At 36.6% G+C, this 144,179-nt stretch overlaps 4 protein-coding genes and 1 long non-coding RNA gene across 7 annotated transcripts in view; 3 read left to right on the forward strand and 2 right to left on the reverse strand.

Moving 5' to 3' along the window:
- The window catches only part of LOC144452364 (tolloid-like protein 1), a 115,036-nt gene extending 101,953 nt beyond the window's left edge, over positions 1–13,083 (reverse strand). Inside the window, exon 1 of the mRNA XM_078143457.1 lies at positions 12,787–13,083. Within this exon, the coding sequence (XP_077999583.1) occupies positions 12,787–12,949 (163 nt within the window). The 5' untranslated portion in view covers positions 12,950–13,083. The remainder of the gene's footprint in view (positions 1–12,786) is intronic.
- A 23,401-nt stretch (positions 13,084–36,484) lies between these two features.
- LOC144451979 (transmembrane 9 superfamily member 3-like) lies at positions 36,485–80,053 on the reverse strand. The gene is made up of 11 exons (XM_078142924.1): positions 79,873–80,053; positions 71,351–71,546; positions 71,008–71,130; positions 67,204–67,442; positions 60,085–60,216; positions 58,713–58,879; positions 53,849–53,943; positions 52,186–52,316; positions 48,952–49,160; positions 47,638–47,868; positions 36,485–38,324 (listed from the first exon to the last, which is right to left on the reverse strand). The coding sequence occupies exons 1-11, from the start codon at positions 79,951–79,953 to the stop codon at positions 38,180–38,182; spliced, it is 1,749 nt and encodes a 582-aa protein (XP_077999050.1). The 5' UTR covers positions 79,954–80,053; the 3' UTR covers positions 36,485–38,179.
- Positions 80,054–80,147: 94 nt separating this feature from the next.
- On the forward strand, positions 80,148–86,286 carry LOC144451977 (uncharacterized). Its single transcript, XR_013482324.1, has 3 exons — positions 80,148–80,337; positions 84,767–84,841; positions 86,213–86,286. It is a non-coding gene; the product is annotated as an uncharacterized LOC144451977 (long non-coding RNA).
- Positions 86,287–96,948: 10,662 nt separating this feature from the next.
- On the forward strand, positions 96,949–103,050 carry LOC144452354 (uncharacterized). Of its 3 annotated transcripts, none has more exons than XM_078143443.1 (3): positions 96,949–97,081; positions 102,249–102,343; positions 102,829–103,050. In XM_078143443.1, exons 1-3 carry the CDS (start codon positions 97,009–97,011, stop codon positions 102,853–102,855), a joined length of 195 nt encoding a protein of 64 aa, XP_077999569.1. In that variant the 5' UTR covers positions 96,949–97,008; the 3' UTR covers positions 102,856–103,050. The 3 variants fall into 3 exon arrangements, 2 of the variants coding, with proteins under 2 accessions (XP_077999569.1, XP_077999570.1); XM_078143444.1 differs by having other exon boundaries at positions 96,949–97,072; XR_013482347.1 differs by lacking the exons at positions 102,249–102,343; positions 102,829–103,050 and adding an exon at positions 97,783–97,931.
- A 17,122-nt stretch (positions 103,051–120,172) lies between these two features.
- LOC144452273 (uncharacterized) lies at positions 120,173–128,216 on the forward strand. The gene is made up of 6 exons (XM_078143339.1): positions 120,173–120,602; positions 121,316–121,506; positions 122,559–122,614; positions 124,279–124,373; positions 125,457–125,569; positions 126,914–128,216. Exons 1-6 carry the CDS (start codon positions 120,245–120,247, stop codon positions 127,118–127,120), a joined length of 1,020 nt encoding a protein of 339 aa, XP_077999465.1. The 5' UTR covers positions 120,173–120,244; the 3' UTR covers positions 127,121–128,216.
- Positions 128,217–144,179: the final 15,963 nt, after the last annotated feature.

Raw genomic sequence — 144,179 nt, forward strand, 5'->3', positions numbered from 1 at the left:
CTCATTAATTATGCAAATTATTCATTAACACTGTCAGGTACATCAACAAATTGTACAGGCCACATAAAATTTGATATGGTTAATGTATGTACTGAATGGTATTGAAATTGAAGTATGCAGTCTTAAGATATAGCCTAATCACCGAAACTCATTAATTATGCAAATGATTCATTAAGACTTAAAGTTACATCAACAAGCTTGATAAAGCATATGTAATATACGTTTTTTGATATTTGTATCAAATTATATGAAGTTTGAAATTTGAATTCATAAGATATAGACTAATTGCTGAAAACCGTTGATTATGCAAATGAGTCAATAACATTTATTGGATGTTTACCAAAACCTAATCAGATCTTCATTTACTTAAGTAGTGGCTCAAATAACCCCTGGCACATTTTGTGTACCATATGTGTTTATAGATGTTTACAATAGCAACTTTCAGGCACAGATAATACAACTGTACAAGTTGTCTCATTGACAGTTTTACATAGCATATGAAAACTAGATATATCATAGAAAAGTCATGCCAATGCTTTGCTATCTTTAGTTAGTGTTTCTTTCATAACATATTATATCTGGTTGTTCTCCATCAATGATTCCTGCAACTACAGTATCAGTGTTAAAACACATGCCTTGTGGACTGATGACAGATGTTTATGACTTGTCAAAAAGTGGGAAGCAGTAGCGATTAAATGGCTTAATAATAATAATAATAATCTTTATTCGTCCAAATAAATTCTGAAATTTGTTGAATGGTCGCCGCAAGAGCAGTGCCCTAGTGCCCTAGTGTTGAAGACAGGTCTAAAGACAGGTCACTGATATATTTGTACAGCCGTATCGGACACGCACATACCACTACACCATCAAATTTTGATGAAAAAGCAATTTTGTTGCTTTTATAGTCAGAGTGCATATCTTGTTTTCCTTGAAAGGAAGTATATGGTGTAATTGTGAAAATACAACGAGTAAATGGCACAACTCAGCATCCTATTTTTCACAGTAAATCAAACTGAAATAAAATAGTGATCCAATGAGTGTACATTTCTGCCTGCTTTTCGCTTCCTGTGAACCAATTCAGCCGAGGTATTTCAGGTGCACACCATGACACATTCATTCCATTTTATTTTCAGTGTGAGACACCACCATGGGGGTAGGAAGGACACAGGGGTTGCCCTTCTCTCCTCCACTGACTAACAGGGTTGACATCTAGCTAAGGGGAGAACTATTTGATTTCTGTGGGGGGTGGGGGGGGGGGGAGTATGGAGGAAGTAGGTATGGGAGCAAATTTTTTTTTCCAGTCAGAGTGACAGCAATTTTTTTTCTACTGTAAGTCCTGCATCAATTTTTTTTCTCAAATGGAGTAGCAGTGCAATTTTTTTTTTAATTAGTCATTAAGTTTGTAATGCGTTGTTCATACCTATACCACGTCACAATGGTTCAAAAACTGTACCTCTAAATAACTTATTCTGTGCAAGTAGAAGAATTAGCAGTTAGTATGAAAGACGTCTGTCCACCAACCATACTTCTGCTACTTATATTTGTATGTACAAAAGATGACTGGTAAAATATCCCTGAGGAGCTGACTGATCTGGGGAGTGCTGTACTCCTGACCCCTGTGAATTGCTTTCCTTTAAGCCTGGCGGATTACAGTAGTACCAGGAACCAGAAGAAAATATCTTGCATGTGTAATGTGACACTAGTTTATTGACTCCTGTCTTGTTTTTTAAATTGTCTTAATTTACAGAAGCCAAATAGTCCCCTCCAGATGACTGTGTCATTGAGATATTGCAACAAAAATTCTGAAATATGTTTTCTTGGATCAGAAAAGGAAAGGAAAACTTTGTGTGCACTTGGGTTTAAAGCAGAGCTATATAGTGCATGCTTTAATGATGTGCTGGAGAAAAACAGGAATTTATACTTTATTAAAAACATTTGTGCAGCCTACGGCGGCGCGCGACCAAAGAATACATGAGAATAAGGTTTCCAAATTTGCTCATTTCTGGTGCATTGTGACAATTTTTTTTCACTTCTGTCTGTTATGACAATTTTTTTTTTCTCAAGCCATTACAGGATCAAAATTTGTTTTTTCTGGTTCACCTGGAAACATTTTTTTTCTCTCAAAATCCTCCATACCCCCCCCCCCCAGAAATCAAATGGTTCTCCCCTAAAGGGAATAATTCAGGAAAAGTCCTTATAATAACACGTCTATGATATACACTGTACCCCACACTGTACTCGGCACGATAGAATAGCCCCGAGCATATAAACGATATCTCTAAAACTTGTCATCTTTTTCCTGGCATACATATGGAAAGTCTGAATACACTTTCCCTTCAATTGATAGAATACAATACAGCTATTTTCCACTTCAATGTTACATGTCCAGAACTGTGTAATAGAAACCTGTGTGTTCTGTTTCGTCGAAGGCCGTGTCGCTCTTTCAAGTCTACAACTTACAAGTCTGAGAGCCGAGTATTTTGTTCTTCTTTTGTGGTAGTACACTATAGAGTAGCAATGAAGGCCAAACCGGAAATATCTCGACACGCAACTTACACACTGAACATTACGGATTTCACGCTCACAAGTCATGATTTTTTTATAATTGGCTTAAACTAAAACTAAAATGTTACTTGTATACAAGATACAGGTGCTTTCTTGTGTATAATCAACAAACTTACATCTAATATCGTCCAGATCCTATTTCGATTGAAACGTCATATCAGCTCTACAACTCTCATCAGTTTTCGTTCCGACATTGTCAATCGAAAAAAAAAATGCATCAGAGTTTTCATTGGAAACGGAGAGTTCTGGATCATATCCGTACTTACTTCAATAAATTAGATAGACATATTATTATATATATAGTTAATAGGTCTATAACTGTCACAGTCGTCACTTCGAAGGAAATAAAGAGATGGCAGAAAGTGCACTGACTCCAAGGCAAACGTCGAGAATGTTCGATACACTTTACACTATCAAATACATGTACATGTAGTATGGCAGTTTGAGTGTCTGACAAAGAGATCAAAGTCTCCCTTCGTTGACTGCATCAGTCTTTCTTTGTTAACTGCACATGTCTATGCTGGTACACAAGTCTGTTTACGTTCATCCGTCTAAATAAACTGCATCCATCGTCGCAAACCACGACCGTTTTACGGTTTTACGGTTCTTAATGAGCCGGTCCCAACCAGTCTATGCTCTATACCATGGGTTCAATGTTGGTGTACCAGTCTATGTTCTATACCATGGGTTCACAATATTGGTGTACCAGTCTATGTTCTATACCATGGGTTCAATGTTGGTGTACCAATCTGTCTATGTTCAGACTGACTATTTAGGCTGCATCATTTTGTCTATGTTGGTGCATAAATCTCGGTATGCTGCTGCATGAACATGTCTTTGCTACATCCGTCTGTCTGTCTATGTTCTACACCATGCATATTGCTGTATCAATCTATGTTGATGTACCAGTTTCACTTGATACATTAGTCCATCAGTCTCGGGCATTGGTCTGTCTCTCTTGTTGCATCAGTCAGGCTATGTTGGCTGCACCAGCTGTCTATGTGTGCTGCACCAGCTGTCTATGTGTGCTGCATCAGTCTGTCTACGTTGGCTGCATCAGTCTGTCTATGTTGGCTGCATCACTAGTCTTTTTTTGTTGCTGTACCATACTATGTTGATTACCCAAACTGAATACCATTTTGCAAATGTTACGCGACGAGACTTCATGTATGTGATTTTTTCTGTCGTATGTCAGACGCAGCAATTAACACGATCAAAAACAGTCCTCTGAAGAATGTCGCCTCCAAGTCTATTAGGACTTGATAAGCGTACAGTCTGTTTTGACAAAGTTTTGTTGGTTTGTAAAAAACACATTTTAGTGTCCGAGAATAAAACCCCGTAATATTAGGAGAGAAAATATATAGGATAGGTTGACCGTCGTACTTGTACATAATATTTCATTCCATAGATGACATAACATGGCGTCTATAAGTTTAATGACTCCCATTACTAAACCTTTTCAAAAGTTATATCTATTCTTATCAGTCAGTAATGTGTTTATCTACTACCCTACCCTCAGGACTGTCACCTTTATATCAAGAATTACGAGTATAACATTTTCTATAAACACTATCATTCCCACGTGTGAACTTTGACCTGATTTATATTGCGTGATCTTATTTTATTCCCTGACGAATTCTTTCAGATAAACCTATCTGTGACATGGCCTATCTAAAACAAGCACAGCTGTACAGCAGTATATGGAATAAAACGGACGTGCACATAGAGAATTATTATCACATCAACTTTACCCTACGATAAAAAATTCACATTTTCTATAATTGTATACGGAAATTTGTTTGCAAAATAGTATGGATTTATCTGATAGACTGGGATACACTTGTTAACGATTCCACATGAACAAAAGTACCATACCAGTCGAGACGACCGATGCCAAGGTTTGGTTGCTATCAATATTACAAATGTTAAGAATATTTATTTTGAGAAGCATCGACACATAATAATTTGACCAGTATAAATGTACAGTCATATACAAAGACTTCAATTCAACTTATGCCACTTGAAAGCAATCCATGAAACATTGCATCATTTACATTTCATCTAGTTGGAGTAAACGCAGTGAAACAAAACACATTTAGGTTCATTCATTTACACAAGACTTTCACGTGAATGTCACACTGCGTCAATATGTACAAGTAATGTATCTATTATAGATCGGTTGTTGCTTCTTTACACATAGAATAATATTGTCCATAAACAACCGTCACTTGTCACGTATATAGTTAGTGGTTAGTTGGTCCTCACACCTCAAACCTGGTCTATCAATCAATAGTTGGTCCTAAAACCTTAGAATTTCACTGTCAATCTGGTAAATCAATTAATTACTAATGAATAGAGTGGCGTATTTTGTTTAGATTGATAATTAATAACGATGTCCCTTTGATGACTAGACACCTGTTTTGTCATTAACACATGTTTTGTCTTAAAATTTTCAAATGTAATCGAACTCAAAACGAGTGCCGACGTCCGTGTCACAGAGAATAATAAAATACATCAGTCATCCCGTAGACGAGCGTGTTAACATCACAGTCATTCTTGTGTCCCTGGGTATGGATTTAATAATAACAAATCCATGCCCTATGTGAGTGGGTGGGTTGTCTTCTTTTTTTTTTTGGGGGGGGGGGGGGTCTGAGCCTTTCTCGCAAAACAGAGCTGTTATAATTATTTCTTCCGTGACACGGCGAATAACGAATGCCTTGGCGTCGCGTATTGGACGGTGCCGTAAAAGAGGCTGTGGTTTACCATCCTTTCTACGATAACACTCTCTCAAAAATGAATCTTCGCAACGTTTTCAAATACGGTCTTGTGATGGAAACCGACCTTCTTGAACTTTTCATCCACAAACATCACTTGTTTTATCAAAGTTTCGTTTGAGGACCTCACAACGTGTTCAACCCATTTGATATTTATTTTCTTGATGTATTCAGATTCTCTGTTTTATTAATTGACAAAATCTTTTCAATGTTGTATTTCCATGCCCAGTTGATATTTTCAGCACTGCTATCTCCGTCAGTTTTACCTCCCGTAAGGGTACGGGAGGTATTAAAAGGGGGAATGTCCGTCTGTCTGTCTCTGTCTGTCTGTCTGTCTGTCTGTCTGTCTGTCTGTCTGTCTGTCTGTCTGTGTCATCATTTGCTAAAAATCGGCTGGCTCAATTATAATGAAATTTGGAATATATAATCTTTAGGGTAATGGCTATACCTAATTAGGTTTTGAGCCATATCTGTTAATGTTTAATTAGAGAAATTTGCATATTAATGAAATCAACTAATTAAGCAATATCTTAGGACTGCATACTTCAATTTCAATATAATTTAGTATATTCGTTAAACATAACAACATACATTTGTCCTATAAAACTTGGTGATGTACCTTACAGCGTTAACGAATAATTTGCATAATTAATTATTTTTGGTAATTAGGCTATATCTTAAGAATGCATCCTTCATATTCAACATAATTTAGTACATACGCTAACCATAAGAAAACACATATGTCCTATCAAGTTTGTTGATGTACCTTTCAGTGTTGATAAATAATTTGCATAATTAATGATTCTTGGTAATTAGGCTATATCTTACGACTGCATACTTCAATTTCAATACAATTCAGTACATACTAGTACATTAACCATAACAAATTGTGTATGTCCTATGAAGTTAGTTGATGTACCTTAGAGTGTTAGTGAATAATTTGCATAATTAATGATTTTTGGTAATTAGGCTATATCTTAAGACTGCATACTTCAATTTCAATACAATTTAGTACATACGTTAAACATAACAGAGTGCATATCTCCTATAAAAGTTGTTGATTTTGTTCGAAGATTTAGTGAATAATTTGCATAATTAATTTTTTTCGGTAATAAGGCTATATCTTAAGACTGCATACTGGAATTTCAACATAATTTAGTACATACGTTAACCATAACAAAGCGGATATGTCCTATAAAATATTTGATATAAGTTAGTCAGTTTTAATGAAAATTTTGCATAATTAATTATTTTAGGTAACTAGGTTGTATCTTAAAAATGCAAGCTTCAAATTTCGTATAATATGATACATATATCAACCATAATAATACGCACCTGTCCTATGAAGTTTGTTCCTACAACTTTTACCTTTAATGAGTATTTTGAATAATGAACGATATTCAGTAATTAATTATCATGCAATCTTCAAATTCCGTATAATTTGGCACATACATTAACCTAAGAAAGCACGCTTGTCCAAAAACAAAATCTGTTACCATAGTTTTTTTTAGTGTAATGAGTATTTGCATAATTAGTGATTCCCTTACGGGAGGCATTCATCAGTTTAAATCTGGTTCGATCTTTTTCTTGATTCCTCTATTTCCTTTTGTGATGACATGCTTCTCATGCCTCTCCTGATAATGCATCTGAAGAATTGAGTGCGCACTGCACTGTATCAACTCTTCTTTGTTTTGGATGGTGTCATCACTTAACCTGTTTGTAACTGGCCATTACCATTACCTGTCTAGGACAGGGCAGTCATTATTTGCCCGTATACTGTCTGAGATCCCGGCCATTACCATTACCTGTCTAGGACAGGGCAGCCATTATTTGCCTGTATACTGTCTGAGATCTGAGCCATTACCATTACCATGTCTGGGACCAGATGGTTATTATTAACCCGTCAACTGTCTTGAACAGGCCGGACACCACCGTTACTATATACAGTATAATACCCTCCGTTGTCAAGGTTTGTGCTGAGGAGACGACCCATCTTTCCCCTGTGATGCAGCTGTAAACGTTTTCCAAAAAATGTGAACTCTCTGTCTTGCTAAACTCTGAAGCATAGTATTATCATGGAAGTAGAACCCCATGGTATTATGTTCGATTGACAGGTCCGCCCAATACATCGTTTGATTGACAGGTGACATTTACAGTTTGCTGTGCTGACCCACTTTACTATGTCGTCTTATAGGATCTACAAGACACTGATCGGTCAGTAGCAGGGAACTGACGACAAAACTAAATTTACTGGAGGTGTAGATGTTTTAGATTTTTAGCTAAAATGATGACTCGGAATGTGTGTCAACTGTTTTCCGGTGTCATTTTTCATTCAACTCGGAGGTTCGCTGCCATGCGATTTCATATCAAGTTAAAGTATGTATGTTTGGTTCTACACCTACGTGTATATAAACGTATACAGAATCAAAGAACAGGAAACAACAATTCTACTTCAACCAGTTAGGACAATGAAAGTAAACTCTTTCAAACAAAACATTCTTTCTTAAACTGTCGAAAGAGCAAAAACGTCTTTGAACAGTAGGATACATATACCACTATATATACAGGTATCTTAATGTTACATTACATTTTTCTTATCTTCATTCTCGCAAACCAGAGCTGTTATTTCTTCCGCGACACTGCGAAATAACGAGTAAAAGAGGCCGTGGTTTGCGACGATGTTTATCTTCAGGGAAATATCAAGGATCTCGTCCACGTGGAGTGTGTGTACCGGAAGTAACATACAAACTATATGAATCGACGTGCGTAATGTGGAAGGGGCTCACCCTCGTATGAGGTGATATCGAATTTCTAGAAAAGTTGATGTTTTGAAATGCCATGAGAGTTGAGAGTAATGCGTATATGATCTCCTACTGAATCACGGTAGGTGTTCAACACGTCATGTTGGAAAGTGTATGTGTGTGTGTGTACGTACGTATGTATGTATGTATGTATGTATGTATGTATGTATGTATGTACGTACGTACGTATGTATGTGTGTATGTATGTATGTATGTATGTATGTATGTATGTATGTATACAAGCATTTTAAATATCTTACGTTCTAATAGGGTAACCAATTCATTATTTCCCGAAGCAACTTTAACAGCTTGGCGCATGGTAACAAACCACGGCCTGTTTTATGGCATCGTTCTTAACGAGCCGTCCCATTTTATTTCGAAGTACGATACAGCTCTGGTTTGCGAGAATGGCTTGGCGTTGTGATACCAATCTTAGAGATATGGTGGTCCATACAGAACAAAATGGATTGGAAGTTAATGCTGGTCCATTTCCGTGCGATCGTACTCGATGTGATACATGTCGTTTCATTATCAATACTCATCATGTTTTTGGCCCTAAGAAAAGTGTGGCTGTGACTGTGGCTGTTACGAGTAGATTTACATGATGTACTTGTATCAGTACTAACGTAGCATATTGTAATTTACATCATGCCAGAAATGTGTTGGTTTTTTTGTATATAGGTTCGACTGCACGTCGGCTTGGTGATCGTTTCGTGGAACATCTCCTAACTATCCCGTATCTACCTACTATATGCCTAGATAAAGAATTTTGATTCGAAACGTAGGATTGCATTTATTGATTGGGACTGTCATACTCGTTCCTTATGTACAGCTTACAGCTACAATACTATGCCCTATTCGAGGCTTTGATAGGATATTAGAAAGTCTATCGATTAATAGAGCTGGAACTCTACATCCCCACAGACTTAATGACTATGAACCATCTGGCATACAAAACTGACCATGTTCTTTATTTACCATTTAATTTATTCTACTTATTTTCCCTTTGATCACATGACTGTATTTTCTATTTGTTCGGACATGCGTAGTTAATTTGCTAGTAATCGTGTGTTTGTCATAGTTTGTAGAACGTGTTCTAGACGCACCGAAACACAGGCACTCGAATCAATGTGTATGATTTAAAAAAAAAATGTACTATAGTGAATAAGAGTCTTATTCACTTTACATTTTCCCCCAAATCATACAGATTGATTCGAGTGCCTGTGCACCGAAACGTCGCTTATTAGTATTTTACTTTGGGATTGGAAGTAAGGCCGACTTCGTACACTACTACCTGTTCATCAAGTCACTCATATATATATATAGTTTTTTAAAATAGAAAACCATGTCATATAATTACGTCATCTTAAATCTCAAAACTATTACGCTCTGCCACTGCGGTATAGAGCACTGTCTTAGCAGATTGATACTCACCGAGTTATATATATATATATATATATATATATATATATATATATATATATATATATATATATATATATATATATATATATATATATATATATATATATATATATATATATATATAGTTTTGGTAGTACTGGAACTCTTTCTTGGTTGTAACTCGGAGTTTCACGCATAGTGCGATCATCAGACAACGAGGTATATATATATATATATATATATATATATATATATATATATATATATATATATATATATATATACATGTATATATATTACGATCCAAAATATCGTATTTCGGAATTATGGGAATAAATTCTACATTTTGGCATTGTAGACCATAGGTCACAGAAGAGACTTGCGATGACGACATTGGGTAAACAAGATGTTAGCTGAAGATCATGTGATGTACGAAAGGAGTAGTGTCAGCAAATTTAAGATGACGTAATTATATGACATGGTTTTCTATTTTAAGTGTTTATGTAAACTCCATTGTATTGGAATGATATATAAAGTAAGATAATAATTAAAACATCCAGACTTCACTCAGGTAGGTGATTCCGGCAAGCCGATATCACTTATCATTCGTGACTAATTCCCAACTCTGGACCAAGTCGATCACATACGAGAGTATGAAAGTGTGAGTGCTAGAGTGCAGTGACAGAATTATTGGTAGTCTTACCGTCCAACTCAAAACCTCGCAATATATATATATATATAGATTCTATTACGCTCTGCCACTGCGGTATAGAGCACTGTCTTACGCAGATTGATACTCACCGAGTTATATATATATATATATATATATATATATATATATATATATATATATATATATATATATATATATATATATATATATATATATATATATATATATATATATATATATATATATATATATATATAATTATGTCGAGAAATGTATGCATTATCGATTAGAAATAACATATGTCAGTGTGAATAAGTAGTCGACCTCGATAAAGTTTCAGCTAACAGTAAGAGTATCGGTTAAGAGTGATAATATGGCGATATTTTCAACCCTGAACGCCAACTTCACAACTGATTTTTTTGTCACGGTCTGACGTGATCGCAGACTCGTATCAGCCAAATTTAGTGAAAGCGTTGATTCTCCTTATGGTTCAAGTTACTATTACAAAGATGATTCCTTTGCAATGAGAAGCTGTGCAAAGTTCATTTTGCAAGGCACGCCGTCTGTTAGACTCCAATTGTAGTGTAGCTGCATATACTGGTCAACATATTTTGTACTTCAATGAACTGATATCAAATTTCATTCTAAAACTTAACTTTAAAAAAATATTACCGTTCAGAGCATCTGAATCAACAAGACAACAAACGTTAAAGTTTCGCCATACTTTCCGTATGACACCAAAATGGTTTCGAACCCTCTCCCCTCTCCGTAGTTGAAAGTTAAAATGCATTTTGCCCAGGAGTTGAGTGTCACGTTTAGAAAGATATAGACCGTGCTGTATCGACTGGAACCCAATACTCTACTGTGTGGCCTGAAACTAAATACAATTTGTGATCGACCACGGTATGGACTATATGGAAAGTCAATTTACTCTGTAGTTTGGACTCTGACACCAGCACCTAATGGTTATTAGTACCATGTGAGGCAGTTCCCGCCAGACCGTTTCACGACAAACTTCTCTTTAACCCCAACGACCGAAATGAATCGATTTCAACAAAACTCCATTGATTTAAACTCCAATTCGACGTCTTAACATTCTATTTCCATTAAATCATTAACACGTCAAATACAATACGATCAGTCATACTCCATTTGCACCTCGCTGCAACTTTTAACATCTCGTACGACTTCTCAGTCCTACGGGATCTGTCACAATATCGAGGTGAAAACAAACCGGGAGTTTTATTGTGGTAGCTGCGAACGTGACGTCAATCTGTGTGAATTATTAGGAGTGACACCCACTGGGCTTCTTAGTATCATATTATTCTGGTGAATTTAGCCCACGACTATAACACAAAATCCAGCAACTTTTTTAACGATTTATGGCTTGGAGTGGAGGCTTTTGCGACAGTCAGTGTGGGTGTAGGTGTAGAAATATAGGGGAGCTTTGTTGACCGCCCTTCGTTCGCACCCTACGGCTTCCTACGCTACTAACGGATGGAGTTACCAAAGACAACGCGAAACACACTGCGATTTCAAAGATGTGATTGCTTTCTTCCAGTTGACTAGCTGTGACTTGTCTGTGCTACTTCTAACACGTGGTAATTAAATTGTGATTTGCCTTTATTATATAAACACAGGGTGGAGTCGATTGTTCACACTATTATCAACACCCTCGTTTCAACATGCCTTTTGACAGCTACAAATAGCTTGTCAAATACCATGAAAATTTACGCAGCCCTGTGAATATCAATTCTCTGTGATCCCGGGTAATTTGAGTTTAAAAGTTGGATGGAAGGTATACGAAGACTGTACATGTAATGAAAAACGTAGGATTTCACACGGAATTAGACTCGACATAGTCTACACTTCCTCCTGTGTGACAATCATCTACCCGGCATCTAAAAACTATCGAAAATTTGCTTTGAACGTTGTTGACTGCTTTGTAAAAACCAATGAATTAATCCGTTTGCCAATAATCCCCTTGAGGCTTGTAATAAATAGAAACGACCTGACTTTGTGTGCGTATTCTTCACGGTGTTAGCACCGACTGTGTTGGTCAGACAATGGTGGACAGATGTTTTACTCACATTAATGGATGAAGGATACATAGTTATGAGTTCACTTTAAGCCGTGTTTTCAGTAGGGTACTGTAACAAACCTTTCTCGAGTAAAACACGACCCCAGGCACCAAAACAATGGCGTGCATCGACCGAACAAGGGGCCAAATCTCTCTGATAAAGTACTTCGAACGGCGATCGTGACCAATTTGACCACCCAGGTTGGAGAACTTTTAACGTTTCGCAAATTTCGGAATGTAAAATAGGAAAATAAAGTGGACAATATGTGATCGTATCGTTTTGCTTAGTATAAGATAGTGAGTGAGGTGTTTGGTGATGTCAGCTTGTAACTGTGGTTTGCTGTGTGTGCTGTGTAAATAGTACAAAGTTAAAAGATAATTATTGTTACACTATTGTGTATATTTGAAGTATCTTATGATGGCACGATAACAACTCGATAGTGTTGGCTACGCTCTATGACAGCTGTCAGACAATAAACTAATACTTACCAGCTTTGCATGGATCTGCCATATCTTCAATGTATGTTGAATGAAATTCCGTGTACCCAACTACCTCATCAGATCCAGACTGTACAATTTCCACAGCACGGCTAGTACACTGTGTCGCTTGTGAAGCGAAGATTACAAACCCAAATAGTGCCGTGATAATCATGATTCGGTTCTGTAAAGTTCACCAGCAGTGTGTGTCGCTGTAATGGCGATTACGAAAGAACTCAGAGATGATGGTTTAACGATCGACCGAGTCAAATTGACTTAATGGTCTCTGTCTTAGAAGCAATGCAGAAGAGGAGAGAAAGCCCGAGTCACAGTGAAATGCAGCGAGCATTCAGTGAATGGTGTTTATGTTTCACAACTTACAATCACAGTCGGTATTGAATAGGTGTCAGTTTCAAAGTGAATGAGCCAATCAGAGTTGAGTACGGTAATATTGGACTTGCCTCGAAACGCGATTGATTGTTCACGCTAGTGGTATCTATTGAGATAATGATAAGACAGTAACTGTTATTGTTTGTGTTCCTATTGTTCTCTCTGAACAGACAAAAAAATCAACGAACTTGAAAGGTTGCTTATATTGCCTTCATTTGTAAAGTGTAATGAATTACATTCAGAAATGACAGGTCTTGAAGTGTTAGTAATTTATTCACATATGGTACCAATAAATAAATATGTAGGAATGATAAGCAGTGCCGCCTCGTTAAACATTACTGTCTATTAAAACAATACATGTCGTGTTTAAATTTGTAGACCAGTGCAAGCCTACGCCAATGCATAATGTCAACTATAGATCCGGCTAACCGGGGTTGAATGCCTCGTTGACATTGAGTGCTACACATATTAGTTACAAAACCGATGTAAGACACACCATAGAACCATTTCATAGCGAATCTCCTGACCGAGAAATGGTCAATTCCGATGTTGGATGTCATCCAATAGATAAACAAAAACGTGGGAACAACCTTTAAAGAGGATATGATGTAAGTTCTTTTCAGAGAAAAAATAGGAAAAGAAAAACAAGTGTGTTTATGATTGGTTGATTTCCATTGCCATATGTTAAACGCAACTTTGATTAATTTAGTTTGACATTGGATGTGTTAAGACACAGCTGGAAATGTGAGCGGAGTAGATCGATTTATTATAGTCAATGCCAGCCTGCCAACCATGATATATACACGATAATACAGAAGGGTTGTGTTGTCAGCTCAAAGTCGACCGATGAATAATTAAAGGAGAGATACGACATCGATGCCGAGAGCGAACTCACCTAAAAGTTAATTAGAAAGTACATTGTGATATAGTGGTGGCAACTCGTGCGTCATATACATTTCAACCAGTCTTTTTAGGGAAGTGTTAACTTCCAGGGGCCCCGGAGGATTTTCAGGGGGGGGGGGTTCATACATTTTTCTCAGGAAAAATTAGGGGGGGGGGCTAAACAAAAATCTCACAATTTCCTAGGGGGGGGGGGTCATGGAAAAAAACATAAATCAACCTGCACTTCCTGTTCTGCCACTTCTCAAAGTAACTTGTCCGCGAGGATGTGCAAGACTTGTTTCATCACAATCACTACCAGTGTTATCATCAGTACATGAATTTTCTGAGCTATCAGTATCACAATTGTCACTATCACTGACTAGAACACGCATTACAACCCATAACACCAAAGTAAAGCATTTTCTGTATGTACAGCAATCATTTATATGGCATCCATATCTGTTTCATTTGTTAATTGACCACATTAGAAAGGCCACATGCTAGGCTTGTAAATAAACCAATCGAAACAGTATACTTTTACACTTGATAGGAATGCTATAAATGAGTGTAGCACACAGAGGAAGTGTTTTACTTCAGTGTTACCCATTGTACAGAAGTGTCATGTTCAGTCTCAGAGTCACAACTATCTGTTTCACTCATACCCATGATATTAGTTTTAATTTCATTTGCAGTCATTTTCCTAGATCTAAATTCTGGTGTTCCTACTATGTGAGTGGATATTATGTCTAATTTTCTCTGGTTTGGTAATTTATGCTCATCAATATATTAATCTAACTCTTTCGCTTTTAGTCAACCAGTCATAGTCATTATATTGTTTTCTTTCTTTTATGTTGCTCTTCCCGATGTTTGGATCTGATGGTTTTTACTCTCTCCAGATTTTTCAGATGATCAATGTAGTTTTTGACAACACTTATGCTGACAATATATTTCTCTGCAAAAACAAGATATGAGCAATGAACTATGACATTTAAGTGTTCCACGTAACACTATGACATTTAAGCCTTCCACTAATACTGTGACATTTAAGTGTTCCACGTAACACTGACATTTAAGTGTTCCACGTAACACTATGACATTTAAGTGTACCACTAATATTATAACACTATGACATTTAAGTGTTCCACATAACATAACACTATAACATGAAAGTGTTCCACATAATATTATAAAACTATGACATTTAAGTGTTCCACATAATATTATAACACATGACCTTTAAGTGTTCCACGTGACACTATGACATTTAAGTGTTCCACTAATACTATGACATTTAAGTGTTCCACATGACATTTAAGTGTTACACATAACACTATGGCATTTAAGTGTTCCACATGACATTTAAGTAATCCACGTAACACTGGCATTTAAGTGTTTCACTTAACACTATGACATTTAAGTGTTCCACGTAACACTATGGCATTTAAGTGTTCCACATGACATTTATGTGTTCCACATAACACTATGACATTTAAGTGTTCCACTAATACTATGACATTTAAGTGTTCCACATAACACTGGCATTAAATGTTTCACTTAACACTATGACATTTAAGTGTTCCACGTAACACTATGGCATTTAAGTGTTCCACTAATACTGTGACATTTAAGTGTTCCACGTAACACTATGACATTTAAGTGTACCACTAATATTATAACACTATGACATTTAAGTGTTCCACATAACATAACACTATGACATGAAAGTGTTCCACATATTATAAAACTAAGACATTTAAGTGTTCCACATAATATTATAACACATGACATTTAAGTGTTCCACGTGACACTATGACATTTAAGTGTTCCACTAATACTATGACATTTAAGTGTTCCACATGACATTTAAGTGTTACACATAATACTATGACATTTAAGTGTTCCACATGACATTTAAGTGTTCCACGTAACACTGGCATTTAAGTGTTTCACTTAACACTATGACATTTAAGTGTTCCATGTAACACTATGGCATTTAAGTGTTCCACATGACATTTATGTGTTCCACATAACACTATGACATTTAAGTGTTCCACTAATACTATGACATTTAAGTGTTCCACGTAACACTATATGACATTTAAGTGTTCCACATAACACTGGCATTTAAGTGTTTCACTTAACACTATGGCATTTAAGTGTTCCACATAACACTATGGCATTTAAGTGTTCCACATGACATTTATGTGTTCCACATAACACTATGACATTGAAGTATTCCACATAACACTATGACATTTATGTGTTCCACATAACACTATGACATTTAAGTGTTCCACATAACACTGACATTTATGTGTTCCACATAACACTATGACATTTATGTGTTCCACATAACACTATGACATTTAAGTGTTCCACATAACACTATGGCATTTAAGTGTTCCACATGACATTTATGTGTTCCACATAACACTATGACATTTAAGTGTTCCACTAATACTATGACATTTAAGTGTTCCACTAATACTATGACATTTAAGTGTTCCACTAATACTATGACATTTAAGTGTTCCACGTAACACTATATGACATTTAAGTGTTCCACTAATACTATGACATTTAAGTGTTCCACTAATACTATGACATTTAAGTGTTCCACTAATACTATTACATTTAAATGTTCCATGTAACACTATGACATTTAAGTATTCACATGATGGGTATTTTTTGATCATGACTCAGTGTGGACTGCTTGACTGTCTTGCATCTACTTTATAAGATCCCGGGTTAGCACTATCATAATTATAATTATTGACTACACAGGGTAAATATATTCCAAAAGGCAATGACATGACATTTAAGTGTTCCACGCAACACTATGACATTTATGTGTTCCATGTAACACTATGACATTTAAGTGTTCCACATAACACTATGACATTTAAGTGTTCCACTAATACTCTGACATTTAAGTGTTCCACGTAACACTATGACATTTAAGTGTTCAACATATTATAACACTATGACAAGTAAGTGTTCCACATAATACTATAACACTATGACATTTAAGTGTTCCACATAATATTATAACACTTATGACATTTAAGTGTTCTATGTAACACTATGACATTTGAGTGTTCCACTAATACTATGACATTTAAGTGTTCCACGTGACATTTAAGTGTTCCATGTGATACTATGACATTTAAGTGTTCCACGTAACACTATGACATTTAAGTGTTCCACTAATACTATGACATTTAAGTGTTCCACATGACATTTAAGTGTTCCATGTGACACTATGACATTTAAGTGTTCCACATGACATTTAAGTGTTTCATGTAACACTATGACATTTAAGTGTTCCATGCAACACTATGACATTTAAGTGTTCCACATAACACTGTGACATTTAAGTGTTCCACTAATCTAACTCTTTCGCTTTTAGTCAACCAGTCATAGTCATTATATTGTTTTCTTTCTTTTATGTTGCTCTTCCCGATGTTTGGATCTGATGGTTTTTACTCTCTCCAGATTTTTCAGATGATCAATGTAGTTTTTGACAACACTTATGCTGACAATATATTTTTCTGCAAAAACGAGATATAGCAATGAACTATGATATTTAAGTGTTCCACGTAACACTATGACATTTAAGTGTTCCACTAATACTATGACATTTAAGTATTCCACATGACATTTAAGTGTTCCACACAACACTATGACATTTAAGTGTTCCACATGACATTTAGGGACCGGTCAGTTTCTTCAGCCGGGGGTGGGGGTTGGATTCTTAAATTGGGCCGACAAAAAGCTTGGAAATATTACCTCAAAGGTTATGAATAACCTAAACATTGCCTTAGTAGCTCAAGCAAAAAACTCCACATCTGCCAGGGGAAAACCCCAAGGACTTCCTCACCCCCAGAGGTCATGCATGCATTCAACCAACAATCAGATGCACCAACAACCTTTTTACTGTCATAATGGTATTAAACTTTTCTTAAATATTTTCACCCTATTCTAATTTGAGATGATATTGTCTTTTCAAGATGTGAAATGTTTGCCAAGATAGTCTAAAATTGCCTTAATCTCCAAATCTCCCCTACCAATGATACTACCATTAGATGTGCTGACCTACATGTATATAATGATGCCATTTAACTTTTTAAGAACATATTTCAACCTTTAGTGTAAGTTATAAAGAATAGTTTCTGATACTTGCTGTCTTGTAAAGCTTGGATTAAGTTATTGCTTGAAGGGTCTAAATAGCGTAAATATTGGCTATAAGAGTAAAAATGCTTCAGGGCTTCTAGAGGGAGACCCCCTCAGACCCCCGCATGAGGTGGACATATCCCAGTCTCAAGCTCTTCCTCTCTTACTGTCAAGATGCTATCAAAGTATATTTCAAAAGTATTTCAACCCTATGTAGTTGTTTTTTACATGTTGGTGTTGTCTTGTAAGGCTTGGAAATTATTGTCTGAAAGGGTCTGAATAGTCTCAAATTGACTTTTCAGGGAAAAAACCTCCAGGGCTTCTAGGGGGAGACCCCCTAGGACCCCCCCCCCCTAATGAGGTGTACACATCCCAGTCTCAAGATCTCTCCCCTACCTCTTATTGTCAAGATCCTATCAAACTATATTTCAAAAATATTTCAACCTTATGTAGTTGCTTTTTACATGTTGGTGCTGTCTTGTAAAACTTGGAAATGATTTTCTAAAAATGTCTAAATAGTCTCAAAATTGACTTTTCAGAGTTAAAAACCTCCTGGGCTTCTAGGGGGAGACCCCCTAGGACCCCCCATGACAGCTGTACATATTCCCTTCTCAAGCTTTCCCCCTACCTTTCACTATCAAGATGCTATTAAACTCCTTTTCAAATATATTTACCCTGTGTAGTCAATAATTATAATTATGATAGATAAAGTAGACGCAAGACAGTCAAGCAGTCCACACTGAGTCACGATCAAAAAATACCTGTCACTCATGCGAATATCATATATGGGGGGGGGGGGGGTCATCATGTTTTAGAATTAAGTGATAGGGGGGTCAGCCTGTTTTGGGTTTTACAGATAGGGGGGGGGGGGGGGGGTCAGTGACTTTTTGTCGGCCCGATTTAAGAATCCACCCCCCCCCCCCCAGGCTGGAGAAACTGACCGGTCCCTTACGAAACCTTCAAGTTCACTTTTGCCCCAAAGTGCAATATAAGTGAAGCACTGATTGTGAAACAGCCAAGCATTTACATGACATGTTCTGTAACTAGTGTAGTAGCAAGGTAATACATGACGTATATGTATATTTATAGTTATGCTTGAACTAAGTAATATTAAAGAATTCATGTATTAAAGAAACAGGGAGAAGAACAAATATTTACATGTACCACATTTCAGACAAGGCTATATGCCATTGTAGAAAAAGGATTTTTTTCTTCCATCACAATCCAAAACACAATGACCCCCCTATCCACAATTTTGAAAACAGCATGACCCCCCCTACTGCTAATTTCAAAAACAGGGTGACCCCCCCCCCCCCTACCAATGTTCCACGTAACACAGACATTTCAGTGTTCCACTAATACTATGACATTTAAGTGTTCCACGTAACACTATGACATTTCAGTGTTCGAACCTCCACATAATGTTATGGCATTCAAGCATTCCACATAACACTATGATATTTAAGTTTTCCACATGATATTTAAGTGTTCCACATAACACTATGGTATTTATGTGTTCCACATAACACTATGGCATTTATGTGTTCCACATAACACTATGGCATTCATTGTTCCACCTGGGTAGATTTATAATACACGTTATTGCACACCATTCCCATCACGCTATAAAGGGGGTCTGTTCAGTTCATCAACAGACATGTGAATGTCAGTCAGAAAACTGTTTACTGTGATGTCATATATTGGTAAGTATAATGATGTGTAGTGTTTATATATATAATCATGTGTTACACACACACACACATATATACATATGAATGTAAGTGTCTTGCTGGAGAGAACAGTGCTCGATGCAAATATTAGGAGCAGAGCATTATAGACTTAATTCAAAAGAATAAGGATATAATAAAAATAAGTCGTTACTCAGAGTACGTTTCACGCTTCGAGCGATCTTCAGACAACACCATATATTGCATTGTTCTATCAAACAAGTTTATATAGACGTCTAGAATTCCACGCTGTTATGGGAAAGTATGGCACGTTATTGGTGCCATAATTATGGATAACTTATTTGACTCACCTCGACAACTTATTTGGCTCCTCGATAACTTATTTGAGTCGACATCATTTCTCAATCGTATTCACCTGCATATTCGTCATGTGTACATCTCACTCAAGTACTCTATCGCACGTTCTGCTGGTAGACCTAATTTGAACACCCCAAGTCACTGGAGATATTTACCATGCCGAATAAGTTATCGAGCATCAGAAAAAGGAGTCGAGTCAAATGTGAAATGCATTATTCTTAGAATATTTTTCAGTGGGCTAGAGGTACCGTTGTATCATGACCCGGAAATACATACAGATGGTATGCATACCACTCAGAAACCGTACGTTGCTGCTCGAGAGTATCAAAACACTCACAATACAAGACACATTGTTATTATCCATATTTATATCAATAATCTGATATCGATCTGTGGAATATCCTAGAGGCATACAATCAATTTGTGTCAGGATGGATGAAAGAAGTATTTTACCTTAGGGAGTGATCAGTTTTTACGGCCGGGGGTGGGCCGGTGACTTTTTGTCCATGTTGTACTTAAAAATAGTGACCCCCTGCAATTCATTCACAAAACAATCCAACCCCCCCCCCCCCCCCCTCTGACAAATAAAAAAACACAATGACCCCCCCCCCCCCCTCCATCTGTTGACAGGAAACATTCTTTTTGATTTTGCAAAAGACACTCTATTCTCAAAGCATAATACCGCACACTGCATAGTTAATTTTACATGTTACATTTTCAGTAATTTTAAGTGTATCTGGTAAATTGCTATCCCAAATCCATTGCTTCACATGTATAAAGTTCTTTAGATAGGAACCCTATGAGAAGTATGATTGTCTGTTCATGGACATACAAAATATTCATGGTTTAGTAACCAAAAGTTCTAGGATATCTCTTAGATTGAGTGAACTATTAATATCTAATAGTTCAGCTAATTATCAAGTACAGTATTATAAATGGAGTTAATATACTTGTAAACCCATGTCAATAACTGTCACACATAATGATATACTCGCATCATATAATGAATTGTTTACATCATATAAAGATATGTTCACATCATATAGTCAATATATTGTTTTCTTTAGACTTAACACAACTGTGGCTTTCCATACATGTACACATTTGCACTCCTCAAGGCACTTGTTTGTCCTGTTCATAATTGTTCAGTTTAATCATGGCACTGACTCAAAACTTCACCCTCCCCCATTCATTGACCATGCTGATAATTTTGAATGGTTTTGAATAATGAAATGTGATAAATGTCATTGGTTTCAAAATAGAAATGAAAAAATGTCATAACAATGTTTTGTGTACTACAGCAGTTTCTAATCAAGATTACTAATTCAATTCACTCACTACTGGCTATGTTGTCCAGTATATTGCTGGCAACATGATAGCCTTGAAAATAAATACACTTTAATACCAAGGAAATGTAACATTATGATCTGCTGACAAAATTTTACTCTCAGTATACAGTCACTCAATGTGGATACTAGATATTCCAGACGAAATGTAAAATCTAATTTTTCTCATAACTTTGCACCGTGTCAGTACTATAGAAGTTCTGGCTACAGTAAATAGCCTTTTACTAGATCATCATCAAACAAGTCTGTGTTTATAACTTTGTTTATCAGTCATTCACATAATATATATTCTCTGAGAATCCGATTAATATTGTGTTCACCTTGGAATATATTTCTTTCTTGGTAGTTTATGGTGTAAAACAATAGCAAGAGAAAAGGGGGTTTCGCATGTAGCCTGGTAACATGTATTAAACTTGGTGATGGTCACAGGTATCAGAGAAGAAGTGAAACACAAACACAGAAAAGTTATTTTTGATAAGACATGTAGTTCGTACTATAGCTATGCCAAGTAACAGTTCAATAGTTTGTACATGTATGATAAATCAACATATTTGGGGTGAGATCAGTAGGTAAAAAAACTAATTCTTTTAGTAAGGCCTCAGAACACCTTCCTCACCCCTTCTAACTAAAATGGTAAAATTGTTGCAGACAGCACAATCAATTTCAAATCAGTATGTAGTATCATGTAGTGCTATGAATACAAAGCCAGTATGTAGTGAGGAAAAAATAGCTTTTTCATTGGCACAATAATGTATTTTAGGGCCATGCATAACACATTTTTTTCCCCATTTTTCAATTTGACATTTTTAGAAATGTTTGTGTTTGGGTACAAAACAGCTTTCATTATAAAGGACTTCCTCTCACTCCACTCCTCACTAAAAGAATTTAGTTTTTACCCTAAATTGAACTATTGATCTCAACCATAAATCAATTTGGAACTTCTAATGGAGATGATCATAGTTATCATACATTATATGTACAAAAATGCATAGGAACTAGACTAACTATACACATGGACATTGAATATCCAATATCTAGACACAGGCTGGGTCAGGCACTTTCAGTCACAGTGTTTGCAACATAAATTGGTTATGTTTGTACACAATTCAACATGTTCAGGTCAATGGAGGAACAGATTTTAGAGCCAGTAAATCTTAAGGTATTTCATTTCTTATGTGTTACATGTACAGCTACACATGCAAGTTTTTGTACCACAAGATTACACAATGCAACTCATGGCATGCAATAGCGAGAAGTTGATATTCTAACAAATAACTGTTGCTTAAAGATGGCCATGGTGCAGTGTTGTGACGCCATACCATATGTATTGGATGTATCAAGAGACAGAGTTTATGTTATATTTGAATGTACATTTATAGCTGTTTGTTTATTGTTTATTTTATGCACTTATATTTTTTTTGTTTAATAGCTTGCACAGCACCCACAAGCGGCAGCATAGCGGCTCAATGACTAGTACACATGCGTGTCCTATACACTAAGCGATGTTTTTTTGGTGGTTTTACCCAAGGATGCATTGCGGTACAATGACTACGCATGCAAGTTCTACATGTATGTACGATGTGCAATCTTCACACCAAGGGTATTATCTATGATATCATTGTGAGGCAGCCGCTCACAAATGAATCTACCCAGCTGTGTGAGCTTAGGGGCTTTGGCCTAGTTATGATATTAAATGTATGGACATTGAAGTACTGGAGCATGGCTCATGATTTTGTTTAGTTGGAAACAAGGTGACCCCCCCCCCTTTATTCGCCTCGTAAAAATGATGACCCCCCCCTTCTTTGAGTCCCAAATTGAGGTCCCCCCCCCCTCTGATTTACCGGCCCACCCCCGGCTGTAAAAACTGATCGCTCCCTTAGTATGTCCACAATGAAATATGACTCGTACGACTACTAGTACTAGTAATATGTGTGTGCGAGGCACTGACACAGGTAAGATTTCCGCCTATGTGTTTACTTGAAAACTAATTTGAAGTGCAGTGGTTATATTTACATAAGCTATAATAGAATTTTTATACTGTTCCTCATATATTACACTATTTTTGAAGGACCAGTGTTCTCCACCTTCCCACATCCCAATCAAGTATTTACATGTGACTGACATTGTGCCAGCAGTTTTGAAGTTGAAAGAAGCATCATTGCTATGTAGCACACATTTATTTAACGAACTCACTTAGTTGTTGTATCACACTGTTGTTTATCATTTTAAAAAAAAACATGTTGATAAGATACATGTATACACAAACAGCTGGCACTGATTCAACACACATTCATTATGTTGACAATATAGCTGTGGATACATCCCATAATGATAACATCACTTTTATAAGAAACAAATATAGAATACATGTGTGCAGTCTAGTGTTTGAATATGCTTTGCACTCCATGCAAAATATAAACAAGGAAGTCTTCATAATAATCATCTCTATGCTCATTAATTGTAATGCTTTTGTATTGCATGATACTATTGAGGATAAATCAATCGTTCCTAATCTTGATTTTGAGATTCTCGTCCTACAAATTATGAAGTAGAACAAACTGAGATTCACTGTGCCAGGTGTTTTCATGTGAAGCAGAAATAAACATGCCATAGATGAATGGAAACAATATTTTACCATAGCTTATTTTGATATAGGCATAAAATATCTAATCAGTATTTTAGTAACCTGCTAACAAAATATCTATTTATTTTAGGTCCTGTATTGTCAGCACTTGATAAAGAAACCACTGAATCCATGGGTGATTGTTGAGATTGGTGGAAAGATAGTAGCAGCTCATTGATTACATGGCTGGTCTTGGTGAATGCTGTGCTCATGGTGTTAAACAAGCCTTAGATGAACCAAAATTAATTAACTGCAATTATAACAGATTAACTGCAACCACAGTTGCAGTTAATCACGGTACAGACAATATTGCCATGGTCGCAGTTACTCACTCAGTCCACGGACAATCTTACCAAGGTTGCAGTTACTCAGTGTACAGACAATCTTACCAAGGTTGCAGTTACTCAGTCTACTCTGACAATCTCACCAAGGTTGTAGTTACTCAGTCTACAGACAATCTCACCAAGGTTGCAGTTACTCAGTGTACTCTGACAATCTTACCAAGGTTGCAGTTACTCAGTGTACAGACAATCTTACCAAGGTTGCAGTTACTCAGTCTACAGACAATCTCACCAAGGTTGCAGTTACTCAGTCTACAGACAATCTCACCAAGGTTGCAGTTACTCAGTCTACTCTGACAATCTCACCAAGGTTGCAGTTACTCAGTCTACAGACAATCTCACCAAGGTTGTAGTTACTCAGTCTACTCTGACAATCTCACCAAGGTTGCAGTTACTCAGTCTACAGACAATCTCACCAAGGTTGTAGTTACTCAGTGTAGAGACAATCTTACCAAGGTTGCAGTTACTCAGTGTACAGACAATCTTACCAAGGTTGTAGTTACTCAGTGTACAGACAATCTTACCAAGGTTGTAGTTACTCAGTGTACAGACAATCTTACCAAGGTTGCAGTTACTCAGTCTACTCTGACAATCTTACCAAGGTTGTAGTTACTCAGTGTACAGACAATCTCACCAAGGTTGCAGTTACTCAGTGTACAGACAATCTCACCAAGGTTGCAGTTGCTCAGTGTACAGACAATCTCACCAAGGTTGCAGTTACTCAGTCTACAGACAATCTCACCAAGGTTGCAGTTACTCAGTGTACAGACAATCTCACCAAGGTTGCAGTTACTCAGTGTACAGACAATCTTACCAAGGTTGCAGTTACTCAGTGTACAGACAATCTCACCAAGGTTGCAGTTACTCAGTGTACAGACAATCTTACCAAGGTTGCAGTTACTCAGTCTACAGACAATCTTACCAAGGTTGTAGTTACTCAGTCTACTCTGACAATCTTACCAAAGTTGTAGTTACTCAGTGTACAGACAATCTCACCAAGGTTGCAGTTACTCAGTGTACTCTGACAATCTTACCAAGGTTGCAGTTACTCAGTGTACAGACAATCTTACCAAGGTTGCAGTTACTCAGTGTACAGACAATCTTACCAAGGTTGCAGTTACTCAGTGTACAGACAATCTCACCAAGGTTGCAGTTACTCAGTCTACAGACAATCTCACCAAGGTTGCAGTTACTCAGTCTACAGACAATCTCACCAAGGTTGCAGTTACTCAGTCTACAGACAATCTCACCAAGGTTGCAGTTACTCAGTCTACAGACAATCTCACCAAGGTTGCAGTTACTCAGTGTACAGACAATCTTACCAAGGTTGCAGTTACTCAGTGTACAGACAATCTCACCAAGGTTGCAGTTACTCAGTGTACAGACAATCTTACCAAGGTTGCAGTTACTCAGTCTACAGACAATCTTACCAAGGTTGTAGTTACTCAGTCTACTCTGACAATCTTACCAAGGTTGTAGTTACTCAGTGTACAGACAATCTCACCAAGGTTGCAGTTACTCAGTGTACTCTGACAATCTTACCAAGGTTGCAGTTACTCAGTGTACAGACAATCTTACCAAGGTTGCAGTTACTCAGTGTACAGACAATCTTACCAAGGTTGTAGTTACTCAGTGTACAGACAATCTCACCAAGGTTGCAGTTACTCAGTCTACAGACAATCTCACCAAGGTTGCAGTTACTCAGTCTACAGACAATCTCACCAAGGTTGCAGTTACTCAGTCTACTCTGACAATCTCACCAAGGTTGCAGTTACTCAGTGTACAGACAATCTTACCAAGGTTGCAGTTACTCAGTGTACAGACAATCTTACCAAGGTTGCAGTTACTCAGTGTACAGACAATCTCACCAAGGTTGCAGTTACTCAGTGTACAGACAATCTTACCAAGGTTGCAGTTACTCAGTCTACTCTGACAATCTTACCATGGTTGCAGTTACTCAGTGTACTCTGACAATCTTACCAAGGTTGCAGTTACTCAGTGTACAGACAATCTTACCAAGGTTGCAGTTACTCAGTGTACAGACAATCTCACCAAGGTTGCAGTTACTCAGTGTACAGACAATCTTACCAAGGTTGCAGTTACTCAGTCTACAGACAATCTCACCAAGGTTGCAGTTACTCAGTGTACAGACAATCTTACCAAGGTTGCAGTTACTCAGTGTACAGACAATCTCACCAAGGTTGCAGTTACTCAGTCTACAGACAATTTTCAAGTTTTGCAATTCCAAAGTTTTATCGTTTTCTAGCTCACCGTTTTATATGCTTAGATAGAATAGGTGGTAGATTCATATGAATTTATATGCTTAGGTCGTATTATTGGTGATTCCATGGGTCGTACTATTGGTGATTTCATGGGTCGTACTATCGGTGATTCCATGGGTCGTATTGTTGGTGATTCCATGGGTCGTACTATCGGTGATTCCATGGGTCATACTATTGGTGATTTCATGGGTCGTACTATCGGTGATTCCATGGGTCGTACTATTGGTGATTCCATGAGTCGTATTGTTGGTGATTCCATGGGTTGTACTATCAGTGATTCCATGGGTCGTACTATCGGTGATTCCGTGGGTTGTACTATTGGTGATTTCATGGGTCGTACTATCAGTGATTCCATGGGTCGTACTATTGGTGATTCCATGAGTCGTATTGTTGGTGATTCCATGGGTCGTATTATTGGTGATTCCATGGGTCGTATTATTGGTGTTTCCATGGGTCGTACTATTGGTGATTCCATGGGTTGTACTATTGGTGATTCCGTGGGTCATATTATTGGTGATTCCATGGGTTGTACTATTGGTGATTCCATGGGTTGTACTATTGGTGATTCCATGAGTCGTATTATTGGTGATTCCATGGGTCGTACTATCGGTGATTCCATGGGTTGTACTATTCCATGGGTCGTATTATTGGTGATTCCATGGGTTGTACTATCGGTGATTCCATGGGTTGTACTATTGGTGATTCCATGTGGGTCGTTCTATTCCATGGGTCGTACAAATCGGTGATTCCATGGGTCGTACTATTGGTGATTCCATGAGTCGTATTGTTGGTGATTTCATGGGTCGTATTATTGGTGATTCCATGGGTCGTATTATTGGTGATTCCATGGGTCGTACTATTGGTGATTCCATGGGTCGTATTATTGGTGATTCCATGGGTCGTATTGCTGGTGATTCCATGGGTCGTATTATTGGTGATTCCATGGGTCGTATTATTGGTGATTCCATGGGTTGTACTATTGGTGATTCCATAGGTCATATTATTGGTGATTCCATGGGTTGTACTATTGGTGATTCCATGGGTTGTTCTATCGGTGATTCCATGGGTTGTAGTATCCGTGATTCCATAGGTCATATTATTGGTGATTCCATGGGTCGTACTATCGATGATTCCATGGGTCGTACTATTGGTGAGTCCATGGGTCATACAAATCGGTGATTCCATGGGTCGTACTATTGGTGATTCCATGAGTCGTATTGTTGGTGATTCCATGGGTCGCATTATTGGTGATTCCATGGGTCGTATTAATGGTGATTCCATGGGTCGTACTATTGGTGATTCCATGAGTCGTATTGTTGGTGATTCCATGAGTCGTATTGTTGGTGATTCCATGGGTCGTACAAATCGGTGATTCCATGGGTCGTACTATTGGTGATTCCATGAGTCGTATTGTTGGTGATTCCATGGGTCGTACTATTGGTGATTCCATCGGTCATATTGTTTGTGATTCCATGAGTCGTATTGTTGGTGATTCCATGAGTCGTATTGTTGGTGATTCCATGGGTCGTACTATTGGTGATTCCATGGGTCGTATTATTGGTGATTCCATGAGTCGTATTATTGGTGATTCCATGGGTCAGATTATTGGTGATTCCATGGGTTGTTCTATCGGTGATTCCATGGGTTGTTCTATCAGTGATTCCATGTGGGTCGTTCTATTCCATGGGTCGTACTATCGGTGATTCCATGGGTCGTATTATTGGTGATTCCATGGGTTGTACTATTGGTGATTCCATGGGTCGTATTATTGGTGATTCCATGGGTCGTATTATTGGTGATTCCATGGGTCGTACTATCAGTGATTCCATGAGTCGTATTGTTGGTGATTCCATGGGTCGTATTATTGGTGATTCCATGGGTCGTATTATTGGTGATTCCATGGGTCGTACTATCAGTGATTCCATGAGTCGTATTGTTGGTGATTCCATGGGTCGTATTATTGGTGATTCCATGGGTCGTATTATTGGTGATTCCATGGGTCGTATTATTGGTGATTCCATGGGTCGTATTATTGGTGATTCCATGGGTTGTACTATTGGTGATTCCATAGGTCATATTATTGGTGATTCCATGGGTTGTACTATTGGTGATTCCATGGGTTGTTCTATCGGTGATTCCATGGGTTGTAGTATCTGTGATTCCATAGGTCATATTATTGGTGATTCCATGGGTCGTACTATCGATGATTCCATGGGTCGTACTATTGGTGAGTCCATGGGTCATACAAATCGGTGATTCCATGGGTCGTACTATTGGTGATTCCATGAGTCGTATTGTTGGTGATTCCATGGGTCGCATTATTGGTGATTCCATGGGTCGTATTAATGGTGATTCCATGGGTCGTACTATTGGTGATTCCATGGGTCGTATTGTTGGTGATTCCATGGGTCGTACAAATCGGTGATTCCATGGGTCGTACTATTGGTGATTCCATGAGTCGTATTGTTGGTGATTCCATGAGTCGTATTGTTGGTGATTCCATGGGTCGTACAAATCGGTGATTCCATGGGTCGTACTATTGGTGATTCCATGAGTCGTATTGTTGGTGATTCCATGGGTCGTACTATTGGTGATTCCATCGGTCATATTGTTTGTGATTCCATGAGTCGTATTGTTGGTGATTCCATGAGTCGTATTGTTGGTGATTCCATGGGTCGTACTATTGGTGATTCCATGGGTCGTATTATTGGTGATTCCATGAGTCGTATTATTGGTGATTCCATGGGTCAGATTATTGGTGATTCCATGGGTTGTTCTATCGGTGATTCCATGGGTTGTTCTATCAGTGATTCCATGTGGGTCGTTCTATTCCATGGGTCGTACTATCGGTGATTCCATGGGTCGTATTATTGGTGATTCCATGGGTTGTACTATTGGTGATTCCATGGGTCGTATTATTGGTGATTCCATGGGTCGTATTATTGGTGATTCCATGGGTCGTACTATCAGTGATTCCATGAGTCGTATTGTTGGTGATTCCATGGGTCGTATTATTGGTGATTCCATGGGTCGTATTATTGGTGATTCCATGGGTCGTATTATTGGTGATTCCATGGGTCGTATTATTGGTGATTCCATGGGCCGTATTATTGGTGATTCCATGGGTCGTATTATTGGTGATTCCATGAGTCGTATTGTTGGTGATTCCATGGGTCATATTATTGGTGATTCCATGGGTCGTATTATTGGTGATTCCATGGGTCGTACTATCGGTGATTCCATGGGTCATATTATTGGTGATTCCATGGGTCGTATTATTGGTGATTCCATGGGTTGTACTATTGGTGATTCCATGGGTCGTATTATTGGTGATTCCATGGGTCGTATTATTGGTGATTCCATGGGTCGTACTATCAGTGATTCCATGAGTCGTATTGTTGGTGATTCCATGGGTCGTATTATTGGTGATTCCATGGGTCGTATTATTGGTGATTCCATGGGTCGTATTATTGGTGATTCCATGGGTCGTATTATTGGTGATTCCATGGGCCGTATTATTGGTGATTCCATGGGTCGTATTATTGGTGATTCCATGAGTCGTATTGTTGGTGATTCCATGGGTCATATTATTGGTGATTCCATGGGTCGTATTATTGGTGATTCCATGGGTCGTACTATCGGTGATTCCATGGGTCATATTATTGGTGATTCCATGGGTCGTATTATTGGTGATTCCATGGGTCGTATTATTGGTGATTCCATGGGTCGTATTATTGGTGATTCCATGGGTCGTACTATCAGTGATTCCATGAGTCGTATTGTTGGTGATTCCATGGGTCATATTATTGGTGATTCCATGGGTTGTATTATTGGTGATTCCATGGGTCGTACTATCAGTGATTCCATGGGTCGTACTATTGGTGATTCCATGGGTCGTATTATTGGTGATTCCATGGGTCGTATTGTTGGTGATTCCATGAGTAGTATTATTGGTGATTCCATGGGTCGTACTATTGGTGATTCCATGGGTTGTACTATTGGTGATTCCATGGGTTGTACTATTGGTGATTCCATGGGTTATTCTATCAGTGATTCCATGTGGGTCGTTCTATTCCATGGGTCGTACTATTGGTGATTCCATGGGTTGTACTATTGGTGATTCCATGGGTTGTACTATTGGTGATTCCATGGGTCGTACTATTGGTGATTCCATGGGTCGTACTATTGGTGATTCCATGGGTTATTCTATCAGTGATTCCATGTGGGTCGTTCTATTCCATGGGTCGTACTATTGGTGATTCCATGGGTTGTACTATTGGTGATTCCATGGGTTGTACTATTGGTGATTCCATGGGTCGTACTATTGGTGATTCCATGGGTCGTACTATTGGTGATTCCATGGGTCATACAAATCGGTGATTCCATGGGCCGTACTATCAGTGATTCCATGGGTCGTATTATTGGTGATTCCATGGGTCGTATTATTGGTGATTCCATGGGTTGTATTATTGGTGATTCCATGGGTCGTATTATTGGTGATTCCATGGGTCGTACTATCGGTGATTCCGTGAGTCGTATTGTTGGTGATTCCATGGGTCATACTATCGGTGATTCCATGTGGGTCATACTATTCCATGGGTCGTACTATTCCATGGGTCTCCCCCTAATAATTTCCAAGCCTTACAAGACAACACCAACACGTAAAAAACAACTACATAGGCTTGAAATACTTTTGAAATATACTTTGATAGCATCTTGACAGTAAGAAGGAAAGAGCTTGAGACTGGGATATGTCCACCTCATGTGGGGGGTCTGAGGGGATCCGGGGAGGGGTCTCCCTCTAGAAGCCCTGGAGGATTTTTACTCTTATAGCCAATATTTAGGCTATTCAGACCCTTTCAAGCAATAACTTAATCCATGCTTTACAAGACAGCAAGTATCAGAAACTATTCTTTATAACTTACACTAAGGGTTGAAAGGTGTTCTTAAAAAGTTAAATGGCATCATTATATACATGTAGTAAAAGTCAGCACATCTAATGGTAGTATCATTGGTAGGGGAGATTTGGAGATTAAGGCAATTTTAGACTATCTTGGCAAACATTTCACATCTTGAAAAGACAATATTATCTCAAATAAGAATAGAGTGAAAATATTTCAGAAAAATTTAATACCATTATGACAGTAAAAAGGTTGTTGGTGCATCTGATTGTTGGTTGAATGCATGAGTGACCTCTGGGGGTGAGGAAGTCCTTGGTGTTTTCCCCCTGGCAGATCTGGAGTTTTTTGCTTGAGATACTAAGGCAATGTTTAGGTTATTCATAACCTTTGAGGTAATATTTCCAAGCTTCGAAAAGCTAATGTAAATGTACGTTTTGAATGAGTTTCCTATATCACATAAAATGGACATGTAACATTAGTATAGGGGCATTAATATATGTATAATAAAGTCACCGGTATGTTAGAGAACTTTAGGTGGTCATACCTAGCGTATAATAGAACTGGAATCTGATGAGATGTGGTGATTTGTAGTGTCAATAACATGACGAGTAGAACAATTTAGATTAACTTCATTTATAAACTATCTAGGAAAATTACCATTACGAAACCTTCAAGTTCACTTTTGCCCCAAACTACAATATAAGTGAAGCATTGATTGTGAAACAGCCAAGCATTTACATGACATGTTCTGTAACTAGTGTAGTAGCTAGGTAATACCGGTACATGTATATGAATATGTATGTTTGAACTAATAAGTAATATTAAAGAATTCATGTAAGAAACAGGGATAAGAACAAATATTGACATGTACCACATTTCAGACATGGCTATATGCCATTGTAGAAAGGATCTTTTTCTTCCATCACAATTTAAAACACAATGACCCCCCCCCCCCCCTATCCACAATTTTCAAAACAGTATGACCCCCCTACTGCCAATTTCAAAAACAGGGTGACCCCCCCCCCCCCCCCCCGAGAAGAAACTGACCGGTCCCTAGGGAGAAAGCACCTTGATACATGTAAATATATTAAAGTTACTAGAAACCTAATTCATACCTAAGTTACAGTATCGGGTTGAACGGTTCTGCAGCACGCCGGCATTCCATGGATCTTCAAGCATCACGACTTCAATTTCTAACTTTATGAACATTAAGACATGTCTCCTACATTAGGACGCGTTACTCAATACCGTTTCTAGAGACCACTATCATGTGGCGCCATCATGTCTAGAGTTAGGTTCTGATTGTATTGTCTAATTTTCAAGCAAGTTCGAAAAAACAAGTTTCCAAGACTTATTATTTCCATTACATGTAACTAGCAACTACATAGGGTTGAATTTTTTTGATGGTTTAATAGCATGCATCTTGAATATGTACACCCATCATGGGAGGGTCTCCCCCTAGTCTAGATGCTCTGGAGATTTCTTACTCTTAAAAAAAGCAAATTTTTGACAGCACCAACATGTAAAAAAACAACTACATAGGGTTGAAATATTACAAGAAAAGTTCAATAACATCTTGACAGTATGAGGTAGGGGAAGAGCTTTAGACTAGGATATGCCCACCTCTCATATTTAAACCAGATTTAAACTGAATGCCTTCCGTAAGGGTATAGTCTTGCAATTTAATGATTTATGCAAGAAATTTAGCTCCATATTGATGAATTTTCAAGTCCCAATGAAAGTTAGTTGTCAAAAATGTTGTTCAAATGCCGCCTCCTATTCTCAGCACAGGAAAGCTTGCCATCCTTGACTTCACTCAGCTTCCATGATTCCCTACATACACAGGATATGCACACCCATTTCCACGCACAGCAAATAAGAAACGAAATTCAAACCCACATCATAGCATTGCTATAATTATGCATCAGAAAGTAAGCATCATAACAGTTTGACAACTTTAGTACAGTGAAGTGATAAGGTATTATACAATACAATACAATACAACTCTATTGATCCTTGTCAGGAAATTTAAGTGTCTGCCAGTAACCGCCCCCCCCCCAAAAAAACAAAACAAAACAAAACAAAACACAAAACAAACAAAAACAAAAACAAAAAAAACCCCAAAAAACAATCAATTTAAACAAGTAAATAAAAATGATAAAACGAGCACATAAAAACAAGACATTTACTTATCAAAACACGTACATAACCAGGATAAAAGAACGACGATAACTCGAAAAGAGTAGGCATTAAAAAAGAGTGGCCACAGCTAGACATGTGAGTATGTAGGGCTAAAGTTGAGGTCTGTCTGTCTGTCTGTTGGTTGTGTAATGCTGCTGGAATGAATGATTGCTTATAGCGTGTTGTTCTGGTGCGTGGTAGCCTGAGTATACGTCGACTGTAAAGTTCTGGCCTAAGTGGATGTGTGTCGTCAGCTAATATTGTACCCAGTCTGTCCGTAGTTTGTCTGTGGTATATGTTATCAATGTTAGTCTGTTTTTTACCCACAACACCAGCCGCTTTTCTGATGATTTTTATCAAGTATGTCTTTCTCTTGTTTAGGCTGGAGTCAGAATTTACGGCAAGGGGGGGTCTTGGGAGAAATTATTTTGGTCAAAACAAATTTAGGAACCCCCCCCCCCCCCCCCCCCCACGCGCTCTAAATTTATTTCATCCCCCCAACAATATGCGAGTGTATTTATTACCTGAGATATGATAAATAATTACTAGTCTCGCTGCCAGACTTATGACTAGTCCCTAATATTTTTATGTATGCCGAGCACTCCGCGAGAAGAGAGGGACTCAAGCTGTCAAAATAATGGGGCTGCCACTGTAGGGCAGTCTCTCTTATCACACGCTCATGGTTGTGATATAGAGATAATAAGTAAAGGTATGGCTGGAGATATTTGGTACACACACACACACACACAGAGTATAAGTCACACTGTCAGCTGTGCTAAGAATAACCAGTCCTGCTATCCTGGACAACATTGGCAATAATTTATTCTCTGCTTCCCTGTACAATAACAAAAACTAACATAACTGTGCATGCTGGAAAAAAAAGAGTTCTGACACAAGAATATTAAGTTGGCATGTTAGAACTAAGTAAGGATTGTGTTCAAATCAGTTCAAAATCACACAATGTACAAATGATTAACAATACTTTCAAAAAGTGAGTGAGTATCAGGAGCTGTCTGATGAATTCAAAACTATTTACTGACAGCTGTCCAAAGGGAATATTACCTACAAAAAGAGAAATGTTTCCAAAATATCCAAAATAGAATGTTCCCATGACAAAAGGAGCTGCATATACATCCGCCTACCTGCTAAAGCCAACATACAAATACTTATAACATCAAAACTGAGACAAGTTCACATCCAAAGTACCAATACAAAGAACAGAATCCAAACACTTCAGTGACTTTACGTAATGCTTCTTTAAAAAAAACACCAAAAAACTTAGTGATAACAATGCTAGAAATTTTTTGGCAGCCAGATCAATAGTTCTATTTACACTGGAGTAATTGCAAGCAAAGGTGCCAGTTTTTCATCTTCCTCTCCAAAACCAAGAAACTACTGGACTCGATGAAAAAAAAAACCTGTGCATACTTCTGCAGTTTCTAGAAATAAATGAATTGTTTTCATTCACAAAAAATGTCAACTGTTTGTAAGAGACATAGTAAAAAGTAATCGCAAATATTAATGCAACATATAGCAGACATCATGTAGTCCACATATAGCAGACATCATGTAGTCCACATATAGCTGACATCATGTAGTCCACATATAGCAGACATCATGTAGTCCACATATAGCTGACATCATGTAGTCCACATCCAATATCTTTATTATGTGGAGACTTGGACAGGGGGGTTTTCAACAATTTATCATAAATAGCAAATAAAAGAAAAAATGAACTTACAAAATTGACGTAACTTGACTATTTAAAAGAGTGAGGAACACAATGGGACGGGAAGGGGTGTGATACTGCAAGATTCACAGTTGTCAACTTGTCTGGTTATTTTAACATTACAGTTTGATACAAAAGATATTATTAATAATACATACATGAATGTTATATGTAACTGCTTTTAGGTTTTAATGAATATTAAGAAGCTGTGACATAAGTATTGGTTTTTTTTACCTGCATGTAAACATTGATTCTTTGACTATACATTTGTTCATGTGTGGTATTCACCTCAATGTGGTTGACTTGCTAGTTTTTCACTTTGATGTTTACAAATATGGTGAATGTTTGATGAGAATGCATGCAATAAACTGAATTGCTATGCTTTAAAAGGAAACTTAATTCAAGATTTCCACTAACTTCAACAGTACATATCTAAAGTATTTACAGTTTTAACTTTTTCTATTACAAGGTCAGTTTTGAGGAGATAGTGTAGGACACAATGCAAATAAATAAACCATGAATGGACCAGCACCAATTTGACATGCTATATTGACTTTGTATATAGCATACTTATAGAAGTATGGAAACACAAATGAAAACTGCGAGTTGGCAACAAAACTTAACATCACAGGTTTGCAAATATACTGATTAACTTTCACCCTGTTAGCAGAGTAGTATCAGGTCAGTAAATGTGCATGTGTGTGTGTGTATGTATGTATGTATATGTATGTATGTATGTATGTATGTATGTATGTATGTATGTATGTATGTATGTATGTATGTATGTATATATATATATATATATATATAACACAGAGGCTACCCAGCACCAAACTAAATATGAAACAGTAGATGTACATTGATGAAGTTAACACAGGATTCACTTTCACGCACAAGAAATTAACTTTGTGACTATCTTTTGGATTGCCACACAAAGTCACAAAACACTTGCTGTTAGCTACGGGTTGTTTTAGCTCTGTTCTGTACAGCAGGTGAGATTTATTTTTTGAATCTTACAAGTCTGGATATTAACCTAGTTGAAACTAAGCTTTCACATGTCTTTTGTACAAAATCATTGCACACATCTATTTTGTGTGTTCATCCAAACTAGTGACTTTTCCCTTTCTAAGTTAGCGTGTGTCCAATATTTGGTAGATATTTAAAACTATTCAGGATAAATAAAGCATGCCTGATAGAGCTAACTTGATTGGGACTAGTAGAATTACTAGTCCTCAAGACAGGTTGAAAATACCCAAAATTTGGGATCTATACAAAATGTTGGTCATCGATATCACAGTACACTTGACTCAAATTTCACAGGTACCCTTCTAAGAATGTACCAAATCACTAAATCAAAGTGAAAGTTTAAAAATTAAAATTTGCAGAGAAATGTTGTTTTTTTGTGTTGTGAGCATCAATATCACTCTTTATTCTCATGACATGGTGTTGTGACTACCATGAAGCCTGACCTAACATGACCTTTGACATGACACAGATGTAAACCAGTGTTGGGATTCCTCTAAAGTTGATAATCACACATCCTGTTTATACTGCTATGTAATTCAGGATGTAACAATATTATAACATGTTTTGTACATAAATGAATTCGTACAATATCTTGCATCAGAAAATCAATAACATTTATTGTGGGTCCACAAAATGACAACGGAGATAAAACTTGCCAAGCTTTATCTTAATGAACAAAGGATGCAGAAAAGTTGGCTAGTTTCTATACGATGCATTATGATTACTAAGATCATCTCCACTCACGTATAGGGAAAGTCATTATTCTTGCACAAAAAACTGTGTTACCCCTGCTAGATGAAGGGTAAACGACACGTCAGTAGTAATACATCACAAATTGACAGACAATTGCTCATTAACCAAATGCCACCTCTGGAGTCTAAACTAAAATCACATGGAGTTGTGATAACATCATCACATTTATATGAATGCAGATTTTTGTGCTAGAATAATAACTTTCCCTATACATGAGTGGAGATGATTGTAGTAATCATAATGTGTCGTATAGGAACTAGACTAGAAGAAAAGTAGCGTATTCCAGTCAAATACCATGTAGCCTTGGAGATCCCTAGCAAAGGAAATCATTACATGAACAGAGATAAACTTGACACTCACAATGTTAATATTACAAGCAATGCATGTGTGATATAGCAAACAATGTTACAGGTTTTTTATACTATTATTTATATATTCAGGAATAAAAGTTTTACATCGTGGACTATCACCTAAATTACCAACAATCTCTTCACAACTCTTTTTAGAAATCAATTTTTTTTTTTTACTGAACTCTTCTGTTACATAATATAATGTCTTTACTGAGTCTCTGTTTTCACATAATGTATTGACAGCCTTTCTTTGAAGGATACCTGTGTCCTCTCCAACCCAATATGTGTAAAGTCTCTTTATATAGTTACAATTGTGCTCTCTGTATAAGTGGGTTTGGCTATTGCCATATAGTTGAACCCACTTTCTACATGTACTGTGGACTTTAATCTATCTTGACCGTTGAGTATATCTTCCGCACAAAGGCACTTGTTCCAATGTAGCCAAAAGTTCCACACATTATACCAAGACCCAAGCTGAACAATGCCATGTAACCAAAATACCAGAGTGTCTGGAATAACCCATACATCCTGTACAGAAGAAATAACACAAATCAAAGAATTAAAGACACATCTCACACTGCCTTGTTTATGGCAACAAACAACGTTTGTACTGCCTCCTATCTTGGAAAAGTATTCTTGCAAATATTAATACAGTTATATATATTAACATGTATGTGTTGTTTTGTCTAAATAATCTCTCTATCATAATGGCATGTTCACATTGATACTTTTGGCCAGGATCAGGCCAAAGCACTGGTGAACAAGTCTTCATGGAACACATACACCCCAAAAGGTATTTCTTGTAGTGACTACAACAAGTTCTTTAGTTTGTACATTATGTCACAGGCTGTCAGTTAAAAAAAAAGGACAACTATGGCATGGCCTTTAAGGCAATCAAAAAGATACACTGACAACACCTGAAAGGGTTGTTCATTTCGTATCTATTATGTGTAGATCCACGACAATTTCCAGGGTTTTCCAGGTTTTTCTGTTGTTGAAATTCCTGGGTTTTCCAGGACCGTGCAAACCCTATTTTATCTTAATACCAGCTTTGAGTTCAGTCAATATGCTGTATGCCGGTTATCGAAGAAGCCCTGAAAAGATAAAAGATATGATTGTTTGGCCACGCTGTTTTAGAACCGGAAGTGCGGGCCAGAATTGTAGAGCATTGTGGCAAAGCATAGTAGAGTCTATAGGCATAGTAACCACTGACTAAAGATTTTCTGTCATTCCCCGTAACTTTACGCTATAATATTGCATTATCGCCTATCAATAACAAAGTATGCCGAACCACTATTGTAATGCTCCTGGATGTAATACTGCGTCCAGAAAAGCCAGAAATCTTGAGAAGTATCCATGGATGAAAGATGTATCTTTCCATGCATTCCTAATCGCTGGTAAAGAAAAAAGTATCAGATCAAGGTGGATCCGGATGATGCAACGCGAATTTAGTTGGGTACCTAACTGATTTTCAAGGGTATGTAGCCTTCATTTTATTGGTGGTTCAGGTCCGTCACCAGAAACTTCAGTTCCAACTTTATTTGAGTACAACAACTGGGACCAAAGCCATCATAAACCAAGATTGTCAAGGCTAATCCAAAAACTACATGTAGAAGATGTCAACGAAGAAAGCCACAACGAAATAAGAGTGATGGAAATGGTGAACAACCGGTTAATATCGCAACGAGACAGCAGGCAAATTCTGCCTTCCAAAATACTTCCTACGCTAGGCCTTTCGTTGTTATGGTGCCAAATTTGCACTTCCGTATGTGATCCGTTACTGTACATGTAACAATATCAGTATGTATCAAATCTTGTATCGTCTTTACTTTAATTTATTTGAACTGAACAATGGTTGAGTTAATTTACAAAATCTTCAGAGGATTTAGTGTGGTGTAGACATTCATTGGTAAAAAAAGTCAAAAATGATTCACGCAATACTCAACTTCCAAACACATACGGCACTGGTGAAATAACACAATATATGTTATCAATTTCACTTCGCACATCAGTCATGTAATATGAAATATTTGAGTAAACCAAACGAAAAAAAATCCTACCGAACACTAATTGTACATCATATGTGATGTTGAGAACTAACTGCATTTATTTGCAGATTAATTACGTGACGCCATCTGACTTGCACATGTAAAACAGGACGGGTTCCCCAGTCACCCCGTTACTTTTCCGAGTACATTCACATTCAGTCTCAGTGAAAAAAATATCGTAAAATTAAAACCCAAGAACAAGTACCTAAAACGTAGACATCAATAGCAACTTTTACGCAAACGATATACAAATGTATTCACAGATACATATACCTCCAATGCTCACAGCGTTTGAACTTTTATGGCTTTTGTTGTGGTGCTCGCATGTCGGCCTAAATGTAGCGTTAAAAATCTTATAACCGAGAGTCAATACAAAGGAAATCCACAAAATCTGAAGAGAATATTTACGGTGCTATCTCGGTAACAACTTCTTTGATAGCAGTTTCCGTAAGTACGGTGGCGAAGACATTGTGTGCTCTAATATAAGGTATCTTTTCAGATAACGAAAACATATCTCACACGTGTTAAATTCTGGGCAATACAGTGGTTGAAATAACAAATTAACCTCTCGTTCTCCTAATATTTCGCGTAAGTTTGGCTCTGCAATTCGACAGTGAGGAAAACCCAAAAGTAGCAACATTTTGAAATGGGTAGTACGCTGACATCTCACTCACGTTTTCAGTGTGACCTCGTCCATTTGCGTTACCGTTGGAGAAATTGTAGCAATTGCTTCCAGTCAATCATTGGAATGGAAAATGGTACAAAAACAGAGGAAAGAACCCTCAAAATCACAGTATACGCTACAGTTATTGCAGCTAGTACATGTATAAGACCAATCTGATTAAAATCCAATGTCGATGTCGGCAAATCGTTCATTGCTATTTTACCTTCGTTATTTTGCCTGAATTGACCTTCTTGGTACATGTTTGATCACCTCCTCTACCAATCAGGATAAAAACCCTCTCGAGATACTTTCCTGCGAAACTTCCGGAAGTTCGATAACCGACATACGCCGTATTGCATTCGATAGTTAAGTATGCTTCAGAAAGTAGAATACTGTGAGTACCTTTAAAGTATATATGCAGTAAACCTGCACTTTGTGCTCTTATAATTGAATTGACAACAGCTCATATACAATGTATACACATACAAACTGTAACACATGGTAATGGCAACAGCTCATATACAAAGTATACACATACAAACTGTAACACATGGTAATGGCAACAGCTCATATACAATGTATACACATACAAACTGTAACACATGGTAATGGCAACATCTCATATACAATGTATACACATACAAACTGTAACACATGGTAATGGCAACAGCTCATATACAATGTATACACATACAAACTGTAACACATGGTAATGGCAACAGCTCATATACAATGTATACACATACAAACTGTAACACATGGTAATGGCAACAGCTCATATACAATGTATACACATACAAACTGTAACACATGGTAATGGCAACAGCTCATATACAAAGTATACACATACAAACTGTAACACATGGTAATGGCAACAGCTCATATACAAAGTATACACATACAAACTGTAACACATGGTAATGGCAACAGCTCATATACAATGTATACACATACAAACTGTAACACATGGTAATGGCAACATCTCATATACAATGTATACACATACAAACTGTAACACATGGTAATGGCAACATCTCATATACAATGTATACACATACAAACTGTAACACATGGTAATGGCAACAGCTCATATACAATGTATACACATACAAACTGTAACACATGGTAATGGCAACAGCTCATATACAATGTATACACATACAAACTGTAACACATGGTAATGGCAACAGCTCATATACAATGTATACACATACAAACTGTAACACATGGTAATGGCAACAGCTCATATACAATGTATACACATACAAACTGTAACACATGGTAATGGCAACAGCTCATATACAATGTATACACATACAAACTGTAACACATGGTAATGGCAACAGCTCATATACAAAGTATACACATACAAACTGTAACACATGGTAATGGCAACATCTCATATACAATGTATACACATACAAACTGTAACACATGGTAATGGCAACAGCTCATATACAATGTATACACATACAAACTGTAACACATGGTAATGGCAACAGCTCATATACAATGTATACACATACAAACTGTAACACATGGTAATGGCAACAGCTCATATACAATGTATACACATACAAACTGTAACACATGGTAATGGCAACATCTCATATACAATGTATACACATACAAACTGTAACAAATGGTAATGGCAACAGCTCATATACAATGTATACACATACAAACTGTAACACATGGTAATGGCAACAGCTCATATACAAAGTATACACATACAAACTGTAACACATGGTAATGGCAACAGCTCATATACAATGTATACACATACAAACTGTAACACATGGTAATGGCAACATCTCATATACAATGTATACACATACAAACTGTAACACATGGTAATGGCAACATCTCATATACAATGTATACACATACAAACTGTAACAAATGGTAATGGCAACAGCTCATATACAATGTATACACATACAAACTATTAACAAATGGTAATGGCAACAGCTCATATACAATGTATACACATACAAACTATAACACATGGTAATGGCAACTTCTTGATAATATCAAGGAAAGGCTTCACTACGGATTTGATAATGGAAATAAAGTTGGTTTGTACTTGGAGATTTGACAATGGACACTCGTTAGTATTTCTCACAAAACTTTCATGAAGCAAACTTAAAGTAATCGGGTAGTAATCGCTCAACTGATTCCAATGTAATCCAACACAGCATGGGCAAGATCGACTTTGAACATTTTTTTGCACATGTCAACTTACAGTGTTTCCGCTGCCCACTCGCCAAATCGCAAAATGCGAATAAAATCTGCATTTGGCGAGAAAATTTTTTATACAATTAGCCAAACTTGCAAAGCCAATTTAGAATAGGGCACCACAGCATCTATGCGTAATACTTGTGGTTTCTTTGTCGCAACGTGGAATATCCGTAATTTAAACTACATTGTATTACATTTAGAAGGAAGTGTACACATTGTGCGTTCCTCAAAAGTTAAACAAATCATAAAATTGTTACATCAGTAATGCAAATAACGCCCCATCCAACAAACTTGTAAGTTCCGTTGTGTAAAACTTTCAGCATCTGATCATGCGATCCATGCTTGTAAACTTTGATCAAGTAATTTGTCACATGCAAGGGGCGTAATGCGTTCAATCTTGTAACAAAGCTCAAAAAGAAAACGTTTCAGTTTTAGTGAGAATGAAATGGTGACGTGGCAGTTTGAATTTACCAAAGTGAAGTTTTCAGCATAGACTGTCCAACGATGTGGTCCATTTAATCATCGCTTCACTCGTGAGGGAAGATGCTTCGCCATAATGGCAGTGCTATCGATGGAAACCCTTTCTCACCACATGTTAATAAGTAACCAATCACGTGGATATGTAATGATAACATCGCGTAGTTTCTAAACTACCCAAGACGTGCTCTCCACGTCAGGAAATGGTGATGGGGCACATGAAACTGTTGAAACGTTATGCATATGATGGGTCATATTCAAATTTCATAGGTCACACTGCAAATTGATTTAGAAAATAGTTACAATGAGAACTGACTAAAACCTCGATGTTTGGTGCTACAACTTCAAAGCAAAGATGAGAACCGTATGTTTGCCAACATGACATGAAAAATGTATGTAAATAAACAGAGTTAAACATACAAGTTTGCATTATTGTCTTTATTTATATAAGTTCATTTTTATCGCAAAAGTTTGGCTAATTGAAAGTCTGGTTTGGCTAATAAATTTTGAGGCAAATTAGCCAAATTGCTAGTAAATTTTTTGACCCAGCGGAAACACTGACTTGTCTGATTGTCAGCATGCCCAGCAGAGTGGAGAAACATATTCCAATGATCCTTTACCAAAATATACACAAGAATAGTGATTCCCAACAACTCATTTGCATAATTTGTCATATGATTTGCATAATAATGACTAGATTTGTCAGTCAGGAAAACAAAAATTATTTCAAAAAATAACGATTATTTTTCTTAGGGAAGGTACAATTATTTCCAACTAAATGTCCAGAGACAAGTAGACTTTAAAAAATACTGCCAATGCGTTGTAGCACAACTGTACAGTTTTTAACAAGTCATTGAAAATCCCCGCTATGATTGGGTTTTAAGGAACTGGCAGTGTATGTTGTCATTTTCAAACCTGGTTAATGTTGTTTGGCCTCATACATTTTGTTTTTGATATCACTACTCTGTTCAAGCATGTCTGAGTTATGGCTTTGGACATGAAAACTCAGCCAACAAAATGGCTGCCAGGCAGCCATATCGGATTGTATCACAACGAAAATGGATATGCACATGTATGTCACAGAACACTGTGCTAATACCAACTTTGAATGAGATCTGTTCAAGCATGTCCGAGTTATGGCTTTGGACATGGAAAATTCCCAAACAAAATGGCTGCCAGGCATCCATATCGGATTGTATCACGACGAAAATGGATATGCACATGTATGTCATAGAACACTGTGCTAATACCAACTTTGAATGAGATCTATTCAAGCATGTCTGAGTTATGGCTTTGGACATGGAAAATTCGCAAACAAAATGGCTTCCAGGCAGCCATATCGGATTGTATCATGACAAAAATGGATATGCACATGCATGTCATAGAACACTGTCCTAATACCAACCTTGAATGAAATCTGTTCAAGCATGTGTGAGTTATGGCTTTGGACATGGAAAATTCGTAAAAAAAATGGCCACCAGGCAGCCATATTGGATTGTATCACGAGAATAATGAATATGCACATGTATGTCATAGAACACTGTCCTAATACCAACTTTGAACTAGATCTGTTCAAGTATGTCTGAGTTATGGCTTTGGACATGGAAAATTCGCAAACAAAATGGCTGCCAGTCAGCCATATTGGAACGTATCACAACAACAATGAATATGGACATGTATGTCATATAACACTGTCCTAATAGCAACTTTGAATGTGATCTGTTCAAGCATGTTTGAGTTATGGCTTTGGACAGGGAAAATTTGCAAACAAAATGGCTGCTAGGCGGCCATATTGGATCGTATCATAAACAAATTGACGTGCATATGTATGCCATAGTATGTTGCCCCTGTACCAAGTTTGATAAAAATCGGTCCAGGCATCTCCAAGAAACAGCTGTGGACGGATGGATGGACGGCCGCACGGACAGATGGAACCCAATCTATAAGTCCCGACTAAAAATGTTTATCCACATGCTAGTCCATGCTAACAATAGGTGTTCATTTGTTGAATGACTACCCAGTTGCCTATCCAACCATGTTGCTATCTTTGTGATATACGCAATCATTTGGCTGTTGCTATGGGTGTTCTCATGTTGTTAGATATAATTGCATACATTTTTGAATGTTTTTGTTCACTTGTGTATGAATTCCTGATATTATCTTTGCAATGTTCATGAACATTTGGCTGTTGCTATGGGTGTGGTCTTGATGCTAGGCACATTGGCATACATATATTGAATGTTTTAATTGTTTATTCAATTGTCTTCCAATTCTTGTTATCTTTGCAATATATACGTGATTATTTGGCTGTTGCTATGGGTATGGTCTTGTTGCTAGGCATATTTACATACATTTTTTGAATGTTCGTTCAATTGTCTATTAATCCGTTATCTTTGCAACATATGCAATCATTTGGCTGTTGCTATGGGTGTGGTCTTGTTGCTAGGGCCGATAGTGTCAAAATACTTTAACAAAAATCTGCAGAATAACACTTCTAGAAACATCTCACCAAGTTTCAGTCTCATTGACCAGGTACTTTTTGAGATAAGTTTTTGACCTAATTTGCATATTACAGATGAGGTCATTATATGCTTAATATTTCTTCATCTATACACCCACAGACGCATCCCTCTTCAATTTCAGCCCAATCTGCAGAGTAGGTTTGGAATTATAGGTTTTTGATCAAAAAGAAACATTTTAGCCCTAATTTGCATATTACTAAGGGAATTATCATGTCATGATCAAATATTAATTTGCACACATCTAAGAGTGTTCCCGCAAAAGTTCATGCCAATCTGCCCAGTAGTTTTGGAGTTTAAGGTTTTTGACCAAAAATCACATTTTTTTTACCCAAAACGCATATCTGTGATGTGATCATTTTCATTTGAACAATTTCCCAACTAGACACCCAAAGTAACATGACCACCAAATATCAAAGCAATTGGTCCAGTAGTTTTTGACTTTAAGTTGTTTACACACACACACACACACACACACACACACACACACACACACACACACTCACACACACACAGATGCCTATAGCACTACTGAACCTTATCAGTTCAGTTGTGCTAATAAAACCAATGATCTGACACAACATCACCACTTTATCAAAAGGTATACGAGTCCGATATACTTTTTTGACGACTTTGAAGAATACAAGTCGAAAGTCTTACGTAATTCGAGCGATCGTAGACAGTGGAGGGGAAACACGCATGTTATCAGTGTCACATGGCGCAACAGTGTTACACATACTTTACTTTGGAAAAGGTGTGAACGATCGTTGTTTTGGGGCATTTGTTTTCTTAGAGGGTTTAACGTGTGATAACAAATAATGATGCCATAGTAATTCTTCAAACTCTGACCTATCAATGTCTCTCATTTTCGTTTTTTTCATTTGGATTATTTGTTACCGATAGACATGATTTCACAAGGGATTTGAAAATGACAAGGTTTGGACTCAAAAACGTACAATTTTCACAGATTTGCATGTCGAATTGCTGGGACATTCACTTACTTTCTATTAAACATAAGTAGAGTATGTTGTTTTGAATATGTCGAGGTAACAGTTCCGTATGTTCCGAGTATGCCAAATGCGTTTACATTACAGGCAACGCTTGGTGAAATTTTCACCAATTTATTTCCAAATTTGACCAAATTTGACACTTTTGTCCAGAATTTTGCTTCCACCAAGCACTAATTTTTTGAGCATTGAATCACTAGGTTTTTTCAAGTCAGCTATACGAATGGCCTGTGAAGTCAACAATGTATGTTACAGATCTATAGGCCTTGCTGGGCCAGTGATCGCTGCCTGAGTACCTTAACCCTGTGGAAATTCATTTGGCACGGGTAGCATTTAAAAAAACAAAGAGAACACGAAAATAGCTACTAAAAATACTAAGTTTCCAGGGATCACTGCCTATGTTACATGGATGTCGTTGATATGCCTATATTGGTATAGGCAGCTGACTTCGTATTTCTGATTGTAAACATGATCCCTTTAAAACAAAGTAACATAGCTATAAAGCGCAGTGTGTTCTGGGAGTACTTAGAGCTTACGTTGAATGTCATAGAATGAAAAAAATTTGATCAACAAAATACAATCCATCCAATTGTCTATCGACTTTCATTGCCTCAAAACAAGCTGGAAAAAATTAACCAAATATCATACATAAAATATGCATAAATCAAGATTGCAATGTCCAATATACTCCCTAGGTAAACCAGATTTCTTAAGTGGACACTGCAATGCATTGTGGATAGCATTGTCTCATACTGTGTGGAACGTGGTATGGAAAACACCGCATGCTCACTCGACAAAGAAAGAAAGCTTATGTGCCAGGTAAATCAAAAGTTCCAAGCGGGCCCCCTAGGCCCTCTGGAACTAATAAAGTTGGTTTGTACTTACTTTGTTTTGAAGAAGAAGTAATAGAATGAGTACACATAAACATAGAAAGCTGTGGAGGCTGCAGATAGAAAACTGGTCCATTGCCACCTGTAGTCTTCAGCATTAAGCAGGAAATAGGTACATACTATTGTTACACATATCGTGACCACTGCTAAGATAAGGAATACTAGTAACATGAAGCCATATACATAGTAGATCTTGTATGCCCAGAATGATGTAAAAATAAAATACCTGTAAATAATGGACATAAAGAAATTAATACCATGTTGCCCCTGACAACCGATCAATGCAGCCTGGTTTGAATGTGAATGCGGGTGTTTGTTTTGAATATGTCGAGGTAACAGTTCCGGGAATACGCCAAATATGTCGAGGTAACAGTTCCGGGAGTACGCCAAATACTTGTTTTGAATATGTCGAGGTAACAGTTTCGGGAGTACGCCAAATATTTGTTTTGAATATGTCGAGGTAACAGTCCCGGGAGTACGCAAAATATTTGTTTTGAATATGTCGAGGTAACAGTTCCGGGAATACACCAAATGTTTGTTTTGAATATGTCGAGGTGTAAACAAGAAGACTGTATGAGGACTTAGCCTGCAGATTAATCACCTACCATCAATTGAATGCAAGGGCACAGCTTGATGAGGACGTTATCCAAGGGGTACAGTAATACTTTATAATTTGACAAGGTAGGTCTTTATGTATCTACATTGTGTATGCTAATCTTCACTGTTTCACAAAATCAACAAGTCGCCCAGTAAAACACTAAAATATTACTACTTTGTCCCCTTTCCTCATTGCATGACATAAGAACAACCTCTGAATATTCAAGTTTCAACTACCAGGTCAATTCTCAGTACCTGAAAAAGAATTCTACCACCAAAGTTTGTCATAAAAATAATGACTTCCATTTCTTGGTCGACACCATGAGTTCCTCTCCATGCACTACACATGTATTACTAGTAGGTACTGAGAATAAGTCAACCTTCTTGTTCTATTTTGACCCTCTAGCATGAGGTAAAATGCTATTGTAGGTACTGAGAATAAGTCAACCTTCTTGTTCTATTTTAACCCTCTAGCATGAGGTAAAATGCTATTGCAGGTACTGAGAATAAGTCAACCTTCTTGTTCTATTTTGACCCTCTAGCATGAGGTAAAATGCTATTGCAGGTACTGAGAATAAGTCAACCTTCTTGTTCTATTTTGACCCTCTAGCATGAGGTAAAATGCTATTGTAGGTACTGAGAATTCCTATGATACCATTGCTATGAAATGAGACTTCAGATTGAAATGGGAATGGCTGTAAATAACACTTACATTTCAATGAAAATAGAACCAAATGGAAGAATTCCACCTAACATTACAATAACAAATGGTTCCATAAACCATTTCTTTTCAGGTATTGGTCTAGGTACAGCATTGACACGGCAAGGGAAGTTTGGTTGTCCACTTATAGCACGCCCCATCACAGTACCAACCAAAGTTAATGGCAGAATCACAAATACACAGATACAAGATACAGCCACCTACAGTAACAAAGATACAAATCATAAATGGTCAACTTTGATGTCACATCAGATTGTCAATGTGTCTGTGTGTGTGCATGTGTGTGTATAATGCAAATAGATTAGCAACTATATTGCAAGCACTGAATGTGTTTGCATAGATAAGCTGTCAAGCACTGTGTGTATGTATGTGTATGTGTGTGTGTACATGTGGTTGTGTATGTGTTTGTGCGTCTATATATGCATCTGTCTGTCTGTGTGTGTGTGTGTGTGCACGCACATGTGTATAGATAGATAACGACCATATTGTGTATGTGTGTGTACAGATTATAGCCACATACACTAAACAGCAAGCACAGAGTGTGTGTGTGCATATTCCACACTAAACTACTTGTTGTTGTTGTATTTTATTTATTAACGTGTCCTATGTGGACTTAAAGTATACATTTGTTTATATGATCTGGTACAATTGTTATTAAAACTTGCCACATCCAGCCCCTTGGGCTTATAAGACACAAATCCAACTTGTTGCAAAATAAATAAATAAATACATAATGATAAAGAAAGAAACATTTTTTTTTTTTTTCAAGTGTGAGGAGTATATCTTACAAATTATGTATTTTCTCCTTTCTCTTATTATAAGCATCAAAGATAAAGTTTGCCAACAGGTCAGGTGTTTTGATCATCAGTAGTTCAATCTTATCGATAATTTGAAAAGCACTGAATTCTGGGTATAAAGCACACACTCTACTAAATAAAGTATCTCTTAAAGAATTATACAGACAGCAATCAAAAAGAAAGTGTTTCTCATCTTCAATTTCTGATCCTAAACAAAAATTACAGGTTCTATCCTCCACTGGTAGTTGTTGAAATCTACCTGTTTCTATTTTTAAAGGTAAAATGCCAGTTCTAAACTGAGCGAGAATAGAGCGTTTCGGTCTTGACAATGGTTGCAGTAAATAATTTTCTGTTTCATATTTTTTCTTAAAAGAAACATAAGTTCTTAACTTGGGTTTTCTACACACATCAGTAAACCACTTCCTTTCAAAAGTCTCTTTTAACTTACAAGAGGCATCATCCAAATTTAAAGCTTCAAGATTGAAAAACTTATTTTGTAAATTAATATTTCTGAATACATTAGCTATGTCATAAGACCAATTCTTGTATCTATCTCTTAAATTGTAATCCCACAAAAAGACAGCTTTAGTGATTCTATCATTTGGCATCTTAACCACTCTATTCCAAAATCTGAGAATATTCAGTTTATGTCTCACATTAGATGAAGTCCAACCCATGTCACCATTTATGGCAAGTTTTGGTGCAAATTTATGCACCCCAAGAAAATATCTTATTGCTCTATTTTGTAAAGATTGACATTTCATATTATCAATATAACCCCATATCCCAGAGCAATAATCTGCAATTGGTATAACACAAGAGTCGAATAAAGTGGTAAAAGTGCGAAATCTAAAATCCCTGTATTTGTGTATTTTTGAGATTACAGCTCCTAATTACAACTACTAATTGAAATGGGAATGGCTCAAAATAATATTTAGATTTCAATGAAATGTGTACCAAATGGAAACAAGTATAATGTACAGGGCTCAAAGTTAACATTTGCATTAGTAGCATTTAGCCACTAAGCTAAAATTTTAGGAGCAAAACTAAAAAATTTAGGGGCGTTTTTGGAAACCCATGAAAACTAAACTAAAATCATTTTTGAAAACACACTGAAATTTACTTTGTAACCACTTGTTTCATTTTTAGAACTGTGGCACTTCTGTGTTTTTACATTACATGTTTTTGTGAAGTCATAGACCACTACATAGTCAACGCATGGTTTAGTGTGGCTAGCTCCAATCATTCACTCTCCAATTTCATGACAAGAGTTTATGGTGGCCCTATTTATTTTTCTGTTTCTCATCTCCCGACTGACCCTAATTTGTAGCTCAGATTTAAACTGAATGCCTTCCGTAAGGGTAAAGTTTTGAGATTGTCGTTCCTACAGATAATTGTTGGAATACAACAGAACACATGCAATAAGTTATTTTTTTCGCATTGACTGCTATTTGCCCATTGCTGTTAGTGATCTCCTGGCCAACCACAACATGTAATGTGAAGCTTTATAGAATGTTGTAGCATAGCACTCACCGTAGAAAGAGTTTTCAAGGCCAAAAAAAAGAAAATTATTTCTGGTCAGCCCCCATCAATTAAGTATTTCGCTTTAGCGATGTAATAAAGTGGTTAGTGGTTTCATATGATGTCTCACTATAAAACACATTTTACACAGAAAGTTGGTAAAATATTGTACTTTTATACCATAGTCACCATTTTATAAAAAAAATCTACTGTTATGAAAATTACACAAAATCTCAGAAAAATAAAGACTGTGAAATGCACACACAAAAAAAGGATTTTTGAGGTTGGCTATAAATAATTCCAGTGTCTTACAGCTTTAACCCTGGAAAATGTTAATGATGAATGAAATAATTTTGAGGCATTCGAACTTCAATTTTCTAACAAATTTACCAAAAACACTGTCCATAATTGTCAACAACATTAAACTTGTAGTAGACATAACATCGTCTGATATTTTAATTTACGGAGTGTCTCGTGACAGGCGACATGTTCATGTCATTTATATGTAAACTGTCGGGCAATAAACAAAGTTTGGTCGATTCACAGTACGCAGTGTACACAGAGTCTCGGAGACTGCTCTTGCATAACTTCAACCGCATGCCTAGGCATGCCTTGCTTATGTGAGTTGTTCATCAAAAAAATCATGGCATTTACTACTGTTGATAAATTAGGCGCAACCTGACAAAGTTTGGTCGCCTATGTGACTAAAATGGTCACAATTTTGAGCCCTGATGTATATCTGTTCTACACATAAATTAAAGAATTAGCTCCTCGCCTGTAAGCATTGAAAGAGTTAGAACTGTAATGTGTGCATTAATCATTTTAATGGGTGAGTGTTATGTATATAAATATAATTCCACATACATGTGACGGTAATCAACACTTTATATTTAAGACTTGTACTCACCATTGTACCAAATGGGATAGCTCTTGAAGCATGGTAATAAATGGCAATAAAATTGATGAAGAATGCCATACCACATACTATACATGGTACAAGGAATGCCCCACACATCATTTGTTTAATCCAGCGTTTACCTACAAAAAAATAGCACCAATCACGTTGTAGCACAACTGTACAGTTTTTAAAAAATGTTTACCCACATGCTCAATCCATGCTAACAATAGGTATTCATTTGCTGAATGACTATCAGGTTGCCTATCAAACCCTGTAGTTATCTTTGCAATATATGCGATCATTTGGCTGTTGCTATGGGTGTGGTCATGTTGCTAGACATATTTGCATACATTTTTTTAATGTTTATTCACTTGTCTATGAATCCCTCGTTATCTCTGCAACACACTTAATCATTTGGCTATTGCTATGGACATGGCCTTCTTGCTAAGTATATTTGCATACATTTTTTAAATGTTTATTCATTTGTCTATTAATCCCTGTTGTTATCTTTGCAATATACGTCATCATTTGGCTGTTGCTATGGGCATGGTCTTGTTGCTAGGTACATTTACATACATTTTTAAAATGTTTATTCACTTGTCTATTAATCCCTATTATCTTTGCAATATGTGATCATTTGGCTGTTGCCATGGGCATGGTCTTGTTGCTAGGCATATTTGCATACACTTTTTGAATGTTTGTTCACTTGTCTTAGAATCTTGTTATCTTTGTGAAATACACCAGCTTTGCTGGGGCCAACTGTGTCAAAATGTTTTTAACAAAAATCAGCAGAATAACAATTGTGGAAACTTCCCACCAAGTTTCATTCAGTCTCATGACCAAGCACTTTTTGAGACATAAATTTTTGACCAAAATTCATATTTTTACACCTAATTTGCATATCATTGATAAGATCATTATTTGCTTAATATTTCTTCATCTATAAATCTACCATTAAATTTCAGCCCAATCTGCTCAGTCGTTTTGGAATTAAAGATTTTTGTCCAAAAAGACATTTTTAGCCCTAATTTCCATATTACTGATGGAGTCATCATGTCATGAACAAATGTTAATTTACAAACCCCTAAGAACATTTCCACCAAATTTCAGACCAATCTGCCCAGTAGTTTTTGAGTTTGTTTTTTGACTAAAAATGGCATTTTTTTACCCAAATCACATACCTGTTATGTGATCATTTTGCTTTGAACAATTTCCTAACTAGACACCAAAAGTAATCTCCCCACCAAATACCAAGGCAATCTGTCTGGCTGTTTTTGAGTTTAAGTCGTACACACACACACACACACAGATGCAGACAGACAGACAGCGCATCGTGCCTATAGCACTACTGAACCTATCAGCTCAATTGTGCTAAAAATACAATATTTCTGTTAACGTATCACAAAACAACAAACACATAGCTTGTCAAACCTGTATTATGCTGTTAGTTAAAGTGTCTCTGCATCAAATGCATTACAGAATTTTTTCAGGAACATTCAGGTTTTAGCCGGTCATTGTCTAGATTCAGTACCAGAATGACATTTTCATAATGGTTATTCTCTAGTCCCAGCTGACAGATGAAAGGCTAATATGGTACACATTGCCTGTTTGCCATAACTTGATCACATACATAACTGATAATAAGTTCATATAATCTATATTTATATCTTACCTCCCATTCTAGAATAGAGACCACCTCCAGCATAGCCATTGACAGGAGCTGTAGCAGCATACACAAAGATAGCTGTACTCAACATTGAACCACGTCTGCAAGTACAAATAATCAAAGTAATCATTATTCTACAATGGACTAAATACATCTAGTCAGGTATCTAACCAAGGTATTATCTTAGTAGTCTGTAAAGTACACCGTGACGGGGCATCAGCCAACCCCTCCCACGTCTGTATCGAACTGCACTCTTCCTAGCGTTTCCAACCAGAACTGGTTATGGCCAATCACAGGCACGTACACAATAAAAGGCGTTAAAATGATCATGACGTCAGATTTTTAAGTTAATTTGTTTTAATTTCACTGGCAATAGAACCAGACATTGTGTCACTGATATTAACATACAGACAACCATCTTGTATCATATCATGTGTAAACAAAGTAATACTTCATACTTGTATACAAACAAAGTATACCGATTACATTCTCAGTTTGACCATGGAAGTATAACCCACTGGTTTGACCTAAGCATTTAGCAAAGTATGTTAAGGCGTTGTACTAGCTACTAGCAAAATGTCTGTCATGGATGCCGTAACAAAGTCTTCCCATGAATTTGAAATAGTGTTGAAAGACAAGCAGAGAGAATGTCTGGAGTTTTTTTGTACAGAAAGAGACGTGTCTATGATGCTACTGACTGGTCACGGGAAATCGATATACTACCTAGCACCTAAAGTCCTCGATTTAGTCAAGGGTCAACCAGGTTCTAGTCTTGTTTTTTCACCTCTCATTTCACTGACTGATAAATGGATTAAGTAGAACGTTGTCAAAAGTTAGGCATAACAGCATTGCTTATCAGTTCAACATAACAGCATCACTTATCGGTTCAACGTGTGATACTACACAACAGGTCATTGATGGACAAGTGCAAATAGTATTTAGTTCACCCGAAGCTGCCGTCAACAAAGTCTGGCTGAAAGTTCTTACCAGTCATTCTCACAAACCAGAGCTGTTATTTCTTCCGCTACACTTCGAAATAAAACTCTTGCATCTTACGGCTGTAAAAGTCGTACTTCACGTATACGTAATATATATTCATAAGCAATGACGACATGATAATCAGACCAATCAAAATCTGTCTTTCAAAGAGTGTATTTCACATGTTACAGAATAATAACAGCAATGGCCGCTCACGGTGCAGGAACTAAATTAACTTTAATTGTGGACTAAAACCCATTGCTCTCAACATTTGAACTTGTTCCTCCATGATATAAACTAGCGGTGATACAACGAGGACAATAGCGTCCATATTATGATACAGAAAAATGGTTGAAATCGCCTGGTAACACAGTGATTTCCAACTGCTAGTTCTAGTCAATAGAAAGACGTCTCTTCCCTTTAAGATATCAGAAATTACATTTCTCTGATGTTGATACAAAGAGTCAATGCCGAAGACATCACAAACTGAACACTCTTCGTACATTGATGACACCATGCTGCTTACAACGTAAATGGCTGAGATGTAACAAGCATTCTGATTGTTGTAGTGTTTACATACATACAAAATGAATAAATTAGCTATGCCACAAGTACTGAAACTGTATATGAATGCATCCACGGCTAGTGAGGGCGACACGTTAAGAACGGTGCCATAAAACAGGCCGTGGTTTGCGACGACATATGAATGTTGTGTTCTTATATAGTGCTTTCCCACTCTGTGCTCAAAGCCCTTTACAATTAAGTTGATTGGAATTGTTGTCGACGAGGGCAACAATTAAATTGTAACGGGACACAAAATAAATCAAGTAAATAGGATGTGAAATGATCGTCTGTAGGAAACACAGATTGCCTTTTTAGGGTGCAATGTGGTGATCATGGACTTCTTTGGCATTTTACATGTACCTTCATCCATGACTCCGTAACATTTATCACAAAACTTAACATGGCAGTAATAATTTGAAAATTTGAATTACAAGAACGTTATTTTAGGAGAGTTACAATTTTGCCTACACATGTGTGTATGTTTATTTACGTGGTGATATTATTGGTGGTTATGCAAGCCTAATCCTAGAGTGTGTCGCCGACCGAGTGATTGACATATATTACCATGGCAACATTCATTCTTATCGCCCGACATAGAAGCTATTCTACATATTTGATTTCACTAGTTCAGGTTGGGGCCAAAATCTTTTGAAGTTTCCAACATACTAGTGCAGAGTAGTACAGTCGTGTGAGAGGAAGCTGGTGAGGGCAGAACGTCACGACGTAGCTTAGTCTAATATCTTATAAGCCTTTACAAAATAGTCTAGATAGTTATTATACGTGTAGTTGTTCTCTACAATCTCTTTCTGACGTTTAGTCAAATGGACAACTTCTATCGAAAATCCAGCTAAATCTGCTGGGGAAGGGATGGACAGTGCATGTCAGTAGTAATTCATCACACACTGACAGGAAGTTGTTATTGGTTACTTCATTCAAATTACTACAAACTCAACATCCAGTTTAGAATGTACCTGATGTAACAATACGATAAAGGCATCACATTTATAGCAACACTCCAATAGCTACACTGTCAACAGTCATCTAGACTTTTTTGTAATTTATCTTTAATACTATTGTCGCTGAAATTAATAGAATTAAACATAACATGGTGTGGACGTTCCATGAAGTCAAGACGACTGTACTAACTCTTGGTACTTTCATTTCTATGAATTATTCATGAGTACCCTCGTTTATTTGCATAACAAAACAAATGTAGCATTTCTGTATGCATGCGACTACATGTATGTCATATACGTGATCCCACAAGTCGACAGGATTGATTTAGTTCACTTCATGGATAACGTTAGGACTATCCGTGGATAGTAAAAAGTCGCTTCACATGCATGATTGCGTGTCAACAGCTGTTAGGCTGTCAACCATGATTATGTAAATTTTATGTTAATTTGGTTAACTGCTGAGGGTGTTTGAGGAGATAATACAGACGCTAGATTATTTTTTATGCGTTCAAATCCTCAATGATTCATGAGTGACTAGCACACGTTCTGTATGTGCATTGTGCATGCTGACTATTAGATTGTATGTTATAGGTTATGTATTTGCACACAACTAGTATTTAAATAAAACATATTTCAGAATTTTTTTTAGGAATACGACAAACTATAATCTGTATCTGAATACAGAGTATCCAGTAGCATAAACTATCACTGTTGGTGGTCAAATGTGAATTCTGTACTAGAGAAATTCATTTAACTATAAATGTAGAGTGAAGATGATTGTAATGTGTTTAGGACTAGACTATCATAAAGACAACTTTAGTTTTCAGAAAGTTATGTAACAGTTCATAAAAAAGATGAAATCATGTGAAATTGACATTGTCCATACAAAATATTATCAATTGGAGGGAAATCAAGGTAAAATGAGTTTTAGGTACAATCTTTGAACAAAAACACTATTTTTTGGTAGTCTTGAGGTATATTCACAGTTTATAACTTGTATTGCTATTTTCAGTTTATAACTTGTATTGCTATTTTCAGTTTATAACTTGTATTGCTATTTTCAGTTCATAACTTGTATTGCTATTTTCAGTTTATAACTTGTATTGCTATTTTCAGTTCATAACTTGTATTGCTATTTTCAGTTCATAACTTGTATTGCTATTTTCAGTTTATAACTTGTATTGCTATTTTCAGTTTATAACTTGTATTGCTATTTTCAGTTTATAACTTGTATTGCTATTTTCAGTTCATAACTTGTATTGCTATTTTCAGTTTATAACTTGTATTGCTATTTTCAGTTCATAACTTGTATTGCTATTTTCAGTTCATAACTTGTATTGCTATTTTCAGTTTATAACTTGTATTGCTATTTTCAGTTTATAACTTGTATTGCTATTTTCAGTTTATAACTTGTATTGCTATTTTCAGTTTATAACTTGTATTGCTATTTTCAGTTTATAACTTGTATTGCTATTTTCAGTTTATAACTTGTATTGCTATTTTCAGTTTATAACTTGTATTGCTATTTTCAGTTCATAACTTGTATTGCTATTTTCAGTTTATAACTTGTATTGCTATTTTCAGTTTATAACTTATATTGCTATTTTCAGTTCATAACTTGTATTGCTATTTTCAGTTTATAACTTGTATTGCTATTTTCAGTTCATAACTTGTATTACTATTTTCAGTTTATAACTTGTATTGCTATTTTCAGTTCATAACTTGCTATTTCCCAAACATATGTTATTATTCCAAAGTGCAAACCTACATGTATGTTCATATTAGATATTAAATTCATGGTTTTGAAATGTATTCACATTATATTTAACACTGCAGTCAACACCTACACTACCTCTACAATTCAATGAACGTTACTTTTTTCTGGTTTTCATTCTTTTTAAAAACAAAGCTCTTAGCATTATTACATTTTCCATAATTTATTTTAAAGCAGCCACCAAGTCTTAAGTCTTAAGTCTCTCCTCATCTACAACCAGTGACAGGCAAGTATTTACATGCAGTTCATTGTTACAACAGAAAGTAACTAGTAAATGAATTGGACTGAGACACTTAACACAGCATGTTAGATGTACAAAGACATGTATGATTTTAAAAGAGCAGTTTTATGGCCTCTTTACATCACAGTACATGAAATGCCAGGGGAACTCGAAATTTGTCTGTGGATGTGAGCTATTTTGTAAAGAAGACCATTGTAGAACTACCCTCATCAAATGATGGAGTGTAATACATGTATCTGTACTTAAATTCCAACATGCTGTGCCACGTATTATTAACTTGTTTACATCATGTCTGTAACAAGTTCTGTTTGTAAATGCTTTCCTGTCTGTACTTGTAAAGTATCAAATGTAACTTACTCCATATAAAGGTCTCCAACGATGGCAAAGCAGATAACACACATGGTGACAGCAACTACATGGTAGCCAGAACCAATGAGTGATGCAAACAATACTGTATGTGAAGCAGGCCGGAAAACATCTCCATGGACTTGCTTCCATCCGTACTCATCACCAAGATCCCTTTCCTATAAGTACAAAAAAGGGGGGTTAGAACTTGCTGGAAATGGCTGCAGACACAAATACTGTACTAGCTTTTAATAAAGTTTAACTTAGTTTTAGATTGATGGAACAGACAGATCAAACAATCATTAAATTGATTACCATGGTTAAGTTGCTGTAAGTTTTTTGACCAAAAATCACATTTTTTGACTCAAATCACACCTGTGATGCGATCATTTTGATTGGAACAATTTTCCAACTAGACCCACCAAATATCATGGGAATCAGTTCAGCAGTTTTTGACTTTAAGTTGTTCACACACACACACACACACACACACACACACACACACACACACACACACACACACACACATATACACACACACACACACTGACAGACAGACAGACAGATGCCGGGCGATCACTATAGCACTACTGAACCTCAGTTCAGTTGTGCTAAAAAGGAGGAAATATATCTAAATTTACAGTTTTGTCACAGAAATCATATGGATTCTCCCTTCTTACTATCCTTTGCAAAACTGGTATGGAACCTTGGTATGCAGGTAGATCACTAGTCTATCAGCTAGCCCTCGGATGTTCTTCCGATAAAATACGACACACAGCCGAACAACGCTATCGAGGATGGAACATCCGAGGTCTAGCGAATGTCATTAGGATATAAATAACTGCCAATCAGAGAACCGTATTAGCGACAAACACAAACAGAGGACAATAGCTAAATTTTCATGCATATTCATCTTAAGGAGGGGCTTGTAAAAATAACCACCAATGCGTTAACTAAAATGTGTGAATGACAACGTCTACACACTCATCAAACACAATTACCATAAACTGATAAGACATAGTAATGACATAAATGTGTTTGTCAACACCTGCATGCAGAGATTGAATATATTAAAGTATATATATGCATATATGGCCCAACCCACCGCTTATTGTAATCTCAATGGAATGTCCGGTCTGAAAATGACATTCGCTAGACTGTTCGGGCAGGCCCTCACATGCGAACCTCATTCGCTTATAGTTTTAGCATCGAAAAAAAGCCCGAACGTCTAGCAGCAAGACTAGTAGATCACAACCAATTATGGCCCTTACATGTAGTGAAACCTAAGTAAATACACTATAGAATTTAAAGTAGATTTGGCCTACTTATCAGCCTTGTATGACTGTAAACAACTCAATGTGTAATTGATTTCTAGATCACTTACCATATCATCTAATTCATCATCTTTGCTGTATCTTGCATAATCCTTTCTGAGGGTTCTCATTAGAATCATTGACACTAGACCAACCAGGAATATAACCATCATAAATGAGTTAAATATTGAAAACCAGTGTATCTGTGAAATGAAAACAAAGAATTTGATAAAATACATGATTTAACCATTCCTAGGGCATAGTCACTGTACAAAGTCTAACCATTCCAAGGACAGTCACTGTACAAAGTCTAACCATTCCAAGGACACAGTGTGCACACCCTACCATTCCTAGGACAGTCACTGTACAGTCTAACCATTCTAGGACATAGTCACTGTACAAAGACTAACCATTCCAAGGACAGTCACTGTACAAAGTCTAACCATTCCAAGGACATAGTCACTGTACAAAGTCTAACCATTCCAAGGACATAGTCACTGTACAAAGTCTAACCGTTCCAAGGACATAGTCACTGTACAAAGTCTAACCATTCCAAGGACATAGTCACTGTACAGTAACCATTCCAAGGACAGTCACTGTACAAAGTCTAACCATTCCAAGGACATAGTCACTGTACACAGTCTAACCATTCCTAGGATGTGGTCAATGTACAGAGTCTAGCCATTCACAGGACATAGTCTATGTATAAAGTCTAACCATTCTTAGGACATAGTCACTATACAAAGTCTAACCATTCCAAGGACATAATCAATTTCCACACACTTTAACCATTCCTAAGACAGTCAATGTACATAGTCTAAAAGATCTGAGGACATAGTCACTGTAGTAGTATAACCATTCCTAGGACATAGTCAATGTATACAGTCTAACTATTCCCAGGACAAAGTCAATGTATAGTCTAACTATTCCCAGGACATAGTCAATGTATAGTCTAACAAGTCATTTAGAATCACATAGTCCCCGCTATGATTGGGTTTTAAGGAATTATCACTACTCTGATCACACAACAACACTTGTGAACCTAAATCAAACAGACTTAGATATGTTGTGTCTGCTTGTTGGACATGGAACATGCCTACAACAATAAAGGATTGGTCGGGTATGGGGGATCATATCAAGATGAAAATGGATATGCACATGTATGTCACAGAACACTGTCCTAATACCAACTTTGAATGAGATCTGTTTAAGCATGTCTGAGTTATGGCTTTGGACATGGAAAATTCACAAAGAAAATGGCTGCCAGGCACCCATATTGGATCGTATCACGACGAAAATGGATATGCACATGTATGTCATAGAACACTGTCCTAATACCAACTTTGAATGAGATCTGTTCAAGCATGTCTGAGTTATGGCTTTGGACATGGAAAATTCGCAAACAAAATGGCTGCCAGGCAGCCATATTGGATCGTATCACAATGAAAATGGATATGCACATGTATGTCATAGAACACTGTCCTAATGCCAACTTTGAATGAGATCTGTTCAAGTATGTCTGAGTTGTGGCTTTGGACATGAAAATTCACAAACAAAATGGCTGCCAGGCGGCTATATTGGATCGTATCATGACAACAATGAATATGCACATATATGCCATAGAACACTGTCCTAATACCAACTTTGAATGAGATCTGTTCAAGCATGTCTGAGTTATGGCTTTAGACAGGGAAAATTTGCAAACAAAATGGCTGCTAGGCAGCCATATTGGATCGTATCATGAAACAAATTGACGTGCATATGTATGCCATTGTATGTTGCCCCTGTACCAAGTTTGAAAAAAATTGGTCCAGGCATCTCCAAGAAACGGCTGCGGACGGACAGACGGACGGGCGGACGGACAGACGGACGGACGGACGGACACGGACGCACGGACAGATAGAACCCAATCCATGAGTCTCCGTCCCGGACTTCATCCAGCGGGGACTAACTATTCCCAGGACATAGTCAGTCTAACTATTCCAGGACATAGTCAATGTACACAGTTTAACCATTCCTACGACATAGTCATGATGTATAGTCTAACTATTCCTAGGACATAGTCAGTCTAACTATTTCCAGGACAGTCAATGTGCACAGTCTAACCATTCCTACGACATAGTCAATGTATACAGTCTAACTATTCCCAGGACATAGTCAGTCTAACTATTCCCAGGACATAGTCAGTCTAACTATTCCCAGGACATAGTCAATGTACACAGTCCAGCTATTCCCAGGACATAGTCAATGTATACAGTCTAACTATTCCCAGGACAAAGTCAGTCTAACTATTCCCAGGACATAGTCAATGTACACAGTCTAACTATTCCCAGGACATAGTCAATGTACAAGGTCTAACTATTCCCAGGACATAGTCAGTCTAACTATTCCCAGGACATAGTCAATGTACAAGGTCTAACTATTCCCAGGACATAGTCAATGTACAAGGTCTAACTATTCCCAGGACATAGTCAGTCTAGCTATTCCCAGGACATAGTCAATGTACAAGGTCTAACTATTCCCAGGACATAGTCAGTCTAACTATTCCCAGGACATAGTCAATGTACAAGGTCTAACTATTCCCAGGACATAGTCAGTCTAGCTATTCCCAGGACATAGTCAATGTACAAGGTCTACCTATTCCCAGGACATAGTCAGTCTAGCTATTCCCAGGACATAGTCAATGTACAAGGTCTAACTATTCCCAGGACATAGTCAGTCTAGCTATTCCCAGGACATAGTCAATGTACAAGGTCTACCTATTCCCAGGACATAGTCAGTCTAGCTATTCCCAGGACATAGTCAATGTACAAGGTCTAACTATTCCCAGGACATAGTCAGTCTAGCTATTCCCAGGACATAGTCAGTCTAACTATTCCCAGGACATAGTCAATGTACAAGGTCTAACTATTCCCAGGACATAGTCAGTCTAGCTATTCCCAGGACATAGTCAGTCTAGCTATTCCCAGGACATAGTCAATGTACACAGTCCAGCTATTCCCAGGACATAGTCAATGTACAAGGTCTAGATATTCCCAGGACATAGTCAATGTACACAACATTTTGAATCAATATTCTTTATCATAGGATATCAAGACAAGATATATAGTAGGTCATCACCTGACTGTATATCTAAATGTTACATGCTATAGAATGACACACTGCAAGTTCTTGTAAATGGTATAATATGCTTGAAAAGATCTAAAAGTCACGCGCACAGAAAGAACCCTCTCTCTAGAACACGCCTGAAAGATAGAATAAGTGTAATTAGATATTAGGGAATGATACACATAATATTGTTTTGACGACACACACACACACAGAGACACACATTTATATACATACATACATATATACATATACAAAGAACTGCAAAAGGAATGAGTGAGACAGTCCGAATAGATGCAATCGGACATATAATAAAAATAATAAAAATAATAAAAATTCTTTGTCAAGGTATTCAAGGCTCGACATAGTTGGTTAAGGTTAATACCGGACTATATCTCAATGTTATAGAATACAACGACAACCGTACGAGATTGATGTTATACATGTACATGTAAAAAGTTCTAAAATTCACACACACCAAAAAGAACCCTATATAACACACCTGAAATATAGAATAAGCGTAGTTAGACAGGAAATATACATATACACATACATAGTTATTACACACACACACATACATACATACATACACAAACACACACACACACAATGTATACATACATACATACATACATACACACACACACACATACATACATGACTTTGTACATACATACATCCATACACGCATACATACTTGTACTCCGGTGTGGGCGTTAAATTTCAACTGACAGTTAAAAATGACTGTATTGACCAATCAGGGAAAGACGCGAAGACCGGTGTATCAGCAGAGTAGCAAATTTATCAAATGTCAGTGGCGGGAGTGTATTTTCTGTGTATGAGATCAAATTAATGCCATCCAGGGAAGAGTAATTAGACGCAGACAATAATAACAAGCAACCTATCGGTCAGAATCGCTCCGCTGTTCTTTTTAGTTTTTATTTTGGTAGCGATGTAATAAAGTGGTTAGTGGTTTCATATGATGTCTCACTATAAAACACATTTTACACAGAAAGTTGGCAAAATATTGTACTTTTATACGATAGTCACCATTTTATAAAAAGATTTACTGTTATGAAAATTACACAAAATCTCAGAAAAATAATGACTGGGAAATGTGCACACACACACACACACACACACACACACAAAGGATTTTTGAGGTTGGCTATAAATAATTCCAGTGTCTTACAGCTTTAACCCTGGAAAATTTTAATAATGAATGAAATAAACTAGGGATCTAAAACAATTTTGAGGCAATTCAAATTTCAATTTTCTAACAAATTTACCAAAATCATTGTCCATAAGCTTATTTGTCAACAACATTCAACTTGTAGTAGAGATAACATTGTCTAATATTTAAATTTACGGAGTGTCTTGTGACCTGCGCCTGTCATCAGACTCGGCCAATTTTTTTTCATCATTCCATTGTATTTAAACCTTGTACTTGACATTTCGCAATATTTATAATTCTCAACAAAATACCTCAACATGTTTCACCTCACTTGTACTCAAAGCAGTCCCGGTATGATCACTGACTAGTCGTGCTTGCATACAGAGTAATCTGGGACTTGATTCTGACAATTGTCCCTACTATTTGTTTAGAGTCAATTCAGCAATATAGACTTGTGCACCGCTGTATGTAAGCAGGGCTAACCACTGGCATGACCAGAGAGAACCTTTTCAGATTTACATGTAAAACGGGGAAAGATACGCAACACATAATGCAAAGTCTGAAGCCAAATTAAAGTTGTAATTATTTTAATTATTTTTACTTGCCAAATATTTGCATTTTGGAAATGGCAAGACACGTTCATGTCATTTACATCACAGATAAGTAGCACTAGTTATCTGTGTTTACATGTAAACTGTCGACCAATAAACAAAGTTTGGTCGATTCACTGTACCGTACGTACTGCTCTTAACTTCACCCGCACGCCTTTATGGCCTAGGCATGTCTTGCTTACGCGAGTTGTCTTCATTCTAGTTCACTGTCACTCCAAATTGCACGACAACATAGAATTAATCACAAGTTACATGTTATCTGAAAACATCAAACTTTTAAAGTGGGTCTAAAGTGTGATTTTAGTGAGTACCAAGAACTCCCACTTTGCTTGCTGCTGGCTGTGGAAAATCGCCCGGTCAGACGAAGCCAGCTTCAACTTCCGGGTCAAATCAGTCATTTTCTACCGAAAATTCTTGAACGGTCCGGACCGTTACACAACGATCCTACTAAATTTACTTGCCATGGTTATTTAAAACACATAAAAATCCACCTTTCTGTGAAATTTGTAAACTTTCCGGTCCGGTCCGTATTGAGGAAACGATGAGCGAAAACCGGGTCGAAATGTCAAGGCCTAAAGTATGCGTCCCAAATTCATCGGAAAATCGGTATTCCTAAATGTAATGCCAAAATTTATTTTGCTGGCACGAAAGAAGAGATATCAGTTGAGGTTTAGTCATTTTGAGTATCTAAAATGGTGAAATCTAGTGAAAGTTACGGCGAGTTGAAAATACCAAAAAATAAGGCCCGTGAGCAGCCATTCAAAGTGTCGCTATCTGGAGCATATGAGGATAGATTATATGCAAATGAGGGTATTGCGGACTGGCTGATTATGTAGAAGGGGTGCAAAATTTGGATTTGAAGTTTACAACCCTGTTTCGAACAAACACTTGTCATTTGGGCACACAATGCGTAGAATTATGACTATGGCACATATTACATTGCTTGTTTGACGTCAATAGCGTCTTTTGAAAAGTGGCAGTTTACTTAAAGTCTCGTCGACTGATTTTCCAATATGGCGTCGGCCATAATGCTCATTAACATATTAATTTTTTCTTTAAATTACAAAAAAAAAAATCATAAAAAATAGAAAAGATGTGCTGACTTGAAATTAACAAATCTGAGTAAGCTACCAACTGCGCATCAACACACCAGATATCAAAGCAATCTGACAAGTAGTATTCGAGGAGATGATGACAATATCATTTTTTGAAAAACAATCATAAAAAATTGAAAATGCCACAGATCAACTTGGCATGAACAAATCTGAATAGCCTCCCTCCAGGGAACATGCACACCAAATATTGAAGAATTCTGACTGTCACTTTCGGAGATGATGATGAAAATATAAAAAGTTGACGGACACCAATGATTCCACCTATACTCTATACCTTAATACCCACCTATACCTAAAGCTACACTTTCAGCTTTCGCTGACAGCGGAGCTAACCAAACAAGACCCCTCATTTATGACAGAACAGTTAAGACTTCCGTTCACACATTAAATGCTATTTTCGAAATGATAAACATTACACCAGAGTGTATGTAGAAGGTGAATAAAATACATGTACTACTACTTGCAAGTGATACACAGGCTGGGAGAAAGCTACAGTGTGCTGTTATGGCAGATGATGCCATAAATCAGAAAGTGAAGGTGAGTGTACTGAAAATACACATGCAAAGTTTGGAATAGTTGGGCCAAGGAGAGGAATGAAGACGGACTGGATACCGTTTGTTAACGGCACAGGTAGTGGAGAATTGCTGTTTGCTACCGAGGTCGACACTTGATCAGAGCCAAATTTTGACCTAAACTTTGTACCTGATGATGTAAAGATAGATCCTAGTAGCATCTCCTTACAAAGTAGAACAAGCGAAATCGATTACGAAATACACTGTCCATTGTGATGTAATTGCTATTTTCATCACAAGGTAACGATATACGTCTATGACTTTGAATGTTGACACAGGCGTGTATCTGGAGTACAAAGCAAATGCCATCAGGGCAATACACGCCTCCTAAGGTCGGCGTGTGTATTGACCCGGACAGCATTTATTACGCGCATGTGCGCGCGCGCGCTTGCACACACACACACACACACACACACACACACACACACACACACACACACACACACACACACACACACACACACACACACACACACACACACACACACACACACACACACACATTAATTATACTAGTACAGTTTAATTATCTTTTAAGTATTTTCACTAAAGTCAACTAGTTTATAAACTCAGTGTGTCACTTTAATAGTGTATGGGTACAAATACCTACCCTGTGCTGAAAGAAATTTGGGTCCAAGTATTTATCAAATCTGGTTTTGAACTCCATTTTGGAAGGTTTCCATTGCACTTGATAACTGAATGGTATTTTGATGCCAGGAGCTAACTTGACTTTAGCTTCACTGGTGAGGTTGACATCAACAATTTGATCTCCATTGTATCCAATGTCAAGTTTTTTATGTGTCCAGATATAATAGCCATCACCACCCTCATCAATCTCACCAACAATACCTGTTAAATACAGTACAGAGTTTACAAATTACATTACGTTTTACTGCAGCAATCAAATTACCTACTTCAATCATCATCATCTTGATAAAATATTGCTGTCAATACACATTGTACACACTTTAACGTCTCTGACTTTACAAGATCTAAAGGGGAAGATTACCGTGTGAATTCACTCTGTTCAATAAAAACTTGGATATCAAAGAAAATAAAAATGAATTGGTTTCATTCACTTTCACCTATTAATATAGCATTAACATCAATCCAAACTTACTAAGAAGTAAAGTATTTAAATGCTTCAAAATATATTCTTACACTGTACATCTAAAAATAGGTTCTCTGACTCCTTTTGATTACTTATTGAAACTACACTGTGACTATTAAAACTTGCTTGGGGTTTGTCGCTACAATTTACAAATCTAAAATGTAGCTAATACATTTGACATCCAAGCACTAACCTGATACTAGTAGTGGTTTTTAATGTAACTTACCCCATATTAGTTTTTAATGTAACTTACCCCATATTAGTTTTTAATGTAACTTACCCCATATTAGTTTTTAATGTAACTTACCCCATATTGGTTTTTAATGTAACTTACCCCATATTAGTTTTTAATGTAACTTACCCCATATTAGTTTTTAATGTAACTTACCCCATATTGGTTTTTAATGTAACTTACCCCATATTGGTTTTTAATGTAACTTACCCCATATTGGTTTTTAATGTAACTTACCCCATATTAGTTTTTAATGTAACTTACCCCATATTGGTTTTTAATGTAACTTACCCCATATTGGTTTTTAATGTAACTTACCCCATACTGGTTTTTAATGTAACTTACCCCATATTAGTTTTTAATGTAACTTACCCCATATTAGTTTTTAATGTAACTTACCCCATATTAGTTTTTAATGTAACTTACCCCATACTGGTTTTTAATGTAACTTACCCCATATTGGTTTTTAATGTAACTTACCCCATATTAGTTTTTAATGTAACTTACCCCATATTAGTTTTTAATGTAACTTACCCCATACTGGTTTTTAATGTAACTTACCCCATATTAGTTTTTAATGTAACTTACCCCATATTAGTTTTTAATGTAACTTACCCCATATTAGTTTTTAATGTAACTTACCCCATATTGGTTTTTAATGTAACTTACCCCATATTAGTTTTTAATGTAACTTACCCCATATTAGTTTTTAATGTAACTTACCCCATATTAGTTTTTAATGTAACTTACCCCATATTAGTTTTTAATGTAACTTACCCCATATTAGTTTTTAATGTAACTTACCCCATATTAGTTTTTAATGTAACTTACCCCATATTAGTTTTTAATGTAACTTACCCCATATTAGTTTTTAATGTAACTTACCCCATATTAGTTTTTAATGTAACTTACCCCATATTGGTTTTTAATGTAACTTACCCCATATTGGTTTTTAATGTAACTTACCCCATATTAGTTTTTAATGTAACTTACCCCATACTGGTTTTTAATGTAACTTACCCCATATTAGTTTTAAATGTAACTTACCCCATATTAGTTTTTAATGTAACTTACCCCATATTAGTTTTTAATGTAACTTACCCCATATTGGTTTTTAATGTAACTTACCCAATATTGGTTTTTAATGTAACTTACCCCATATTAGTTTTTAATGTAACTTACCCCATATTGGTTTTTAATGTAACTTACCCCATATTAGTTTTTAATGTAACTTACCCCATATTAGTTTTTAATGTAACTTACCCCATATTGGTTTTTAATGTAACTTACCCCATATTGGTTTTTAATGTAACTTACCCCATATTAGTTTTTAATGTAACTTACCCCATATTGGTTTTTAATGTAACTTACCCCATATTGGTTTTTAATGTAACTTACCCCATATTAGTTTTTAATGTAACTTACCCCATACTGGTTTTTAATGTAACTTACCCCATATTAGTTTTTAATGTAACTTACCCCATATTGGTTTTTAATGTAACTTACCCCATATTAGTTTTTAATGTAACTTACCCCATATTAGTTTTTAATGTAACTTACCCCATATTAGTTTTTAATGTAACTTACCCAATATTGGTTTTTAATGTAACTTACCCCATATTAGTTTTTAATGTAACTTGCCCCATATTAGTTTTTAATGTAACTTACCCCATATTAGTTTTTAATGTAACTTACCCCATATTAGTTTTTAATGTAACTTACCCCATATTAGTTTTTAATGTAACTTACCCCATATTAGTTTTAATGTAACTTACCCCATATTAGTTTTTAATGTAACTTACCCCATATTAGTTTTTAATGTAACTTACCCCATATTAGTTTTTAATGTAACTTACCCCATATTAGTTTTTAATGTAACTTACCCCATATTGGTTTTTAATGTAACTTACCCCATATTAGTTTTTAATGTAACTTACCCCATACTGGTTTTTAATGTAACTTACCCCATATTAGTTTTTAATGTAACTTACCCCATATTAGTTTTTAATGTAACTTACCCCATATTAGTTTTTAATGTAACTTACCCCATATTAGTTTTTAATGTAACTTACCCCATATTGGTTTTTAATGTAACTTACCCCATATTAGTTTTTAATGTAACTTACCCCATATTAGTTTTTAATGTAACTTACCCCATATTAGTTTTTAATGTAACTTACCCCATATTAGTTTTTAATGTAACTTACCCCATACTGGTTTTTAATGTAACTTACCCCATATTAGTTTTTAATGTAACTTACCCCATATTAGTTTTTAATGTAACTTACCCCATATTAGTTTTTAATGTAACTTACCCCATATTGGTTTTTAATGTAACTTACCCCATATTAGTTTTTAATGTAACTTACCCCATATTAGTTTTTAATGTAACTTACCCCATATTAGTTTTTAATGTAACTTACCCCATATTAGTTTTTAATGTAACTTACCCCATACTGGTTTTTAATGTAACTTACCCCATATTAGTTTTTAATGTAACTTACCCCATATTAGTTTTTAATGTAACTTACCCCATATTAGTTTTTAATGTAACTTACCCCATATTAGTTTTTAATGTAACTTACCCCATATTAGTTTTTAATGTAACTTACCCCATATTAGTTTTTAATGTAACTTACCCCATACTGGTTTTTAATGTAACTTACCCCATATTAGTTTTTAATGTAACTTACCCCATATTGGTTTTTAATGTAACTTACCCCATATTAGTTTTTAATGTAACTTACCCCATATTAGTTTTTAATGTAACTTACCCCATATTGGTTTTTAATGTAACTTACCCCATATTAGTTTTTAATGTAACTTACCCCATATTGGTTTTTAATGTAACTTACCCCATATTGGTTTTTAATGTAACTTACCCCATATTAGTTTTTAATGTAACTTACCCCATATTGGTTTTTAATGTAACTTACCCCATATTAGTTTTTAATGTAACTTACCCCATATTGGTTTTTAATGTAACTTACCCCATATTGGTTTTTAATGTAACTTACCCCATATTGGTTTTTAATGTAACTTACCCCATATTGGTTTTTAATGTAACTTACCCCATATTGGTAGATCATCTATATACATCTGATACCAGTAATGGTTTTTAACTGCATACATAAATGCCTGATAATGGTGTTCAGTCAGTTCTACTTCACAGTAATTCTTCTGGGTTACTTCAACTGCAATTCACAAACACACATTTTATTTAGGATAACACTGTATTGTATCATATATACAAATTTTCATCTCGTTCATTGACTGCAAAGGTAAGAGGCGTACAAGCTAACCACTCGGCCACTAACAACCCAACATCGCCAACAAAGCATATGTGTAGTTAATGTTTTAGCCCTAAAAATGTGTAAGTGTGAACATGACTTAAGATTTAATTGATATAATTACCTTTAAAGTTGATATCTAACCCACTGAACTCTAATTCAATGCCTTGTAAGTTTTCTCCAAGTGTTTCATGGTAATGCCCAATTTTTTCTTTTGTACCTCGACAGAATGGCAGTGAATAATAGTTATATGTTTCTTGTCTGTTATGGTATGGTCCAACAGTGTTCATCCATAGCACTACCTCTTCATTATCACTGTACTGTGAATAAAACAAAAAATACATGTGTAAAAGAAATATGGACCACAAATAGTCATTGTCTAAAATGACAAAAGTAGGTAGAATGTACATCCCAAGTATTTCATCAAAGTTTCTAAAAATTATAGTAAAAGTACAGAATGGAAACATATGCAAGGTTTTTTTTAGAATATTTTCCCTTCTAATAGTAGTAGGCTTTCAAAATAGAATTAAACCATCAACAGTGATATACTGCATTTTCTACTTGAGAACTAAAAGATAGGTGATTGTTAAAAGTGTGTTGTACATTATGCCATGTTGGGTGATTGTTAAAAGTGTGTTGTACATTATGCCATGTTAGGTGATTGTTAAAAGTGTGTTGTACATTATGCCATGTCAGAAGACAAGGGGACCAACAGCATGAATAGGGAGGGCCGGGCATACCAATTACATCATCTCTACAATCATGTCATCACCACTATGCCACCTAGCAGTAAGTCTGCAAATGGAAAGTTTGGCAAAGCCTGTCATCCTCAACAGGTGAGATGTTACTTGTATGATACAAGAACTCATTACTACTATGTTAATATGTATAATATGAATAAATTATTTGGAACACCAATTAAAATACTATTTTAATTTGAACATTCTATTTAAAACACTATAAGTATAAACATAAAACACAAGTTGTTTTTAATTTTCGTTTGTCAACCTTGGTAAAAGGGGTGGGTTTTGCATAAATTTTGGGTGGGGATTCTTGGTAAAAATACCTGAGAAATTCTAGAGTAGATTTTACCTACATATTGTGCTTAACAAAAACACTATACTATACTACAGGCTGACCATTTAATTAAACCATTTAATGTACATGTAGAGCTGTACTATCATGAATGGATACAAATTTAGGAGTACAAATTGTCTAGTGTCTTTATGTGAATAGGACACCATGTTACTACCAGCTGTGTCCATATAAAGTAAACAGCGATATTGTAATATTGTAATTTGTTTATGTATGACTATTGATAATTAAATGATAGTAGTATTTTGTCTCCCGATAGTCTTACAACTCCTGATGACAAATTCATAGTAAAACTGGTAAACAATATAGTCTCAAACTGTAAGTTATACATTGTTTAGGAAATTGCTAGGAAACTAAAAACTTACTAATTTCATCCAAGTAAACTATCTGTGCCAAAAGCTGATAAAACTCATTTTTGTAACAAATTCACAACTGACACCATTTTCTCTGGCTACTCTCCATCTTTCTACAGCACTCAGCAATTCAGGATATATTTTAAATCAAACAACCCCCCCCCCCCCTCTCAATATAAAGCTGGTCATAAAAGTTAACCCCCCCCCCCCCCTTTCAATATAAAGCTGGTCATAGAAGTTAACCCCCTTTTCAATATAAAGCTGGTCATAAAAGTTAACCCCCCCCCCCCCCTTTCAATATAAAGCTGGTCATAGAAGTTAACCCCCTTTCAATATAAAGCTGGTCATAAAAGTTAATCCCCCCCCCCCCTTTCAATATAAAGGTGGTCATAGAAGTTAACCCCCCCCTTTCAATATAAAGCTGGTCATAAAAGTTAACCCCCCCCCCCCCCTTTCAATATAAAGGTGGTCATAGAAGTTAACCCCCCCCCCCCTTTCAATATAAAGCTGGTCATAAAAGTTAATCCCCCCCCCCCCCCTTTTCAATATAAAGCTGGTCATAAAAGTTAATCCCCCCCCTTTCAATATAAAGCTGGTCATAGAAGTTAAACCCCCCCCCCCCCCCCCCTTTCAATATAAAGCTGGTCATAAAAGTTAACCCCCCCCCTTTCAATATAAAGCTGGTCATAGAAGTTAACCCCCTTTTCAATATAAAGCTGGTCATAGAAGTTACCCCCCCTTTCAATATAAAGGTGGTCATAGAAGTTAACCCCCCCCCCTTTTTCAATATAAAGCTGGTCATAAAAGTTAACCCCCCCCCCCCCCCCCTTTCAATATAAAGCTGGTCATAGAAGTTAACCCCCTTTTCAATATAAAGCTGGTCATAGAAGTTACCCCCCCCCCCCCCTTTCAATATAAAGGTGGTCATAGAAGTTAACCCCCCCCCCCCCCCCCCCTTTTTCAATATAAAGCCGGTCATAGAAGTTAACCCCCCCCCCCCCCCTTTCAATATAAAGCTGGTCATAGAAGTTAATTAATTGTTACTACATGACCAAATGAATTCAAACTAACAATATGTTCAGATACTTATTCATAGGGTACACATCACAGATGTCAGGGTCAGAGATTGTGATTGGTTTGTTCTGCTCTATTTTCACAAGCATTAGCGAGTGAACATACGGCAGCAGAATAAACCAAACCACTCATGAAAATAACTTCTGTATGCCCTACCATCCATTGCGAGGCTGTGGGGTTCTGTCATACTATTTACAAACTGTAGTGAAATAAGGAAATGCGTAGTTGAATGGGCGCTGTAATGTTTGTTTTGATCTTGCATATTGCTATTCCAGTCATCATTTCAGCGACATAACGTTGTAACAGTCCCCGGTTAACAGTAGGTCAGATTATCATAACACTAACAGTCCCCGGTTAACAGTAGGTCAGATTATCATAACACTGTAACAGTCCCGGGTTAACAGTAGGTCAGATTATCATAACACTGTAACAGTCCCGGGTTAACAGTAGGTCAGATTATCATAACACTGTAACAGTCCCCGGTTAACAGTAGGTCAGATTATTATAACACTGTAACAGTCCCCGGTTAACAGTAGGTCAGATTATTATAACACTGTAATAGTCCCGGGTTAACAGTAGGTCAGATTATCATAACACTGTAACAGTCCCCGGTTAACAGTAGGTCAGATTATTATAACACTGTAACAGTCCCCGGTTAACAGTAGGTCAGATTATTATAACACTGTAACAGTCCCCGGTTAACAGTAGGTCAGATTATCATAACACTGTAACAGTCCCCGGTTAACAGTAGGTCAGATTATTATAACACTGTAACAGTCCCCGGTTAACAGTAGGTCAGATTATTATAACACTGTAACAGTCCCGGGTTAACAGTAGGTCAGATTATCATAACACTGTAACAGTCCCGGGTTAACAGTAGGTCAGATTATCATAACACTGTAACAGTCCCGGGTTAACAGTAGGTCAGATTATCATAACACTGTAACAGTCCCCGGTTAACAGTAGGTCAGATTATCATAACAGTTCGGGGTTAACAGTAGGTCTGTAAGCAAGATTATTATAACGTAACAGTCCCCGGTTAACAGTAGGTCAGATTATCATAACACTGTAAGTCCCCGGTTAACAGAAGGTCAGATTATCATAACACTGTAACAGTCCCCGGTTAACAGTAGGTCAGATTATCATAACACTAACAGTCCCCGGTTAACAGTAGGTCAGATTATCATAACACTAACAGTCCCCGGTTAACAGTAGGTCAGATTATCATAACACTGTAACAGTCCCCGGTTAACAGTAGGTCAGATTATTATAACACTGTAACAGTCCCCGGTTAACAGTAGGTCAGATTATTATAACACTGTAACAGTCCCCTGTTAACAGTAGGTCAGATTATCATAACACTAACAGTCCCCTGTTAACAGTAGGTCAGATTATCATAACACTAACAGTCCCCGGTTAACAGTACATGTAGGTCAGATTATTATAACACTGTAACAGTCCCCGGTTAACAGTAGGTCAGATTATTATAACACTGTAACAGTCCCCGGTTAACAGAAGGTCAGATTATTATAACACTGTAACAGTCCCCGGTTAACAGTAGGTCAGATTATTATAACACTGTAACAGTCCCCGGTTAACAGTAGGTCAGATTATTATAACACTGTAACAGTCCCCGGTTAACAGTAGGTCAGATTGTTATAACACTGTAACAGTCCCCTGTTAACAGTAGGTCAGATTATCATAACACTAACAGTCCCCGGTTAACAGTACATGTAGGTCAGATTATTATAACACTGTAACAGTCCCCGGTTAACAGTACGTCAGATTATTATAACACTGTAACAGTCCCTGGTTAACAGTAGGTCAGATTATTATAACGTAACAGTCCCCGGTTAACAGTAGGTCAGATTATCATAACACTGTAACAGTCCCGGGTTAACAGTAGGTCAGATTATTATAACACTGTAACAGTCCCCGGTTAACAGTAGGTCAGATTATTATAACACTGTAACAGTCCCCGGTTAACAGTAGGTCAGATTGTTATAACACTGTAACAGTCCCCTGTTAACAGTAGGTCAGATTATCATAACACTAACAGTCCCCGGTTAACAGTACATGTAGGTCAGATTATTATAACACTGTAACAGTCCCCGGTTAACAGTACGACAGATTATTATAACACTGTAACAGTCCCTGGTTAACAGTAGGTCAGATTATTATAACGTAACAGTCCCCGGTTAACAGTAGGTCAGATTATCATAACACTGTAACAGTCCCGGGTTAACAGTAGGTCAGATTATCATAACACTGTAACAGTCCCCGGTTAACAGTAGGTCAGATTATCATAACACTAACAGTCCCCGGTTAACAGTAGGTCAGATTATCATAACAGTTCGGGGTTAACAGTAGGTCAGATTATCATAACACTGTAACAGTCCCCGGTTAACAGTAGGTCAGATTATTATAACACTGTAACAGTCCCCGGTTAACAGTAGGTCAGATTATCATAACACTGTAACAGTCCCCGGTTAACAGTAGGTCAGATTATTATAACACTGTAACAGTCCCCGGTTAACAGTAGGTCAGATTATCATAACACTAACAGTCCCCGGTTAACAGTACATGTAGGTCAGATTATTATAACACTGTAACAGTCCCCGGTTAACAGTAGGTCAGATTATTATAACACTGTAACAGTCCCCGGTTAACAGTAGGTCAGATTATTATAACGTAACAGTCCCCGGTTAACAGTAGGTCAGATTATCATAACACTGTAACAGTCCCCGGTTAACAGTAGGTCAGATTATCATAACACTGTAACAGTCCCTGGTTAACAGTAGGTCAGATTATTATAACACTGTAACAGTCCCCGGTTAACAGTAGGTCAGATTATCATAACACTGTAACAGTCCCCTGTTAACAGTAGGTCAGATTATTATAACACTGTAACAGTCCCCTGTTAACAGTAGGTCAGATTATTATAACACTGTAACAGTCCCCGGTTAACAGTAGGTCAGATTATCATAACACTGTAACAGTCCCGGGTTAACAGTAGGTCAGATTATTATAACACTGTAACAGTCCCCGGTTAACAGTAGGTCAGATTATCATAACACTGTAACAGTCCCCTGTTAACAGTACATGTAGGTCAGATTATTATAACACTGTAACAGTCCCTGGTTAACAGTAGGTCAGATTATCATAACACTGTAACAGTCCCCGGTTAACAGTAGGTCAGATTATCATAACACTGTAACAGTCCCCGGTTAACAGTACATGTAGGTCAGATTATTATAACACTGTAACAGTCCCTGGTTAACAGTAGGTCAGATTATCATAACACTGTAACAGTCCCCGGTTAACAGTAGGTCAGATTATCATAACACTGTAACAGTCCCCGGTTAACAGAAGGTCAGATTATCATAACACTAACAGTCCCCTTTTAACAGTAGGTCAGATTATTATAACACTGTAACAGTCCCCGGTTAACAGTAGGTCAGATAATCATAACACTGTAACAGTCCCCGGTTAACAGTAGGTCAGATTATCATAACACTGTAACAGTCCCGGGTTAACAGTAGGTCAGATTATCATAACACTGTAACAGTCCCGGGTTAACAGTACATGTAGGTCAGATTATTATAACACTGTAACAGTCCCCGGTTAACAGTACATGTAGGTCAGATTATTATAACACTGTAACAGTCCCCGGTTAACAGTAGGTCAGATTATCATAACACTGTAACAGTCCCCGGTTAACAGTAGGTCAGATTATCATAACACTGTAACAGTCCCCGGTTAACAGTAGGTCAGATTATCATAACACTGTAACAGTCCCCGGTTAACAGTAGGTCAGATTATCATAACACTGTAACAGTCCCGGGTTAACAGTAGGTCAGATTATTATAACACTGTAACAGTCCCCGGTTAACAGTAGGTCAGATTATCATAACACTGTAACAGTCCCCGGTTAACAGTAGGTCAGATTATCATAACACTGTAACAGTCCCCTGTTAACAGTAGGTCAGATTATTATAACACTGTAACAGTCCCCGGTTAACAGTAGGTCAGATTATCATAACACTCACATGTGTGTAGTCAGTGAACAAATACATAACAGGATCGTACTCATTTTGAATGACATGTAGAGTTAAAAACCTAAGTTAGGCTTTGCTAAGAAAGTATTTTATCAACATCCCAAATCATGTCAACACCCCAACCCTGAGGTAATGATTGCCACTATACATGTACACTGAGTGGAAGAGAAAAAATGTTGTCGCCATCAAAATCATCGTAGCGCAATCAAAATGGTGAACACATTATAGCTTGACACAACTTGTAAGTATGCATTCTGAACTTTGTTGTCCACTACATATCTAATTTAGGAGTCATGTTGTTTTATGTCTACGACGTTAATTAAATGACGATCTTTCATGTTTGAAAATTTAGAAATTTTGGAGAAACTTGACTAGAAATGCTCCAACTTCAAAGATTTTGGTAACAAAATGCTTGTCGGAAACAGCTTTTTCTAATACCTTTGACTGTGCATGGGTAGCAACCTTTAGTCTCGTTCATGCATCCCCTTTAGTAGAAGTATCTATCAATCAATTTTTTGGGTGTGTTTGATGGAAAGTACTGAACAATCTGCAGAGGTTACGATCATGGAGTACAAAGATTAGTCAAGAACAAAAGAAAGACAAAGCCTTGTTAATTGTAATGCTCTCTGCAGACTCCTCCCCTTATACCTCCATGATAGTAACTACTGGTAACTATTAGTCTTTACTCGTTAGGACATGTAGTTATGGTTTTGATTTTGATTTCACCCTTTAAATGATTTTCAAATTTTGGTCAAAATACTGATTCTGTACTACTTTCTCTGAAGAATATAAGAAATATTAGTTAATAAAGATTTGAAAGAATTATATGCTACAGTGGTAAATTTTGTCTATGGCAATTAAAAAAAAATTACAATGTCAAACAAAAATCCTGAATGTGCAATTAGTAAAATCTGAACTAACAAACAGCTATAGTGAGGTTATCCTGTGTGAAAAAGCTGTGAAACATCAGCTGCATTCCTGAGAATTGTTCAATGCAACATACAATTCAATTATGTTAATTGTATCTCACATTCAAAGTTATGATTACCTGTCTGTACAGCTACAGGAGTGGCAGAAACTTAATTTTTACATGGGAAGCCCTTCATGGGACGCTACTTGTTAGTGTCCACAGTCAGGACATAGCCTTAAAAAGGTCCTGAGAAAGATGTATGGGTATAACCATAGATTAATAGTGCCATGGTACTATGTTAAGGTCACAGGAATCAACACTGTACACAGGTACCAGAATCAATCTGTATGATTTTTTTTTACATGTACATGTATAGTAAATAAGACAAGGTTTGAAGGTTTGGCCAACTGTTTACAATTCAAACACCCTGCGATTTCAACAAACAATTACAATAATCAAACCGCCACTAAAACTCGCCTAAATGCCGTCAACAGAAGCGCAATTAAATATATTCCATGATTTTTAACATCGATAACATGAGTTTTAGTGGCAGTTTGATTATTGTAATTGTTTGTTGAAATCGTTGGGAGTTTGAATTGTAAACAGTCTGTGGCTCGTTAGGTTGGCCGAACCTTCAAACCTTGTCTTATTTACCACACATATTTTTTTTTAAATTATACAGATTCTGATTCGAGTACCTGTGTGAATCAAGTTATTGAATTTCAAAATTTACGTTGCTATCACTTTTGTTGACAACTTTGGAAACACAATCGAGAAAGAGGAAACTATATACGCTTTGTAAACAAGGAAGGCAGCTGAAAACAATGATTGTAATTCGTTATATCGTGGCAAACTACTCCAAAGCCTGCTGGCGAAACCCAACAAAACTTAATACGGAAGTGAACAGACTACATATCAGGATCACGTCACGGACTGACATACAAGTATGCATTCCATTTATTTTTAAATAAATTGTAGTTTGAATATATATTCAGTCCTCTACACTTAAATAGAATGACGTGAACGTAAAGATAAATACAAAGCGTGCCATGCATATAAAAAGGGGTTAATATTTTGACTTGGTATGATCCGTCCACATCAGCCGTCGGCCATCTTGGATAGCAACCGTACGAAAATAAACATGGTGACAACTTACTATATGGTTATGTTCATCTGCTTTAACGATACAAAATACAGCAACTGTAACCCAAATGGTTCTAAATGTTTTCCTCCACATCTCCGTCGGAGCAATTTTCCTTCTGTACTCGTACAGAGACAGATGAAGACGGATACACTACTTTCAAACGGCAATATAGACAGCTATGGCGCAGCCCTTCGCCACGTCATCCCCACTTCTTAGTTTCAACTTTGATGGCGCTGTTGTCCATGGTTGTCATCGTTGGTCATCGTGTCATATTGCCAGTAATACAATCTAATATATACCACGTTTTAATATCATTGTTTATTTGTACTTGGGCGTCAATCGAGACAACAAATGTTTACATAACAGTGCATTTCGAACGCCGATGGGTTGTTTCGTTAATTTCCTTTTCACAATCATGATGAATTTTCGTGTTCTTGTCTTTTTCATACATATATTGGGAGTTCTGACAATGATGAGGTAAGTTACAATGGATCAAATCAAACATGAATGTACGAAAATATCCAGAATAAGATAAGATAAGATAAGATAAGATAAGATAAGATAAGTTAAGATAAAACTTTATTTCAACCTTTTAAAATTTTTTACATTTCTAATTTGGTATTTAAAAGAAATAAAGTTAATAATAATCTAAGTAAATAACTAAGTTATAAATATGTAATTGGGTGAAAAGTTCAGTTGAGTTTGTAGTGCGGTTACTGAAAGTTATGGCTCTGACTGCTATCTTCTGGGAGATATAGATATTTAGTAAATGTGAATGGTAAACATTGGAGCCCCAAACCTCTAGGCCATATGAATATTGTGAGCCCCAAACCTCTAGGCCATATGAAATGTGAGCCCCAAACCTCTAGGCCATATGAAATGTGAGCCCCAAACCTCTAGGCCATATGAAATGTGAGCCCCAGACCTCTAGGCCATATGAAATGTGAGCCCCAAACCTCTAGGCCATATGAAATGTGAGCCCCAAACCGCCTCTAGGCCATATGAAATGTGAGCCCCAAACCTCTAGGCCATATGAAATGTCAGCCCCAAACCTCTAGGCCATATGAAATGTGAGCCCCAAACCTCTAGGCCATATGAAATGTGAGCCCCAAACCTATAGGCCATATGAAATGTCAGCCCCAAACCTCTAGGCCATATGAAATGTCAGCCCCAAACCTAGCTATAGGCCATATGAAATGTGAGCCCCAAACCTCTAGGCCATATGAATATTGTGAGCCCCAAACCTCTAGGCCATATGAAATGTGAGCCCCTCTAGGCCATATGAAATGTGAGCCCCAAACCTCTAGGCCATATGAAATGTGAGCCCCATATGTCACACTGTTCAAATTTGTTGATTTCTTCAGGACATATATTTATTATGACGGCTTGATCGTCCTGTCTATTTTCGGATCTGTTTTCCTTTCAACATCCTTTCTTCAACTTTTAGACCACAGTTTGCACTGGTTCGCCATCTCAGAGTATATCACTGTGTGAAAAGGGCTGAATCCATCATGGATTCCTTTAGATTCTATGCTGGATACTGTAAGAATCCAGCAGAATCCTGTGGTATATGTTATGGATTCTGTAGAGAATCCATCAACTATCCAATGGTGGATTCCCTTGGATATGGAACATTTAGAATCCATTGTTCTATCCAGTACTGGATTCTGCTGGATTCCGAAGAAAGTCATGAATGAATAGAAATGGCGGTCAATCCTTAAAATCAATATCGAATAATGAATATTCATATTTAAATGAGAATCCTCTTAATATCCACTACTGGATTCTGGCAAGTAAATATTATCCCTTTATTCATCAATATTTATATTAAGAGTCTCATTTCTGTCATGGATGGCAAGGGGTCCCTTTCATGGTTAGGGACAGGACAGAATTTACAGGGGGGGGGCATGAAAAAAATGGGAGGCTTGAAGGGGGAGTCATGAAAATTCTCATGGTTTGAATGGGGGGGCCGCGAAATATTTTGTTATTGAAAAAAATTAATATGTTAGAAAATTTAGCATTGCATGAGATAGCACTTGATATCGCCTTTAATATTGAATGTCTACACTTTCATTTATGTATTAAAATGGAAGTGTGTATGTTTGTATGTACCTATTTAGTGAAGCATAAAAACACTACTCAAGATTAATTTGATACACCCTGAATTACTCTTATAAGTTGTTCACACACACACACACATATGTATACATACATACATACATACATACATTTTAGCACTGTGGAAACAGGTTCAGTGTGTGATTACCATCAAGGATACATATATATATATATATATATATATATATATATATATATATATATATATATATATATATATATATATATATATATATGTTGAGGGTAGAAGAAAATCAAGTCGGGTTTTTCGTCTCTACAAGCCTGTTTCGTGAGTAAATCACTCGTCAGGAGATGTTGATACATATATATATATATATATATATATATATATATATATATATATATATATATATATATATATATATATATATATATATATGTATATGGTAATATACTAGCATAGGAACTGTAATTTATGTGATTAAAAAGTGACCTTTGGTGAAAAATGTAAATACAAAAACGTCTGGCCCGATTAATTTAGATAGGTGTTTTATTTCTTTCCTTGACACTATTCTTGAGTTTCACTCTCAGACTCACTAGAGTCTGAAGATGTGAGGCAAGACTTGTCTTTCTTTCTATCTAAAACCAGTGAAATTAAACTATTTCCCTCCTCAGCATCATCAAATGCATCTATCTGTACTAAATATTGTAAAGCATTTAGATGTCTGCGTGGTGTTAAGTGTTTTTTCATCAGTGACTTTGCACTAACTTTGGTAGTTGCCTTCTGGCCGTATTTTCCTACAACCTTATCCACAAGTTGCTCACTAAAAACAGTTAACAACAGTCTTTTTGCTTGACTAATTGTTCTTTTCTCTTTCCTTCTTACTTTTCTTTTATTTTCCTTCTTTCTCCTTGTCTTCCTGTGTCGTTCGCTAACAACAACTTCATTCTGTGGGAATCTTCTTGCAATGATGTCACTTGTATGAGAAACATCATTTTGTTTGGCTTTCACTAAACCAAGCCAATGTTTCAGAGTATCAAGTTTACTTGTTAAATATTTGTTTTCACTACCAGCAAATGGCCGCTCACTGTGATTGTCATCAAACAGTTCCCTTCTCCTGTTTTCTAAAAGATCATGTAGTTCTTCTAGACTTTTATGTGAATTCTGAAGATCTTGTAGCACCTTTGTGACTCTGGTAATTCATCCTTCACATTCAGATCAACAGGCAGTGTAACATATCTGTTCACAAATTCACTATCTATCATTTCGATTTGTTTTCCTAATTTTGTCATCTTTTGATTTGTTTCCCAGCGAAAATCCCTTTGGGTGTTCAAGTACTCCATGAATTTTGACTGCTTTGCTACATAGGCACTCTCATATATGTCCTTGGTTACTTCATTGAAATATTTCAAGCGATCAGTATGGCAATTGGGAATTAGATACTTTTCCAATGATGACTTTTCTGCTTCAGGACACTCCTTGGAAAGTTTGAATTTACCACTTGTGAATGTTAGACCTGCAAAGAAAATTTCCATCAGAGTTCTATTGTTCTATGTATAGTGGAAAAGCAAAGAAGAAGTGGCACAAACCATGGCCTTGTAATGTCACATGGTGTTTTACTATGTTTGAACAACTTTAGGTAACACACTTTTAGATCACCCCATCCAGGTTAAATTAATTATGCATTGTTAGGTAATTATCAAATACTGTCAAAAGATCTGAAATGATCAAATGGGGCTTAACAACTTAGTGAATTGACATATAGATATCCTAACAACTAACATTATTAAGTTTTCACATTTATAAAAATCTCTATGAGTTCTTTATACTATTAACAACAAAACAGCTCTCACGATATGCTTTCTTTGCTTTTCAAAAAAGAGCTTCATTGATTGAAAATTAGATATGATGGTTAACTACTATACACACTGTGGTTTACAATCTTTGTATGTGGTCTAATATAATACGAATAAAAGTATCACCATCACCATATTCGTAAAAATAAAAAAAAACCATGATGAAGAAATGTTGAACAAGGAAAAACGGTGATTCCAAGTGGCCACACATTCCCTTGGGGAATTTAGCTATAAGATGGAATTTTCAATTCATTACAAACACAGGTTCTTACATCTATCTACTAGTCAAGTCAAAATTTTCGATACTTATGAGTCTGTACTTTAGGTTTGGAAAATGAAGACGTAGGTTTTGTATGTGACGTTGGCAGTGCTAGTGACAGGTCTCGCTGTTCTCTGAGTCTGGACAGGGCTTTCCTAAATTTCAAGCAATGGCCTGGTTTATCGTTTATATTGGTATCAACATACAGCTGCTCTTCTTCTGCTTTTGTTAGCTTCACAAGTAGATCCAAGTCGTCATATCCTTTATTTTTAAACCGATCAATGTACAAAATCAAGCGCAGAACTAGGACCTGCAGTAGCAGCCATGTCGAATGACGGATCAGAACATGTGATGTATTACTGGAGAATGATTTTTTTTTTTTTTGGGGGGGGGGGGGGCATGAAATTTTTATACTTTTGAAAGGGGGGGGGCTGTGAAATTTTGGTCACAGTGGATGGGGGGGGGGGGCGGGAAAAGAACCAAGTCAGAGATAATCCCCCCCCCCCCCCCCTGCCGTAAATTCTGTCCGGTCCCTTATGTGCATAGGCACGTCTGCTTGACATTTGAATGATAAAATATTGGGTTCATTCTCACTCTTCTTTAGATCTAGTTTTATCACCATATTCTTTCCAAATGGTAATCAATGACAGCGAGTTCCTTTATCCTGCAGGTAACTCTTTTACAACTATTTTATTCTCTGTATGTTTGTAGCTCACACTCGGAATGCAATCAACTATAAAAACACTCCTACAGTATCACAAATTAACAAAAACTTGATAAACACAGGTAAGATAATTGAATTATATTTTACAAAAAAATGAAAAATAGCAAAAGACATTACACATTGAACACACATTACATGAAAACAAGCGATTTATCAATCAAAAGAGTTCTGCTGGTTTTTGTAATAACCGTAGACTTTATTTGTGTATTTATAACCCGGTAAATTTATATAAAAGTGGCAAGATCATTTTGATTTGAACAATTTCCCAACTAGACACCCATGGTAATACACTCATCAAATATCATGGCAATCAGTCCAGCTGTTTTTGACTTTAAGTTGATTACACAAACACAGACAGACACTTTGCCATGCCTATAGCACTACTGAACCTTATCAGTTCAGTTGTGCTAAAAATTCACAATTTAGCCCTAATTTGCATATTTATGGACCAGCCAAATTCTTTTGAACAACTAAGATCTGGGTATTTGAAGACATCTTCAAACAAAATTTCAGCTCAATAGGCCAAGTACTTTCACAGGAGAAGATTTGTAAAGTATTTTTTACCAAAAAGACGTATTTTATACATAATTGCAAATTCAATTAAAATTCTCTTGAAAAACTCTGATCTGGGCATTTTAAGACACCATCATATCAAATGACAACTCAATAGTTGAAGAAAATTAAAATACAAAAACTTGACGGACGGACAGAGTACAGACAGATGCAGTCCAAGATCAGGCATCTTCTACTCGTACAAAATTTCAGTTGTGACTAACTAGTCGAGCGATGGGATACGGCCTTGAAGGCCTTTCTCTAGTCGAAGTTCCAACATTATGTCCGCCTTTTCATTAAATTTGAAGTTTTTGGACACTCTTTCAAGCGTGCATTCAGTCTGTCTATAATGCCATTTAAATCATGCGTACGCCATTTTGGCCGCCACACATTCACTGTACCATCCTCCCCCACTTCATCGCTCATCAGTTCAGCTCTAACGTCCTTCCACACAGTCCTCAGCCCTCGTCAATCAGTTTTGCCTCTTGTCTTTTCATCATCTGTTTGAAAAGATAATGTTTTAGTGAGTTACAAGTCCATTAAAATAAAAAATACTTCACAATACTTCAAGTTACCATCCTACGACATTCACAAACAATTCATACATGCTTCATGACCTGATTGTTTCTCAGGGTACAGAAAAATGTTGAAAACTATACCCAGAAGCTGATGATCCATACAGCAGTTTGAATTTCCCCACAAATGCACAGATTAGCCATAATCCTCTAAATATTCATAATCACTATGAATGCTAATTTTAAGTTATTCATGACAATTATTTACCTTGTACTGTCTACTCCTCATCTTCCTTTCTTTCTGTTTTTTTTCCCATATTCAACATTCTGATTCACTCGAAATTTCACTCTGTACTTTTGCTACAGTATGGTGTTCCTGAAATATCAATCCCTCACCACAGATCCACCCATTTACCACAGGATCGCCATCATCCCATTCACAACCAAGCTCACAAAAGCTTTGTTTGCCAGACTCTGGAATTTGTGGAATAAGGTATTCTGGGAATGGTGCATCTCCATCTACCTGCCCATATCATACACATCCTGCAGTTTTTTGATAGTGGATATGGAATCCGTTCATACGTGATGTTGGAAGTTACTTTTTCTTGGGACATCACTCCTGAACTCGGGACATATATATCATTGTCATGAAGACATGTCCTGTACACACCAACATACTCACAACTGGTAACTCCATGTTTGCACGTCTTGCAAGCGAGTTTTCTGCCACCTGATGTATTCTTCAGATAGACAAGGTGCACCTGGTCCATTGTGACTGCAGACAATAGTGGCATGTTCTGCAACTGCTGAACACATGGGATATCTGAGAAAAAAAAATTGAAAATGAATACAATAAAAAGTCAAAAATAAAACAGAAGTGGATAACCAGACAAGTGTAATACAACTGTTAACACAAAAATATTGAGGAAAAGAACTTGTTTCAAACAACAAACAAACGAATGGGATTCAGTGTTGCAGCCAGACTGCATTTTTGCGTCAGTTGACATACATTTTTTGGACTTGCCCCACGATTTTGGAAGTGACAGGTCACAGATGACCCATTCTAAAATTGTTTGTAAAGTACACAAAAATGTATGAACAAATACAAAATTGCACTGAAAATATTGTAACAATTTTTGGTAAATATCAAGTTGTTTTAAGCTGTATCTCCAACAGATTGTTGAAAACATAGTAACATAGTCATACTGATACATGTACACCAATAATGGCATGATCACTTAGCTATCTATCTGCTTGTCTGTCTATCAATCTGTCTATCATCTATCTACCGGTATCTATCTACCTATCATCTATCTACATTGTATTTCTCTATACTGCATTTATCAACATTCATCTATCAATACGTCTATATCATCTATCTACATCGCATCTATCTATCTATCTATATTGCATCTATCTATATATAGTTCCCTCTCTATCTATCTATCATCTATCTACATTGCGGTAACAGGACAACTGCCCCCCGGACAACTGCCCCCCGGACAATTGCCCCCGGACAATTGCCCCCAAAGGACAACTGCCCCCCAGACAATTGCCCCCGAAGGACAACTGCCCCCCGGACAATTGCCCCCCTGGACAACTGCCCCCCGGACTACTGCCCCCGAACGAAAAAAAAACTAGTATTACAGATGTACGGGTTTGTCATTCATTAAAAAGTCACCGTCGGCAACTTACCGCCACAATTTGCGTACATTATACTCACTAAACACAAACACGAAGTCATTTTTTTACTAGAAAAGATTTATTTATTATCAGTTCAATACAAAATATACAGGTTACAAGATAGAAAACGAGTCAAAAGTAGAAAAAATGATATAATTGTCGTAACAATTATCACAGATGACAATAGAGTAGAATGTGCATATAAATTATGTGAATTACAGCGGTAAGTTAAAGCATCATGCTGACTTTTATAACAATAATCACAGATAACAATAGAATAAAACATGTGAATGTAGTGAGTATAATGTATGCAAATTGCGGCAGTAAGTTGCCGACGGTGACTTTTTAATCTATGACAAACCCGTACATCTGTAATAGTAGGTTTTTTTTCGTTAGGGGGCAGTAGTCCGAGAGGCAGTTGTCCTTCGGGGGCAGTTGTCCGGGGGGGGGGGGGGGGGGGGGGGGCAATTGTCCTTCGGGGGCAGTTGTCCAGGGGGCAATTGTCCGGGGGGGGGGGGGGGGGCAGTTGTCCTTTGGGGGCAATTGTCCAGGGGGCAGTTGTCCTTCGGGGGCAATTGTCCGGGGGTAGTTGTCCCTCGGGGGCATTGTCCGGGGGGCAGTTGTCCTTCGGGGGCAATTGTCCGGGGGCAGTTGTCCGGGGGGCAGTTGTCCTAGAATCCTACATTGCATCTATCTACATTTTGTATCTATCATCTATCTACATTGTATCTATCTACATTGCATCTATCTATCTATCTATCTAGCATCTATCAACATTCATCTATCAATAATGTCTATATCATCTATCTACATTGCATCTATCTAGCATCTATCTACATTGTATCTCTGTCTATCATCTACATATATCTATCTACATTATGTATCTATCTATATCTATCAATCTATATTGCATCTATCTATCATATATCTATCTACATTGCATCTATCTATCATCTATGAACATTGCATCTATCTACCTATCTTTCTATTATATCTATCTACATTGTATCTGTCTGTCTGTCTGTCTGTCCATCTATCTATCTATCTATCTATCTATCGGATGAAACTAGACAAGCTTAGACTATTGCTTACTTTGTTGTTAAATTGCAATGTTCTTTCATCTATACTTCATTGTATATATTGAAGAATCGCATGAGCCTTACCTTGAGTAGGGTGACTAGTTGCTGACAGCATGGATATCTGACTCTGAATAGCTTTGGCATGAACACAATAATGGGCCACCTCTGCTGCTATGAGTTGTTGAAAGTCACCCTTGACTTTTGCATTCCAGTCATTAATTCTTTCTTCACAACTACATTTCAGCAGAATTGCACTCTTGGTTTCATCTGAGCTATAAACAAGTTGCTGCTCGACAACACAGTATTTCTCTTTCAGAAGAATTCCAGTTGCTTTCTCACAGTCTGCTATGACATAGCTGTAACCACTTGCTAGCTTCCACACTTTCTTGACTACTCGAAGTTGATGTAAGTACTCACTGTAGGGATTAGATGGATACTCTTTCTCACTGCTGACAACTCTGAAAAATCGGAATTAAATTTTATTTATTATGTATAATTCCATGCAAGTAGCTTTGCTATGTTGCTGAGTTGTCTTCATAATAGAATAATGACAATGTCAATACAGAAACACTACGAAACTATTTACCACTATAGGCAGTAAAATATATATTGTACTTTTAGGAGAAATTTGAAAATTATGTCAATCTTTTTACATGTTATTGTATATCTAATCAATTTCAAGAGTTTCAGTATAGTAGAACATAATAATAAAAATAATAGCTCCACTCCTTTACCATTTATAACTGTTGCCTTAGGTTGTGGTGCACCTCTCCTGAACTCTATGCACATGACATTGGTCTTATTAATGTTCAGTTAGATGGGACCAAAGATGTGAATATATCAGGAGAGGTACACCACAACCTAAAAGCAACAGTCAATTAACCATCCCTTACCAAACTGAAAGCTCAGTACCAAGCTGTCAAAGAGCTTTTTCAGGGCTTTTCAGCTCTGTGGCACACTACCAACAGTTCTATTGCAGACATTCAAAAATGTGTTGAGCTGCTGAATGTCTGCAACAGACTTCTAGGGTTTATGTCTGTTAGGAAAAAAATTCTTAAGCTTACTGACAGCTGTCTGCATCTCACTGACAGCTGTCTTCAGCTCACCAACAGCTACTTGCAGTTTACTGGCAGCTGTCTTCAGCCACAGGAGTTAATTTCTAAATAATGTCTGTCAGTAGTGTTTACACTTTGCTCTGTCATGGGCAAAACGACTAGCAGCAGACTTTTAGCAGCTCTTGTGGTAGTTTCCAGAATATTTTAAAGTTACCTGGACAGTGGCAATGTGGAAGGGCATACCAATCCAAGGGTTTTCTGTTAATATGCTTCTGTGTCATAATAAATATTGCTTGGAATTATACTTGCCTTATTCACTAAAACATACATCAAATGTATGCAGGTGAATGTAGGTAATATTTATAAGAATGCCTGCAACACCATCAAATGTCCAATAACTACAGTACATTTACATGTTAAAATATATTTATTAAGTTTCATTGTTAAGTATAAACACTGGAATCTGTTCTTGTTAAAATGTAAACCAGCTGCATGAACAACAAAATCAATCCTTACAGAATACCTCTAATATAAAATGTACATGTATTGTTGTATGCATTTATTATTTGCATCGTTCACACTCACAACTTACCGAGATTTAATGTAACTGTTTTCTCAAATTATTTGTAATATGTCACCTACATAACAAACATCCATTTTAAAATCATTTGCCAGATTTGGTATTCTGGGTTTGTGATAGCCATGCACGTATATTAGTGTGAAATTTGTTTACTATACTTCAACTTGGGACTAGCAATTAGTGGTTACGTATGCAGAAACACGGCCCATTTTCAAGGCTACTACAGGAAATGTCCCCTGCATTTCTTGACTTGGGCCGGTCGTGTAGCGTATAGGCATTGAAAAGAGTGGTTCATTTTGGGCCGCATATGATCGGCCTCGCCAATATCTGAGTTTTCAGTTTCACTATAGTCGGTCATATTCAGGGTTGTCATACCCATCATCAACGCCGTCTGATAAATCTCGACATTCGGACGTCAACAAGGGATTTTGATTCCCCTCTTCATTGTCAAATAACTCACAGTTGTCTTCATTTTCCTCCGTTATGTTATAACATGAATAAATAAATATGACGCTCGCCATCTCCTTCCTGTCGATCATCTCATTAGTCTACCAAACTCGCTTAAAACGGTATCGGTATTGTCTGTGTACGTGTTCGTGTGTTGTTGATGTCGAGGGACATCACCCGGAAGTGATGGGAGTCCATCGTGTGTAGGCCAATGATCGCAAAGTTGTCCTCAGAACTGGAATGGCCACTTTTCGCTTCCATCTCTCATAGATTGCCATTTTGCTTCAACTTTTGGAGATTACAAGTATACTGCTCTGTTTTGAGTCGATACGTAACGTGAATGTACGGTGTAAACAAACCCCTAGCCCTGAGATCGCTGGCTTAGGTTACATCCACAATATAGCGTCACAGGCTCTTTCAAAGCTTGTGGAAAAACTGCGAGGAACAAACATTTTGTTTATGGCTAATAACAGCGCAAACATGGATAATGTGAAAGAAACAAAATAATAAACAAAAATATATATTTTCAAAATTGAATCAACGACTGTTGTAAAGTTTACAACGCATTGAAGTTTTGAAATTATTGTGAACGAGGCTATGACGTATCAGCCAATCAAATCAACGAGCGCAATCTCACCAGCACTTCAAATGTTGGAATGACGGAAGATGGCGGCCGTGATTCACAAAGGCAACGAAAATCGTCTTCGACAACTGATCATGAGAAGAGGTATACATCAAGACCTACTCATTTTGGTGATGAAGGTATGTTAATTTAACTGACGCTTTCATAGCATATTATAGGCTCTGGTGTTTTTTTTAAACGATAGAATCCTGGTCGTCTATGTGTAGACGTTATATCTTATTTACTTAGTAATAGTATAGTACTCGTGGCCGTACGATCGGAGGCTTTTCAGACATAGACCTAGACCTCGGTTGCATACATAGACTTCTACAACTGTTTGAAACTTCCGAAAGTTGTTTTTAAAGTACATCTGATATACATGTAATATTCAAGTTGGAGTGTCCACTTTGTCGATTGAAAGTAGGGAAGAATGCACTGCTTGCCTGGTGCCGTGTGTAAACTGGAATCAGATTACAATCCCCCCCCCCCCCACGATTTATCGTGTAAAAATTATTAGTTTCTCGTCGAAAGAGTTCCTATGTACCGCACTGAGTTAGAAAACAGTGACAAATTAATTTATTCAATTAAGATATGGAATGGAACAATGTTGGAGTGTTTTGTAGAAACCAGTGTGTCACAAATCATTTAGTAGTAGTACTAGTACACCCCATGGTCACAGCCACATTTACGCAGTGCTCTGTCATGTACATGCAGAACACTTTTCACCAACTTGATGTATGTCATTGAGGTCTGTCCGTATGTGTGTGTGTGTATACATACGTATGTATTTATTTAATAAGGGTATGAACTTTCATTTTAATCAAAGGTTGTCATGTTTAAAATGCTTCATATTGATGTATTTGTGTATTCATTACGTTATAGTGCAAATTATAGAACACAACACATATTTAGTTGTAAGGAGAGAGTAAGAATATGGAACTCTTGTTGAGGCATTGTGGCCATCAGACAAGCAATATTAATTATCCTTGTCTTATTCTAAGTGGAAATGTTAAGTGTTAAGTGAGACAATGTGGGAAGACTGCGAGTTCATTATTTTTGTATAAAGTTTTTATAAAAATGTTGTTCCTTAATTATGGCTGCTCTGATGTACTTTTGGGAAGTCTGATAAAATGTATTACCTAGGGTGTACCACTGTTAACACACTACAAGAATATACATTTTGTAGATTCTATTTACCAGTTGATAATTTTTGTTTTGCCAAAATTAGTGTTACTTACATGCATGTTTTTATTTGTTGCATCTTAGAGTAGAAACTCAAGATGACTTTAGAAAAAGCAGTGTCAACATAAAAGTACAAAAAACAGAAAGTGGACAAAGAAAGCAAACTCCAGCAGGACAAAAAATGGAACACATGCAGCACAGCAAAGCAATAAAGCAAAGACTGACAAAAATAGAGAAATTGCTGAAGAGAAGCAAGCCAAACGCCTAGCAAAGTTGTATGGCAACTTTAAAAAGGATGAAGGAACAGGCCTACTTTCAAAGGTACTAGTAACTTTTTTAATCTGTTAGTGTATAAAAACAAAACAGAGCAATATAATTCCCCGAGAGGAGCAAATAGTAAAAAGACACAGGACAGTTGGCATTTCTATAGATTCTTTGTTTGTAGCATGTAACTGTTTATTAGAAACAAAAGATAAAATGAACTGTGTACCTCTCCCTTCACATTCATAACAAATATTTCTTTTGTTAATTGATTGCTCTTGTTTCTTTCTTTGCAGTGACTTTCAGGAACCAATGGATATTGATTGATCTGATTCTGATCCTGATCCTGATTCTGCCAAACTGATGATGTAAACTACCAAAGTGATGATGTAAACTGCCAAAGTGATGATGTAAACTGCCGAAGTGATGATGCCAATGATGAACACAATGGCTTTAGCTTATATAATGACTGAAAGTGAAATAATGTCAGACTCTGAAACTCCAGCAACTGTTGAAAGCCAAACTCAAATTGCCAGAGCTCTTTCACATGTATGATGTAGGTAATTCTTTAGATTTGATTTGAAGAACCCCATCATTAAGGGACATATATTTTTTGTCTTCTAATCACGGGATGAAAACAGGTACTATTGTTAAATTCAGGTATGTTGGTACTGTCATTTCACTACAGACATGTCTCAAGCCTTTTAGTTATTTTGGAAAAAAGCAATAAAGTTGCTTCTTGTTTTCATTTAATTCTTCTTCTGCATGATTTACTGGTTGCAAAAGTATGTGCCTGTGTGTGTAGTATGTACATACATATATGTGTATCCCCTAAAAACATGTAAGTGAACAAACTTTGTGAGTTTGTGAAACTGACATTTTTGAAATATGTTTCAGTGGGAACAAGCATTCAAATCAAATATGGTCAGTCCTGATATACATTTGTATATCAAATATATTTCCCCAACGTGTATAAGCATGTTTTAAGTGTCAAAATTAATATGGTTTAAAACTAGTATCAAATGAGTTGACTAAGGACTTCTGACATGTTTAAAACATGAACGAAACACTCAAAACTGATCAGACTTGTTTTGAACTAGTATAGAACACTTTTTAAACTAGTGGATTTTTGGTAAGGAATTCCCCTTTTGCAGTGTGCCAATGCCACCTGTCAAAAGTCTGCTTATAGTCTTTCAGCAGTCTGTCACAATGCTGTCAGAAGGCTGATGTTAGTCTGTCAGGTCTGTTAGTGGTCTTTCAGATGTCTGAAGATAGTCTTACATAAGTCTGTTATAAAGCAGTTGAATGTCTGTCAGGTATTTACCTGAGCTGTTGAGAGTTGTTCTCTGCAGCTCAAATCTAATTAAGTATGCACAAAAATCAGCCTTCCGGCAGCTAACTGTCAGAAGTCTTTTTGAGAGCTGCTGCAGCTCAAAAACAGCTGTCTCATTTCGGTAAGGGATACCATACTTAAACAATAATGTACGCCCTCCCAGCCCATAATGGACGAAAGCAAACTTTGAACGACATAATGGGCGAGGCGACAGCCGAGCCCATTATGGAGTGCAAAGTTTGCTTGAGTCCATTATGGACTGGGAGGGCATACATTATTGTTATTATTTTATAGTTTTGCCAATTCCAGTGAATTTGTAGACCGAGAAACGCAAAACAACGTATAATATACACAGCGCTGAACATCGTCTGCCATGTTCGGCCCGGAAGCTGAATACTAATCATAGCGACACACGTACGTACACGTACACACCCATATACACTTCAATGAACTGCTGTGAACACAAATTTGTTTCATGAATGTGTTGTATTTTTACACAGTGGAAATGACAATCATAAGTAACAACATACATTTCGAAAAGATACCTAGTCGTATGAAGAAACAGAACAAATAAGCTTGTATTGCTATGCTCGTTCCGGGGCCGCGATGCCCAATAACGGAGTACATTATCAGTAATAATGTACGGCAATGACGTCACAAAATTCACTGGAATTGGTAATGCTATAATATAATAAGCAATAACCAGCAGCCCTTCACCAAGAATTTGAAGATTCACCATCCCGTCGGTGAGTTCCCAAGACAAAAACTAATAGAGCTAAATATTCATTCAATCCAACTGTAATTTCTTTACTGAATCATGTCAGGAATGACTAGCAACCCATTGTTCAATTGTTTTAATGTGTCTACCTTTGGAACTGTCCCTTCTTATTTTTAAAGTTGTATTTGTTGTACATATTTTAATGTATGATTTTAATATTTCCGACTGTCGCACAAAAGTAGTGTCGGTTATTAATGTTGACTAAAGCTTATCAGATGTAATTACAAAAGGCAAACACTTAGTTATGGTAATGAGCTGATAAGGATTGATAAGAAAGTACAAGAATTGCACTTTTGTGGTAAAGGCGATGTTCCCCTCGTGTGTTATTACATACCCCTCTGAGAACTAATACCGACCAGATTAACATCTTTACTGGAAAGAAATACCAGTGCTCTTAGCAAGGGTAATTCAATCTAAAATTATGTACACATTTTCACATGCGTGATATTAAAGGGTCGATCATGAACCAAATTTAACTGTTATGCTTTTGTTCACAGGCATTAAATATGTTGTAAGTAAACTTGAAATATGTATCACAAAAGTTAGACAAACCAAATAAATTGTTGGGTTGACACCAAAAGTGTGATAGGACCTCAGGATTATAGGACCTCAATATACATGTCTAAACCCATTAATGTACATTGAATGTTGTAAATTTTTTAGTCCCCGCCGGACGAAGTCCGGGAGGGGTACTTATGGATTGGGTTCCGTCCATCCGTCCGTCTGGAGCCATTTCTTAGAGATGCCTGGACCGATTTTTTTCAAACTTAGTACAGGGGCATCATACTACATTTGTATGGCATACATTTGTACATATGCACGTCAATTTGTTTCATGATACGATCCAATATGGCCGCCTAGCAGCCATTTTGTTTGCGAATTTTCCCAGTTCAAAGCCATAACTCAGACATGCTTGAACAGATCTCTTTCAAAGTTGGTATTAGGACAGTGTTCTATGACATACAAGTGCATATTCATTGTTGTCATGATACGATCCAATATGGCCGCCTAGCAGCCATTTTGTTTGCGAATTTTCCCAGTTCAAAGCCATAACTCAGACATGCTTGAACAGATCTCTTTCAAAGTTGGTATTAGGACAGTGTTCTATGACATACAAGTGCATATTCATTGTTGTCATGATACGATCCAATATGGCTACCTGGCAGCCATTTTGTTTGCGAATTTTCCATGTCCAAAGCCATAACTCAGACATGCTTGAACAGATCTCATTCAAAGTTGGTATTAGCACAGTGTTCTATGACATACATGTGCATATCCATTTTCGTCATGATAATATGAGGCCAAACAACATTAACCAGGTTTGAATATGACAACATAAACTGCCAGTTCCTTAAAACCCAATCATAGTGGGGTCTATGTCATTCTCAATGACTTGTTGTTTTGTAGGCAAAAATAACAAATATCTTATTTGGCTCATGCCTCTTTAATTTACATTCATTTCATATATTAAGTACTATCAAAGACATTTATCATAAATAATGTAAAGAATATGTAATCAGAAATTCCCGCCGGTGAAGCTATTTACATATCCTGACTCCACCCACGTAGTACGTCACGCAACTACATCATGCTAGAAAACACTACACATGCGCTACTGGATTGTAAATAACGTCGTCAATATCTCCATGCAAAAATGTGTCGGTGCATATTCTCAATTTGTGAAAGACAATCTCATGATTCTTGAAGCAATGCTCAAACAAAAAAGGGGGAAATAATTGTTAAATATTGTACAAGTTACAACTATATGGTACTTTCCTGTTTTCATGATTTACAATGCTTGCTAAATATGACATTATGTTGTGTAATATAAAGATTAATTGATTGATCAATTTATTTATTTATTTATTGTATGTGACAATGTTGCTGACACAAACACTCAATTGTGAAAGCATGGTGTCTGCTAAGTGGTGAATAAGGATCAGTCTTTGCTGGAACAGGAGATCAAATATGATGATGATATAAATTATTTGAATTTATGATGTAGTCACACTACTACACTAGTACTATTTGTAAATCTATGCAGTTTCACTTTCATGTCGATGTTATCTCAATTCAGGTATCTAATGTTGAACCACAAGAGAGGGTAAAGAAAAGTGAATACAAAAATGAAAAAAACATCGCATGGTTTTGTTTATTGGTAATTTACCTTTCATCACCATAAAGGAAGAGTTGGAAGAACATTTTAGTAAAACAGGTATGTATCTCTACTGTATAGTCAAATGGATTTCTCTAGCACAGAATTCCGTTTTTTACCACCAACACCGATAGTTTACTGGAGTGTTTATATAAACGTAACGACGTTATCACATCCTTACCTCACATAATTCAAACTGGAGGTTGAGTTTGTAGTTAACTGAATGAAGTAACATATTACAATCTCCTGTCAGTGTGTGATGGATTACTTCTGACATACAAGTTGTTCATCCCTTTCCCAGGAGATTTAGCTAGGTTTTCGATAGGATTTGTCTGTTTGACTGTACGTACATAGAAAGAGATCATAGAGATTGACTATAGAGTATAATAACTAGACTTGGTATACATGTATATAGCTTGCAGTCTATTGTCATCTACTGTATTACAGCAGGTAGTTTCGCACCCACTTATGTAGAAAAATAAATTTCACACCTTTGCATAAATTTTTTACAAATCAAAATAAGTGAATATTGGGAAGATTTATACTAACTGTTTGGATCATTTGGCTACTATTAGTATAACAAACATTTACCACTGTACTGTTCAAAAGCAGTTTTTAAACTAAAAGGAGGCATAAGAGGGTCCTTTTATATGCTAGAATAAATTTTCTATTGGTCACCTGAGGTCATGTTGACCTGCAGGAAATCAGGAAATGAAATCTAGTATCTTTACTGGTTGATATGAACTATTTCTATTCAACAGACATTTAGGAAAACAAATTCAATATTTCAAGCATCAAAAACAGATGCAAATTACTCGAAATCTACCCGTTATCCCACTTGATGTCAGTAGTGTGTTGTGAATATTAATGAATCTTGGATAGTGGACAAGTTCAGCCAATTCTTGGTATCTGCAATAGGATTTTACCATATGCTAGAGCATCAACATAGAACAAGAAGGTAGACTTTTTCTGATGCACCGCTATTGTATTACACACATAGTGTGAGGACCAGAAGTCTTGATTTTACTATCTTTATGACTCAACTTGATGGTAAAATTCTACTTCAGATACCAAGATATATCAATATTTTTTTAAGGGCAGTAAGTAGATAAAATCTACTGGGGTTCCCATATCATTTTACAGGGTTCCCTACCAATATTTTTTAAGGGCAGTAAGTAGGTAAAATCTACAGGAGTTCCCCAGTCATTTTTCCAGGGTTCCTATCAATATTTTTTTAAGGGCAGTAAGTAGGTAAAATCTACAAGGGTTCCCATATCATTTTACCAGGGTTCCCTACCAATATTTTTTAAGGGCAGTAAGTAGGTAAAATCTACAGGAGTTCCCCAGTCATTTTACCAGGGTTCCTACCAGTGTTTTTAAGGGCAGTACGTAGGTAAAATCTACCGGGTTCCCATATCATTTTACCGGGGTTCCCTACCAGTGTTTTTAAGGGCAGTAAGTAGATAAAATCTACCAGGGTTCCCATATCATTTTACCAATTACATACCATTCCTACCAATATTTTTAGCTCCGCTGTCAGCGAAAGCTGAAAGTGTAGCTTTAGGTATAGGTTGTATAGAGTATAGAGAGTAGAGTGAATCATAGGTGTCCGTCAAACTTTTATATTTTCATTATCTTCTCAGAAAGTGACAGTCAGAATTCTTCGATATTTGGTGTGCATGTTCCCTGGGGGGAGGCTATTCAGATTTGTTCATGCCAAGTTGATCTGTGCCATTTTCAATTTTTTATGATTTTTTTTCATAAAATGACATTTTCATCATCTCCTCACGTACTTCTTGTCAGATTGCTTTGATATCTGGTGTGTTGATGTGCAGGGGGTAGCTTACTTAGATTTGTTAATTTCAAGTCAGCACGTCTTCTTTTCTATTTTTTATGATTTTTTTTTTTGTAATTTAAAAAAAATGAATATGTTAATGAGCATTCTGACCGACGCCATATTGGAAATCAGTCCGTGTGACTTTAGGTAAACTGCAACTTTTCAAAAGACACTATTGATGTCAAACAAGCAATGTAATATGTGCTGTAGTCTTAATTCTATGCATTATGCGCCCAAATGACAAATATTTGTTCGAAACAGGGTTGTAAACTTCAAATCCAAATTCTCCACCCCTCCTACAGAATGGTTCATTCCAGTATACGCAACTCACGATCAAGTGAGAAGTCCTGCATGCCTAGCCTGAACTTTTCAAAAGACACTATTGACGTCAAACAAGCAATGTAATATGTGCTGTAGTCTTAATTCTACGCATTATGCGCCCAAATGACAAATATTTGTTCGAAACAGGGTTGTAAACTTCAAATCCAAATTCTCCACCCCTCCTACAGAATGGTTCATTCCAGTATATGCACCTCACGATCAAGTGAGAATTCGTGCATGCCTAGCCTGAACTGAAGTGTATGGGACGTTTTTTGACAGAGTCAGTCGTCAATAAAAACGATAATACTCTTTCTAAAATTATCACATTTTGAAAGGGAAAGTACTTTGTGGTTCATTTATGGAGTTTTGTTTTTGTACGATCAATATTGGTGGCAATATTACAGCGTCAAAATTACCGATGTGGTAATGCACGACAAGCGACAATCCCAAGTACCCGGATGCACAAGGGACTAACCCGGAAGCAAGTCGTTGCCAGCCATACGTTACAGTGGTAACATCGTCCGAGAAATCGCTGCGTTCAGAATGTCATTATTCACAGAATTGTTTTTTTCAAGTGAAAACCCGTCTTGAATTGTATAACTCTAACAAATGAAGACATGTCAAGTTATATTTTGAAAGTTGTATCGCTAGTTTGAGACGATTTCCTCACATACTATCGAGGCTTGGACCTTACTCCAGTTCAGCGGGAAGTTTAGCCAGTCCGATAATTCTTTCTGGTTTAGTTTACAACACTTTTGATCACACAGATTTTGTTTTTGTGATGAAAAGAAATAAAAAAAAAGATCACTTCAACCATTTCGTTGTGTTTTCTTAGTGAAAGGTAATCTAACATGAACGAGTGTTACCACTGTAACGTATGGCTAAGAATGACTCTCTTCTGGGTACTTGGGGATTGTCGCCGTACGGAAACTAAGATGACGATTAATACATTTCTTCCCTATATATATCTACTACAACTAGTACAAGTTGAATGTTGTTGACTTGGTAAATTTGTTAGAAAATTGACATTCAAATTGCCTCAAAATTATTTTAGATCCCTAGTTTATTTCATTCATCATTAACATTTTCCAGGGTTAAAGCTGTAAGACACTGGAATTATTTATAGCCAACCTCAAAATCCTCTTTTTTTTCTTTTTCTTGTGTGCATTTCCCAGTCATTTGTTTTCAGAGATTTTGTGCAATTTTTCATAACAGTAGATTTTTTTTAATAAAATGGTGACTATGGTATAAAAGTACAATACATTACCAACTTCTGTGTAAAATGTGTTTAATAGTGAGACATCATATGAAACCAGTAACCACTTTATCGCTAAAACAAAACTGCATAGTGAAGAACTGAACCACTTCTACATGTCACCAAAATAAAAAAAATAACAAAATAACAAAAAAACAAAAAAACAAAAAAACAGCGGAGCTATTCTGACTGATAGGTCGCTTGTTTTAAAGGTGGTAAGTGGCGGTAAAATCTACCGGGGTTCCCATATCATTTTACCAGGGTTCCCTATCAGTGTTTTTGTTAAGGGCAGTAAGTAGGTAAAATCTACCAGGGTTCCCTACCAGTGTTTTTGTTAAGGGTGGTAAGTAGGTAAAATCTACCCCGGTTCCCATATCATTTTACCAGGGTTCCCTACCAGTGTTATTGTTAAGGGTGGTAAGTAGGTAAAATCTACCAGGTTCCCATATCATTTTACCGGGGTTCCCTACCAGTGTTTTTGCCAAGGGTGGTAAGTAGGTAAAATCTACCGGGGTTCCCATATCATTTTACCAGGGTTCCCCTACCAATCTTTTTGCCAAGGGTGGTAAGTAGGTAAAATCTACCAGGTTCCCATATCATTTTACCGGGGTTTCCTACCAGTGTTTTTGCCAAGGGTGGTAAGTAGGTAAAATCTACCGGGGTTCCCATATCATTTTACCAGGGTTCCCCTACCAGTGTTTTTGCCAAGGGTGGTAAGTAAGTAAAATCTACCAGGGTTCCCATATCATTTTACCGGGGTTCCCTACCAGTGTTTTTGTTAAGGATGTTAAGTAGGTAAAATCTACCGAGGTTCCCATATCATTTTACCAGGGTTCCCCACCAGTGTTTTTGTTAAGGGTGGTAAGTAGGTAAAATCTACCAGGTTCCCATATCATTTTACCAGGGTTCCCTACCAGTGTTTTTGCCAAGGGTGGTAAGTAGGTAAAATCTACCGAGGTTCCCATATCATTTTACCAGGGTTCCCTACCAGTGTTTTTGCCAATGGTGGTAAGTAGGTAAAATCTACCGAGGTTCCCATATCATTTTACTGGGGTTCCCCACTAAAATAATGATAGATTTGATGGGAAACACTGTCATTTTTACCTCTTTCTCCCTTTCTGTTACCAGGGTTGCCAAAACCTTAGCAAACACACTGATTACTGTGGGAAAAAGTTTCAATCATACCACAGCATTATTTTCCAGTAACTACATGTGTGTGTTGATGAGATGTTGCTACATGAAGTAGTAAAAACTAATTTGAAGTTTAAGTAAAATACTGAACCTACTGGCCATTTACCTCAGCATATGTTGAGAGGATGCAAAGTTTGGGGTCCACGATTATACATAGGTGTTAGTCACATGTGTGGACTGCCTGACAACTGTCAAAATTAAATAAATAAATAGATTAATAAATGAATAAATAAATAGATTAATAAATGAATAAATAAATAGATTAATAAATAAATAAATAAATAAATAAATGAAAGCAAAGATACTTAAACTACATCTTTGGAGTCCACGTTTATTTTTGGGGTCCATGATTATAGGTGTTAGTCACATGTGTGGACTGCCTGACAATTGTCAAAATTAAATAAATAAATAGATTAATAAATGAATAAATAAATAAATAAATAAATAAATAAATAAATGAAAGCAAAGATACTTAAACTACATCTTTGGAGTCCATGTTTATTTTTGGGGTCCATGATTATAGGTGTTCGTCACCTGTGTGTACTGCCTGACTTGTCAAAGTTAAATAAATAAATATAAAAACATGTATGATTACTATATTTACTAATTTGATTTGCTCATAGGAGGTGTGACTGAGATAAGATTAATCACAAATAAAGACACTGGAGAATCCAAAGGTTTTGGCTATGTACAGTTTAAAAACCAGCAGAGTTTTAAGGTAGGTGAACAGTATCTGTATCATAGAATTTGGTGTAGATAAACAAATAGCACTGTTTTATTTATTTTTCATGGGCATTTGAAAGTGCGATGAAATATTTCGAACTTTTTGAACTTAATCTCACATTAGAAAATGCTAACTTATGATTCCTGTATTCAAATGAAATTAAAATGTTGCCCTTTTCAGAAAATGAACATTAGCAACTTACCTACTGCTTTTACAGACAGGACATGAATTGTGGATGTACTGTTTCAGACAGCAAGTTCTACTTTTTTCAAGTTTCAAGAGGGAAGCCCAGTCCCTTTCTTGGAACCCTGCTTCAGACAAAAATAATGTCACATACCTAGACTTGAATGCCCTAAAAGTAAACCCCCCACCTCATAATTATACAGCTTTTGAATGGGAATGCCTCCCCCACCCCCACACTCACCCCCACCCCATCCCTGGGACTTACAGTCTTGTTGTTTATATTCCTACATTTACAGAAAGGACTGGACTTGCATCACTCTTGACTTGCTGGTAGGAGAATTAATGTGGAATTCACTGTTCCTGGAAGTGGAAAAAGTCTGAAAAGAAAAAATGTCGTCCATCAAAAAAAAATATTTTGGAAGAATGAATGGACTAACAAAAAAGCTGGAAAATTTAACAAACAACAAAAGAAAGGCATAGGAAGGAGGTGATGCCTTCAAAATTAATTATTTTTTTACCAATCAGTGAAATTGAAATAGACCAAAACAATGGTTTATTCACCAATTTGTTAAAATAGTGAAAAAAAGTCTATTTTATCTGGCATTCAACAGTTTACTGTGTTGGGTTATAATATTACAAAATGCTATGTACATACACACACAAAGAGTCACCTAGACTTGCTCAAGACTATAGGCATAGTTCACACTTTATTTGAATAAAAATCGGTTTTTGAACACGTCACGTGTTGTGTTATGTGAAATAGTGACCTGAGTGAGTGATTGATTGATTGATTGATTGTGAACAGTTAGTTGACTGAATGCCTAAGCCCTTGGGAAGCTATTAGTAATTGGGAAAAATAAGAATAAAAAGTTGGATATTTTCCTTTACTAAGGGACCGGCCAGTTTCTTCAGCCTGAGGGGGGGGGGGATTTGTAGGGTGGTCACCCTGTTTTTGAAATTGGAGGGAGGGGGATCATGCTGTTTTGAAAATTGTGGATACGGGAGGAGGTCATTGTGTTTTGGATTGTGATGGAAGAAAAAAATCCTTTTTCTACAATGGCATATAGCCTTGTCTAAAATGTGATACATGTAAATATTTGTTCTTCTCCCTGTTTCTTTAATACATGAATTCTTTAATATTACTTATTAGTTCAAACATAACTATACAAATACATATACATGTATTACCTAGCTACCACACTAGTTACAGAACATGTCATGTAAATGCTTGGCTGTTTCACAATCAGTGCTTCACTTATATTGCACTTTTGGGACAAAAGTGAACTTGAAGGTTTCGTAATGGTAATCTTCATAGATAGTTTATAAAAGAAGTTAATCTAAAATGTTCTACTCGTCACTATGAACTTGTCAGAAGGGATTAATACACTTTCTATTTTGGACTCTACATGTTATTGATACTACAAATCACCACATCTCATCAGATTCCAGTTTCTATTACATGTATACATTAGGTATGCACTTAAAGTTCTGTAACATACCGGTGACTTTACTATACATGCAATTATTATATTAATGCCCCTATACCAATGTTACGGGGCCATTTTTATGTGACATGGGAAGCTCATTTAAAACTTACATTTTATTCGAAGCTTGGAAATATTACCTCAAAGGCTATGAATAACCTAAACATTGCCTTAATAAAAGCAAAAAACTGCTGATCTGCCAGGGGGAAAACCCCAAGGACTCCCTCACCCCAGAGGTCACTCGTGCATTCAACCAACAATCAGATGCACCAACAACCCCTTTACTGTCATAATGGTGTTAAACTTTTCTTAAATATTTTCACCCAATTCTAATTTGAGATGATTTCAACCCAATGTAGTTGCTTTTTACATGTTGGTGCTGTCTTGTAAAGCTTGGAAATGATTTTCTAAATATGTCTGAATACCGGGTAGTCTCAAAATTGACTTTTCAGAGTAACCCCCCCCCCCAGGGCTACTAGGAGGAGACCCCCTAGGACCCCCCCCCCATAACAGATGTACATATTCTCTTCTCAAGCTTTCCTCTACCTTTCAATGTCAAGATGCTATTAAACTCCTTTTGGAATATATTACCTTGTGTAGTCAATAATTATAATAATGATAGTGCTAACCCGGGATCTTATAAAGTAGATGCAAGACAGTCAAGCAGTCCACACTGAGTCATGATCAAAAAATACCTGTCATGTGAATATTATATATGGGGGGGGGGGGGGGGGGGGGGTTCATCATGTTTTAGAATTAAGTGATAGGGGATCACCCTGTTTTTGGTTTTACAGTGGGGGGGGGGGATCAGTGACTTTTTATCGGCCCGACTTAAGAATCCACCCCCAGGCTGATCGGTCCCTAAACTAAAAATGAATAGCAAACTTAAAACGTTTGAAGAATATGATACTTCATTAAAAAAATCTCCCAAGGAATTGGTGCCAGTGATTGTAACAGCCACCTAATTTCTTCTCTACACAATTAACATGTTATAAGCCCCCCCACACACACACACAACCACTTGAATAACCTCTGCCATGAAAGAAATGCGCTGTTCATGAACAAGTGTCGTTGCTGCTGCCATGACTGAAGAGATGACCTTGACTGTCCACACACTTGCTTATTATTGCCAGAAAGTGTGTTGTTTCGCAAAATATTAAGGATGGGCGAAAATGAAAAAGTTTTTTAGCACAACTGAACCTAAGTTCAGTAGGTATATAGGCATCGTCCGGCGTCTGTGTGTGTGTGTGTGTGTGTGTGTGTGTGTGTAAACGACTTAAAGTCAAAAACCGCCAGACCGATTGGCTTGATATTTGGTGGGGACATTACTAATGGTGTTCTAGTGAAAAATTGTTCAAATCAAAATGATCTTGCCACCGGTTTGTGATTCGGGTAAAAAAATGTGATTTATGGTCAAAAAACTTAAACTCAGAAACTACTGGGCAGATTGGTGCGAAATTTAGTGGAAACGTTCTTAAGGGGGTGTTAAGTAAGATTTGTTCATGACATGATGATTCCATCAGTAATATGCAAATTAGGGCTAAAAATGTGTCTTTTTGGTCAAAAGTCAATAATTCCAAAACTACTGAGCAGATTGGGCTGAAATTTAATGGGAATGCATCTTGGGATGTATAGATGAAGAAGTATTAAGGATACAATGATGTCATGAGTGATATGCAAATTAGGTGTAAAAATGTTCATTTTTGGTCAAAAACTTGTATCTCACAAAGTACTTGGTCAGTGACACTAACTTGGTGAGCTGTTTCTAGAAGTGTTATTAAGCAGACTTTCTTCAAAATATTTTGACACAATTGGCCCTAGCAACCATGACCACGCCCTTAGCAACAACCAATTGGCAGTATATTTTGGTCAAATGACATCATCTGGTAGGCAAGTGAGTAAACATTCAAAAAATGTATGCAAATATCCCTAGTAACCATGACCACGCCCATAGCAACAGCAAAATGGTCGTGTATTTCACAAAGATAACGGATTAATAGACAAATGAATAACATTCAAAAAGTGTATGTAAATTTGCCTAGCAACAAGACCACGCCCACAGCAACAGCCAAATAATCACGTATATTGCGAAGATAACAGGAATAGTTAGACAAATAAAAATGTATGCAAATATGCCTAGCAACAAGACCACGCCCATAGCAACAGCCAAATGATCACGTATATTGCAAAGATAATATCAGGAATTCATACACAAGTGAACAAAAGCATACAAAAATATATGCAGAAATATCTAACAACATGACCACACCCATAGCAACAGCCAAATGATAGTGTATATCGCAAAGATAGCAACATGGTTGGATAGGCAACTGGATAGTCATTCAGCAAATGAACACCTATTGTTAGCATGGACTACCATATGGATAATCATTTTATCTTTACAGTTGTGCTACAACGCCATTGGCGGTACAGTGTATTTTTATTTTGATGTCGGAGCTGAGACACAGGAAAAAAATAGGGCCACCCATAATATATACTGCGGGTTTTTTTTGGTCTGAAAGGGGAGGGGGCACGAAATATTTTGTTCATGATATGAACCAAATTACACCTCAGGAGCGGTTATTTACCGAGTACTTTAACATTTCTTGCAACTTTGCCACAATTAATTCGAAATCCTACAGTCGGTGATAAGGTGGGTGACTACTGTTTGTGTATGCCTTAATATCTCTTCACCCTCTGTCTGTCTGCCTGTCTCTGTCTGTCTGTCAGTCTCTCTCTCTCTGTCTCTGTCTCTCTCTCACACGTCTATTTGTAAAGAAATGTTAAATCGATTGTCACTTTTATTTAACGTAGTGTACCATACAATTGCACGGAAATGGGGGGGGGGGGGGTTATTATCACGTTATATTAAAAATATGTGTAGCGGGGCGGGGAGGGCTACGAAAATTAATGTGTTTATTTCCGGGGGGGGGGGCATGATATTTTTTGAGAGCCCAAAGGGGAGAGGGCGGTTTTTGACCGAAATAATTTCTCCCCCCGGGCCCCACTGCCGTAAATTCTGACTGTAGCTTTATGTGATGAATAGCCGTGACATTACCCAACCCAATGATTCGGGGGACGCATTAAAGTTACACAAAGATCTTGTAAACATTTGGCATCTGAGATGATGGACTCATACATGTGGGTATAATAAATAAAATCTGATGGCACGTGTTCCTGCAACATAATAATCATGCAAACATAATATCCCCCCTCCCCGTGTTTTGTTTTTAAAGTCAAACCGTACGCGGTTATGAATCCATAAGAATTTAAAAGTAGTTATTCAATGTCCATAAATAAAACTTTTTTCCAAATAAAGTTATCAATACATTGTAAATGAAATTTCGACTTATAGGTATCTTTTAAAATACTTTCTTCGTTTTGGTAGTGTGTTAACGTGGGCAAAGTAGTAACGATATGAATACATAAAAACAATGGGTGAATCTCAATTATAGATATTTGGTGAAACTAACTTCCTCTTTATCCAAAGGATTTTGTTTACAGAAGTTTTTGATTTCATTTTGTGTAAAAGGCATCACTGGAGTAATTTATGGCGTATTGAAGAATAAGCTTACTTGGCTAAACATCGAAAAATGTCGGTTTCAAAGTATTCATTTTAGCATGAAATAGATAGACTCACGAAAAGAAAAGATGCTATACTTTGTAGCATCAATACAGCGCCACCAGGCGACACACAGTTTTAACTGTTGAGGTGCTTATATTAATTATTTCTTTTCAAAAGTCGGAGTCCATTATCCCCATGGGGAGTGAACATCTCATTTTTGATATTAATTTCGTATATTGGGAGCATACTTACCAATACATTATGGCCTTTTATAAACCGTGCAGTGTTCTCCTATTAAATAAGGACAAGTTTTATTTGTGATTACATACATTCACTGAAAAAGTACACTCAAGTTGGTATACATGATCAATTTTATTTCTGGGATATGATCTGCTCATCAATACATGAACAGATGAATGACTGAATAGAGGTATTTATTTATGAATGACTGAATAATTAATTAATTAATTAATGTGAATGAATGAATGAATGAATGAATGAATGAATGACCGAATAATTAATTAATTATGTGAATGAATAAATGAATGGATGACTGAATGGATGGATGGATGGATGGATGGATGTATGAATAACCGATTAATTAATTAATTAATGTGAATGAATGAATGGATGAATAACCGAATAATTAATTAATGTGAATGAATGAATAAATAAATGAATGAATGAATGAATAAATAAATGGATGAATGAATGAATGAATGAATAAATGGATGAATGGATGGATGGATTGATGGATGGAAGAGTGAATGAATGAATATGAAGGAATGAACAATTCCAATGGTGCAATGGCCATGTTTATTTCTTACAATTTTTGTTCCTAATTTGTAATCATCATTATTTTTTTAATATCAACCAAAGTTACGTTATTGTTTTGTTTCCAAATACATAAATTAGCTATGTTTGTAAGAATAATTAAAATACTAGTCAGTGCTTAATTACAAGTACGATGTACTTGCAATTTCCCTTCATTCGTGTAAAATATCAGAGAAATGGATCGGAGCTGAATTCGAATGGTTTTTATTATCAGTCAGTCTTCAAGGAAATTGTCAATTTTTTTTGCCTGTGTTTAAAGTTGGTGATTATATCATTTCATCTAAAATCAAATTCCAACTAGATGAGAGCAATATGCGATTGAAACCAAATATCTGCAAAGAATTTCATGTTTTTCACACATACACACACACGTGCGCGCGCATGCATGCAAACACGCACGCACACACGCACATACACACACATACATACATACATACATACATACATACATACATACATACACAATGGAACTATTTTATGAAATGCACAATCGATAAAACTACATTAATGTTGAGGAGGAACTTGCACGTCTCACTTCAGCTGCACATAAAATATAAACAGTAACATTGAAAGCTCGGCAGAAGTTTAAAATTAACAAAAATAGCGCCAATGGTGTTGTAGGCTTGTAGCACAACTGTACAGTTTAAAAAATGTTTACTCACATGCTGATCCATGCTAGGTATAGGTGTTCACTTACTGAATGATTATCCAGTTTCCTATCCAAAACTGTTGTTATTTTTGCAATATACCAAACCATATCATTTAACTGTTGCAATGGGTGTGGTCATGTTGCGCGCTGCGAGACACATTTGCATACAATTTTTGGATGTTCGTTCACTTGTCTGTGAATTCCTGATGTTATCTTTGTGATATACATCATCATATGGCTGTTGCTATGGGTGTGGTCATGTTGCTAGGTATATTTGCATACATTTTTTGAATGCTTATTCATTTTTCTATTAATCCCAGTTGTTAAATGTATCTAATGTTGACCATCCTAGTTTGTGATTACTCTCCCTTGAAAAGCGTATTATTTTAAAAGTAATTTATACATTATTTTTAATTTTGTGCACTTTGGCAAAAAATACTATTAAATTGTTGTTTTTTTTTAATTGCAGTGTTTAAAATTCATGGAATAGAAGTGGGGTGCGTGACTATGATTCGATATGAGAGATGATATGATTCGTTTTTTTTGACGTAATTTCAAACCATGAATACGTTTCTAAAAAATCGACATTTAGAAATACATGTAATTTCGAAGTTGGTTTTTGGAAGTTGATATCAATTTTTGAACATTCGGTTTTTTTTAGACTCATCGAAAATCAAAACATGAACAGTGTTTCACTTTCTTCAGCTGTTTAGGGGGCACTTTTTATCGATACATTATTGCAACATTTGTGCCACTAGGCTCGAATCAAGACATTGCAGGGAAGCGGACGTCTTCGCAATATCCCGTCGATCATCGGGCATGACGTGACACAACAAATCGATAGCCCCACTTTGAGTACGAGGTAAATCACACATTGGGTATAATAAACTATGTCAGAATAGTGGTTTAATAATATTTTTCATAAGTTTTAAAAGTTCTATGCTTGTGAAATAGTGTCTCCCTGTCAGACGACCGTTATGTATATTCTTCAACCAGCAGTGGATGCCGTGTCGACAATTTTACCAGCCGACACACTAGTGTCATTTTCAATTCTAAAATCTCCCCGTACATGTAGATGCGAATTCGCATCGCCATCTTCGTCGCTACTCAGCCTTATCAAGTCTAACACTACACACAGGTGTGTGCGAATTAGGATAAAAACTGAATACTAATTAGATGGCGAATGACCTAGTTTCAACCAATGGGTGAACGTATTGTAATAGACTTTACACTCAATGTAGGCGTAACTAGTTTGACTGACATGTACAACTATAGATATCAACCTATCAGGAATCATTAAATCAAAGTCACTCCTCAAATTTTAGCGAACAATAATCTGTATCTAGCTAGATCTGTCAGTGTTTTTAAAAAGGGATAAACTGAGACGCATGCATGGGGAAAGAATGTACGACGCTAAGCTTATTAGATCTCATTAATTTGATCTTTCGCTACACTGTGTCAAGTCTATTGCCATGATGTGTTCCAAGCTCGCTCGTAGTACTAATAGGTCGATCGCACGAAAGTCCAGGGACACGGCAACTTTGTGTTCATAGTGGTCTGAGGTTTAACACAAACGTATAGTAATGACTATGTTACGTCGATTCACCAAAAAAGTGCTGGAAAGGGGTGGGTTTGTTGTGCTCATTAAGTATGAGAAAGGGCATTCTTTTCTAGGTTGGAATATTTTTTGAAAGACCTGCCCAAATTTAGGGGCATATTTTACTTAAATTTTGCTCACAAAATTCGTTGCATTCTCAAAATTTGCTTACAATTGTTATTATTTCATTATTCAAATAATCAATTGTTTTGATCAGGCCATAGCTATTTCATCATACGAAGTGTCGTCTCAAGCATTACATAGATCAAGGGTCTTGAGCTCCGTAAGTTTTTGGGTGTGTGGAATGTCTAGAGTTTGGGTTTACCGTTTGGATTTGGAAGTCTCAACAGAGTCACCTGATTTCATTTTACACAGTCTAGTTGCGCAGCCCGCCCTCCCCACCGCCGTCTAGGTCACACAACACAAATATATTTAAACTAATAACACCGTCGGTATGACATCACAAAAAATACATTTGCTTGAAAAAATAACGCCGACGATAACTCACTACCTAAAAACAATTCTTGTATTAATGTACAAAACAACTGTCACTGTATGGATGGATGGATGGCTGGTGTCAGTTAGTCATGCAATATGCGCTAGAAACGAGGTCCCACTCCAAACATTGATTACAAATTTACAATTTATTTGTACATTTAGGACGTCCACCATGTTATGTTCATATTCCGACTGTATTTGTTACTTGTTGTTTTCGCTTTCCTTTGATCTTCGCATTGATATAATTGTTAGTCACAAACTGCAAACTTCAAAGAAAGTGCAGAGAGTACGAGTAAAAGGTGCCGGTGTCCCCTAACTTTCCAGTAAAATGTTGAAAAGTGAAACGTTGTTTGCGGTTTGATTTTGATTGCATTTCAAAAGCGAATGTTCGAATTTCGATATCAGCACCCTAAACACCAAGTTCCAAAGTCACATGTAATTTCAAATGTTGATTTCTTAAACGCGTATTCATGGTTTGAAATTACGTCAAAAAACGAATCATATCATCTCTGGATAGATTAGGATTTCACTTGGACGTCGTTAGTCACGCACCTACAGAAGATTCGAAAAGCAATATGTTATTCACATTGTTATTCGACTTGGCAAATACCTTATCCGATTGGATCATGGACGAATCAAGTAAAGGTGAATTTATTTTGTCACTGCCTTAATTTTGACAAATTTCACACCCGGCTTTGTTTGCCAGTGCGCAGGTGACGACGGGGTAGTAATTCATTCATTCATCACCTGTTCACCATTCACTGACCAATCTATATAGGTCTACCGCTTGAAGTTATTTACTACAAACTAAATCATTGCATACTAATTATGTAATTTAAAAGAGAATCATTTTGATTGGTCAATTTTCAAGTTGTAAAATTACATTGCCAACAACAACAACAAACCCTCAGTGACTCCAGTCACGAACAATGGCGGTGTGCGAAAGCCGAAAGCTCCTCCAACTGATGTGGATTACTCTAATGTCCTGCCTCACCAGCGTATAGTGGATACATGGAGATGCCTTTGATGGAAGTGTTCCGACGGAAAGAAGAACCGAAGACTGTCGACTGGCCGGAGGTTGACAAGAATACGGTAAGGTTAAAATTTATCGTTTAATATCGTTTAAAATACGTCGACGTCACAGCAAGTGGTATTAGTGGTAAAATATAAACAATTTGAGTTCGTTAATCAAACTACAGAGCAAACAATTATTGAATGCTGAATGGTAACGCTGTAGAAAGAAGTGTATTTTTTGGGTTTGTAAATGATCTTTACAAGGCAGTAGTTTTTTGAAAGATTGTAACGTGAAAATTTGAAAAGAGTAATTGCTGTGAGGTTAAAGGTGATTCAAAATGCTCACATTCACTATCGCTAATTTGCTAGACGACATGTTTGTGAAATGCATTCTGGTTTTAAAACTTTTCAAAAGCGTCTGCAAACACCTTAAAATGACCCTTTTTCAGTCACTTCCCTTCGGATTTACTTCGAGAGTTCTCGGGTATTTCCGGTCCCACCTAGACCACGGGATTTTATGACGTCATAAGGGGTACACGTTAGCACTAAGACTATGACGAGCGTAGTCACTAGGTGAATAAAACTCAACAGCATTGTGAAAAAATACATTGCTAATGGTTGTAACAGACATCAGTAAACAAAAACTACACTCTACATGTCTTATTAACCAACATTTACCGATATTTACTCACACTTTCTCACTAATTGGCAGTGTCTGTGGGTATAAATGCTAAAATATTATGGCAAAATAAATCAAAACGGCTCGACTAGACTAGTTATATATAAACACTTGTAATGTCGCGTGTTTCACATTCATTGACTTTTATTTATCTGATTTTTTATTATTTGCCGACAAGAAGCATTACGACACCGTCGTGACATTTTGACGGCATACCCGGGCCAAGGACGGCATATTTTAGCCCAATCGTACTCGCGTCGCCTTTTGAAGAGTGCATTTAAAAACAACGTAAACATATTTCATCTCGAATAAATACTAGCTATTAGAATACCAATGGGAAACTTCAAAAAGGCGTATCGGGACATGTGCCACAATATATTTGTTGGTCCCATAATACACTAATTGAATCGATTTGCTCCGAGCATATGGAAGCACGCTCCGAGTCATTGCATCATGTAAATGGAACGGTGACCGACCTAATTTTGTTGTCCATATATAAAATGAGAGTGACCTGTAAATTTTTCACAGTTTTCGTTGTGGTCTTGTATTGTCACATGTTTGGCTTGTGAACTCAAGTTTACATCTATTATTGTCTTGGGCGTAATACTCTAGTCCGAGTCTGAAACCCATATAATTTATAAAACCTAAGATACTCGGACTGAACAGAGGTAGGTCTCATCGACTTGTTGGGGACTCGAATTATTGCTTGTTTTTATCACGGTGATTATTATATATCGGTAGAGGGGTAGTGTTGTCAAGTTTTGTGCAGTCACCGCGGCCGCGGCAGTAGTGTTCCATCTCCACCAGTATCATCTAGAATACATGGTTATGGATACCAACAGAATAAAGCAGAATCAATGTAGAATCCATGTAGTATAAAGAGACCCGGAATACTGTGGTAGAATACACAGTGAATTCTGTATCGGGAGTCTGGTTTGGCTTGGAGCTGTAGATTTACAAGTATTTAGTGGAATACACTATATGAATTCCTGTGGATTCTACAGCTTTTGTTCTCATAGGTACACAAGTCACAATGACGCTCCAGGCACACATCAAGTGCAGCAAACTAGGTGTCTATTGTGTAAATGTATTGGTGCTTTTGTGAAACATGGCAATTTCTGCAAACTGTAAGATACGAGTGTGTCGTATTGTTCAACCCTGTGAGTGCTGGCAAATAGCTTTACAAGAATGTCGTATTTGACAGACTAATATGGTATATTTGACAGGGTTCATTTGCCTTTTAAAAAACTATGACGCTAGCGTACATTGCATTCTATTTCTAATCATGGAGGTAAAAGTCTACGTAGACATCGACGGTAGAGGGTATCCCCCACTACTATACTGGCAAACCCTTACTATGTTTTGATAGAGGGACTGTGTATGTAGGTAGAAACTCAACCCTTCCTATTTTCATGTGAAAACATAGACGGTACTTTTTGGGGAACCTGGGCATGAATACTAGTAGATACTGATTGGTTCTATCACGGTGGCACTTTTATAGAATGTATAGTTCTGCATGATGAATGACAGTATGGGGTTTATGAAGTATCAATACATGTTTGACTCTACAAAGTGCAACAGTGAAAGAAGCGTGAATAGACCTACACAAAGTTCAGAGTGCCAGCTGGTCAGAAAGTCATCATGACAACTGTATGTGACAACTCTTTTGTAAAGATAGAAGTAGCCAACCTACAACAGCGACGAGACAGTAACATGCATATGATCCATATTTCAATAAACTTACTGGCGATATTATCACGAAACAGTAGACATGGGATTATTTCATTGTAAAGTACTTGTAACTTGTCATTGGATTTAATTGTGTAGTTCACAGAGTTTAAATTTCAGAGAACTATAAGAAAATCTGAGATTCAACCTTACTTCACCACGACACATTCACTGTACGAGAAACACGTATCTTGCGATTCGAAGATACGTAAAAGGACAGGGGAGAGTTTTGTTCTACTCTGTCTACTTTTTTGCAAAGCCCTGCATGCGCATCCTACGGCACAGTTTTATGTATTTTATGTATTTTTCTTCTACGCATACAAAAACATGTAGTATTATTTACTGGTTACAGTCAAAATAAACAAGTTAATCAGCCAGTGTGGAAGATTTGGCGGACTTTATTGTAACCATAGACAATAGAGAGAGATCGTTGTCTATATATGTTGTAACATAACGGTTTTACAAATGACGAAAAATAAAATGACCCAATTACGGATTACATAAACAACCCTTGCCCATCCTCTTGGACATAAAGCGAAATTATTGTCCCTTTTCTACATAATATTGCATGATAAAGACAAGATAAATACACTATGTGTTTTATATATTATGTTGAGTCTTTATATGAAATTTTGATTTCTGTGGTGACTTTTTACATTCTCAAGCATATTGCTGATTTTTACCCAAAACGGTGTTAATATAGTCATCTTTTCGACTGTAAATGAAACTTGGGTACATAAACTAAAAAAATATAAAAAAGTTCCTCCGGATTTTTTATTTTGTCTCTCAATGTCATGTAATAATCATCAGGATTTGTATTTTTGTATTTTTTGCATAAAGTAAAGTTTTTCACACTTTTTCATTTTTTATAATCCGGAGGTCGAACCATTTTTCGGCATAGTGTCTCCGAGTATTGTCTACAAATTTGAGACACCAGGGACGCTCCGACACCAGTGTTGAACATCTTTTCAGCTTCACAAAAACTCTCAAATTCGACAGACACTTCAACAGCTGTTTCCTTTGACCATGGAAGTACAACCCCAATTTGACCTATCACCGGCCTGGAAACGCAACAAATTCTTTTGTCCCTATCTTCTATCGGGTAAATAAACCATTCACACCTTTTCCAAAAGCTGAAGAAGTAAAAAATTTGTCATGCATGTAATTTACCTCATTATAGTTATCTGAGATTTTACATACTATTACCGTCGACAATTTCAGAAAACGCTGAGTTTACCATTTAAATACAACGTGTTTACGAAATAAGGGCCGAACAACTATTTTACAAAATAATTGTGAAACAAACATAATCAAACAAATTCCAAAAAATTGTCCGAAGTCCGAACGAGCTGTAGATCTCGACGCTCGGCTATTACTCCTTAACAATAGGCGTTTCCAGACCGGTGATAGAGGGACTGTGAATTAAGCTTGCAATTTGGCTGTGTATAGCTCCTTTGCTACAAACACGGAGAAAATGTGGTATTTAGGGAGGGTCATGGAACGTGATGACAGGAGATACTCTGTCAACAGAGAGAAACGTGTTTGTTTCCCGCAATAAAGGTGTCATCGCATTAATTAGTCCTCAATGGGGTGGAGACTGTGGATAATCCTTTAATTAACGAACAAGCGTACCCTTCTCCAAATGGGCCACGTTCTGACTCAGATCATGTGTGTTTCGTTTGAAGACACATATAAAACAAATTGAACCTTTTACTGAATTTTCAACATCAGGACACTATACGACACCAAAATGTTATACAAATTGTACATGAATGTTACAAAACTATTACGGTACTTGACGAACTCACGTGAATTATTATCTTCCAGTCTAGGACAGACTAGTCCTGCTTGCATACAGAGCTGCAGAGTTAGTCGTCCTTTCTTTCTCGGTGTTGAGTGGAACGCGTGCCGTCTGCCAGCAGGACTGGGGCCTGGACTGGGGATAGCCATTCCACGACTCATTTACTGACGGCGTTATGATACTTTTACGGAAGAAGATAACTTTTAAAGCCGAGTCTCCTGCCACGCGCGTGGTAGCACTACGTGTTGCTGCTGCCAAACGGCGTCCATTACATTGCGTTTTTGTGTAAAGCTCACGTTCTTGTTACCGCTGAAATTGATTGCTAAAACGCAACCAACCCTCGAAATTATAAAATTTACGTGTGGTAGTTCTTTTTTTCTTTTCTTTTTTTACACCACTCAAGACTTCCGTTGCAAAAGTAACGTAATCCATCACGTTAAAATTACTAAGTATGTCCTTATGCTACACACGCTACGGCACACAATCCATTTGCAACGGATCGAAAACTGAAGTGTTTTGCGTTAGTAACATTTATTATTGTGAAGGACACATAAAATGCATGTAGTTTTTGTGGTGTTGTGTGTCTTTGCTTGTTATCCCCAGTTATGTATACATGTAGTGATCCCGGGTAGTGATATGGCCTCGAGGTAGTCGGACATTTGACAACAAGACTAGCCGAGGTCGAAAAATACGAACACTCGATGCATGCAGTGTGTGTGTGTGTGTGTATCGGCCAGTGTCAGTTTCCCGGGTACGAAGAATGTTAATCAAAATACGGTCGTCGGGAACTAGACTACTCCGAAGTTCACGATCCTGGGTTCACAATGGCCGAAGGGATCCGTGATAAGCCGATCGATCGTTCGGATGTGGTTTCCAAAATGTATGTGACCTTCATCTAATTTATTATAATAATAAAATATACTATGTGAATAGGACATTGTCAAAATCCACCATCGCGTTACAGTTCATGTCATTTTTTCCTTCAAATTTATTGGTGGAAAAAATAAAATATTTTCAAAAATCTTTCAACAAAATGTTGCAACACCCAATGTAGCGTCATAATTTAAAGCAAAAAAAAAATGATCAAAATTCACCCACGAACGTGCATCTCATCTTTAAATGGCTGTCCTGTTTACGTTTTGCAAAAGTCACCTTTCTGTAAGAAAGATATATTCGACCTTTTTTCAGCACGCATGACATTGCATTTAATTGGGTATAGGTTCCTATGTCCGGGTTTTATCATGGTAAGTTCTCTTTCAACGTTTTGGGGTTCTCGTCCCCTTTCGGCACATTTCCGGCAGTCAAATTTGGCTTCAAGGTTTTTCAATCTTTCTTCTTGTACAAGATCGTCAGTAAAGTTCTGCCATTGACTTTAATAGTCACATACAGAGTTAGTCGTCCTTTTCCATCTCCGTCCTGTGAAGAGTCAGTCGTGAAATCTGTGTATATTACAAATACTGGTATTAAACTAAAGATTTACTGCACCCTGGGGTTTCAGATGACCAAATATTCCCGAAATCAAACGTTCAACCATGTGACTGTGTCTGTATGTAACAGAGAGATTTGTCGCCTCATTCACATGACAATAAAAGGGTACAAGTTTGAGACCCAGGGATGTAAGGGGTTGTGTCATTTTAAAACCGACGCATGACAAACGCAATTCCTTCGTTTAATTTTAGTGTAAAACCCCTCCCTCTCAAAACGAAACTTCTTAATGTGATATGTATGGCTGCTTCATGTATCCATGGACACTATCACTAATACACATCCAACATAATTTGAACTGAAAATTGCATTTATCACATATAATGTATTTCACTCTTCAAGTTGTTAAGTCGTTTTTTATTCGCACGTTTTCGTAATTTATACCTCAGACCACTCTTATAGTGGTCTGAGTTTATACACGTTGATTTTGACCACCGCACTAAATGACATGAGAGTGGGGGACGTGTTAAGGGCGGCTTTCAAATGTTTCAACCATGATTTGAAAACATGGATAAATCTGTTTGGAATTATTTGTCTATTACTGAAAACTTGATTTATTTTAGACGATGAACCTTAGATTTGATAGAAGGACTGAATCAACATAAGTCGGTCCATTAACTTCTTGAGAATGCCGAAATAAACCGTCGCAATTCGCGATTTTAGTCCAAGTTTAGAGGTCACGCCAAACAGGTTACATCAGTAATTCACTATCTACATTTGTAGTCATTTCACGTTATACCAGGTAGCTAACTTCGAACTTTCCGGTAAGTGCGTTTTGGCGACGTCCTTTCGACAGAGTCTATTCAAATCAATTATCATGAAGGGCCTACACAAGTGAACGATAGACTCACATCGACTTCCTGAATTTTCGTTTACAATATCATGTTGTCTATTTGCGTATAATGAATCTCATGTCTAAACAGTGAACCTAGAATTTGGCATCAGGTAATCCTCAAAGCTATGTCCAATGTTTTAAACCCGCAAGTACAAGAAAACGATGTAAAGTCTCCCTTATTAAAGTATATCGCCGGGGGGGGGGGGCAACTTCCATAGACGGCAATACAGAGAGGGTCCGCGCGAAAGGAGTGTGTTTTTATGCTGGTTGGTATCAGAACGGTTATACTTTTGATGAGGTGGTGGTATTAGAAAGGGTCAGGCGAATCAAAACTGCGGCAGTCAATAATCTTTAATTTTATCCAATGTTTGTAGTAAATAAAGCGATAATTTTTAAGCATTACTTAAATTTCATCCACAAAAATAAAGCTATTTACAGGTCAGTGATGTGTTGCACGTACGCTCAACACAGTCGGTGCATTCTGTGTCGGAAAAAATCGATATTCTTTTCACAAAACTTTGCAACATTGTATAATCAATCAATATTGTAGCTGTCAATCAAATATTGCTGCCTAAACGCACACTCTGGCGCTTCGCGGAATACCGTACAAATTCGACGCGTTCTGGACCGTAGTGCTAGCTAGTCAATTTCTCAGACGGCAATTACTTCCAGACAGTATACCAACATGAGCGACACGTCGTGTAATTTAAGACAACACTAACTGACAGAAAACATGTTCATTTGTGGCAAAAGCGCAATATGTCAAAGAAATTCACTTATCCATTGCTTGAAAAGTGACTCTTGCAAATGTTTATCGAGGCTGTAAGAAATTGGGGACTATCTACATCTAGATGGGACACACGTCGCTGTCACCATTTTCCGTCAACACGGTACTGAGGTGCATGGCTGAATGTAGTGCATATGTCGGAATGTGTGCAAATGTGTTTTAAGGGTAATCGTTGTTCTTACGAAACTATTCTCCATTGACTTCTGTAGGGGTCGTCTTAAATATATCAAACAGTTTTTCAACAATTGGATACGGTGTTAAAAAATCATCATTTCTAAAAAAAAAACTACTTGCAAAGTAACGCCAAGTATGGGAAACTTTAGTTATTACAAGGGGGGGGGGTGTCCACATTTTAAAAATCTATCAGGGGTGGGGTGGGGTGGCATGCATATTTTATTGTAAAAAAATAAATTTACGAGGGCCTCAAGTCATTTGACTATTTTGATAAAACTTTACAGTCACGATAGATCGGCCTCGCTAAATCTTGCGTTGGTATGTACCAAAGTACAAAAAGTGAGAAACGCTGACATTAATAAATATTCGTGTGTGTTCAGCATGCGCAGTGTCGATGCGCAGCTAAGTTGCTGTGAAACGTTGCAATGCGTCTCTGTTATTGGTTAAAAAGTGTTAAGGTCAGAGTTTAAAATTTGCATAATCTCATTGCGCATGCGGTAGTAGTACAGTCAAATCAAGCACTCAAATCAGCTGGTGCAAGATTTGTATAGTCTCCGAAGGTTTTTGCCAGAATTTGTCGTTATGTCACGAAACTCTCGAAGACCTTTACATATGAACGATGTCATTTCTTCCATCATTGACGGAACTCCCCCCGAAGACATGTCAACAAGTAGTAGTGGTAGTTCTAGCAGTAGCAATACTTTCGGTACTGGTAGTCGTGGCGCTAGTAATAGTATTAGTAATTCAAGTACACGTTCAAATAACGTCGATACGATGTTTCAGACTCCTCTTCGTCCCAACCAGAGTGGTACTTCCTTTTACGGAACCCGGAATGCAGAAAGTAACAGGCCTGCTGAAAGAGGCTGTCGGCCCGCTCTATTTTCCATGACGCCATACAGCGCCCAAAACTCCGACGAAAGGCGAACATCAATAACCGAGGGTGAGTGGAATTTATAAATATAATCAGACATAACTGACTGTGTCAGTGAATTTCAAGCATATAAAACGTATAAGTACAGTAGCATATGCTGCAGCTAAGTTCTCACTTTGTAAAGTTCAAAATTATTGCGATTTTTTCATTAATTTCGTGTGACTTGGCCAGTTTGTTTTTCCCACGCAAAGTTACAAGCCGGTAAACATTTGTTATAACACATATTGTTATAGTGTGTTTTGATAAAACGATCATGAGACGATTTGTCTGTAGTGTAGAAGGAAATTGTCGCGACCTCTACTGACATAGACAATAAGGCATCTAATCCTTTTGTTTAGTGTAAACTGTTTTTTTTTGTCCTTTAATCTGCGTTAATTCTTGATTAACACTGTTATGGATAACATCTATTGTAATCTGGAAACAGATCTCATGTGAGACTTCAGTCTGGCTGCCAGGAGAAATAATACACATTTAAAGAAACAAAAGATAAATGTGTGAAATCACGTTTTCAAACACTTAGGCTCAGTTTTGATAAGTATTACTGTATACATTTAGGTATTATACCTTCATGCTGTATAGAAAGTCGTGCATTTAAAAAGTGTAATTTTTTTCAATTATGATTTTATCGGCAAACATAGAGTTGCCCCAGTGTAGCATTGCAATGTCAAAGTCTAACCTCAACCCTCTAATAAGTAACATTATACTGTCACATTTTATCTTAGAAACAGATCGAAGGGAGATGCAAGAAAGTATTAATGCTCTCTTTGATAGTGTGACAAAAATGCAATCTGGACAAGACACAATGAAAGAGGCAGTAATGCAGCTGGTGAAACAAAACCAAGAGAAAGAAAATCAAAGGCAAGATTATGAGAGGCGGAGACCGAAGAAGGGAAACGTTCCACTGGAGTTAAGTGTAAGTGTGTTGGATTTGCTTTAACCTTGCCTTTTTAGCAGAACTTAACTGATAAGGTTCAGTAGTGCTATAGGAATGGTGTGACTGTGTCTGTTTATGTGGACGATTTAAACTCAAACACTGCCAGTCTGACTGTCTTTGTATTTGATGGGGACATTAGTTTTGGTGTCTAATTTAAAACCACTAGGATAACTAACATTTTAAGGAGTTAAAAGACATAACTCCTCGGCCCTGGGCCATATTTTGCATATGACTGGCTGTATCTTTTGGGATGGAGATCTTGTGGTGACTGTCTGGCAAGTAATCATCAAAATATACACAATCTAAACAGTCGTTTGCAGGAGAATGTGTCTCATTTTGAAAGATTTTACACTCTATGAAGCAAACATTGATTTTCAACTAATTTTTGTAGCAAGTTACCATCCTTCAACATTCACAGACACTTTGTACAATGTACGAGCTGAAAACAAGACCCAGAAGCTAGTGATCCATACAGCAGTTTGAATTTCCCGAAAGAGTCCCTATAAAGAGGATTATGGCTAATCTGTGACTCTTTCCCTATATAAAGAGGATTATGGCTAATCTGTGAATTGGTGGGAAATTCAAACTGCTGTATGGATCACTAGCTTCTGGGTCTTGTTTTCAGCATTTTTCTGTACTCTGAGGAAAAACTCAGGTCATGAAGCATGCTTATTGTACAAAGTGTCTTTGAATGTTGTAGCATGGTAACTTGGTACACAAATTACATGTAGTTGAAAGTCAATCTAGAATACAAAATAAGAACGGAGAAAGCATGGTTGTGAATTGACACTTATGATTTAGGGTTGATAAGCAGGCACTGCACTGAGCACTAGTATTAGTAATGTTCTGGTCATTGTTATTGTACATTCTGCAGTTGTCTAAAATTGCCTGCAAGGAACAGATACCGGGTAAATAGCACTACTGGTACTTGATATCCACCATTTCCTAAATATGAATGGCTCAGGCATTTGTATGCTAAAAAATTACACATTATGACAGTATAGTTTTCATGTATTTGTTTTTCTCTATAGGATGCAATGAAAAAACTGATATGTGAAGAAAGCTTAGCCTACAACCCAGCAGAGAGGTATGTATTAATTAAATAACATATCAATATGAAAATCATTGGAGACTAAATATGTACTGCACAAAAGTGAGCAATAACATTTAGTTATGATGACAAAATTAGGCCCCCCCCCCCCCCCCCCCCCCCAAAAAAAAAGAATTGTTTCTGGTCAGCGCGCGCATCACTTAAATACCCGCGCGTCAGTCCTTTTTTTTTTGGGGGGGGGGGATACACTTCAATGTGTATCGCCTCAATTAATAACGATGGTAGTCGAAACAAAATTTAAAACAGTTTACACCTTTAAACAATTCCCCAGTAATACCGTAGTACAAGTACAGTAAGATCGAAGGGTCGGAAGACAGTATGTCGTTAGTTTCCGTGGCCGGTTAAATCAACCCAGATCCAAGCCTTCCCGTCGCATGTCCCGTACGCGTAAATAGTATGCATACAACGCCCTGACCATTTTTGTTATTGCGTCGATGAATACGGATGAAAACTTAAAATTCATATTTATTCTTAAAGAATTACTACTCTGGTACGGTTCCGTGTATTAGAATTACTGTCCTAAATGATTAAGTTTGGATGTGAATCGCGGTTGCCGTAGAACGATACGACAGCCATGTTTTGTCATGCAAAAGAGCACTGAACGTATCCGTAATTTGTAGCCCAAATTCGTCACAGAAATATATGTATATATTTCCGGCAAAATTTGATGAATTTTTTTTCCATTAATATAAATAAAAAGGATATCAAATTGTATAAAGATAAAGGAAAATGAATTGTCTTTAGATTATTTTTATGAATGACATGCAAGATTAGAAGGCGAAACCAACAACTCAAAACTAACTGATAGCTCAGTAGCCTATATGTGCATGCAATGCAATGTGTAGCATGTGGGTGTGCTTGCCAATGTCGTCAAAGCTGTGTATCTATCAATCTCCTTCCTGAAATTTTTACATTGTGAATTATATTAAAGGTTTGGAAATTGTTGATCTGAACAAATGTGTGTGTATTCTAGTTTGCTGAATGGATACAATAGAAATTAAATTGATTGTAGGCTTTTTTGATGTTGAATTTTTTTTTCACTCTTAACATTTACGATCTGAAAAATATGCTAAACATGATATACCAATTAGGCCACCTTTAGTGGTCAAAATCGTGGAGAACCCTGCACTTGCTCTAAAGGACTAAATAAAAAGAACAGTATTAACTGCCATAAATAGGAGACTGAATGACAGGTTTATTGAGAAGTAAAAAAAAAAAAATTAAAAAAACCGCGTCGTCGCACCATTTTAGTCAGACTGCCCTGACCAGAAACAATTCTTTTCTTTTTTTTGGCCTTATATGTACTGCCTAGTAAATATTCATGAGTTGGTATTTTTGTAATTCAACTGCTGAAGGGCTATGTTTGTCATCTGAATGTCACAGTTTCAACCAAAACAGCAAAAGCTGAAATAAAAGAAACCTTTAAGCTGTGTGAATTATGGGAAATTGTATTTGCCTATCTTCAGTTATGAATCAACATATCAGATATGCAGATGTAGTGCCAATGGGATAATTTAGAGTTGTCAGAGCTCTGTCAGAGACATATTACATAAAAGGACACAACAACAATCAGTTTAGTGTTATTGATGCATGTTGTTGTATCTGTAAAGTGCACTAATACAGAATTCTTTTTTGTGCAGCATCACATCAACAACCAATTTGGCAGCAAGGGAGTCATTAATGAAGCAGTTGAAGGATAAATATGGAGAGAAATATACTGATTTAGAATACAAAGGTAAGAAAATACCATTAGAATTAATGTGACACTATTTAGATAAACAGCATTTAACTATACTACCACTAGTAAGGCCAGACTAAAAAATAGATCTGGTCAATGGGCAACCGAGCCCAATACTTTGGGTAGTTAGGTTGGTTTTCTTTTTACAATATTTGGACATGGATGTAAAAGAACAGGAAATAACGGGTTTCTGTAGAGTCATTTTGTGATTTTACATCACCTAACTGTGGTTTCAGAGAAACATCAAACTGATCTAGTGTTAAAATGGCCATGTGGTTGAGGATCGGTAAAATTTGTATCATGCCTTCTTACTTACAAAATCAATGTGAACAAACATATGGAAAGTCCTTTGTAACTGAGGCTCAGTAAACTGTAGAAAATCTATAAAAAATGTGTAAAAAAGTATATTATTGTATGTACAATAACAAACATTTTGCAAGTGTATCAGTCTTGTGCAATTTATTGAGTTACAAACAAGGACTTGGCATATGTTGTTTCATGTTGATTTTTCAAGTAGGAAGCCATTATTGTTTTGTCAATTAAAAATCCAAAATAGTAAATAACCAAGCCATGACACTGAGGTGTACAGCACTTTTGTACTCATGAATATTCAATGTTCAATTACTAAATTTAGAGTTCAACTTCAGATGCACGACTGCATGTACTTGAAGATAATGGCATATTTTGTGAAGCTTGCCACACAAGTTGGTAGCATATATTGGTTAATATTGTATTTACATTATCAATTCTGGGCAAGAATGAGTGTGGACATTTGTGGACAGCGGACTGTCCAGGTTTACAGTATTCCTAAATAATGTTGCCAGGTTGTAGAAATTATGAACTATAATAGCAACCTTTCAGTGTCGTTATTCTGCACCCAACAAATAGACGTTTACATCAAAACTACACAAATATCTTGCGCACTTATTTTTGACCGAAGTGTAAACAATATGTTTTGATGTAAACGTCTATTTGTTGGGAGCAGAATACATACAATAAGTACCTGTAACCACTGCTTGATGGACACAGTGCATAGTGTTACACCTTTTTCTAAATGATTGCATCCTTTTTTATCACTAGCTTCAGTAGTTGCAAGGTACAACTCTTGCAGAGTGAGACACAGAGAAGAAGACAACCAAGAGTATGGGAAAAAGCAAAAGAAGCGTAGGAGGGCTTACAGCCGACGATATAAGGTACGGAATTGCAAGTGAAATCAAAACTTCATTCAGTATGTTTGCTTGCCATTTGATCTTGATTTGAGGTTAGACAGTTGACCTGATCAAGATCGAATCCATATTAAATTAATCCGCATTGAATCCACTTTTCACCCATACATAACAAACATGAAAGAAGGATTATATTCCAATAAATTATAATTTACACACTACGTCCAGCTTTACTAACTGTTTGTATTCTGATTTGAATTACTTTGATTGGGACCAAAACCACCACCCAGAGTAGGCTTTGATCCAGATCAGTTATTAAGAATTAAATATGAATTGACCACAATAAAATAATCGTAGTGGTTGTACACCGAGTGTAATTTGAATTTGAATTAATGGAAGAACAACTTTTACAAGCTATGCTTGATAAGACCCAGTCCCATATCTGTCACTCATATTTAAATTTAAAACATCTCTTTTGACCTTGTATTGTGCAACCATGAATATAGCATTTCTGTTGACACACTTGATACAAGGCCCCACATCAAGTTGATCTTGTGCCTTTATCATGGATTATCTTTACTAACTCCAATGATGCACAGCAGATACCCTGTTAAGACACAAGATCAACTTGATTTTTCACTAAAATAGAATGGATAGTAGGTGATATAAAATCATAATTTACATGACTTTTCAGGACCCATACAGGTAGTTTGTGATACTGGCATCATGTGCTGGAGTTGTGTTCCCCTGTAAATATCTATGTAGATGTGAAGGCTCACAACAAAACATACAACTATAACATTCCCCTGTAAATATCTATGTAGATGTGAAGGCTCACAACAAAACATACAACTATAACATTCCCCTGTAAATATCTATGTAGATGTGAAGGCTCACAACAAAACATACAACTATAACATTCCCCTGTAAATATCTATGTAGATGTGAAGGCTCACAACAAAACATACAACTATAACATTCCCCTGTAAATATCTATGTAGATGTGAAGGCTCACAACAAAACATACAACTATAACATTCCCCTGTAAATATCTATGTAGATGTGAAGGCTCACAACAAAACATACAACTATAACATTCCCCTGTAAATATCTATGTAGATGTGAAGGCTCACAACAAAACATAACTGTAACTATCAGATGATTGTCACCATTGTGTGTGTGTGTATGCATTTATGTGTCACATAGTCACAAGTTGCTTTTGTACAAGTGTCAAGCCATAAGGAAGAGTTTTACTCTAATATTTATGAAACAAATCTGCCTACATACAACATTTATTTCTGTTTAGTCTTTCTTTGGTGCACACTCATTATGTGTTTCTCAGTTTTAAGCTAATCTTTCTCTTTATTGCAGATGATGTTAAAGAGACAAAGTGTTTTAAATGGGGAAGAGGAAAGGATCTTTTGGAAGGGTGTAGTGGCAGACATGATGTCCGATGAAGAGGAGGAGAAAGATGGTGCCATTCCCATATATTCACCAACTTGGCGGACGGACAAATTTAATGAATTGATTAAGACACTCGATACAAGACTCACATTAAAACCAAAATCCAAATACTGAAAAGAAGTTGCAAGGGACCATGTCCAAGGACGTTGGAAGGAACACATCCCCCCCGCCTAGTAGTAGTAGAGGATTAAACAGACATTGTTATAATACTACTAGTAGTAGAATTGAAGGATTGAAGAGACATTGTGTAGAGCCAAATTTATAACTTTATTTTTTATTCCTAAGCTTAATAACCTTGCTTAAAATGTTCACAAATATGGGTCAGTGATGAAGTTATGATTGTGGGTAAGATATTGTACAGTGTGGTTAGGTGGATTTTCTTTCATCGTATGTCTTCCATCTGTCAACTTGTTGTATTTCAATCTTCTTCAAAACATAGTGTACAGGAAACATTTACAAGACAAAAAACAACAACAAAATCGTGCTGGGATAACACAGAAAAGTTAAAAACTTATTTCCACTGTGGTCCCACATAAAAAACAATCAGTAAAACACAAAGTCATCCATTACAATACGGTCCATTAAATCATAAAAATATCCCTTTAACCATTTTTAAAAAAGAGCATTTGAAGTTATGCTCTGAATAGTATTTGGCACTCTGTTCCATTCAACACTTGCACTGTAAGCAAAACTATTCTGATAAAACCTAGCCCTGCCTGGTATAAAAATAGAATAGGGACCGGATCTAGTTCTATGAACATGATTATTATAAACAAATGGATCAGATAAATACTTCGGGGCCAGTACTGTTCTAACTCTATGTACATGGTTGAGTTTAATATATGAAAGCCTGTGGCTGATGGGTAGCCATCCCAATTTTTTGTAATGGACCGGTTCAATGAGTCCATGGTGGCATATGCAGGACAAACCTTATAACCTTATTTTGAGAATTTTGAAGTTTTTGTTTGCTTTTCATATTTAATGCACTATACCAATATGAACTGACATAATCACAATGACATTGAACTAGACAATTGGCGAGTAGTTGTCCGATAATTTTTAACTAAGAATTTCTTATTGCGATATAAAAACTTCAGACGAGATTGAGATTTTTTAACAACCTTGGCTGCCATCTCCGAGCATTGTTTGAGTTTTCGATTAGGGCCAAATTATGCATCTTTTCTGTAAAAAAAATCTTTAATTCTTTAAAAAGTACTTGTAATTTTTATCTATTTATTTTTTATTATGAAAATAAAAACCATGTGAATTTTATTCTTTTGTGTGTTAAGTCTGTAAAGGCATGAATTGTTGGATGATTGTGAGAGAACACTCAGCAACAGTATATTGGTAATGGTTGTTCTGTGGAAAGGTTGTTTGTTATCTATCTAAATTGTTCTTGGGAAAGCAAAATGTGTATGACACACAAGCCTTTTGGTGAACCCTGATCAGTTTAATAGTTGCACTTGATGAACAAACTATTGTAAAAATCCAGAGCTGTATAACCAAGTATTGGAAAAAGCTGATATATCAAAATTCCCTGTAAACCCTGAAAAGCCCAACTGCTACTGGAAGCATGTAGAATTCACTACCATATGTAGTCTCCAGCATTATGAATTCTACTTAATTCCAACATATTTGAGAGGTATCCACTACTAGAACCAAATTCATATCCTGTGTAGATACACAGTATCCAGTAGTGTATTCCACATTGGATTCTGCTGGAATACATTGGAATCCTGTTGGCTGGATTCTGTCACTGTATTCTGATGTTCCATCTCCAGTGTTATACAGTGTCTTTATTCTACATGGATTCTGGTAGTCTCCATTATGTATTGTGTAGAATTCTACTGGATACTACCAGTATCCATAACAGTATAAACCACAATACACTGTGTATTCTGGGCCATTTCACACATATACTAGGATAGTTCCGCCGATCAAAGCTGAAGCAGTGTATGTACAATGTACGTATGGAATCGGGAGAGCACAGCGCACATTCGTGTCAGGTTAAATTTATCCACGTGTTGATGTAATCCATATTTATCAATCAGATATATTGTAAAATTCTTCAAGTTGTACAGAAATAACGTCTCTAACTTCAAAACAAACCCTGAGAAATTGGACCGGACGTGGCTAAGTATCTAGTTGCAGGCTTTCTTTCGTAACCATGTGCTGGGGTCACGACCTTGATTGCCGACGTCAATATTGTCCAATCATATTTAATATAATGAACACATCGCGATATTTGATTTGTTGGTTTCCTAAACTGTATACTTCGAATACCATGATTCGTTACAAAATTCTTCTAATGAATATTAAATAGGCTTGTTGCATTAAATCAAGTGATATCGCAACAAGGGAAACCATACAAGTTTTCTTCCAGAAGAGTTGCTAAAGTCATGTAAATGACAACACTAAACTCACGAAATTTCCTCAATTCTTTACAATTTTATTGCTGATAATATGGCAATCTAATAGCTAGTTTATTTATTCAAGATAAATATGTTTACTTTGTTACTAAATGCGCCGTTCAAAAGGCGACATCAGTGAGTATAGTGGGCTAAAATATGCTGTCGATGCCATGCGTGTCGAAGATATTGTAATGCTTCTCGTCGGCAAATAATAAAAAAATCAGATAAATAAATTGAAACACGCGACCGACATTACAAGTGTTTATGTATATCTACACTGTAGTCTAGCCGTTTTGATTTATTTTGCCATAATATGGGGAGATAATATTTTAGCATTTATACCCACAGACACCGCCAATTAGTGAGAAAGTGTGAGTAAATATCGGTAAATGTTGGTTAATAAGACATGTAGAGTGTAGTTTTTGTTTACTGATGTCTGTTACAACCACTAGGATTGTATTTTTTCACAATGCTGTTGAGTTTTATTCACCTAGTGACTACGCTCGTCATAGTCTTAGTGCTAACGTGTACCCCTTATGACATCATAAAATCCCGTGGTCTAGGTGGGACCGGAAATACCCGAAAACTCTTGAAGTAAATCCGAAGGGAAGTGACTGAAAAAGGGTCATTTTAAGGTGTTTGCAGACGCTTTTGAAAAGTTTTAAAACCAGAATGCGTTTCACAAACATGTCGTCTAGCAAATTAGCGATAGTGAATGTGAGCATTTTGAATCACCTTTAATTTGGCATTCGGTCTGTGTTAGCTGAAGATAAATATTCGACGTACACATTTAAATAATGCAAGTTTTGTGAAACTTTCGCTTAAAATACAGATGGCTGTGTGCGAAACCCTGCTCCTCCGACTGATGTGGATTACTCTGATATCCTGCCTCACCAGCGTATAGTGGATACATGAAGATGCCTTTGATGGAAGTGTTCCGACGGAAAGAAGAACCGAAGATTGGCCGGAGGTTGACAAGAATACGGTAAGGTTAAAATTTATCGTTTAATATCGTTTAAAATACGTCGACGTCACAGCAAGTGGTATTAGTGGTAAAATATAAACAATTTGAGTTCGTTAATCAAACTAGAGTTAGTCAAACTACAGAGCAAACAATTATTGAATGCTGTTAAGGTAACGCTGTAGAAAGAAGTGTATTTTTTTGGTTTGTAAATGATCTTTACAAGGCAGTAGTTTTTTGAAAGATTGTAACGTGAAAATTTGAAAAGAGTAATTGCTGTGAGTTTAATTTGGGATTCGGAAGATAAATATTCGACGTACACATTTAAATAATGCAAGTTTTGTGAAACTTTCGCTTAAAATAAAACATTGTTTCGATTTCGTTAAATGTGCATTGCTACACAAATCATACTTTTTGCATTATTTAACAAAGTCAGCGGCAAAACTAAAAAAAATCGAGACTGTACATCCACTTTTGAGATACAATACTTTTCCTTGTTCAATCTAGTCTAGTTCCAATTCCAGAAGAAGCCACTGGCTGCATGGAAAATGTTTTTGTTGGCATTTTTGGGTAAAAGCTGAAAGGCAACTTTTCTAGCATAATTTAATAGTGCTGAATCCAAAAAAAAACATGCCTTCAAAGTGAAATTTTGAGATCTTACCCCTCAAATTTGCATATATATGCATATATATGAATAGATTTTGCTAGTGCTGTACAATTATTACCCCTGGCGCGGATCTATAGCAGCACAACGGCCCTTTATACTTCCTCAACTCCCTGGGGAGCATACAATCCATGAATCTTTTGATATGTTGTATGTAGATTTTCCTATCTGTTCTGTAGACTTACAATAGTGAAGTAATTAGATAATTGTATAAGGGTATTTCAGGGGTGCTCATCAGTCAATTTGCCTCTATCTGTTAAACAAATTCATTGTTGACTGAATTAAACACAAGTAAAGCTACTCATAGTGTAGATCAGATTTCAGAAAATGGTCATGATAATTACACCAAATTTGGTATGAAAGTAGAGTTTGGCCTATGACTAAGTATTAAACCATTTGCATAAATCTAAAATGGCCACCTATTCAAGATGGCCACCATGATCATTAGTAGATTAATAAAATACTTTCTAAACTAAAGTTAGGATGGACATTGGGTAAGAATAGTGATATCAGTCATCTTATCATAATTTGATATGGATCACTTGCATGAATTAAAAATGGCAACGTTTTGCAAGATGATCGCGTTGCCAAATTGGTTTGATAGTAGAGTAAAGAAGTGTTTCATTTAATAATATAAGCAAACAATTTGGCATGGGTGTAGAAGTAGTTATTTCTCACAAATATTAGATAAATAACAGTTTGAATGAATTAAAAATGCCTGAGATTTTCAAAGTAGTTTAAACATATATTTGGTGGAGTTATAGTGTATTGTGTTGGTTTTAATAATAAAAAAATAATAGAAGTAAATGAACTCTCATATTTTAAGTGAACTAGTACAATATGCAAACTGTTCTGCATGAATTCAACTGACTCTATCTGTGTGTTTGTTTTTAGTTTACCATGTTGACTTATTTTATGCATCTTAAAACATTCAATACACAACATCATCATGCTGTGTTCACCCAAACATTAGCCAAATTCGCAAAGGCGAACTCATATTCAGTTTGACAAAAATGTTTTATGCGTTTTTCGCCATAGTGGCGAACAGAAATTCTCACTCGATCTTGACGGTAAAATAATCGTTCCCAACATATACTTCGCGGTAATTCTCGCAGTCGTCATCCATCATGAGTTTTTTTTTAGCAGGGTGCGGTGCCCTGGTATCGACGGCCAGCGCACTAGTTGCTTTAATGTTTTGTGCCCAGCTTCAAATGTTGTGACACGCACCATCATGCCATGTGCGGTAACGTGTTTCTATGGAAAGCCGCAGCTGTCTTAAGTCTAAAAAATACAATATATTGACCATTTCAGTCAATATATTATGCGAATATATCGTTATATTAACATTGATAGCCTGGTTGCCTTTTTATCGCTATTCATTTTCATTTAGTCATTTCTTGTTTTTGAATCAACCTTTGCTTTTGCTACCTGCCTTATTAACCATTAATGCATAGCTACCTCCGAGCGCCCTCAAGTGGCGACCCTCGGTCATGTCTCAACCTAGTCTGTTAACTTGTCATCTATGACTGGCTTTCAAAGTGCAACTTTATTAAATGACACCTTGAAGGGGAAAGGTTTGAAATATGAAAAAATATAATGAAAAAGGGGTAAAAAATACCAACAACAAATATCTGCAAACATATACACTGACCAGTTCCAAATCCCTGTGCATTAAAGCTCTTTCAGTGGAACACTGCAGGAAAATACATCATATTGTTACCAAGAAGCCTTAAATTGTCTTGCATGATTTCTTGAACATTTTTCTGATTATCAAACACTTCTAAGGGGGCTCTTTCAACAGAGTAATAAGGCTAAATACTCAATGAAAACACAGGGTACGTGATTCATATATTTGCACCATTTTCTTTCTCTCAAACACAAATGGAAAACAGTGTGGTCATATCAGTTCACCCAATCAAACGTTTTGCCAATTGTATTACTCAAGATCACAGAGAAAATTGAAAATTGTTTTGTTGATCATATTTGTTATGGTTGTCTAATCATAATAACTGTCTGTTGTTGAAAATTACATGTACAATCAAATATGTTTCATTCATGGAATTATGTTGCATTCAACAATTCACATTGCTAGCAACATATCATAAGTAAAATTATATTCAGTAATGACATTGTAATACTAGCCAGATTAGGGAGCGGTCAGTTTTTACGGCCGGGGGTGGGCTGGTAAATCAGAGGGGGGGGGGACCTCAATTTGGGACTCAAAGAAGGGGGGGGGGGGGTCATCATTTTTACGAGGCGAATAAGGGGGGGGGGGGGGTCACCTTTTTTTCAACTAAACAAAATCTTGAGCCATGCTCCTGTACTTCAATGTCCACACATTTAATATCATAACTAGGCCAAAGCCCCTAAGCTCACACAGCTGGGTAGATTCATTTGTGACCAGCTGCCTCACAATGATATCATAGATAGCGCCCTTGGTGTGGAGATTGTACATCGTACATACATGTAGAACTTGCATGCGTAGTCATTGTACCGCAATGCATCCTTGGGTAAAACTACCAAAAAAACATCGCTTAGTGTATAGGACACGCATGTGTACTAGTCATTGAGCCGCTATGCTGCCACTTGTGGGCGCTGTGCAAGCTATTAAACAAAAAAATGTAAGTGCATAAAATAAACCATAAACAAATAGCTATAAATATACATTCAAATATAACATAAACTCTGTCTCTTGATACATCCAATACATATGGTATGGCATCACAACACTGCACCATGGCCATCTTTAAGCAACAGTTATTTGTTAGAAAATTGACTTCTCGCTATTGCACGCCATGAGTTGCATTGTGTCATTTTGTGGTACAAAAACTTGCATGTGTAGCTGTACATGTAACACATAAGAAATGAAATACCTTAAGATTTACTGGCTCTAAAATCTGTTCCTCCATTGACCTGAACATGTGGAATTGTGTACAAATTAACATAACCAATTTAGGACACTTTGAAATAATATATGGCAAACACTGTGACTGAAAGTGCCTGACCCAGCCTGTGTCTAGATATTGGATATTCAATGTCCATGTGTATAGTTTAAAGTTTAGTTCCTATACATTTTTGTACATATAATGTATGATAGCTATGATCATCTCCATTAGAAGTTCCAAATTGATTTATGGTTGAGATCAATAGTTCAATTTAGGATAAAAACTAAATTCTTCTAGTGAGGGGTGGGGTGAGAGGAGGTCCTTTATAATGAAATCTGTTTTGTACCCCAACACAAACATTTCTAAAAATGTCAAATTGAAAAATGGGAAAAAAATGTGTTATGCATGGCCCTAAAATACATTATTGTGCCAATGAAAAAGCTATTTTTTCCTCACTACATACTGGCTTTGTATTCATAGCACTACATGATACTACATACTGATTTGAAATTGATTGTGCTGTCTGCAACAATTTTACCATTTTAGTTAGAAGGGGTGAGGAAGGTGTTCTGAGGCCCTTACTAAAAGAATAAGTTTTTTTACCTACTGATCTCACCCCTAATATGTTGATTTATCATACATGTACAAACTATTGTACTGTTACTTGGCATAGCTATAGTACGAATTGTCTTATAAAAATAACTTTTCTGTGTTTGTGTTTCACTTCTTCTCTGATACCTGTGACCATCACCAAGTTTAATACATGTTACCAGGCTACATGTTACCAGGCTACCCCCTTTTCTCTTGCTATTGTTTTACACCATAAACTACCAAGAAAGAAATATATTCCAAGGTGAACACAATATCAACCGGATTCTCAGGGAATATATATTATGTGAATGACTGATAAACAAAGTTATAAACACAGACTTGTTTGATGATGATCTAGTAAAGGGCTATTTACTGTAGCCAGAACTTCTATAGTACTGACACGGTGCAAATTTAAGTTATGAGAAAAATTAGATTTTACATCTCCTCTGGAATATCTTAGTATCCACATTGAGTGACTGTATACTGAGAGTAAAATTTTGTCAGCAGATCATAATGTTACATTTCCTTGGTATTAGAGTGTATTTATTTTCAAGGCTATCATGTTGCCAACAATATACTGGACAACATAGCCAGTAGTAAGTGAATTGAATTTAGTAATCTAGTTTAGAAACTGCTGTAGTACAGAAAACATTTTTATGACATTTTTTAATTTAATTTTGAAACAATGACATTTATCACATTTCATTATTCAAAACCTTGAGGAGTGCAAACGTGTACAAGTATGGAAAGCCACAGTTGTGTTAAGTTTAAAGAAAACAATATATTGACTATATGATGTGAACATATCTTTATATGATGTAAACAATTCATTATATGATGCGAGTACATCATTATGTGTAACAGTTATTGACATGGGTTTACAAGTATATTAACTCCATTTATAATATTGTACTGGATAATTAGCTGAATTAATAAATATTAATAGTTTACTCAATCTAAGAGATATCCTAGAATTTTTGGTTACTAAACCATGAATATTGTGTACGTCCGTGAACAGACAATCATACTTTTCATAGGGTTCCTATATAAAGAGCTTTATACATGTGAAGCAATGGATTTGGGATAGCAACCGAATTTACCAGATACACTTAAAATTACTGAAAATGTAACATGTAAAATTAACTGTCCAGTGTGCGGTATTATGCTTTGAGAATAGTGTCTTTTGCAAGAACAAAAAGAGTGTTTCTTGTCAACAGATGGGGGGGGGGGGGGGGTCATTGTGTTTTTTTATTTGTCAGAGGGGGGGGGGGGTGGATTGTTTTGTGAATGAATTGCAGGGGGGGGTCACTATTTTTAAGTACAACATGAACAAAAAGTCACCGGCCCACCCCCGGCCGTAAAAACTGATCACTCCCTTATCCCAACATTTGCATGATATGTATAGTATTGAGTATCAATATCATGCATAAAACTTTTGAACTTTCCAATTAGAATTGCTCATTTCATCTAGTTGTTCTCATTTTTTTCCTGAATAATAAATTACTAATATTTTGAACACAGTTTTTTATATTTGTTCTTTTTACAACTAATGGCACCTGTTTCTGGAGTTGAAAACATGGGGCAATGCTAAGAAATAAATATGCAAAGATATACAACTGTACTTAATGTGTATTAGTATGTATGTATGTATGTATGTATGTATGTATGTACGTCTGTCTGTCTGTCTGTATGTATGTATGTATGTATGTATGTATGTATGTATGTATGTATGTACGTCTGTCTGTCTGTATGTATGTATGTATGTATGTATGTATGTATGTATTCATTTATGTGCGTGTATGTATGTATGTATGTCATTGACCATTGTGTGCCGGTATCTATAGTACATGTATGTGTGTGTGTGTGTGTCCGCTTATTTTTTTGCGGATAGGTAGGTAGTTAAGTACAGCATGAACATTGTGTATGTGATGCATTATTAAATTGTTCAGGGTCATCCTCTAGTTTGATATTTTATTTCATAACCACATATCAATTGCATGAATGACAAATACACGTCTGTATGTATTAAAAATGTCTCATGAAATTACTATTTTCCCCACAATGTTCTACAATGCCAGACTGAGTTTATTGCAAGTCTAGAGGTTACATGTTGAGTTTGGATTCTCTTTAACCTATGTCTAGTAACAATGGCTGTTCATGCAAGTGAGTAACACCAACTTTAGAAACAATGTCAACACTACATGTAGATGAATTTTAAGTCAAATAGAATTGAATTAAACTCAACATCTAGTATCTATACACTAGCCATATCATATATTCTTTTAAATTGGGAAATAGATTGGGAAATACAATATGAAAAGACAGTTGTTAACTGTGCTGACATGAACTCATCTGCTTTTCTGTTTCAAATACACACTTGCATTCCAGATTTGGGAAAGAGAGGAAACTGTTTTAGGAAAAATAATGGCGTCAACTTTTATTGAATTCCACCCAACTATAAAAAAATAAAACATTTTACTACAATCATGGAATGTACTGGTGGTATGGGATTGTTTCTAACAACACAGAATACATACAGTTAAATTCACACATTGTAATTTGAATGCAACATTTTAGCCAATGGATAAAACTTTGTTCTTAAACTTATCAACTGGAACAGTTTTGTGAAAATTTTATTCTACTATACTCACAATTTCACACATCTTAAAAGAGTATTGATCAATCAGCTGAGGGTTAGTGTCATCACAAACAAGCACCAAAAGCTATAACAAATTAGTTATGGATACAAACAATAAGTTCCCTATAAAACGTCCCTATCCCGGCTATGGGATTAAATGTTACCCCATATGGATCTCATGCTATTGGTTAGTCTTGCTGCTAGACGTTCGGGCTTTCTTTCGATGCTATAACTATAAGCGAACGAAGTTCGCATGTGGGGCCTGGGCTTGCCCGAACAGTCTAGCGAATGTCATTTTCAGACCGGACATTCCATTGAGATTACGATAAACGGTGGGTTGGGCCATATATGCATATATATACTTTAAAATATTCAATAACCTATGACCTCGGGGAATCTCTGCATGCAAGTGTTGACAAACACATTTACGTCACTACTATGGCTTATCGGTTTATGGTAATTGTGAGTTTGATGAGTGTGTAGACGTTGTCATTCACACATTTTAGTTAACGCATTGGTGGTTATATTTATACAAGCCCCTCCTTAAGATGAATATGCATGATAATTTAGCTATTGTCCTCTGTTTGTGCTTGTCGCTAATACGGTTCTCTGATTGGCAGTTATTTATATCCTGATGACATTCGCTAGACCTCAGATGTTCCATCCTCGATAGCATTGTTCAGCTGTGTGTCGTATTTTATTGGAAGAACATCCGAGGGCTAGCTGATAGACTAGCTATTGGTGTGGAATCCCATGTTTTGTCCCATACAAATCTCACAGTGTGTCACAATAGTGGGACTTTTCTGTAAGGGGGTACAATGTCTAATTATTGTCGTGTGTCACAATAGTGGGACTTTTCTGTAAGGGGGTACAATGTCTAATTATTGTCGTGTGTCACAATAGTGGGACTTTTCTGTAAGGTGGTACAATGTCTAATTATTGTCGTGTGTCACAATAGTGGGACTTTTCTGTAAGGTGGTACAATGTCTAATTATTGTCGTGTGTCACAATAGTGGGACTTTTCTGTAAGGTGGTACAATGTCTAATTATTGTCATGTGTCACAATAGTGGGACTTTTCTGTAAGGGGGTACAATGTCTAATTATTGTCGTGTGTCACAATAGTGGGACTTTTCTGTAAGGTGGTACAATGTCTAATTATTGTCGTGTGTCACAATAGTGGGACTTTTCTGTAAGGTGGTACAATGTCTAATTATTGTCGTGTGTCACAATAGTGGGACTTTTCTGTAAGGTGGTACAATGTCTAATTATTGTCGTGTGTCACAATAGTGGGACTTTTCTGTAAGGTGGTACAATGTCTAATTATTGTCGTGTGTCACAATAGTGGGACTTTTCTGTAAGGGGGTACAATGTCTAATTATTGTCGTGTGTCACAATAGTGGGACTTTTCTGTAAGGTGGTACAATGTTTAATTATTGTCGTGTGTCACAATAGTGGGACTTTTCTGTAAGGTGGTACAATGTCTAATTATTGTCGTGTGTCACAATAGTGGGACTTTTCTGTAAGGGGGTACAATGTCTAATTATTGTCGTGTGTCACAATAGTGGGACTTTTCTGTAAGGGGGTACAATGTCTAATTATTGTCGTGACGTGTCACAATAGTGTGACTTTTCTGTAAGGTGGTACAATGTCTAATTATTGTCGTGTGTCACAATAGTGGGACTTTTCTGTAAGGTGGTACAATGTCTAATTATTGTCGTGTGTCACAATAGTGGGACTTTTCTGTAAGGTGGTACAATGTCTAATTATTGTCGTGTGTCACAATAGTGGGACTTTTCTGTAAGGTGGTACAATGTCTAATTATTGTCGTGTGTCACAATAGTGGGACTTTTCTGTAAGGTGGTACAATGTCTAATTATTGTCGTGTGTCACAATAGTGGGACTTTTCTGTAAGGTGGTACAATGTTTAATTATTGTCGTGTGTCACAATAGTGGGACTTTTCTGTAAGGTGGTACAATGTCTAATTATTTTCTTTTAGTCTTCAGTGAATACATTGTTGATCGTCTGATTGAAAAAAAGTAAAGTTCAAGTACTAACTAGGGCAGCTTCAAAAGTAACAGAAAACAGTTTGAAAATGAATACCAATCAAGTTTGGTATAGTTGTAATTGCAGATATGCCTACATTTTTGGTTAATAACTTGCCCATCATCCCATATGTCTTATCTGTAATACACACCACTGTTTACCTATTGCTGTGGGAGGTGTATCTTTGCCAGGCATATTTGTATTTTTTTCTTCAACATTTATTGCTTGTCTACTCATTCCCAGTGTTGAATCTACAAAATACATCTTCATCTCTTGGCTGTTGCTATGTAATTAGCATGAGTTTGTTGTCAGCTAAATTTGCATAACTTTGCAATTCTATTCATTTGCCTACACATCCAACTTGTTACACCTACAATATTCACCACAATTCACCTGGTTTATGGCCATGGCCTTGTTGAAAGGCATATTTACTTGCATTTTTGAAAGTTGATTTTTTTTGTCTACCTATCACTATTATATTTGAAATAAACCCTATCACTGGGTTGCTGTGGCAATTTTTATCAGTGTGACTAACTCACAATTTGCAGAATAATATTTCTAGAATCATTACCAAATTTCATCCCCCTCATGTTTGAGCTGGTAACTTCAATACCAAAATCACTTGTCTCATCTGTAGACAGACAGACAGACAGACAGACAGACTGGCACTCTACCATGTCTACAGCTTTAATGAGTTCAGTTGTGCTAAACAGTTTTCAAAAGTAACCTCAAGAATAGAATAATTCATTTGCTATCGCCAAATAGGTACTCCATAAAACAATTCATCAGTTTTTTCGGGTTTTTTAACTATAAGTGCCCATTTCTAATACCATCTTTTTCATTTGAACAGTTTGTTTTATTTAAACAGTTTAAGTAACGTCCATATCAAGTATTAAGCCAGTCAGACTGGTGGATCTTGACCTCATGTCATTAATACACACACACACACACACACACACACACATACACACACACACACACACACACTTCTTGATCCAGAAAGCACTCTGACCCTTTGTTCAGTTCTTAAAATTTGGTTCTGACAAGTTACCAAAGTACATAAATGTATGTTTGGCTCTGCTGTAAAACAAACAGAAACTTAGAGAAATCAATTTTGTGCCTTTGGTGATCTGACAATGAGCTTGAATGTAGATTTTAACATTTTTTGTATAGTATTACAATTGAAAACAAATGATTTAAACTATACATTTTAGTTCCACTGTCTTTTTGTGTCTTTCATTACAAAAATGGCACAGGAAATGAAAGAGGTGAATGTCAGATCATAGACATATACCTCCATAGTCAGTTACCTGTCATAGTATGGTATATCATCTAGAAAAAGTTCAACTTATAAAACCAACATAGTAGTGACTGAAGTACGAAATGTGACATCCATCATCTTCTCTTTGGCTTCAATTATATGATTAGTAAAATATGCACCTTAATGTGATTCTCATTCATCATGGTACAAGAAGTATACATGCATGCATGACGTACCATAACATGAAAGATAATTATTAGTTTGATTATGAATGGAGATGTAAGGCTGCATTCACAAATAATGGGAGGGAGGGGGGGGGGGGGGGGTTTGGAGGAATCATGACAAAATTAGATATTTTTTTCAAGTCCCCCCCCTTTATAACCCCCCAAAAATTCAGACCCCCCCCCCTCCACATGGTCAGAAATTTTCAAGGCCCCCCCCCCCCCACACACACACACACATTTATTTTTATAACATATATATAGCGACACACATACACATGTGTACACACACACAACATACATATACCTACATACCTACATACATACATACATACATACATACATACATATACATACATACACAGGAAAAACTGACTAAAAGAGTACAGACATTCAGGCTAAAATGTTTAAGAATGATTCCTAATGAAAGGTTACAAAGCTTAAGAAAGGTAAGACATAAAGATATACTGATTACTGTTAAAAGGGTCTATACAAGCTTGAAAACATTCTGTCAAGCCATCATTGGTAATTGTACAAAGCGTATGGTATGAAACTGTTTTTGAATCGTTCGGTTCTACATCTGAGAATACTACATTTTTTGAGTGACGTACGGGTCTTCCTTGTTGAGGTTGGATTGATCAAGTAATGTAATTTGTCATTACTAATGCATATTTTCCCAAAAAATGATTGGCATATTGTATCTCTCCTCTGCGTTAGAGTTTTGATATTGGTAGGGATACATTCCGGATATGTCTGAGGAAAAATGATCACTTGTAAGTGCATTGTGCCACAGTGGATAAGCGTATTCTACCAATGGTCGTATAATTTTGCAAACAGCATATACAAATTTGCATTCAAAATATAAAAAAAATACATGTAAACTTTTAAAATAGGGCAACTCTGTCCTTTAAGCCAAACACTGACAGTCTTGTATGTATTCCAAGCAAATAAATACACACCATGGTAGCTATGATGCAGATCCATGGAAATAACAGGTAAAATGGTGGCCATTATTGTATATAATGTTTCAGTTTGCAACAATTCTTTTGTAATTAACTTTTGTACAACTATTCATCAATTCTTCTGGTCTTCCATTTTGTTGCTCTCCGGCCTGATCTTGTATACATATAAATTTCACTCTCACTGACTTCAGGTGACCCAAACTCCCTTTCCACTATATCTGAGTCAGGTGAATCATTGTCACTGTCAGAATAACTGTCAGTATCAGAGCTGCATGGTTGAAGAATCACTTATGTTCTGTCGGTGGTAGAAGTGGGATCTAATATACCGGTAGCTTCTATCTTGTCAGCTTTTATCTTTCCTGGTGCTATGGGAATGTTGTGTTTTGCTAAATATTTACAAAGTTCTTTCACTTTTAGTTTGACAATAGCTCCACTCCTTACCAAGTTATGAGAATGAGGAGTAAGCTATTGAGAGTGACAAAATGGACAGAAGTGCAGTAGATGGTTGTAGAGACTAGACACATTCATGTTGCTGAGGGGTTATTTTAAATATTGCCTTGTTTTTTTCATATATTTTAAAATTTCACATATTGCATTGTTTTATTTTTTGGATAGGAGAAAATTTCACCCAATAGTACTACACAATGAGCTCTGCATCTCTAGACATTTTAGATGAACCTAATTTGCAAAGACTATTAGTCCGTGTGGTTATTAGCCCCATGAAGGGTCTCAACAACAATCTTATTGGTAACTACCCGGTATGTATTTGTATTAGTATCAAACCTGTTGATCCACCACCACCAACCAAATATCAGTGACAGCCTGACAGTCTATTTATACTCATTTCACATTTATCAAAATGTGCCTTCAGATGCAGAGCTTGATGTCCTTTGCTCAAAACTTTCAGTAATCAATCAGGTACAAATGGATAACAAATAATTAAGGGATGGTGCAAATTTAACTTTTAAACGATTAAACTATTTAATTTTTACAAAAATTATTTATATTTATACATTTTTTATTCACCGGTTTACATTCATTTTACAAATATAAATTGTAAGAAATGTCACAAGTACTTTCTGCCTGAAATCATAAAGGATTTTATATACATGTTTTTTGGAAGAGTTTTATGTGTCATTGTTATTTATTTATTTATCTATTTATTTATGTTAGCAGTTCAAGATAGTTCAAAACGTTTATTTAATAGATTAAAATTCACTTCAGGACAGTTCAACATGCCATCAGCCGATGCCGAGTATGCTAAATAGTGCAATGCTTTGAAATTGTCCATAGACTATGTCATACCCATTTTGCAGTGATTTTGGGCTATCTATATTGTGCAGTCTCTTCCTGTGCTCATTTTACAGTTGGTTTAATAGTTGTGATCAACAATGGGCGAGATAAACAACTCAACACACACTTAAGTTGTTAAAAAGACATTGGGTATCTCAAAATGTGTTTTCATCATCATTATTATAATGTGAAAAATATTTTTAGGTCCCCCCCCAACCCTCCAAAAATGTTCAAGTCCCCCCCCCCCCTCCACCGTCCTCCAAATTTTCAAGTCCCCCCCCTCAATTCCTCCGAACCCCCCCCCCCCCTGCCAATTATTTGTGAATGCAGCCTAATCATCTTAGTTTTTTTATCATGATCTACACTAGATCATAGACCCTCCACCAACTGGGTCTATGACAAGATACACGAAAATCATATGTATTTCTAAAGTAGTTGCACATGTTAGGGTAACTGTTATACACCAGGAAAATGGAAAATCCTCTGGCCTCCATGTGGAAGTAAAATCTGGACATTCCCCTATAGGCTAAACCCCAGTTCGGATGTGCTAAAATGTTGATGCATAGATGGAGAATCAACCTAGCCCTACATACAGCTCCACTCAGCTTCCTCTGAGTGGAGACCCCCCAAAAAAAATCCCCACAGGATTTAATTAGGTGTAAATCCACTGAACGGATCATTGTTACTACAATTCCAACTTACATTACACCAAAAAATTTGTTTGAAAAAGCCATATCATATAGATTGTACATTTGAGAAGCTGGCAGTTACTGGTGCCCAGCAGTTGGTTGAGGTAGAGTAAGCTTATTTATACATGTATTTGCAGTTGGCAAAATGGTGCTAGTTATAAATTCCAGTGAAGGAGACAGGCTAAAGCCGAGAACTGGTTCTTCTTCTGCTCCAGTAACAAACTGTAGTATGTCATTAAGAGTCACTTTCCCTCTTCTTCCACCTGAAAGGAAAAGAGAAACAAACAACTTACTCTAGGTATGCACTAATTAACCCACACATTTTCCTATTTCAAATTACAATTAGCTAAAAAGGAAGAACATGTTTGTAGGAAAATCCTGATTATGTAAATCACTTTATCAACATATTTATATAGTGCCTATATAGTGTTCTGTGAAGGTCAACAGTTGGGATTAAAATGTAGAATGTACTCTTGAGAAAAGATGAAGTTCCAGGTAGTTCAAGTGGTTATTTGTTCCAAAAGAGCGGAGCTGCACTAGAACAATGGCGAC

The sequence above is a fragment of the Glandiceps talaboti genome, chromosome 22 (genome assembly GCF_964340395.1).
Source record: "Glandiceps talaboti chromosome 22, keGlaTala1.1, whole genome shotgun sequence".
NCBI lineage: Eukaryota > Metazoa > Hemichordata > Enteropneusta > Spengelidae > Glandiceps > Glandiceps talaboti.

Excerpts from the sequence above, each read along its gene's own strand:
- LOC144451979 (XM_078142924.1), bottom strand. The coding sequence starts at position 79,953 with ATGTGGAGGAAAACATTTAGAACCATTTGGGTTACAGTTGCTGTATTT. Across the intron at positions 67,443-71,007 it reads AGATGATCTACCAATATGGG|GTATTGTTGGTGAGATTGAT; the intron begins GTAAGTTACATT and ends TGTATTTAACAG. Across the intron at positions 53,944-58,712 it reads GTTGGAGACCTTTATATGGA|ACGTGGTTCAATGTTGAGTA; the intron begins GTAAGTTACATT and ends TTGTACTTGCAG.
- LOC144452273 (XM_078143339.1), top strand. The coding sequence starts at position 120,245 with ATGTCACGAAACTCTCGAAGACCTTTACATATGAACGATGTCATTTCT. Across the intron at positions 120,603-121,315 it reads GCGAACATCAATAACCGAGG|AAACAGATCGAAGGGAGATG; the intron begins GTGAGTGGAATT and ends ATTTTATCTTAG. Across the intron at positions 124,374-125,456 it reads TACTGATTTAGAATACAAAG|CTTCAGTAGTTGCAAGGTAC; the intron begins GTAAGAAAATAC and ends TTTTATCACTAG.
- LOC144452354 (XM_078143443.1), top strand. The coding sequence starts at position 97,009 with ATGGTTTTGTTTATTGGTAATTTACCTTTCATCACCATAAAGGAAGAG. Across the intron at positions 97,082-102,248 it reads AGAACATTTTAGTAAAACAG|GAGGTGTGACTGAGATAAGA; the intron begins GTATGTATCTCT and ends ATTTGCTCATAG. Across the intron at positions 102,344-102,828 it reads AAAACCAGCAGAGTTTTAAG|AAAGGACTGGACTTGCATCA; the intron begins GTAGGTGAACAG and ends CTACATTTACAG.